Genomic DNA, 112,588 nt, shown 5'->3' on the forward strand with positions numbered 1-112,588 from the left:
CTTAAGATTAGAATCACATGAAGAAAAATATCTGTAGCTGGCTGGAGCTTCTGATATGATTCATGCAAAAAGCCAATAAAAGAAAAAAACAAAATGCTTCTGTATCGAACTCCATTCACTAATTTCTAGGAGTAATTTCTACCAGCCAATACTGTAACCAAATGTCAGGGCAGCTGAATGGCTCCACCACCTGCGCATCTCTTCCAATGGGCCTTTCCTTGGGTTTCTAAGCTTTTTCCTGCCCTCAGCTCACACACAAGCACCAAGAAGCACTATGGCAACTGGAGAATCTGGAGCTCTGAGACTTTGAGGTTGCTCAGGAAAGCTGTAACAGCCAGTTCAGCCTTGACCCTAGCCCTGTGCCTTCAGCATCCCTGGTGTTCTCCAGAGGCAGGGAGGAAGGTGTGCAGAAACCTAGCAACAGATACGTTGGTGCAGGGCTCTCCACAGGTTGTATGTGTGCAGCCTAGCAAACGAACCTACCCGCCTTGGAGTCCTCATGGAAAATAAGCTGGCAAAACAGGCTGGAAATGAGATGAGGTTGCCACAGCTGCTCTGGAACCGAGTCAATGAAGCCCCAGAGGACAACAAATCAGTGGGCTCTCCCTCCTGCAGGTAATATTAGCACTCCCAGAAACCCTCTCAGCAGCAATCCCCTCAGTACTTGGCACTCACCAATTTGTGAATGAAAGATCCTGATCCCTTTCCACCATCAACCTGTCTCCCTCCTATCTTAGGTCACCAGGCTCCAACAACACTAAACTGGGAAAAACCAAGCCAAAGAAACCGAAGCCAACAAACCACTCACTGTTGCCTATAGGTCCTCAGGGACTGAAACTGGTGTTTGCCACCAGTGGGGTCACCGTTCCCTCTGGGCAGCTGCTGTCTGCAGTGAAAACCTCAACGGGCAACTGGGGGAAACCAGCAGGATCATCATGACCCAGGAGAATCACAGAATGGTTTGAGGTAGAAGGGACCTTCAAGATCATCCAGTTCCAACCCCCCTGCCATGGGCAGGGACACCTACCACCAGATCAGGCTGCTCAAAGCCCCATCCAACCTGGCCTTGAACACCTCCAGGGATGGGGCAGCCACAGCTTCCCTGGGCAACCTGTGCCAGTGCCTCACCACCCTCATGGTGAAGAATTTCCTCCTTATGTCTAGTCTAAATCTGCCCCTCTCCAGTTTATACCCGTTCCCCCTTGTCCTGTCAGTACAAGCCTTTGTGAACAGTCCCTCCCCAGCTTTCCTGCAGCCTCTTTCAGGTACTGGAAGGTCACTATGAGGTCTCTTTGGAGCCTTCTCTTCTCCAGGCTGAACAACCCCAACTCTCTCAGCCTGTCCTCGTATGGGAGGTGCTCCAACCCTCTGACCATCTTTGTTTCCCTCCTCTGGACCCGCTTCAACAGCTCCATCTCCCTCTGATGAGGAGGATTCCAGAATTGGACCCAATCGTCCAGCTCCGCCCCTGCCCCCCGGGCCCGGTGGCCGTAGCTGAGCTCCTGGGGCCACCTTGTGGCTAGCGGCGCGGGTTGCTTTGATTCGCCTCTTCCCGCAGCGCGGTGCCCATAGGGCTCCAGCTTCCTCGAGGTTTCCCGGGAGGCATCCAGCTTCCTGCAGGGATGTGTCCTCTGGCTGCCCTCCTCGGATGCTGTGGCTACAGCACTTAAACCACAAGCTTTTTTAATTTTTTTTTTTTTTTCAGCGAAACAGCGTGGAAACATGGGGCCCTGTTTGTTAACATGCGGATCCCGCTAGAGTCAGGCAGCCCTTCCTCCATAGGCAGGAAAAAAATCAAAATAAGTGGCTTTAGAGCACCCAGAAGGCAGTCAGCAGGAGGAAAAAAAAATTAAAAATAAAGGAAAAACACATGGACCTGCAGAGGCAAGGGAGAGTTTTCCATGGTCTTTCACTCGCACAAAGAAAACGCAAACCCACGCGCTCCTCTCAGGCCCCAGGAATAGCTCGGTGACTCCATGAAGCTGGTAAAGGGTCTGGAGAACAAGTCTTATGAGGAGAGGCTGAGGGAATTGGGGTTGTTTTAGCCTAGAGAAAAGGAGGCGGAGGGGAGACCTTGTCACTGTTTGCAACTATCTGAATGGAGGCTGTAGCAAAGTGGGTGTTGGTCTCTTCTCCCAAGTGACAGGATGAGAGGGAATAGCCTCAAGGTGCGCCAGGGGAGGTTCAGATAGGACATTAGGACAAAAGGGTTATCAGGCACTGGCACAGGCTGCCCAGGGAGGTGGTTGAGTACCCATCCCTGGAGGTATTTAGAAGACGGGAAGATGAAGTGCGTAGGGATATGGTTTAGTAGTGGACAGATAGGGTTGGGCTCGATGACCTCAAAGGTCTTTTCCAACCTAGTGATTCTACAATTCTATGATTCATCAGCCAGATGACTATTTTGGCTGGGAGCTGGCAACAGCTCCAGCAGAAGATGGCATTGCACTCTCCTCTTCACCTAGGAACCCCAGGCCTACCAATTACAGGGGCCTCCAAACTGCTGTTCCCCATTTTCCTTCCCACTCTAACTAAGCTTCCTCTTCTCTGGCTCCCTCCCACACTGATGTGCCAGTCCAGCAGAGATCCAGGCCTGAATGCCCATCACAGCTCCCCTAACACACATACCACCTAACATGTAAGAGACGCTGATGAGACAAAACTGAGACAGAGCAGATCTAGAGAGGGAAAACAAGGGTTTAATGGAATGAATGCAGAAGCTTTCAAAGTCCATACCACAGCCACACCTCTGAGACTCTCTGACACTCTCCGCTCCAGGATCAGTCCTTCAGTTCTGCCCACCAAAAGGCTGGGGATGCTCAGGAACACTGGTGTTTCATCTGTCCCTTCTGAGCTCTCTCCAAGGAGAGGATTAAGGTGCATTGTTAACTCCACAAAGACAATTTTGATGGCAGCCTCTTCCTCATTTCTTCAAATCTTCCAGAGAAGAGAGCTCAGCCCAGAAACCCCACTCTCCTTGACGAGTGAAGAATCCTTGTGTTATTCCACAGGTGGTAAAGGCTGTGTAGAAACTGTCCTGTGCAGAGGGAGGGAGAGCCATGCTGGTCCTAGCAATGAGATTCAAGCTCTGTCAACATCAGTAGGCCAGCCCTGGTGGAGGGAATGGGCTCTCCTGTGTCCAGCCTGGAAGGCAAGTCCTCAAGTGGACAGGTGAGTTGGCGGAGCCTCTGGAAGGCAAAGGCAGGCATTGAACGTAGGTGCAAGGACAAAAGGTGACCTGAGTCCTCCCCTTTCAGTCATAGGCATCATTCAGCCAGCCAGGCAAGAGTTGTTACTAAATGCCAGAGATGCCCTGAATAAGGACAGCTAGCACTTCAGAAACTGAGGGGATGAACTCATCTTTGAATCACCTGACCCAAGACAAGCACTGAGCACATGAGAGACATGGTAGGAAATTCTGTCCTCCATTTGCTCTAGACCAGGGCTAGAAAGCAGTCAAAAGAAACGTTGCTGCCCAAGTACGATCCTTTCCATCAGCACAGACTGCAAAGGGAGAGCCTTAAGTGGGGCAAGCATGTACGGGGCTACACCCTACATCATGCAGTGTGGCCCTTGACATGCTTCTGCAGCTGTGACTGCTCCTCCCTGTCTGTGCTGGACACAGGAGTCAGGGCTCCATTGCTTCACAATCCATTGGGGATCTGAACAGGCTGGACCGCTGGGCAGAGTACGATGGCATGAGGTTTAACAAGGCCAAATGCCAGGTCCTGCGCTTGGGGCACAACAACCCTGTGCAGTGCTACAGACTAGGAGAAGTCTGGCTGGAAACCTGGTTGGAGGAGAGGGACCTGGGCGTGTTGGTTGACAGCGACTGAACATGAGCCAGCAGTGTGCCCAGGTGGCCAAGAAGGCCAATGGCATCTTGACTTCTATCAGAAACGGCGTGACCAGCAGGTCCAGGGAGGTTATTCTCCCTCTGTACATGGCACTGGTGAGACCACACCTCGAATCCTGTGTTCAGTTCTGGGCCCCTCACCACAAGAAGGATGTTGAGGCTCTGGAGCGAGTCCAGAGAAGAGCAACAAAGCTGGTGAAGGGGCTGGAGAACAGGCCTTATGAGGAGTGGCTGAGAGAGCTGGGGTTGTTTAGCCTGGAGAAGAGGAGGCTGAGGGGAGACCTCATTGCTCTCTACAACTACCTGAAAGGAGGTTGTAGAGAGGAGGGAGCTGGCCTCTTCTCCCAAGTGACAAAGGACAGGACAAGAGAGAATGGCCTCAAGCTCTTCCAGGGGAGGTTCAGGCTGGACATCAGGAAAAAAAATTTCACAGAAAGGGTCATAGGGCACTGGAACAGGCTGCCCAGGGAGGTGGGTGAGTCACCTTCCCTGGAGGTGTTTAAAGGACGGGTGGATGAGGCACTGAGGAACATAGTTTAGCGATTGATGGGAATGGTTGGACTCGATGCTCCAGTGGGTCTTTTCCAACCTAGTGATTCTATGATTCTATGACTCTTGAGCACTTGCAGGAGGCAGGGAACAGGTGGGATACTGGGGGTTCATGACTCTTTGTGAAACCTCCCCCAAAAACCATGAGCCATGGCAGAGATGAGATGCCTGTCTGGAGCAAGGTCTTGTTTGCCAGCTCCCCACCCTCCCAATGCACAATGCACACCCCGGGCAGCCAGCAATGGGTCACAGCAGTTCTGGGCAGGCCCAGGGCACTGAGGCTGTGATGGAAATTCTAGACTCTTGATGATCCCCTCCACCCATGGCATCAGCATAGACTGGGGAACTCAGCTGCCCACAACACTCGTGGGATCTGGAGCTTTCTCAGAGGAAATCCTCAAGCCTCAGGAAAGGGCAGGCTCCAAACTGGCTCAAGACACGGGTGATCATCTTTATCCTCTCCATCTAAGAACTTTATCCTAACAGGGCTTCAAATGAGACAGAAGCAAAGGGCACAAAGAGGCAACAGCTCACTTGAAGTAGTCCTCCTGCCAGGCAGAATTTCAAAAAAAACAACTCTGTTTTAGCAATGGACTCGTTCAATCAATTTATTCAAGGCTGCCTGCTAATTAGTCTGAAACACACAAATGAACCCCCTGCAAGGCTGGACTTCAACACAGAAGTACCGCCCATGCCCTGATCCCAGAGCACCAGCCTTACCTCTCTGAGGGAGCCTTTGATGGTGGAGAGTTTGTAGACAATCCAGAGAGGAATGCACACCATGGAGGAGAGGGCCAGCAGCCAGCCCAGGGTGTCTCCCCACCATGGGTACACGTACTTCTTGTTGTAGGTCAGCGGAGTGTATTTGATCAGAGAAAACAAGAAGGTTGCCTGCCAAGGTGGAAGAGAGCAAGAGAAAAAGAGCAAGAAAATCAACATTGTTAGCTAAGAGAGGTCTTCCTGGTGAGTCCACACCTGCACAGAGTTTCGTGGTAACACAGATTTCCCCAGGACAGCAACAGAGGAGACACCAGTCAAGCAGGCTTTGCTGGGACAGCCTTCACACTCAACACTGGGCACAGCAGCAAGGAGCTCACCCCACAAGCAGACACCTCTGTCACTGCTAAGCCAGGCCCCTCTCCCCATTGTTTATCCCCACACCTGCCCCTCAAAGCCACAAACACACAGAACAACTTGCTCCCATAGTACAGGCCACATAACCCCCTATACGTAGGTATCTGCTTCTCTGCCCATCTTCCTCCCCGTATCTCCTTTTCCTGTGGGCCCTCACCGTGCAAACCACTGGGGTGATGAAAAGCCAGCAGTATTTGATGACAGGCCATGGCCGATAGCCAATCATATCTTCAATGTTATCGTAGAAACGCTCAGCACCTGCAGAAGAGGGGAAGGATGCCTCACTGCTACCAGGGAAAGAGGGCAGCAGGGTCTGCGTGTCCAGGGTCCTGCATAAACGCTGCTTGGGCTCTCCTCAGAAGACAAGGCAGTAACTTCAGCCTGTCTGACAACCCTGTTGAGGAGCTCAACAGAAATGCGGCCAGCTTCAGTATTTGTCCAGTATTAATATCCCCTTGCATGAGAACAGCCCAATGGGTCAGCAGGGCCAGCTCCTCAGCATTTCACATATGAACCCAGGTTTTACCCATCCCTTTTGAATGCCAAGGCTGAGAGAGGGCTCTCAAAAGTGTTTGAGGGTCTTGGACTCCTCTATACACAGGTAGTAAAAGACTTCCCAGCCAGCTCTAAGTCCCAGGGAAGGAGAGCCTCCAAAGCAGGGGCACATTGGAACATGCTGAGGATATCTGCCAAGGAGATCTCCCAGGGCATTGCAGTGAGGAAGCCACCGCCAGCTGAGTCCAGTGGCACCAAAGCAAGGGTTTAGAGGTCTGCCTTGTGCTGCGAAGCACTTGCCAAGATCAGCTACAGACTGGCATTTTGAGGATGACCAAGCAAGAGCCTGAGTGACCAGAGCAGGGGGTCCCTTGTGGTTCATACTCACCATAGACCCAGCCGATGCAGAGAGTCTCGAAGATGGCCACAAAAAGCAGGCACATGCCACTGGCAGCATAGTAATCAAAGAGCTGGAAGACATACATCCCGCCCTGGGAAGGGCCAAGTGGGCAGCAAGGTGAGGTGGGGAGAGAAAGGGGAGAGAAATGAGGCACAGGCAAAAGAGTTCCAGCAAAGAGCAGGAAACAAACTCAACATGTCCTCCAGAGCCAGAGGCACCTTCTTCTCTCTGGAGCAGGTTTTTAGCCAACAGCACAGGCCACATTCCTTGTGCTCAAGGCCTGATAGAGACATGCAATCAACCTGCTCTCAGGAGTCTCAGAAACTTTTAATTCCAAAGCAGGACAGGGGAGGGCAAGTGATTGCTAGAGACTGTGGAGATATTTTAGGAGAAGGCAAACCCAAAGCAACTCTTGTATCTGGAAGTGCAGGTGGGAACCCCCTTAAGAGACACACTACATCTGATTTTACTTTAACCTCCTAATTTGTAGCTGCGCACGTGGGTTTGCAGGTGTCTGTTGCTGTGGGTCCAGAGGCTGCAGCCTGGCTGTTTCACTGCCCAGGCCTCCCAGGCTGTCTACAAAATGGGTTGGCAGGTAAGTTCAGGCACAAAGCTGCAGGTGGACATCAAAGGCAACTTTTTTCAAAGTTACACGCAAGTGAAATCAGATGATGCAAAAGCATCATGGCAGCACTGATCCCCTCACACATTGCTAAGGGGAGTTAAAGTTTTAAACCAGAATAATTTAACCCCCGGGCAATTAATCACAACAGGGGGAATATACAGCAAATCAGCGTAACAGATATGGGACACACGCCAGCCGACCAAGTCTCTTTACATCAAATGTTCATGTATCCCCATCCAGGAAGAAAGAGAAGGACAAAGGCACTCGCATCATCATGCAACAGGCTACAGCTCTAAAGGTTTGGCTTGTGTAAAGATAAATCTATAACCAAAATATGAGCTATCCACAGCTCCAGTTATCAGCCTTGGCAGGAGAATCATAGAATCACCAGGTTGGAAAAGACCCACTGGATCATCGAGTCCAACCATAACTGTGACGGGCACAAAGAGTAAGAACTGAAAGGGAAATGCAAAATCCACAGGGAGGGAAGGGCAGCGTCCCCCAGGCACTGTGCAGCAGGATGGGCCTCTTAGCCCCAGCACAAACCCCACCACCCACCATGAGCCCCTCTGCCAAGGGAGCATTCAGACCCAGCAAGCACCGTACAGGTGGTCTGCGCCCAAAATACCTCTGTGAGCATCACCAATCCGACCAGATAGGAGAGGATCGAAACCAGCAGGATGAGGGTCTCCCGACGGTTCTTCTTGCGAAAGATGGTGGGGTACATGTCCACAAGAGCTGTGACAAGGCTCTCCACACAGACAAACTGCAAAGAGCAGAGATCGGTCTTCTGTCACCCCATCCTGACTGGCTCCCCAGTCCCGCTGCCCTCACTCAGTCAAGTTCAAGCCTGTCCCAAAGGGATGGTGGGTTTTGTGTGGCAGGAGATCGCCCTGCACCTGTGCCTTTACCTGGCTGTCCAGTCCCAGCAAAACAACCATCAGGAAGAAGAAGCACGCCCAGAGTGGGGAGAAGGGCAGCATGACCACAGCCCGTGGGTAGGCGATGAATGCCAGGCCAGGCCCTGCAGGGAGAAGGGCTTTCAGAGCAGGTAGCAACATAGCAGCAGCAGCAGCAGCAGCAACAGCAGCAGGGCATAGCTGGTGCAGACCTGCCTGAGGCAGCCACCTGGCTAAAGGACAGCCTGCAGCCACGCAGCCTCTTGCACCGGTTATACCAGTGCTGGACATGAAACCCAGAGCAAGCTCGAGCTGCACCACCACCACAAGGGCTGGGAGCCAGGGAAAGCCTCTGATCTAATGGAAGTACAGCCCAAGCCTGGGCGTTGCATGCAGACACCTCTCTTCCTCACCAAGCGACAGCAGCTGCCTCACGCTACCTGTAACTCTTACAGGCAGCTTATATTGACCTCAAGCCATGGCAATTGCAGTTTAATATTTCATGAGCATGGATTTGTTTCTCCCTGTTTTTTGGAGGCAGTAAGCAGAGCTGTGCACCAGGACAAGAACCTGCAGCTGCACTATCGTTTGTCCCAGGCTGGGTATCCTGTGGGCATGGTCACCTTGATGAGTGGCACCCCTGTGGTCCCATCGCACCGCAGCCCCACTCACCTGACTCAGCCACATCGGCGATGGGTACACCCTGCTCCCTCGCCATGAAGCCCAGGATGGAGAATATGGCAAAGCCGGCCACAAAGCTGGTGCCACTGTTGAGGAAGCAGAGGGCCACACAGTCCCTGGGACAAGACAGCACAGCATCAGCCAGGTGGGGTCTAGGTATGACCCCCGTGACAACCCATAGAAGCCCCCTGGGGCAGCACCCCTTATCTTGGCCCAGCCACTGTGCCCACAGCAAGATCTCTCTCCCAGCATCACCACAGCTCAGCTTGGCACCAGGAGCTGCAGAAGGATGCCCCAGGGTAAGCAACACAGCAGGATCTCCGCAAGAGAAAACCTTCTCCAAGGACAGCACACAACTGCATTCCTCACCTAAGCTCCTCACTTGTGAGACAGTCTCACTACACATCTAAATGTCTGACTTCTTTCTTTTTTCCTCTCTCTGTCACAGTCCCTCCTGTAGCAGGGAGTACCAGTGATTATTTGTCTGAAAAGGGGGCATGGTTTTTTGATTTAATAGATTTCTCAGACCAGTTACAATCTTCTTTGTTCTCAGCAATTCCAGATAGTTCCTGGTCCTCACTTTATGTGAAGAAGATGAGCAGGGCCTTACAATTTATCTTCTCTGATCTATTCCCCTTTTGTCTCTCTTTCATCTCATTCTCATCCATCTACTCTTTAAACTAAACATCTCTTATCTATCCAATTCCTTTTCACGCTCCACTCTCCCTAGTCCTCTTGTGACTGCAACCCTGGGGACAACAATAACATTTGCAGCATCTTTTTGAGATATTCTGAACCAAACTGAACGTACGCCTTCTGGCATTTCATGGCCCACTCTGACTTTGTTAAATGCTACTCTGCAAATCCAGTGTGATTTTCTGTATCAGTCTTTAGGCATCTAGCATTTAGGGGCATTCGTGCTCCTCCCTGCACATTAACTAGATCTATCACGGTCTGCAACCACTTCTAGAGAGAAAGTACAGTTCACGCAGAGCCCCTACGCCATACAAATTCAGATTATTCCTTCCCAAGCACAGCTCTTTGCACTGTCACGGATTCCACAGTGCCTAACACCATTGCTCTGCCTTTGCACTTGATTTCTAAGGCAAAGGAGACTGCAGAGAGAGTCCCCTCAAATCTCCTGGCTGGTAAGGAGCATCACACTCAAAAAAGCTCAGCTAACCCAGTGGGAAGCCCATGACAGAACCTCATTACTCTGGTCGCAATAAACCTCCTGCTCTCCACTGCTCAGTCATTTTATACAGATTCCACATTTATTTCAAATAGTTCCTCCTCCTTCGCAGAATTTCTCTGTCTTCTCCCTGGCTGTATGCGGGTCAGGTCAAACCTCTAGCATGGTGCTCTCCAGTCACCTGGGAGATGGAAAGGGGTGCTGTGGTGGAAGGTAACTTATGAGGAATGGCCAGAGCAAAGAGGTCTCTCCAGATTTTCACCCAAAAGGGAACCAGCGAGTCCTCATGATATACCTCACTGTCCCAGAAAATTAAAAAAAAAAAAAAAAGGTCTTTGCTGTTTGGTGCCATCTTGGACTGCTGTCATATGAAAAACGGTTCCTCCTGCCTGCATCCTTTCCTCTTGCAGGCCACCGAAGGATACATCTGGCCCAGGGTAACTGAGTGGGTCCCCACACTGGTATATTTCTGCCCTGAAGAAGCCTGGTTCTGTCCTCCTACACAAACCAAGGCTGAAGAGCACAGGACCAGCTCATTAAAACTGACTCCATGCCTGCAAATAGGCTGGTCAAAGGTTTCACACCAAAATATGTATAATTTCCCTAGCAAAGCCAAATAGCATAAAGGGTCTGTGTGCAAACAGTCGTCTCTCACCTTTCTGTAGCATCTCCCAGCTACAGCTACAGAAGCTCTTTACAACCTCCCTGCTAAGCAGCCCCTGTCATTATTTCCATGCTACACATCTAGACTGGAGATGTAAAGGGCTAACACCCAAGGACATGCAGCAGGCCAGAGACAAATCCATTATCTCTTCTTTTCCTACAGCTTTAAATCTCAAAATTGCATCTGAGAGAAGAGACATGAAAAGAAACTGGACTTCTGGACTTCAGTAAAGCCTTTGACACAGTTTCTCACAGCGTTCTGCTTGAGAAACTGTCAGCCTCTGGCCTGGACAGGCGCACACTCTCCTGGGTGGAAAACTGGTTGGCTGGCCGGGCCCAGAGAGTGGTGGGAAATGGTGTGAAATCCAGCTGGAGGGCAGTGACAAGTGGGGTTCCCCAGGGCTCAGTGCTGGGTCCAGCCCTGTTCAATGTCTTTATCAATGACCTGGATGAAGGCATTGAGGGCACCCTTAGCAAGTTTGCGGACGACACTAAGCTGGGTGGGAGTGTCAATCTGCTGGAGGGTAGGGAGGCTCTGCAAAGGGATCTGAACAGGCTGGACCGCTGGGCAGAGTCCAATGGCATGAGGTTTAACAAGACCAAGTGCCGGGTCCTGCGCTTGGGGCACAACAACCCTACGCACTGGTAGAGACTAGGAGAAGTCTGTCTAGAAAGCTGCCTGAAGGAGAGGGACCTGGGCGTGTTGTTTGACAGCCGACTGAACATGAGCCAGCAGTGTGCCCAGGTGGCCAAGAAGGCCAATGGCATCTTGGCTTGTAATCAGAAACAGCGTGACCAGCAGGTCCAGGGAGGTTATTCTCCCTCTGTACTCGGCACTGGTGAGACCACACATCGAATCCTGTGTTCAGTTCTGGGCCCCTCACCACAAGAAGGATGTTGAGGCTCTGGAGCGAGTCCAGAGAAGAGCAACAAAGCTGGTGAAGGGGCTGGAGAACAGGCCTTATGAGGAGTGGCTGAGAGAGCTGGGGTTGTTTAGCCTAGAGAAGAGGAGGCTGAGGGGAGACCTCATTGCTCTCTACAACTACCTGAAAGGAGGTTGTAGAGAGGAGGGTGCTGGCCTCTTCTCCCAAGTGACAGAGGACAGGACAAGAGGGAATGGCCTCAAGCTCCGCCAGGGGAGGTTTAGGCTGGACATTAGGAAAAAATTCTTCACAGAAAGGGTCATTGGGCAGTGGAACAGGCTGCCCAGGGAGGTGGTTGATTCACCTTCCCTGGAGGTGTTTAAGGCACGGGTGGACGAGGTGCTAAGGGACATGGTTTAGGGTTTGATAGGAATGGTTGGACTCAATGATCCGGTGGGTCTCTTCCAACCTGGTTATTCTATGATTCTATGAAACTGGAGTCACAGCCCAGCTGCTGGTAGAGATGCATCCCTGCAGTAGGAGTGAACTTCTTCTCAGGTGAAAAGAGGTAAAGATGCCAAGCAAGGACCATGTAGCCAGTGGTCTGCCTGGACTTTTCATGGCAACAACCACAATTTAAAACATGTAGGGAGAATCCAGTGCCAGGAGCAACACGGTCAGCAGAGAAAGGGTGGGAAGGGAGGTGGGTAGTTTTACCTAGAGGTGGTCTCTTCCACTCACACTAGTCTTATTCCTCTGGGGATGCAGCTTCAGATGATGGATTAATTTACAGCAAAATTTGTTTATTTTCACCTGACCACTTCAGCCTGACAGCCTGATTCTATTTGGCCACTTGGCCCATCTGCGTCAAGGACAGTCCAGCATGCAAAGAGTAAAAAAGAAACAGAAATCATGTCTGCAGGCTTGTATGTAGAACACAGGTAACATATAGGAGCCCAGGGCATTGACAGTTGTGCAAGACAATAGGTCCAAATGAACCTAGGATGGATAAACTACAAAGTGAAAGGACTCCAGTCTGCAGCCCTTATTAGATCTTGCAGCCCTGCTTCCTCTATGGCTACTCATGCACCCATGTGATAGGGGAGGCTGAAGTGTGGGCTGGGTTCACAAAGCTAATGAAGGGGATCTGACTTTTCTGGGTCTCAGCTGGTGTGGAACAGGGGATTCATCATCCATGGCATGGCCAGAAATTTCCCTTGGGGAGAAGGCACAGAGCTGGATTTGAGGAGAAAATACCTGGAAAGAGTTGTCAAATGCCTTGAGTAGAAACAGAAGACAGAGCACTTCAAAAAGCACTAGCCTGCAGCAGTTCACCAGCCTATGTGCACTGATGTTCAGGGAGGGGAAGGCTTTAGGCAGCAGAGCCGTGCGCCAGTTACCTGTAGCAGTTGTTATGGTATTTGTTATAGCTGCCCAGAGCTGTCAGGCATCCCAGACAAATTGCATACGAAAAGAAGATTTGAGTGCCTGCATCCATCCAGACCTGCAAGGGAGATGCAAACACAGGTGAGGAGACAAGGCCAGCACAGCGCTCAGAAACTGCACAGGTGCTAAGAGGCAGATTCCCAGGGGCTGCCATAACCAGAAGAAAGGCAAACGATCAGGAAGTCTGCAAAACCCGGCATCTAGACAAGCCTTTTCCAGGTGCAGATTATATAGTACCAGGAATTACAGTACTCGGGATCCCAGGGTATGCTAAGAGTGCCAAAAGGATGTGATGCACTGGGAGCCTTGCAAACCCACAGTACATATCATCATCGTCATCTCTCTCATCCTTCAACAAACCTGCAGAACCCTGTGGCTCTCCAGAGCCTCCTAACAATGGGAGACCAAAGGAATATTTTCCATGAGAGCTGAAGAAGCCCTCTGCTGGCAGGGGAGGGGGACTGGATTTGGACAAGCCTGGTCTCCCACTGGCTGACACAGGTACATACAGCTTCTGGAGGTTGTCCTTCTCTCCAAGATGTAATTTAAAGGCCCCAAAACTTAGAAAAAAATTAACTGGGGAGGAGAGGAGTACAAGAAATGAACAGAGTTGTTTGCAGAAGACAGCTCCTAAAAGAAGACACAAGAATGCTGCTAGTCCCACCAGGCACTATATAGCTCAGTTTCACTCTCACTGTCAATTACATGTCCCAGTGCTCCAAGACTGACATTTGTCAATGCAAAATTTGATCTTGAAAGCCTAGCTGTGTGCAGTCACCAATGCAACCACCATCACTGCAGAGAACAGCAAAAGCAAGCACCAACTGTGAGGAATGAAGCAAAGCCAAAGATTATTTATTAAACACTGTTTCCCAAAATCGTTTTTCCTGAAGTGTTTATTAAACAAAGATAAGGCAATCATTCAACAAATGCTGAAGAGCAACCACATTCTAGAGACAAAAGATAAGCTAGTCAGGAAAGAAAAGCAGAAGAAAAGCACTACTGGGACAACTTCCATGAGAAGTCTCCATTTGGCTAATCCCCCCCTTCCCCAGAGAAGCAGTGCTGGTGAGCCCTTAGACAAATACCAGCTTTGCCCCAGGATGCCCCCTGAGAAGAACAGAAGTCAATGGAAAGCACCACAGAGATTTTACTGACTCTGAATTACACCTTTACAAGTCAGCCCCAGCCCAGCCACCTCATTGCTCAGGCCACACTCAGAAGTGCATGGCACTGCCTTTCCTCTTCCACACTGGAGAAAGAGCAATCATGTGGCAAGAGGTTTTGTTTCGTGTCTACCCCTTCTTCTTCCTAGGCCAATGGGCCTTATGAAGGGATGTTATGATCCCATCAGCTGTGGTTTCCTGGAGGAAATTCTGGTTTTAGCTCAAGGGAAAGCTGCACAGAACAAATCCCCTCCCTGCCCACTGCTGCAGGACCCAGGAGTGCAGTGCGGAGGGAGATAAAGCAAAGTGTTTCTAGGGCTAGCTTTGATGAAACAGCTCTCCCTCACTGTCCTGCAAGTAACTAATATGCAGCCTTACCACCTTCTCTTTAGTCCATGGAAATCCTGTTCACAATTTCACAGGGAGTCAGTGTAAATCTATGATTTGTAGAATGGGAAGGAACAGATGATGGGGTGGGAATGGGATAGTCAGTTAGAGGCACTGGAACATTGAAAAAGTAACTGACCTCGGTGTATTTTACTCTTTTTGGCAGAGCTGCATGGGGAGGTAGATTTAGACAGCAAAATATAAGTCCTTTTTTTCATTTCAGAAAGATTAGAAAAAAAATCAAAGCCCTTTTTATAATTGATTCCTAAAGCATCAAAGTGCTTGTGGGCAGTAAAGATACAGCTTTCTTTTCAGCTGCTTTTTAGGCAAAGCAAGGTGAGTTAGACCCACTGACAACTTTGCATAAATAATTTAAGCATCTTTGCACAGATCAGGGTGACATGCTTTGCTAGGTTTGCTTTGTATTTTGCTGTTCAGAGATAGAGCTCTGTTTTTTCATCAAATTTGGGCTTGAATCACACCCTCTAACGGATTTTGGAGCCCTTGTGGTTCAGTTTGTCAAGATAACAAGACTATTGCCATCAAATTTCCTACCCCATGCTTGCCACAACATTGCATCCAGATGACAAGTTTCAACCAGATTTAATGGTTGGTAGAAACCTCAAGAATATCAACTACCTATGAATTTCACAACAGTCAGGGAAGAGCAAAAAGAAAGGAACTCAGCATCCCCACTGAGCAGAAAGCTACAATGAGAGAGAGTCAACCAGTGTCAAATATCAGACAAATCACACAAGCAAGAGACACGAGAAATATCCTAGGGGCAGAAAAAGAACTAGTGCTTTGCCAGACATGGTAGAAGCCAAATATCAAGACACCAAGCTTCATTAGCTCTATGGCTTACAAGGTGGCTCATTTCTAAAATCCAGGTATAACCTGGACTGTGAGGCAGAGACCAGCACAGGGTGTGTGAGCTCCCCATTCTGCTCTCTGCTTTGCCCAACTCAACACCCATAGGGTGCACATTGGGTTGTGTGGGAGCCAAGCCCCAAAGATATGTCTTAAGGGAATATAGGACCTATTTTATCAGAAGCAAGGCAGCCTAAGGCTGAAATAGTGTAAATAAAACTAAGTGTGACTTGGAATGATTATTATCCTACTTTGTCAGCATGACTGGGAGCACCAGGTCAGGCTGCACACACTCTATTTCCCATTTTAAAAGTTTACTGCAGCTCTTGAGCCAAAGACCAAGCCATCTTTGCATCCTTCCCAGCCGCCTGACAGTTCCCAAATTGCTTGGGTGTCACATTGTAGAATCATATCATAGAATGGTTTGAGTTGGAAGGTACCTTGAAGATCATCCAGTTCCAACTGCCCTTCCACTGGATCAGGTTGCGCAAAGCCTCATCCAACCTGAACATCTCTAGGGATGAGGCATCCACAACTTCGCCGGGCAACCTGTTCCAGTGCCTCACCACCCTCACAGTAAACAATTTCATCTAACGATTTCCTTTAAATCTCCCCTCTTTCACTTTAAAACCATTTCCCCTCATCCTATCCCTGCACTCCCTGATGAAGAGTCCCTCTGCAGCTTTCCTGAAGCCCCCTTTAAGTACTAGAAGGCTGCCCTAAGGTCTCCCCGGAGCCTTCCCTTCTCTAGGCTAAACAAGTCCAACTCACTCAGCCTGTGTTTGTATGGAAGGTGCTCCAGCCCTCTGATATCTTCCCGGCCTCCTCTGGACTTGCTTTAACACAGCCCTGTCCTTCCTGAGGACTCCAGAACTGAGTGCAATTCTCCAGGTGAGGTCAAGGGCAGAATAGAAGGGGAGAATCACCGCTTCCAGGCTGCTGATCATGCTTCTTTTGATGCAGCCCAGGGCCAATGGACTGCAACAAGACCGATGCCATGGATGTTATTGACCCTCTAGTGATGGAGCTGAGCAGTGGCAGCAAGTCTCAGGACTGCAGGGTTGCTGGAGCTGGAAGAGACTTCAGCCTGCCTGTGGTCCAGCCTCCTCCTCAAGCCCCTCATGAGAAGCATCACTCCCCTGCTGGCCCTTGGGGTCTCACAGGAACTGCATGGACCACCCACTTCAGAAAACAGCAACTCAAATCTTCCCTCCCCAACCTGCTGCCTGTGCTCATTTCTTTCCCTGCAGTGACTCAGAGAAATGTTTTCTTCAGCCCTTCCAAGACCTCCCTTTGCTTCCTGTCCTGCTGATCAGCAGCCTTCTCATTATTTTAATATTTCCACTCTGATTTAAGGGGCTCACTGGGGTCAGGCAGGGCTCTCTTTCCTCTGCAAATAAAGCATGCTGCTGTTCTCTTGGCCACTGGTCCCAAAGAGACTGTTAGAGTTTATCCTGTTCAGATTTCACTGGCACATTGGCATCATGGGTATTTTGGTTTGATTGTTGTCTACAGCTTTCTAAGCCATCCAGTATATTTAATTCATAATTCAATTTCCTTGAACATGTTGCTTACTCTAGTTTGTAATATCCTCCTACTCTGTTTTTAGCCAAAATATTCACACTTGAGCTGCAGTTATCCAAGATGGTTATGGCCTTTAAGAGGACATATTCCTTCGCCCCTTAATTTTCTCAGCAATATTCGCTTTATTACATGTACTGGAATTTAATAGCCTCCCGAACTGAAACAGATCCTTCCTTAGGAAAATCTCAAAGCACTTATGGATAGTAGTAAAGAACATTTTAGAGCAAAATGTTATTGAACCCCAGTGTATGTCATATATCAAATACAGGTGCTGTGCCGAGAGGCACCAAACTGTCCTCATCAGCAAGCAGAGATGATACAGCTCGGAGAGGGTACATACTGCGTGGAGGTTCCTGCTCGGCAAAGCGCAGAGCAGAGAGCAAAAACAACCTGTCTTGAGCTGCAGTTAAACCAGCATTTCTTTCACTCCCAGCATGCCAGCTCACAGCTCAGCTTGTGGCGCTGATGCTACCCACCAGCCACTCACTGCATCTTGCAAACACATTGCTTCAGCCCAGCCTCAAAAGGGGAGATCTCGATTCCTAAGATATCACCTCAAGAGACCAAGGGCACCATTTACAGATTATTGGTTTTCCCTTCATTCAGGACTGGCCCAGTGGCCCCAGTCCACATCCTACAGAACGGCAACAGCTCAGGGCTGTGCGGCCCTGGGGCCCTGCTGCAAAGAGCTCACCACCATGCTGCACACCCCAGGCCAATGCTTTCCCTCATCCTCATTTACCTCAGGAGAGGACAGGTAGGGAACAAGCCACTAACTTTTCCATAAAGTGTTCCTGGTTCTTACACCCACCCTACACACAGACAAACATCACATTCCCAGCCCAAGCCCCAGCAGCTTGGAAAAATACATCCTCAGGCTCCTTAGGAATCAGGGATGGGGTATTTGTTCCCCAGTTAACCTCCCTGTGCCTGCACTCAAAGCCCCCACGATGCCTTGCCAATGAGCATGTAACCTCATGTAACCCCCACACCTCGGGACACCAGCTAACCCACAGGGACATTTTATGCACAAGGAGCCCTCCTGCTGCTGGGGTTTCTTTAAACGCCACAAGAAAACAAACAGATTTCTGGTTCATCCCAAAGAGCACAGCTGCCTGCCCTAGGGCCATGTGAAGGGGTGAGGGATGCTCTGATGGATGCTCCTCGCTGCCCAGGGAAGCTGAGCTTTACGGTCCTCCCTGCCCCACTGCTCACAGGCGGACAGAAAGGCAGCTTTATTTCTTCCTGCTATGTCAGCACTGACATCAGACTCAGCAGGGTTGTGCAGCCACAGCCAGCCAGTCACTGGGGTCTCACACCAGCAGGGCTGGCGAGAGGCATGGGAGGAGGAAGCTGCACAAGGTAAATACAGCTGTGGTTCACCCTGCCTCACTCAGGCAAGGTGGAGGAGAGGACACTAGCCTCAAGACCCTCCAGCATGCAGCAGGAGCTGCCAGCACTCCCTCCCTGCTGCCCAGTACCTGCTCTCTGCCTCCTACACAAGGCAGGCAGTGGTGCCTGGGCTAACAGACCCTCCATAGATCCTTTGCCAGAGCAAAGGGCACGGGGTCCCAGGCAAGGATGCGAGGGCACATGGTGGGAATATGAGCAGCGTGCCTGTGGAAACCTCACCAGCACACACGTACACACACAGGCACAGCGGGTCACCCTCCAGAACGAAAACAAACACATTCGCCTTCAGAAAGGGGAGGCAACAGCACCACATTAAGCACATGGGGTCGAGTTAAAGGCTTGCTGGGAAAAAAATAAATAAGGGGAACAAATAATATTTGGCAGGCCCACAGTCATCCTCTCCTCTTGCTGGGAAGCAGCAGCTCTCACTGGTCATGGAGTTGGATTAGGAGGGCCCTGAATTTGGAGAGGATCTGGGGGCTCTGACCCCTTCCCCAGCATGGCTTTGGGGGCCCACCGTTAACCCAGCAGGTCACAGCCTTGCAAGAAGCATGCACCTCCCATCCTCCCTGCACTAGCCTGAGAGGCTTATCCTCAGCACAACCTTGGCAGCGAGAGTTGCTCCATTGCAAACTGTGAGCTGGACCCCAACAGGCTCCCTCTCCAGCTACAGGGACAGCAGGCAGCCCCCTGAAGAGCTGAGGGGACATTCCCATCTCTTGCCTCCCTTTCCTGCTGCATTCATTGGGAAGCAGGACCGGTGGGAGCTCTGCAGGGACAAACACAGCTCCAAAAAGCAACTGCCAGGGAAAACAGTAAAAGAAAACGGGAAGAAGACATGGAGAAGGTTATTTGAACAGTAACGCAGTTGAGAGAAGGAGACAATGAGAAGCAGAGTGTGGATGAGGGTAATGCTTTGAATTTAGCTGCGCAGAGCATGCCAGGGCGTCCAGGCACAGTGCTGCACACGGTTGGGTGGCTGGTGCTGTGGTGGGGATAGTTTATGGGGTGTCTGCAGAGCTGAGGGTCCTCTGCTGGTCCTTGCCACTGCTTGTGCTTTTGACATGGCTGGGACAGCTGGAAATTAGCTCATCACAGAAAATTTTTCCTTTACATAAAGACTAGATAAAGTACAAGCACATACACCAAGGCACTGGAGTTTCTGGAGATTTCAAGAGGAAAACAAAGAGTGGGAGGTTTTTAGAAATAATTGCTGCTTTTCCACAGAGGGAAATGCTCAGATGCTGCTGAATTTACTCCTCCTTCATTCTTACTCACTAAACCAAATGAAATTTAGATAAAATCTCTTGAAACTTGATACCAGAGTGAAAAGAGACCATCACTTTTCTTCTCTTTAAAGCAAACCCAAACACTTTGCCATCACTCTCTGCATCAAGCCTGTCACTTCTCTCTTTAAATCTGTCTAGTAAAACAATGTCTGACCATGGTATGAAAGCATCAAGCGATGGAGAGCCTGCCAGCACCGGAGAAAAGTTCTTCAGATTACAAGTTTCTCGCATTCAAAACTTATTTCTGTCCTGAATGCCTCTATTTTCAGCTTCCCCCCAGTGGATCACATGGTGCACCGCTCTCCTTAATCATATACATAGATCCCAGTATTATCTACCAAAATAAACAACTGATAAAATTGCCACAAAAATAATTGCAGAGGGTGGTGTGATCAAAAGTGGAATAGTAAACAATCCCATAATCCCTTTTGGTTAAAACACAATCCATACTATGAAATACATAGGAACTTTGTGAAGCACAGAAAATGCAGTCAAGGAGGGGGAAAAAATTTGAGCCTAGTAATGCTAACATCATAATACTAAATATTACACAAATAAAAACCAAAATACATGGTTGCTTTTTTAGTTTGAGGGCATACAGTTCAAAATAGATGATCTCTCCAGAGATTTTGTTCTTATTTGCTTGTATTTGAGAAGTGGACTTCATTATGAAAACTTTTGTTTGGCAGGTTCTCTGTATAGTCTGATTGACCTATCAAATGCATTGTATTTACTATTTTAATTATAAGTATTTTATAGATTCAGAAAATGAAACTGCAGGAAGATTTATGGCTTTGCAGGCTTCATGGCCGGAGGAGACCACCATCAATCAGCTAGCCTGAGCTCTTGTAGGCAGGATTTCCCAGTTCTGTCCAAGGTCATTTGGCAGGTAATATGCAATGATTTTCACACACTAGTCAGATGTTCTGACACTTAATCACATCTCAGCTGCTGCTCCCCTGGTAGGATCTGCTAAATAATTCATCCCCTCTTTTCACCTAGTTTTTCATATACTTTGAAGGAGTTTTGGTTTTGTCCCCTTGCATATTGTTTGCCCTTTGTTTATACCTCTTCTTGAGGCGGCTTATCATAAAGCTGAGATTGGAGAGGGTATTTTTATTTTATTTTTCTTTCATTTCCAAAATCCCTCCTCCCTTTCCCAGGCACTAAGGGATCTCCCTTTTTTTTTTTTTATTGGGCAGTGCAGGATTGCATCTAAATAATTGCAGCTCGCCATCCTCTGAGCGCAAATCAATTATAATCGACTTGGCCCTGATGGGCTGGCTGGACTCACACTGTCCCTGTACAAAGAGAAGGGGGTATACCATGCGTCTGTGGGGCTTGGGGCACTAACCCTTCCCTTCCCACTCTGATGGGAAAATGCAAGAGAAACCTTGAGCTTCACTACTTGGTTTGTTTGGATGGTTAAAGCATGCTGGAGGAAGGCAACTTCTGCCGCCAACTCCTTTTCTCCTGCAGAAAGGAAGCATTCATTGGGGAATGATAGAATCGGGGAGGGACGAGGAAGTTTTCCTCCCCCCATGGAGTATAAGCCATCTCCTTGCTCTGAAGGGTTACTCTGCCTTTCCACCAGTGCATTAGCATTTTTCAGGCTGGAAGGAAGCTGTGTTTCTAAAGCTCAGGCTGTAATTGGAAAAGTTTGCCAGGACAGACCTAATGAGGCCACAGCTAGTACTAGCAAAACTGTGCCATTCCTGAAGTAATTTTATTCAGTCCCCTGGGTGACATAGTCACAGTAACAACAGGACTTTTCAGTGAATGAGCACCATTTGAAAATATAATTTCATTTCAGAGGTCTCTTGCACCTCATTGGCATTAATGGAGAAACAAACACTGCAAACACAACCCTGTCCTCACCCTTTCCAAACCTTGCTGCACCTTCACACTGAGAACCAGCCATCCTACCCACCTCCTGCCCACAGGTAAACCAAGAGACTAGGAGAGTAGCCAGCACTGTAAAATGAGGCTTTTCATCCCCTGCTCAGGCACAGAATCAACCAAAGAGAGACTTAAAGAAAGCTGAGCGGGAACTCTGAGTTTTTCCCAGGATAAAAACCAGACCACCCGGAGCTGCAAACTGGACACTCATGATCAGTAACTGTAAGTCAAACTAACATGCACAGACGCACATTTTGCCCGTGCCATGGGTGGGACATGGGGATATCACTCAGCCGCCCCCGATGTGCTGATACACCCACCCACAGGGATCCTCTCTTCTTCATTAGGGAAGGCAGGATCAGCTGGAGCCATCCTTCTCCCAGAACTTATGTTCCTGCTTGCAAAATAAATAACTACGACATTGTTGGACTAGAGGAGAAAGGGTTAATGGGGTTACGAAGGGTTTTGCTGGCCTATTTTCCAGGCAAGCACCCTTTAATCTACTTTGGAAACACCTTCACACAAAGGCTGGTACAGCAGCTCAGCTGGAGCCAGGATTTAACGTGGAAGAACTTGTCCCAAAGAGATTAAAAGCAGCAGTCGGGTGCTGACCCTCCTGTCAGACGGGCAGGAATTTCTCACCAATGACGGGGAGGCAAGGAGGGCAGCCAGGTCCCTGGGAAGTGGTGCAGCATGCCACAGCTCCTGCCATCTGCACACCCAGCATGCTTCCCAGGGAAGCCAGTGCAAGCATGCCAGGAACAGAGCTTATCCCCACAAGCTGCGGGAACAGTGCAGAGCAGCACCCCATGTACAGGTTGCCTCCACAGCAGAGCCGTCTCCCCAAGAAAGGAGGGGCACAGCAGGTGCTACTCACAACAAAGGGTGAAATCCCACCACCCACACCCCTGGGCAATTCAGATCCAACTCAGACTAGAAAATATGCTAACAGCAAAGGTGAAGGCCAAGGGTGAGAAAGCATGGAGACAATCAGAGTACTCACCAAAATCACAGGCCTGACTTATGCCCACAGAGAGCAAAAAAGAGGAGACAGAAAGAAGAAATTGGATGGAAAAGAGTAAGAAAAGAAAAAGGAGGCAGAGAGGACAGCTCCAGGCATCCATGCAAGCACAGTTCAGCCATTTGGTCCCTTCTCCACCTTACCTGGGGGTCCCCAAGACGACTGATGTCTGGATAAAGGTAAAACAGGATTCCCTGGGATGCCCCAGGCAGGGAGACTCCCCTGATCAGCAGAACGATCAGCATGAGGTATGGGAATGTGGCCGTGAAATACACCACCTGAGAGGAGGACGAAGGGACAAGCATGAGCGAGCAGCACAGTCCAGAAAGTGCAATGCCAACTAGCAGCAGAGCACCAACCCCAGGCTAGAGGAGATGGGCAGCAGCAGGGGATGGGTAAGGCTGCCTCACCAAGCACCTTGACGTCAGCTGCAGTAGAAAGAAATAAATTTTAATGTAAGTCCAGGAAACTTGTGACATGCCATGGCATGTCTGAAACCAGAGAAAAACTTTCTAGTTCTAAAAGCGATCCAGACCCCAAGCCACGCTGTCACCAGGTTGGAGGTACAGTAGTTCCACTGAAGCCAGCAGTGTAACATCTGTTATCTATGTTCAGCAGTGACAGAGCTGTCTCTAGTATCCATCTGAATGTTCCTACCCCCAACAGAGGCCTGGGTGGCACACAGAGAGTCTCTTCTCTCCAACATTTAGTACCAAGAGTGAAGAGGTATACAAATAAAAGATATATGCTGAAATGTGATTGCTACCAAAGGACCACCAGGGACAGCACTGGGGCTCCTCTGTTCAGGGCAAACACTAGCAATTGGATTGCGTCCACCGCTTCCAACTTCAGCATCATGCAGCCACTCCGCTGACTGACACCTGTTCAAACACTCAACATGGGCACTTCAGGAAGAGCAGGGTAGCACATCTCAGACTTGCCACCAAGGACTCAGACCCAAACAAGACCTTCAGCTTGTGTCCTCTTGCTTTTTACATCCCTAGTCCCATGAGTAACAAAGATGGACTAAGAGTTGAAATCACTTTGTCTAGTAAAGGAGCTACATCCCTTAGCAGAACTCTGCAGTATCTGCTAATCCTTTCAAGGACTCCGTGCCTGGTAAACATAACATTCAATTTGGGGATTACTGGGATACTTTCAGTATTGTTCAGGATAATTGCTGTAGCATGCTACAACAACACTCTGTGATTTGCATTTCCCACAAAAACTGCCCAATATCAAAGGTTGATGCAGCCTCCCCAGCAATTCAAGTAGTGTCATACACCCCTTTGCATTGCTTCAACACCTTCAAGAATTATTGACCAGCTTGAAAAAAAAAAGTTATTCAGTCTGTTGTATCATAATAGGCCAAAAAAGAACTTCTGCTCCTTCAGATTTTTCCTCTGTGGACATGCTGAGTGAGGATTCCCATCAGCACACTTCACCTGAATGCTAATTTACAGCTCTTGTCTCAGCTTGGGCAGTTACGCACCAGAGCGCTAAAGCTCATCCCTAGAGGAACCGTAATATGTAACGATGTGAAATGATCTATTTCTCATGCCTGCCCATCCATCTGAAATGAATTGATTAAAAATTCACTTAAAGTCTGCTGTCTCTGAGTGGGGATCACAGGCTCTGCCACAGCTATAGCAGTTTCTGCAGTAAAGGAGTTCCTGCTCAGAATGAGCATGTGATTCCCCTGGACAGTACGACCACTTTCACTCAACCTTTGGATAATCCTTTTGATCTGAATGACTCAAAAGGAGATTTCTTCTCGAACCACCCCAATATACTCCAATGGAATAAAGCAATGTCCAAAGAACCTGACACTGCATTACGAGACGTCCTTTAAATCAAGATACACACTCTTTGGTGATTCAGTTATGTAATGCAGAAAAACAAAAGGATTTGAGATATCTCCCATCTGTGAGAAATCACACTGCTAGTTTATCATCTTGGCCTGCAGCTCCAGGTTTTCTAGACATTTCATGCACCCTGCTCTTATATCGTGGCGGTCTTGGTTAATGCCCCAGAGGCTGGTGAAAAACATCTTGCTGGGGCTCATGGTTGCCTGAGATGTCTGTACAAGCAGATCTACCCCTGTGCCTCTGAATCTGCATCCTAAAGATCGAAGGAACCCAGGACCAGCACCCTTCAACACAGGCAAACACCATCATTCACTTAATTCTCAAATTTTCAAGAAGCCTCTGATTTAGAGCTTTTCAGTGACAATTAATCAAATCTGCAGGTCCTGCAAGTTCAACAATCATCCTTATAGTTACAGCAGAATCAAATTCTTCCTTCAGAAAATGACAGGATGCAAGTCTAATCTTTCTCAGCTCATGAAAGCAAGATTAAAAACAAAAATCATAAAACCAACCCATAGTCTCTGAACCCCAGTGCAGATTCTTCCAGGATGCCAGGTGGCACATTCTCCGCTGGGCCTCTAAATAGTGTGACACCAGTTTTAGAGGCTCAAAACACAGACTGGTAGATGGTTGGCATACGATTTGGATTTACATTTTGGTAATGTCCTATGTACATTTCAGCCTGCACAAACTAGTGTGTTAAGCTTTTCATTCATCAGTCGCTCACATCTGCATTGGGAACAGGCCTGAATATGGAGAATGTTCTGCTGGATTAAGGGTGTCAAACTTCTATCTAACAACAGGAACATCTGGATCTAATGACGTATTACTCAGTGTTTGGCTCAGACTCAACCTTTTTTTGTGCATTGTTAGCATTAACTACATCACTAGGAACCTTGCCGGGATCAGTGTGATTGTTCTGTCACACGCTGGTCAACAACATCCACGGTTTTATTTGAATCTGATCCACATGCCTCAGCAAAGTGGTTCCATCTGTGACAACCTCCTGTATCTGCAAGTGCTCCTCAGGGACAGGCAGTCCCCACATGAGAAGACGCGAACCACTGCTGCTGTTCTGAAAAGGGAGATTTCAGCTAGTGGTGTTTGCCCCTCCACAGGCAAATCCCCAGGACTAATATGCATCTCTTTCCTACAGTCATCATTTTGGATGGATTATCAAATACACAGTTTGATAAACATGTGGACACTCTTGCTTTACTGAAAGAAAGTTTCTGTTTTCAAGAAGATAAAAATCTCGCCATTGGTGGATTTTTTTGCTAAAAAGCACTTGCATTTACCATAGAACTTGTACCTAAAATAGATCAAATTTGTTCTCAGCGCTTCCCACACTATGTTTGCTGTATCTTAGTATCATATTTGCTGTTATTATACTGCCTCTGCTTTCTTTTACCAGGCCACTACAGCAAGCAGTTGCTCTTTTCTTCTAATTTTACTCCATGGAAACCAGAAAACATCATCTCTGCAAGCTGCTTGATTTCTCTGTCATGTTTCATAATCCCAGACCATTCTGGAAGCCAAGAAACTGCTAACATCTATGCCACCAACCTGATGGAAAGGAGTGCAGCTAAAATTTACACTCCATCACACATGATGGCTTGTTCAAAGCACGCAGAGAAGACACCATTTAGATAGCATACTAAACCTTTTCATTTCCATCTGTTCTTGCTGGCTCCAAACAAAGCTGGCTGAGAATGGGTCAGGAGGCAGTAGCAGAAACTACGTAATAGTGTCAGCACAAATGAAAGTGGCACACTCTGCAACAGAGGGAGCATGAGATGGAGCTAGACAGTGACACCACCCCTTCCCAGATGCATCAAAAAAAAACCAAAACCATGCAGTAACCAGTGTGCAAAAAAAAAGAAATTACCTTTATTGCTGGGAAATATGAGCAACTTTAGGAAGAGCTGGGACAAACAAAAAGAAAAGATCCCCATGGTGATGATGGTGATGAGGCAGAGAGAGCAGGTCATCAGAGTTATCTTCATTACTATCTAATTAATCTGAAGATTTTGCCAGCAGAGGCAAAAACACACTGATTGGTCACACTGTGGTGGAAGGGAAGGGAACATGCAACCACCCCATTCAATAGGAAAACTGTGGGGTTTCCAGGGCCTGTTGATGGAGAAGGATCAGAAGAGGTTATACATCATGGAAGCTAATGATCTGAGATGTCTCAGCATTCCCATCCTTTTCTACACAAAATACAGGGCCTGGCTCACACTCCTACTGCAATTTGAGCTCCACACGCTCCTGCCAGATCATTCAGAGAGAGGCTGCCAGGGAACTCCTAGAGGAGCTCTCTGAACGTACAACAAGTGAGTAGATTGAGCACTCCAGCTGTGACTAAGAGACTTGATCTGAACCAAGCACTCACCTTGCCTGTGGACTTGACCCCTTTCCAGATACAGAAGTAACAGATGATCCAAGCCAGCAGGAGACAGAGAGCCAGCTCCCAGCGCAGGCTGCCCAGGTGCTGGATGCCATCAGATATCTTCAGTACTCTCCTCCTAAATTGAGGGAAGCAAAGAAGCATCCAAGTGTCACGGATGTTGGCCACCAATGTTCCCAACACCACGCTGCTTCTCACCATGCCTGGGCTCTGGGGAGAAGGGACATCTTACTAGCAAGGCCCAAGTCTGAGCTGCAAGGATTCCTCAAAGGAATCAAGCAGTGTGTTCCTCTTGAAAGTACTGGCAGCCTGGTGGATCACACCCTGACACTTGCTTCTAAGCTCACTCCAGTGGTAGCCTGTTGAGCCAAGATATTTCTTCTCCTATCCTCCTCCCATTTTTCCTCTGTCTCACTATTTTTGTGGAAAGAGCTCTCTCTCTGCAAGAACAAGCAGCACATTGCACACACAAGCACCACCTAGGCCTTCTTTCACACACATTACAAAGGTCACCTACACTTCTGACACGCTTCAAATCTCAAAGTGAATGTTAAACATTGCACTTACCACTCAGAAACAATCAGGGCCACCCAAGGAGCAACAGCCTCTAACCCCTTCTCCATAGCACTGTTCTTCTGTCTTTAGGAGCAGCTACATATTTCACACTTCAGGACACAGAGCAGTAGATCATTCCATGCCATGACAAAGACTCAACAAGAACCACTCCATTACACTGTCAGAAAAAGCCACCTTGGGCATCCTCTTTCACCAAATGTTGAGGTAAGATCCTGGGCTAGATGGACCTTGGTTCAGCTAAGGTCTCATGGTCTCACACTGGCCAAGTCATGTGTCTGTCAATCTTCCTCATCACTTACAGAAGCAGAGACTCTCCCTCCTCCATCTCCTACACTGCACATCTGGATCTGGAAGTGAAATACCATGGTGCAGTCCCAAAACTCCAAGCCTGAGACAGGGAGAGGGACATGCGCTACCCTGGAGCCCAGCAGCAATGCCAACCCTGCTGCAAAGGCAGCAATTATCCTAAAATGAGGGCTGCACTCCTGGAGAACCACATTCTAAGATATACTGCCTCCCTTCCTGCTCCACAGCCTTGCAGCGTATTAAGAGGATGAGGTGGGGGGTTGGAAAAATCACTGTGCTCCACCAGATATGCTTTGTCGTGTTGCTCTTTCCCTGGTTTTAAGGACGTGGACTCTGTAATCAGTGGGGAAAGGGTGCCAGCAGACCGTAACTAACTGGGTGCTGTGCTGCAGCCAAAAGAGGCCTCAGAAACATGCAATCAGCCCACTGGCAGGTCAGTGCTTCTCAAGGAAATGGTGACCTCCTATCGCCTTGTCCAGGGAGGGTAGGAACAAAAGCCGCATTGGAATCAATAGACAAAGGAAATTTCCAGTCCCACATGCCCATTCCCCAGTAACACAGAAGTGCTGGGAACATCAACTTTTCCAGCTGCCAGCCTCAGGAAAAGCAGCCTAAGTCATGCCGTCACCTAATCATGTGAGCAGCAGGCAGAGGGGATGTGCAGGCTTAGGCAGCACCCACCAGACAAAGAAAGTTTTAAAACTTTGAAATTTAAAAATATCATCCCTGTGCTGAGCCAGGGATGCCCTGGACATACTGTGTGTTCTGTGTGCCGACAGCAGCTGGAAGCACTGTGGAGGGCAGAGCCCTCCATGCATCTAAAGACACAAGGGAAATTCAGGGTGGCAGCAGAGGGGTTACTCGCACAGTCTGTCAGCCAGGGCTCAGCTCTTAATTGTGTCTGTTCTTCCAGGAGATGCTGAGGGTCATCAGAGACCCGAAGCAAACAGGCCTATGCCTTTATGCCAGAAGTAAAGCTCCTCTGTACCTCAGCGTAACTAACAGAAGGGGAGAAAACAAAAATGAGGGAGCAAATTTCACCGTGAAGTAAGCTGACCCTAGCACTTCATTTCAGTTTTGATGAGCTTCTCTCATCAGGACAACTTGCATATCAGCCATTCTAAAGTAAAAAACATCACCCCTTTCCCATCCTTAAGATTAAGACTAGCCTACATACAAAAGTCACCTTGCACCATGCCAAAGCCTCCTGAGAATATGCTGGTATCACACCACAGCATGTATTCAAAGGAAAGAGATCACCTATCGCATCACCAACATGGACTCCCACAGTACATCACAGGGCTTTAAGGTTTCCTTTTCAACACCTCAACATGCTACATCTTGCAAAACATGCAGGAAAAGAAGAGTCATAGAGCTGCTACTTTGTGGATCACCACAGATCTCACCCTGCTTCCACCTATATATTTGACGTACATGTGCTGGTCCTAAGCATGGTTACACTGGATGTAGACACCAGGCAGGTCAAGGACTGTATGGGACAGACTGCTCCAAATAGAACGTGAGCGACAGATAATCCAGTAGATAAATAAACTGTAATCCAAACCTAGGGTAATGGTGATTATACCCAAGGGACTGCCACAAATTTTATTGAGGTTTGCACCCTTGATAAGTCTGAATCAAGGCCTTGGGATGTAGAACATGCAGTGAATACACCTACATTTCAGGAGAAAATAACTGTAAAAGGAAGCTCACAGCTGGCAGTGAAAAACAAGGGAGGAGGCAGGGAGAGGAGCAGCACAAATGGAAAAAGGGAGAAGCAGGAGGAGAGAAGGAATAAGGGGGGAAAGGTCAATAAACAAAATATCAAGGACCAGAGGAGGCAAAGCATCCGTGAGGTAAGGTCTTGCACAGTCAACTAGCCATCGCTGAAGTCAGTGAAACCAAGGAGCTCAAAAGGTCCATAGGGACAGGAATGCAAATCAGAAGAGTATGAAATCAGGAGGCTCTGAGGCATGCCAGCATAACTCCAGACAAACACTACGAGTCCAGCAATGTTGACCTCACTGATGGCAGTGCCCCTGAGAGCCTTCATCCTGACCTGCCCAGTTTCCTCTCTTATGCCTTCTCCTGGAAAGGATGGGTTAATAGGAATTGCCACAGCAGGGTTTGTTCCTTGCCCAGAGAAGGTGTGTCCCAGAGGAAAGGGTGTTACAGACGTGTCCTTTACTTACTCCCAGAACTCAATAACTGGGGAGGTGGCATTTTCGTTGGTCACATTGAATGTTGAATTTGCCTTCTGGAGCTCCATGCAGTTTTCTGTGGGAGAAGCCCAAGGAGAACAAGAGTGTAAGTAGCAGTCGTTGGAGCACCAGAGGATCTGAAATATCCCTCCCATTCCATCCACAGTGACAATGCTCATTGACACTGACTGGAACAAATTTAGTATGGTCCCAAAAATGCACAAAAGGAGTTCCCACTAGAGTAAGGTTGACAAGAAACCTAGGACTATGGCAACCCCTGATCTGGTGGGATGTCCCTGCCCATGGCAGGGGGAGTGGAACTAGATGATCTTTAAGGTCCCTTCCAACCCAAACTAGTCTATGATTCTTTGATTCTGTGATTTAATTTTTCCTTCCAGTAGGCCTGGTGAGCAGGCCTGACCAGCACTGGTTCTATGGCTTACACACAGCACAGGAAGACTGGAAGATGCCAAGAAAGAAGGTGCCCACAGTACCTGAAGCCCAGAGTGGGAGCCACGAGGGAAGTCACCGCTGCACAGCACTGATCAGGTGTTGCAAGTGGTTGGGCAGTGCCAGCACTGGTGCTCTCCAGTAAGGACACAGATCAACCAAGCCTCTTCCCCCAAAGCACCAGTACCACTGCAGTGACCCAGCACTCCCCACCTCTATGATCAGCTGTTCCACCCAAGCAGGATTGGGAGGGGGCTCTTCACACACCTGTGTTCCACTCGTGGTCACAGCTGCCCCAAGGGAGGTTGATGGTGAACGAACTGAAGAGATAAAACAAGGCCCAAGCCAGGACAATGATGTAGTAGAAGTTCAGCAGTATGACGATGACCTGTGAGGCGTAGCCAATTCCTGTAGAAAGTGAGCCCCAAAGGCTGGTGACCCATGCACTGGGAGATGAGAACAGGACTCCCCTTGGGAGGTGCTCGCTGCGCTCACCCAACATTTTCATCTGCTCCATATTTTAACTGCACTGCCAGCTGAATGCCTGCAGAGCAGCTGCCAGAACCATCACCCTCTCCCCAAATCCCACCATGCCACATCAGTGGGTGTCCAAGAAGGGGTCTCAGGGGCCTCTTTCTTCCTACCACCATACTGCAGCCTTCCCTGGTGAAAGAATAGCAAGGAAAGAGAGTCTGGGCAGGGGATGGGAAGATTATAGCTGGAAAGCCACCCAAGGAGACAAACACACATGACAGTGTTCCACCTGCTGAATAGCATCTCTTTCTCCAAACTTCACTTTTAATTTTGTTCACTCATCCATTTTTACTTTTGGAGAAGCTTTTGTATTAATACCACACACCTTCTCTGGGAGGTGACAGAAGATCATAAGAAGGTTTTGGTATGTGGAAAGGAGAAAACTGAGACTTTCAGAGAAATCATGGAAAGTGGCTTGAGGCTGGAAGACTGTGCTTAGATAGTGCTAAGTGAATCTGACTGCTTACAATTTATTAAGACAGCTGACATCTTTCAACACTAAGGTTTTAAGTGAGCTACAAATGCAGGAAAATGATACAGCATTGACTTAAAAATAGTAGTATGTTTTAGGTTCCTCATACCCTCTAGAAGCACTTTCATCATTAGCTCTTGGAGGACAACCTTGATTGGGTACAAAGCTCCTGGCCAGAGCTGCAGCCATGAAGAAGGGAGCCAGGATGCAACACAATGATGGGAACTGTTTGGCTAGAAAGGCAATCAGTTTTTCCAATGCAGTTCTGGGGAGGGGGCAGCCCATGGCCCTCCTAGGCTGGGCTCCTCAGGGGAGGGCAGAAGATGCATGGAGGTATGTAATGACCCCAGCTGTGGGGAGAGGCATCACTGCTCATCTCCCCAGGGCCCCATGGTCCCCCCACCATGCCGTGCCCTGCTGGGCTCGCCCCACTTACCTTCGAAGAGGGGACAGATCCTGCGCCAGGCCGTCACCCCTCCCTGGCTGGTGTACTGTCCCAGCGCTGTCTCCAGGAAGAAGACAGGGATCCCACAAGCGAAGAGGAAGATGAGGTAGGGGATGAAGAAGGCACCTGAGAGATTCAAGTGGCAGATAGTAGTAAGCCCTGTGGGGTGACTCGGGTCAGGCCATCTCCAACCTGGCACCAGACAGGTCCCTCCAGCATGGGACATCTTGGGAGGGATGGGGGCTGTGAGAGTGGAAAGACCAAGGGCAGGATGCCAGGAAAATGGGATCTTCCTCACATTTTATTTCCCAGAGTTATGCGACTGCATGAGTAACTCAACCTTTAGAAAAGATGGAGAGGAAAGGAAAGTTTCTATGCCTGATTTTTGTGCAGAAAAGAGTGAGACAAGTTCTCAATAGCTGTATAGGAATACAGGAGAACACGCTGCTGGAAAACCATTGTGACTTTTAATCAAGTTAGTGACTTCTTTCACATTGATTATTCTGATTGAATAATCTGACAAGCCCATGGATAACAACACCAAGGTACTGAGGAGCACATAGGGACTGACACTTTCACTCAGTCTGTGGGTTTGCTCAATAATTTGCTCACCAAACAGCAGCACATACAAATGAAAAGCAAGTAGTGGAGGAAAGTATGTACCTTCTGCCAGCAGGCAGGGCTGCCCTCCTGTTCAAGCCCTGTCATGAAACCAGTCAGGGAGAGGTAAAATGCATCAGGCTATTGATTACCCCAGGCTAATGTTAAATGCAGTAACGGCTTTTACCCTGCAGAGCACAGGAGGCAGCCCTACAAGCTAGTCCATGCTCCCTGCTGCATTCACACACCACTGAAGATGCTCAAGCTCTGCTGCAAATGCAGGGACATGAAGCAGGATGGGAAGCTGCTGTGGAAAGGGGTAGCCCTGAGTAGAGAGCAGCAGCTGGGCTGTGGTGGCCTCAGAGGGGCACGCAGAGTCAGAGATGGCATCCCAGCTAGCCACTAACTGTGTTTTCCCTGCATAGACCTTTTCTGTACTGGTGTGATAATAACTGGCTCTGGGGTCGGTCAGTGGGGGTGTATGGGAAATAGCAACCCCAGTGCACATGTAAACCCAAACCCCAAGAGATTTCATTAAGAAGCTTAGCTGGCATGCGGGGGAAAGGAGAGGGAAGAGGGGCTTTAGGGACCAGCTAGAGGTCCCTCCACATCTCACCCTGGCAGGATGCAGAGCCACGGCACTCCTTTTCTTGCAAAAAAAATGCAGTCAAAATAGATAGGGAGAGCATCTTGGCAGCTGCCAGTGGGCAAACAGCAGCTGAAGGGATACTGATACCTGACAGCTCTAGGGAATGAGAAGTATCTACACACATGCTCTCCCTCTACCAGTATATAGAACTTGGTGAGAGCAAAGGGGAGGGAACTCCCAGCTCGTCATATTATTATAAAAGTGGAAGCTATTTCCAAGAGATTATTCTCATATAAAAGTTAATTAAACTGCAGCCAGGGGGTCTCAGGGAAGGTGTCTGAAGTGGCAGATCAAGCTCTTCAGCCTGGATTTCCCTTACCTGCCGTCTGGCCAGTCACCTTCCTCTGCTGCTCTGGTTATCTCAGGTTTCAGGCAGGGTTCATGTTTTGGAAGTCTAACTGGAGGGTCCAAACACAAGGGGTGTGAAATAATGCAAAACTATGGTGGGGTGAAGAAGGGATTTGCAGGGACATGTTTGGGTCAGGGACTGTCATCTACCCCTCTCCCCTTGCCCCCCAGGTTGGGAGACTGGCAGGGTGGGACATTCCTGTCCATCGCCAGCCCCGCCGCTTCTCCCCATCTCATTGCAACTGGCAGAAGGCTGCTGCTTGCCCATATGAGCCAGAAGGGTAGCAGGTAGGATGGTCTTCAGACAGGGAAAAGCCATGGAGATGGGCCCAGAACAGGCACCCTACCCAACCCTACTCTGCCTGAGAGGTCGGCAGGGAGGACAGGCTGTGATGGGAGTCAGTGGTGTGGATGGGGGGCCAGGAGCACACCTGAGCAGCCCCACGTGCTGCTCCACCCTACCCACAAATGAACCCTGACACCTGGCAGAGTTTTGCCTCACTGAAGGGGAATGGGGACATCCTGCCACACATCCCCTACCCTACGGCCCCCTCCCCTCCACACCTGCGGGGATGACAGTGGATTCTTAGTACTGGCCAGGTTGGGGAGCGCAGCCACACCACCAGACAGGTTTACCTGGTATTTCCCAATTGGAGGGGCCACCCTGCCCAGGGAGGGCCTGACCCCACTCTGGGAGGTGAAAACAAGAGCGAACAAGAGCAAAAGAAAACATCTTTTGCTCTTCTTCCACCTCCCTTTCCCCTCATTGTTCAGAACCTTGGTATCAAACACCAAGCACTAAATATATGAGGGATGACTCTTTCTTTCTTATGTGGAAATATCTCTAAACAAAGGAAAAGTGAGCCACTGACCTCTGCATAGCTCAGATTTTACAGATATCTTTTTTTGCAAAGAGTCTAACTTATTTAGAACAGTAAAGCAAGAGCTGAGAGCGGTTATCTACAGTGCCTGTGCACAATTCAGTGGGGGAAGAAAACATCAGCCAGTGGGGCAGAGCTATTCCAGCTGGACAGTAATGCTGGGACAAGAGTAAATGATTGCTGACTGGCCATGACTGGCCTGGAGCAAATTAAATAAAGGACCCTGATCTTTATTGAAGTACCAGAGAAATAAGTGCCTGCACCAGCCTTCCCAAAGGAGTATGGGACAAAACCTCTGGTAGCTTTTAAAATCAATCCTGAGGTTTAACAAGGGATGTGATACAGCACCAGCTGGAGCAGGCTGGGCTCCATGAGGCAGGAGGGAGCCCCGTGTCAGCCTCATTGCACTAACCTGCCCCAAGGGAAGTCTTATGAGAAAAGCTTTCCTCTCTCCATGAAAAGTCTTGTGCCCCATCATTGCTCCAACCTCATGGGAAAGGAGCCAGAGATGAAAAATTTCCTGCAGGCTTCAAACTCCTCACAGTCTCTGCTGCTTTGCAGGGCTTTGCTTCAGGACCATTTCTCAGAGGAAAAAAAGGCTGAGAAATACCATTTTGTCTTGCCTCTTCTGCCCAACCACACGTGGCAGCTCCCCTTTCCCCAGTGCCCTCCCTGGGCATCCAAGGCAAGAGCTGCCTGGACAGGGTCCCAGATCCTACCCCCTGCAATGGGATGGCAATCAGAAAGCATATGGCAGCAGGGGACATGGCTCAGCAAGCAGCCAAGAAACATTCCCTTTGGAAAAAGAAAACACAAAAATTCCTCCTTTTTCGACAGGGAAAGAAAATGCCCAACCACCTGGTGAAAAGAAACAAGCACTCAGCAAAGCACGGCATGAAAGTAGTTAAACAGTGGTTAATCCTCTTTTATGCCACTGGGATGAAAGCTGTTTAGTGAGGCCCATGAGACTACCCCAAGCTCAAGCCAGGGGATTTCAGCCCCAGGTCCCTGGCGCTTGCTCCCTGTAGCTCCCAGCCAAGTGTTGCTTCCCCTCTCCTCTGTCCTTCTGGAGCACCAGATTAGGAACTAATGAGCAAACAGGGAGAACAATTCCCTGTTCTCCATGTGTCACCAAAGCCAAACTTGAGGAGAGCTTTGGGCTTTTGTTTTTTTTAAATAGTTTTCTCTCTTAAAAGGCAGCCAGAAACTAAAAGCAGTCACAAAAACCTGTAAAAGCCCGTGGCAACCCTCCATCCACAAAAGCAAGCCCAGCTGCGCTGTTAAGCTACAGGTAGCCTAACTTAGCACAGGATCAGCCATTCGTCACTGCTGGGCAGAGCCTGAGCCACACCGATGTGCCAGCACCTCAGCGGTAACAATAATGCCCTACTGTCCCTCAAGCACGCCCATCTGCACACCTCATGGCCCTGCCATCTATCTTGGAGGCACATGTCTTCTTTCCCATAGGCTCACAGCTCTGGTGGATGTTGTGAGGGCACCACGGGCTGCAGAGGGGATTCTGTGGTTCTGCACCAAGGCAAGAAAAGCCTTCTTGCTCTGCCTTGTCCTTGTCAACTCAGAAGGGAACTATTGTGAAGGTGATCATAGCTGATTTCCTTAATTTGTTAAATAAAAAGAGTTGCAGGTACAGCCTCATTTTTTTGTGTTGGACCTCATATATGTGTACGCAAAGATATTTTAATATTTAAGCATAGGACTATGGATATTCACAATTACACCTTGTCACCTGGCTTCAGCACCAGTCCCTGGAGGACACCCTTCCAGGACCGGACACCAGACCAAGATCTGTAGTCAAGAGTCCCTCAGAGGCTCCCTAAGCCTCCAGAAAATGCTACAGCTCCCTGCAGCACCCGTGAGAAGCACAGTGCTCTGCAGCCTCCTGCACTGCTCTGTGCTATGTCTCCAGGACGTGTTCGCACAGGGTGCCTGGTACCCCTCAAGGAAGAGGTGCCTGAGGTGAGTCACGCTGCTTCAAGCACTAAGCCCCTCACACAGGTCCTCCTCCCTCCCCCTGCTGATAGCCATCCACCTTGCCAGGAGGACCAGGGTTCCACAAACCTCAGGGAAACAAAGCCATCAGAAACCCTGGAATATCACCACTTGCTCACCCGTGTCTCAGTGGTCAAAACAGCCCCTATGCAGGTCCCTGATGCTGGCCACATGCCAGTAGGTTGGCTCCTCTTTTCAGACTCATGGCTTGGGCTTTGCTGAGAAGCTGCTGCCAGGAGTGAGCAGGGCCAGACACAGATGTTGCAGAGGCAGGAGGGATCATGGAGGGACACCACTGAGCAGGCACCCTGGGGGCTTGCTGGGGCCAGGGATGCACTTACCTCCACCGTTCTTGTAGCAGAGGTAGGGGAAGCGCCAGACATTTCCCAGGCCAATGATCTCCCCAGCCACAGACAGAACATATTCCAGCTTGTTGTTCCATTGCCCTCGCTCCAAGGTCCGGTCCTCCTTCTCCGTCTCCTTTTCCATGCCAGGGTGCACGGGCACCGTTTCACCATTGCTGACAGCACCAGGGACTCTGTAATCCATCCCACCTTCAGAAGGAGTTTCTTTTGTTATATTCAGCACAAGCCGTGCAAGAGGCAGAAATTTGGGCTACAGGAGGCAAAAGCAAGGAAAGGATATGTGCACATACATGCCAAACGGTTCCTCTCTTGCTCCTTACACTGATTCCTGCTGGCAGCAAGGCAGTAAGAGCACGCATGTAATTTCATTACTTAGTCCAAAACCAGTCCTTAAAAACCACCGTCAGTTGCATTATTTTCAACTGACCCATCTCAAAACACTTCTGCTTCTGGTAGCCCATCCTCTAAACACGGTGTTACACAGAAGATCCAGTGGCAGGGCCAGGCTGGAGCTCCCACTGCAACAGGTACAGGGAACAGACCTAGGGCTGGAGGAGGCTAAGAGGGGGATCAAATACCTGATGAGATATTGCTGCTTACCAAGGTCTGGTTTTACAGACCATGACATGAAAGCCACAAAACACACAGCAATCTTGCATGTGGGAAGAGGACAAACTGAAATAAGAGTGGAAAAGAAGTTTCTGCTTTCAGTGGTGGCAATCTACTAGGCTGCGAGAAAAGCTGATTTTTCAGGATAGTGCTGCCCTTCTAATAGCAGGAAATTAGAGAATGCAGATGCCGTGGCCACCTGGAATCTCTCCTCTCCCAAGGAGATCTCTTCCTCTGCCCCTCCAAATATCTGCCTGTTGCCTGCAGAAGCTCCCCACAGTACTGCTCTCATGAAGCTTTGGCACTGCAAGAGCTTCTCCCATCTCTAAACAGATCCCTGCTGAGTAGAAGATCAGCACACAGTATGTGGGCACCTCTCCCGCTGTCCCACCTTCCCCAAAAAACCTCTAAGAGGACACATTTCCTCCCAGGAAAGCCAGGGCACAGTGCGCCTGCTGGTGCACGGCTGGTGCCTCAGAGCACACCAAGGAGATAGGCGCAGCTGGCATGGGTGGCACCAGCTCTGCTGCAGCCATCTAGGAGGCTCAAATGTAACTCATTTGGGAGTTACAGCCTATTCCTTGCGGGCAGGATGCCCTCCTGGCTGCCAAGTCCCGTGGGGCAAAGGACTGTGATTCCCACCAGCCCCCGGTGCCAAACCTAGGATAGCTGAGGACCTTGTGCCAAGCAGGCCACCTTCCTCTCTCATGCCTCACAGAGGCAGTTCCCCAGCCCAGCCTAACACTTGCCATTCATTCCTGCCTACGATTCCTTTGCCAGGAGAGCCGGAAAAGGCACTGGCAGCAAAAGACACTCTTCCCCATCCAGGGAGTGAGAAAAGAAGGCAAAGAAGCACTTTGAACACCTCCCCTCCCCCTATAAAACAAAGTTCCAAGACATGAAGAGGAGCAAGAAACACTGGCAGGCATTTGACAGCGACTGCAAGGAAGGAGTTGGAGGACCCCTCCACACTAGAAAATTATTAAACAGGCAGAAAGAGCACTGTGACCTCTCATCCACGGCAGACCCAGGTGGGTGAGGGGAGCAGGGGGAGCAGGGCAGAAGGAAACAGGGGCAGAGGTGTTACCTTGTGGACGGCGCTGTCGGGGCACAAGCCGACGGGAGACGCAAAGGCAGGACCAAAAGGTGCTGGCTATTTAAAGTGTGGAAAGAAAAATTCAGCGGTGGTGTAATCCTAGACTTCGCCCAACCCACATTCCTTCCCCCACCCCCCAGGGCTGGACAAAACCCTACACATGACTGATTTCATGGCCAGTGCAAAGGGGCTCATTCCCCCTGCCTGTGAGAAGGGCTCACACTGCCTCTGCCAGTGCTGTCCCTCCAGGTCCAGGGATTGCTGGGTCCCACTCTTCATCATCTCTCTGCCCAACACTGTCCCTGGAGGCACAAAAGAAAGAGGATACCACCATACACAGGTGCCCCTACAGCACTGGAGCTGAAGCCCCAAGACCTGCTGGGAAGAGGTAAGAGATAAAATATGAATTAACAATGAATTCCCATCACGGGGTCTCTCCTCAGCAAGGAGGACATGGGCACACGGCAAGGTCCTGCATTGCAGCCCAACCCACGATGCCCAGCGGGGCAGCCGGGCTACATCACGGTCAGGAGAACCAGTGGGCAGCAGAGCTCTGAGCTGGAGATAAACTCTGCTAACCTCTCTGCTGCTTCTTACTCAGGGCCTAAACCAGGCTCGTTCAGAAATGTGGCAGGTTGCAATCTCTCCTCCCTCAAGCGCAAGGATTTCTGCCACTGGTCTTTCCCAGGAGCAGCACTGCCTTGCTCCAGGACATCACTCCAGAAGCCACAATGGGAGCAGGCAATCAAGCAGCAGATGAACAATCACATAGCAGGGATAAAAAATAGCCCCAGATGCGCACACCCAGCACTGTGCTGCAATATTTGCTGTGGCTGCTCGGGAAGGAGGTCTTAGGATTACTGCAGGTAGTTACCTGATGACATTAGCTCCGTTTTTGAAGCCATAAAAAAGACAAACAGAACGGGATATGGTTCATGGTAGATGTGTTACAACTGTGATGGTCCAAGGACATAGGTAAGGCAAGGTTTTGAAACATTTTTATTACATCTATCAATGAATATCCGTGGCAAGAGACAAGCAAAACAAAACAAAACAAATCATACTTTTCGGTTCAGTTTCCTTGTACCAGGCCCGCAAAGCAGCAGCAAAACTTGAGCTGCAGTTTGAGGAGGTTTTAGGAGAATGACAGGAACAAAGCAGCAAACATTGTGATATGACTGTGTTGATCTATGGTGTACCCACACAGCACCAGACTCCCTACAGGAAAAACAGGGAAAGGGAAGAAGGGGAGGCACAGGAAAGGAACGGATTCAGCCAAAGAGTGACATGATGAGTCCTTGTCTCAAGAAGAGATGCCTAGATAAAAAGGGGGTGACGACAGAGGTCTAGGAAACAGAGAAAAGTCAGAGAAGATAAATGTATCATCTGCTACATCTCATAGTGCAACAACTAATGACATCTAATAAAATATTCAGATTTAAAACGAAAGGAAATACTTTTTCCTCCCACTGTGCAGAAATGAACTAAATGTGGGACTCTTGGCCACAGAACATCATTTAGAAAGAAACTAGACAAGTTCATGAAGGACTGCTCCTCCTTTACAGCAACAATTAAATGGAATGGTCCAAATAAAACAGTCAGCTCTACTCTTCATATCAGTGATGAACAGGGAAGATGTTCCAGAGGAAGAATTGCATGAGATGGTGAGAAGCAGAGAACATCCTTGCACAGAAACCACCTCACAGTGAATACTGTAGTTTTTAAATAGTCAGGGTAAGGATACAGGGATTAAGAAACAACAGCAAAGTCAAATAATATCTTCGCTTGTGCCCAGATTGGTGTAAGGAGAGAGAAGTCTGAATAAGGAAATATTTCTAGAGATTCTTGGAACTATTGTGTGCATCAGCATTGCTGCTTGAATATCCCTGGATAACCATGATCACCACAGCGCACTGATGGCAATAATCTTATCAACAAGATGACAAACCAATTGGCAGGAACTAATAAGACTATGATAGGGAACAGTGTAATCAATAACAAACTATTTGACTTCCGTCCAGTGAGATAAGACTGCACTGAGTACAACCATAAGTTGAAAATTAAAACAAATGTTCAGTGTAAACATAAGCAGTGAAGGGAAACATTAAATCTACAAGTGCAAGAGCAAGCTGGAAAATCCCAAGTGAAACATATTTAAAATAAAACATCACTTTACACATCTCCTGGGGTGAAACAAGAAGTAGTCCATATGGTTTTAGGATATTTTTCTTGAGAGATTAAAATAAATAAATAAATTTGATCTTTTTACTGGAGATAGGAAGAGAATGAACAAATATCACAAAGGATTAAGATTAAGACAGTGAAGATTACAGAAAAAGATGTATCCAATACACATTTTTGAAATTACAGAAGGCAAAGAAACTGGGAGGGACTTTAATGAGCTTATCAGAAGGAACGAAAATCTAAAGGGAAATTGCAAAGGATGAAATCACAATGTCTAAGATTTTGAGACTGTAAGCATCTCTAAACTAAGTGGAACAATGGGGACAGTCGAAACCAAAACCTTCGGAAACAGATTTGTAAGAAACAAATAAGAGAGATGGGAGAATGTGAATCTTTAAAAAAAAATAAGGAATAAGCCTAGATAACACACACATTGTAATAACAAGGGAAAAATTCATCCTGAGATCTACTGAAATAATGTCATTTAGTAATATTTGGCTAGATATGCATACACATTCCTATATTTTACTTATATGAATAAGGAGAACACCAAGGAAGGGTTTCTGCAGCAACATTTCCCACCCAGAATTGTGCAAGCTGAACCTCACCCGGTGGCTGCAGAGCATCTTCTTCCCAAAGCCACAAGTGCTGGCAAGTGGCAGCGCTGATGCTGGCACCCGTCCCACATGCATCACTCTCATGCCACCCCCCTCCGGGATGGCACCAGGGTGTTATTTTGTTGGTGGCCTCCCCTGCCAGAGGTACAAAATGGGAAGCTGCCTGTTTAGTAAACCCCTCGGAGCAGAGGGCTGGAGACTGTGCCAGCCGGAGCGGCAATGCTCCTCCCAGACCCGTCCTGTGTGGCTGAGCTGTGTCCCACGGTTAATGGGACAGCCCACACTGGAGCGATGCCTCCCTAAGTGGGTCCCGAAGCAGCTTTCAGGGCCAGTCATGCTGCCAAGCTGCCTTCGCTGCAGAGCAGCGCAGCGCTCGCTTACCCACTTCTCCCCAACACCCATTTTAGGGAAGAGCAAAAGTGCTGGACTGGGGGGCTCTCTGTCAATGCACCCCATGCCTCAGACAGCACAGCTGCTGGAAAATCCTGATCCTAGAAGCTATTGGTTCCTCTCCTGATATTTACGTTGTATTTTGCTTATATTTCTCTTTCCCTTACAACGTTTACCAAGATTTCTGTCTTCAGCTCTGTCCCACTCTTCCACCAGCAGTGGAGGTTGTTCTTTGAGGAAGTGCTCACGGCCTAAACAAAGCAAGCCTCGAATGAGCTGCCTCTGGAGATAACAGGGTACCTCAATTTTTTCTGGATCAGATGCGCTATAAGAACTGGTCCCAGCCCTCCACGTCCTGCGTGGCTGGCACACAAGTGTGCTGGCCCTATGTGGTCTAGTAGGAATCACAGGACCTATTCCATGGTCTAGTCCTGCTTCACATCTATGTGTAGCTGAGGAGGGAACAAGAAGCCATTAGATTTCTTTCCTTCAAAGTACCCAGTCACCTCCAGCTACCCAGATGGTTCAAATCTAAAGGTGGAGGAGGGATTCAAATGCACCTGCTTAGAGGAACAATGAGGGAAATGGTTACCGGGAGAGGTGCACAGTCTGTTACTGCTCTGCAAATAGCAGCAACTTTCACATGAACCCGTGCTCCTAACCCACCAAAGAGCTCTTAGGAGTGTGGTCATGGCACAATAGCTGCTGCTACTTCCATGTTCCTGAGGTGAAGAAGCCATCAGCCACATCTGACATTTGATGAGCACTAAAAACAACTACGCTTCTCTTTTCCACCTCCCTCTCTGCTCCTCTGTCACATGCGTCAAACCACCTCCATGTGTTTCAGGTCAGTGTAATCTCGCAAGCCACCTCCCATCTTCCAGGAACACGATTTGCTGTTATATTATCTGGGCACTAAAGGCCAGAGCAAATATGATGCATTTCCTCTACCTGATAACCACCCTGGTACTAGCCTTTTCAGCCTGAAAATGTTATCCAGCTTAAGTGACTGTGGCTGTAGCAAGCAAAATTGGTCCAAATACTCACAGAAAGTTGATAAATAGAGGCTGGTACTGGTTGGCACATTACAGGAACCTGGAGACCGCTCAGCTGAGAAAGAAGCCAAAGTAAGCACAGAGGATTGACTCCTGCTTGAGCTCCCTCCCAGAAAGGCACATATAGTTTGAAATTACAACGGCAACAGCCTGCAGTTCCCACAGTGACAGAAGATCCTACTGTAGCCATTTGGACAGCCTCATTCCAACGCAGCCTCCCTAGCAAATATCCTCTTCCAAATAATGACCCGAATGACCAGAATCCCAAGGCAAGAAAACCTGTCGCCACTGGCTGCCTGCAGAACAGCAGAGCCCTCACTATTCTACCCAAGCCATTTGTGGCACAGATAAGACTGTGAATACCGAGCTCTGCATACAGGAGATAAACAGATGACGTTCCCGTGCAAGCCAGAGCTCAGGGGCCAGCTCGAATGCAGGAGGACATACTTATAGCGCTGGAGAATCCTCTCCTGTGGATATCACTAACATACCTCCACCTCCTCTGCGCACAGAAGCCAAGGGTGATGCTTGCAATATGCTCAGTGTGCAGGCTGATGGCACGCTGATGAGTCCCTGTCTCTGCACTGCTGATCAGAAGTAGAGCACGAGGCGAGATAAGTTGAAACCAAAAGGACTCTGCCCTCAGACCTGCTTCGGCCATAATATGAATTCCTAACCGTGTAACAGAGGGCAGCAGCAGGACTGCCAACTCCCATGGCCACTGTCTTTGCTATGTTCAGTGCCAATGGCTTTCCCTCCCAGACTAGGATGGAAACAGCAGCGCTTCCCGGGTGTGCACATACCTGTCTGGAGCAGCAAACCCAAGACCAAGGCAGGAACGTGCAGGTGTTAGTGTTGCACAGACAAGCACAAGCATAGCAGGAGTGCCCAGGCAGGCACATCCACAGTGCTTCGCAACTTGCATCTGCTTTGGCTTCTGCTTAGTAGCTTGTGTCTGTTAGACACTTTGGCCCTTTGCAGACGTGAATAAGGAACGAGGTTTTTTTCTGCTCAGAATTCAAAAGTATCCCTTTTTCAATTTTGGGCAAAAATAAAAGCATTGCAAGTTTATGCAATTATAAGCACATACATATAGATACCTATATATATATATATATGCTTAAAATGTAAATTCTTGTAAACAAGAATTGAGTAGCAGGTAAAGTGTCCTGAACCGGTAGACTTCACTCTTTTTAACATCTCCTCCTGCTTTCCCCCCAGCTCAACCAGGTACCACCAGTTCCTCAGGTCTTTTCCCTAGTTCCATTTCACCATTGACTCTGCAGCCTGAGCAAACCCTTGCGGAGTAGCTGTGGGAACAGAGCCTGAGTGCATTTTAGGGAGAGAGCAGGAAACATCACTATTCTGAAGACTAGTTATCGACTTCTGGATGAGAAAACTGACAATTTGCATAAAGAAAATAAAACTCACCCATTTGTTCTTGCAGCCAATGAGCTAATTAGAGAGCATTTTCATATCAAGACCTAGATGCCAAAGGAAATCATAATTTCAGGCTAGCAATGATAGCAGTATTGCTTAAGTGGCCCAGGAGTGAGAAGCATGAGACCAGCAGATTGATGAAGTACAGGGTAGACTGGGGAGCAGAGGAGCTGTATATTGTGACCATTGTGATGATGGGCTTTTCTTACGCTCTGCACAACTTACTCCTCTTGAGGTGAAGATTATAAACCTGAAACAGGCTGCAGAAAGAATGAAACAAAACCATTGGTAGGACTGGGATTTTGGATGCCCCTGTGCCCTTTCTGTCTGGAAGAGGGATGTTCTGGCAGGGAAAAGGAAAAAGCTTTTCTCAGAGGTGAGACAGGGTTGCTGCACCTGCTTAACCGATTCTTCCACAGAAAGCCCATAATGTGGTTTTAAATAGGCAAGGTCCTCAGAGCATCCATTCATGTTTATTTATATACTAAAAAAAAAAAAATATATATATATATAAAGGAGACTACTAGGCTGGTAACTACTCAGAATACAAAGTTTCCATTCTGGAAGAAAATCCAATACACTGTCATCAGACAGAATGAGAGAAAGTTTAAGAGTTTCTCAGAATAAGTTTTCTAAATAAGAAATGACCAAGTGAAAAACTTTGGCATATTAAAAAAAAAAAAAAAGGTCACTAAGAAATAAAACACGGATTCACTTTTTCAGCCTCCAGAAATCAGAAATACAGTGGAGCTTTAGAAAGCCCTTGCATTGCCAGGTGGCCTTACTTCTTCAAAACTTCCCAGGCAACTCTCAGTCTGCACGAGAAGCATCCAGGCTGAGCTCCTGGGCCAGCATCACGTGCAGGGATGCTGCGCTCAAGAGAAGCATCGCCTGGGAGTCGGGAGCCCACTCTCAAAATGCTGCACCCTGCAATGTTCTGCAGATCTTTGCTGCAACAGCCACAGAGCACGTCTGCTCCCAGCTGCTGTTTGTCAGAAGTGGTTTGCGTCTCATTTTGCTTCTCCGGTCGCTGCCAGCCTGAGGCAGAGCGGGAGGAAGTGGAGGGACCTGTGCTGCCTGTCTTCTCTAACCTTCCCTTTGGCTGCCCTGCTAAGGTCACTGCAAGGTTGTGTAGGTAGACACAGTGCAGAGTTACTCCTGCAGACAGACCAAAAGGAGCTCACACAGTGCAAATGTGCTCCCTACCACTCATCTACTGAATTGGCTCAGTGCTTGGTAGGGCTTTGAGACGTAACAGGAGCAAGACCAGAGGCTTTAGACTTCTTCCCAGGTGAATGGGATTCTGCCTGAAGCAAGCTTTGCACCAATGCTGATTTTCTATCTACAGGTCATTCCTTTTCCAGCGGTCAGCTGTAACATATTCCTTCCCATGTCTCCCTCTCTGGAGATATTCAAAACCCACCTGGATGTGTTCCTGTGCAGTCTGCTCTGGGCAAACCTGTTTTAGCAGTGGGGTTGGACCAGATGACCTCCAGAGGTCCCTTCCAACCCCAACCATTCTGTGCTTCTGTGTTATGGTACTGAGTCTCTTTCCTTCAGGCTCAGGCGTTTTTTTCCTCAAAAATTTGGGCAGAGTCACCTGTGAGTTTTGACAACTTAAGGTAATCTTATTTTTCTGCTGATGAGTGCCAGAGATGAAAAAGCCAAGCCTGAAATTAGATCCAGCTGATTTCTGAAGAAAGCTACCCCTTCCAGCCAAGAGGGAGAATGTCAGTGGAGCAGGGGATTGGTACCCAGGCACTAGGTACAGAGAAGTATTAGCAAAGCCACATGCTACATGGAGCAGGTAGCTTCTAGGCATTGCTTGAGAGCAGCCTTCTCCAGAGGGAACAAAAGGTGTGCTGCTGCTCACACATTTCACTCTTTCTCATTTTTTTTAATATCAAATTTCAAGCCACGTTACCCTTTTGCCATCATGAATCCAAATACTTCTGCTAAAATAAAACACACAGGTGCTAATCTAACAAAAGTTTAGAAGGAGAAATACACAAAACCACAAGGTATTTCCATCATAAGCATTAATTAACTGATTAATTACTTTCCTCCAACCAGACAGGTTCAGAGCATCACTGCTCTTTTTCATAGAAGATGCTTCATTCCTGACCACTCAAGCTAAGGCAGAGGGTAAGGTGCTGCTTGCCAATCATCTGACAAGTGCTGGAAATGGGGTTTTATTAAGTCAGTCACAGCCCTGACATGCATTTTTTATGGCAGTCAGAGAAAAAAATACAAGCATCTGTGGTGATGTGTCCAGATGGGGGGGGTGTAATTCAAAATATGGAGCCAATAAAAACTTTAATCTAGATATCCACCATAACTGGGATCTAGGGGAAAAAGCACATTGGTCGTTGATATTCTTATTTACCGTACAAGTTTCTTACTGCAACATTGGTGCACAGCAGTACCGGCATATATACTACTGCTAGAAGAGAATCCGCAGATTTACACTTGAGGAAACCAGAAAAAAAGTTCTTTTTTTGTTGTAGTCCAAATCTGGTCCTAACAATGCTAGTGGACATGGATGTAGCACTCATTTCACTGAGGAGGAAAACAAAGGCTAGTGGGACTTCAGGAGGGAGGAACTTACTTGAGAGAGAAAACCAGGCTTTGTGCATGCAACTTTGTCTACAGTGAGGAACCCAAGCAATGCCCCACGCAGACCACTGACTGTGACAGCACAAGGAACAGCTCACAGCCAGTGTCAAAAGTAGTCTGAAGATGTACATGCCCCAACGCCATTCCCAAGCTAAGCCCGAGGCTGCCCAGAAGGCTGAGTCACGGAGTCTCTCCACTTCCAGCAACAGGCTGGTGGAGAAGCTGGAAGTAGGCAGCCCTAGAAGGGCAGGAGGTGCAGCCTCTTCTGCTGGGAATGGAAAGCAGTATTAGGAAGAACAAATTCCCTGCAAAGAGAATTTTTCCTGATTTCTTTTGGCCTCACTTTCCTGGGAACAGAGATTTCCCAGCTTGCAATGGGGAAGACCCAAGGGAAAAGCACATGGAGCAATTGAGGAATTGTGTTTGAGATCACTGGAGCTGAGAGAGAGACAGGGAGTTAGAACAGCTGTTTCATTAGACAAAGCAAAAGATTTGCAGAAATATCAGGTGTTGCTAGTGCAGCAGCACTCTGCACATGCTGGTGAGGGGGCTGGAGAACAAATCTTACAAGGAGCAGCTGAGAGAGCTGGGGTTGTTTAGCCTGGGGAAGAGGAGGCTGAGGGGAGACCTCATTGCTCTCTACAACTACCTGAAAGGAGGTTGTGGAGAGGAGGGTGCTGGCCTCTTCTCCCAAGTGACAGGGGACAGGACAAGAGGGAATGGCCTCAAGCTCTGCCAGGGGAGGTTCACATGTGACATCAGGAAAAAATATTTCACGGAAAGGGTCATTGGGCACTGGAACAGGCTGACGAGGGAGGTGGTTGAGTCACCTCCCCTGGAGGTGTTTAAAGGACGGGTGGATGAGATGCTGAGGGGCATGGTTTAGTGACTGATGGGAATGGTTGGACTCAACGATACAGTGGGTCCTTTCCAACCTAGTGATTATATGATCCTATGCTGTAAACAGGAGTTACACACACACACACACAAAAAAGCACCTGCTTTCTGCTCCAAACAGGAAACTGACCCATCAACTTCCTAGAACTGCCTTACTCAGCAAGAAAAAAAAAAAAGCAAACAAAACACAACTATAAGTGTGAATAGCTTTTCTGTTGCTGCATACTCTCTCCCACCACATGCTATTAGTTCGGTTTTGTGTACTCTCTAGCAGGCCTTGTACTGGTGCAATTGTCACCCCCCCACCCTGTACCCACAGACCATTTTAAGCTGCTTAGCATGACTTCTGACTCACTTGGAACCACAATTTCCATCCCAGTGGAAGCCAGGCTCGCACACACTTGGTAGGAAGAATAATTCCCATTCTGTAAAGTCACTCAGGATGCCAAGGCATGGTCAACCAAGGATGCCAGTCTCCATGGTCAACCCAAAACTGCTGTTCTGGGGAAAAGACAGTCCTCATGGCCTGAAGAAGAGGACTGATAACTGTTCATCTTAACAAGGCACACTGGAGTGAGAATATTCATTGTCATAATGCAGTGATCCAGAGCACTTGGGCATTCCTTCGCTCTTCTTGGAGTCCTGTGTGCCTGGGAAAACACCTCTACATAGCCTAAGAAAGAGATTTACCATCAGTAACCCCTGACAACTGAATACATCTGATACCTGGATTGTGACCCAGTCCAGGCAGTCTGATGTAAGTGGAAATGTTGCCAGAATTATATCTTCTAAGCTGAGCCAAAATTAACATTAAACATCAAAATGAATATTTCAAATATTTGATGGAAATCAATTATCTCAAAACCCTATAAAGCAAGTGATCATATGGAAGGCCCTTTGAGCAATTCTGGATCACAGCAGGCTGGGACCAGTGATCTCCCTCTGAGTTGGGACGATGCTCAGATGTGGCCCATGATCTCATTTGCAAACAAAAAAGGCCTTAGGCACAGTCATCCCTCCTTGAGAACCAGCTATCACCCGTTGGGAATGTTGATGCAGCATATGTGAGCACTGTCACCCATCTCAAGGAATCTTTCACACTTCTTGAGATTTGACTACTGCCTGTCATGGAATGCTGGTGCATTGCGTGCAAGTATTCTCACTATCCTATCCATCCCTTTTTCTACTTTTTGTATACTTAAATTCATGCATTAATCTTTGTAATTGTGAATATCCACAGTCCTATGCTTAAATATTAAAATATCTTTGTGTACACATATATGAGGTCCAACACAAAAAAACGAGGCTGTACCTGCAACTCTTTTTATTTAACAAATTAAGGAAATCAGCTATGATCACCTTCACAACAGTTCCTTTCTGAATTGACACATGCTAGCACACTGTGCTGCTGGCATTCAAAACAATTCTGCACATTAATTTCTGAAAGGTTGCTGAAGATCTCTGTTCTTTTTGCTTTCACATCTTCTACTGACAAAAAAAAAAGGGGGTTCCTTTGAGCACTGACTTGATCTTTGGGAAGAGGGAGCCAGGTCTGGTGAATTGGGGGGGTGCTCAAGCACAGTCATGTTGTTATTAGCTAAGAACAGCTTCCTTCACAAAGCACTGTGGGCTGGTGCACAGCAATGTTTTCTGACTGAGGGCAAGAAAATATCTATATTTGAACACACATCCACTCATACCGAGTGAAACAACCGAGTTGAGCCTTGTCTCACTGTGACAGGCCAGAACGTGCTTTATAACTACCTCTTTGTCTCTACCCCCCCCAGTTCTTGGCTCCTGAGTTATAAGGTTAGTCTTGGGGGTTTTTTTTGTGTCAGACCTTGTATTTCTATATTTCTGTGCTCATATATATACTTGTTATACCACATAGTAAACAGGCGTGGATCTCAATTTTTGAATCTATAATTAAGTCACTGTTTTGATTATAGTAGGTTCCATACAATGGTCTGTGTTGGAAGGGATCTCTTGAGATCATCTAGTTCAACCCTCCTGCTAAAGCAGGTTTACCCACAGCAGGTCACACAGGACCGCATCCAGGCAGGTGTTGATTATCTCCAGAGAAGGAGACTCCACAACCTCACTGGGCAGCCTTTTCCAGGGCTCCATCACCCTCACAGTAAAGAAGTTTTTTTCCCCACATTCAGGTGGAATTTCCTGCGCTCCAGTTTGTGGCTGTTGCCCCTTGTCCTGTCACTGAGCACTACTGAAAATAATCTGGCCCCATCCTCTTGATACCTGCCCTTTAGATATGTATAAATATTGATAGATCCCCTTTCAGTCTTCTCCAGGCTAAACAGGCCCATGTCTCTCAGCCTTTCCTTATAAGAGAGATATTCCAATTCCCTTATCATCTTCAGGGCCCTCCACTGGACTCGCCAGTAGTTTCTTGTCTTTCTTGAGCTGGGGAGCGCAGAACTGGACACAGTATGCCTAATAGGGCTTCACTAGGACAGAGTAGAAGGGGAGGATAAAAGCCCTGGACCTGCTAGCCACACTCTTCCAAATGCACCCCAGGGATATCATTGGCCTCCTTGGCCACAAGGGCTCATGGGTAGCTTGTTGTCCAGCAGGACTCCCAGGTCCTTCTCCGCAGAGCTACTTTCCAGCAGGTCAATCCGTAACCTCTACTGGTGCACAGGGCTGTTCCTCTGTAGATGCAGGACTCCACCCTTCCATTTGTGGTATTTCATTAGGTTCCTCACGGCCCAACTCTCCAGCCCATCCAGGTCTCATGGAACAGTAGCACAGCCTTCTGGTCAATCAGCCACTCATACCAGCTTTGTGTCAGCAAACTTGCTGATAGTACACTCCATCCCCTCAGCCAGGTCATCAATCACTTATTAAATAGGTTTATAATTAAGTACTGCTTAAGATCCAACTGTTTGACCTACCTTAAGTTATCAATAAATTCTCAGTTACTGCTAAATCATAGTCATGTATTTCCTTCTGCAACACCCCTAAATGCTGGGGTGTGACAGTTTCGAGTGCATTCCTACCAGAAGCCAGGGGAAATCATTTCTCCTGCCTTCAATTCCATGCACACATGCATATTCAGGAACACGACAGGATCCTTTCAGGGCACTGTATTGTGTCTTTACTACCTAATTCATAACCTGTCATCCGCTCCCTTCTAACAAATGCAGCTTACAAAAAATACCAGAAATATGAAATGCCGCTAATGCATCGTGAACATCATAGGAAACACTTTCCTGACTCCCTTAATTTTTCTGAAAACCACTTATAATCCACTTCCTTCTGCACCCACATTGCCTGTAGATGCAGTAAATGACAGTTGAGGGCTTAGAGCATCAGTGCTGGACTACTTCAGCCTCTTCCCTCCGTCACAATCAGTAGGCACTCCAGACACGTTCATTAGCAGGAAGTTTGTCCATCCCCCAAGGCAAAGACTCTGATTTCCCTCTAGCAAGGTACTTTCAAACACCAGTAGTTGCAGAAGAGAGTAGCTAGAACTGACGATCTGCCAGTCTTGGTTAAAAACTGTAGGAAAGACCACGATGTGAAGTAACACCCAAAAAGCAACCCAGCTGGCTTTAAACCTTACTAGTATGGAGATAAACCTGGATAATGATTTACGGCTGCACCAGTAGGTTCATTACCTTCTAGCAGCAGGTGAAGAGCACAAGTACCACACACTCACCTCGGGGTTCATCAGCATTAGGTAGGGTTGCTACCAGATGATTCCACTTCTTGGACAGGCATATCCTCTGGTAGGTTAAAAACTGGCTGGATGTCCAGGCCCAAAGGGTTGAGGTAAATAGAGTTAAATCCAGTCAGGGACTTGTCACAAGTGGCATTCCCTAGGGCTCAGCGCTGGGGCCAGTTCTGTTCAATATCTTTATCAACAATCTGGGTGAGGGGATCCAATGCACCCTTAGTATATTCACTGATGACATTAACCCAGGAGGAAGCGTTCATCTGCTTGAGGGTAGGGAGGCTCTACAGAGGGGTCTGAACAGGCTGGATTGATGGGCTGAGACCAACGGGATGAGGTTCAACATGGCCAAGCGCTGGGTCCTGCACTTGGGACACAAACCACCTCATGCAGAGCTGCTGGCTTGGGGAACAGTGGCTGGGAAACTGGCAGAGATGGACCTGGAGGTGTTGGTTGACAGTCAGCTGAACATAAGCCAGCAGTGTGCCCAGGTGGCCAAGGCAGCCAACGGCATCTTGGCTTGTATCAGAAATGGCATGACCAGCAGGACCAGGGAAGTGATTCTGCCCCTGTACTCGGCACTGGTGAGGCCGCACCTCTAACCCCGTGTTCAGTTTTGGGCCTCTCACTACAAGCAGGACATTGAGGTGCTGAGGCACATCCAGAGAAGAGCAACGAAGCTGGTGAAGGGGCTGGAGAACAAGTCTTCCGAGGAGCAGGTGAGGGAACTGCAGTTGTTTTAGGCTAGAGAAAAGGAGGCTGAGGCAAGGCCTTATCACTGTCTCAAACTACCTGAAAGGAGGTCGATGCAAGGTGGGTGTTGGTCTCTTCTCCCAAGTGATAGACAATAGGACAAGAGAGAATGGACTCAAGTAGCACCAGGGGAGGTTCAGATTAGACATAAGGAAAAAATTTCTTCACCAAAAGGGTTATCAGACTCTGGCTGCCCAAGGAGGTGGTCGAGTCCCCATCCCTGGAGGTGTTTAAAAGACAGGTAGATTAAGTGATGAGGGATATGACAGAGTGAGTCCAACTGTACTTGTCTACTAATCTCAAATGTCTTTTCCAACCTAATGATTCTATGATTCTTTACCAGATATTCACAGACACTGGTGTGCAGCAACTGATTCTCCCAGGAATGCTTCTAGGCAAAGCTAAGGCATCTACCTTCTGCCCCCCTCCCGCATAAGAGACTATCAGGAAAGCTGGCAGGGGAATAACAGGATGCAATGCTATCAATACACTGATAACATCTAGATTTTCATCTTTACAGTATTAAGCTCTGATAATGCCACGATAGAGACACAAAGACAACCTAACTGTATAAAGTTAAACCCTTAGTTGACCGAAGTAAACAGAACATACTGCTTATCTCACATCCCACTAAAATCAGAGCTGCTTCTCAAATTCATAATTTGTATTTGTGTAGGCTCCACTGCTATCCCAGAACAGCAATAGCAAAAGATTTACTTCCCTGGGGAGCAACACAGCACGCGCATTGCCTGGCAGGTGACTTGGTTTGCTGCAAGACTGAGCATGGTCTGCATCAACCTCGAAACGGATGCAGCAGATCGATCTGCTGGCACATCACCCAGACATGAAAAGCAGATGCCAAGCTGGATAGTGACACCAATTCAGGACCTGTGTGTTCAGCGATGGCTGCTCTCCTCAGATATTAACATGCACAGCAGTTCTCTCTGGAACTTGGCTTTAAACAACTTGGGGGGGGGAAAGGGGAAGGGAATGGGAAGCAGATACACAGACTGCCAAAAATCGGCCTCTAAAAAGCTTCCGATTGAGATACAACACTCCACCTAGGATTAAAGCTATTTACTGCAGCAGGATTTTTGTTTCAAATGCATTCAGAGCATGTCTCTTTACAAATACTTCTGGTTTTCAATATATCTTTGCTACTTTCATTTCATTGCCTCTACCTTGCAACTTAACATTCATTTGTATTGAGCCATCTCATTACGTAAGGCTCAGTGCTCTCGATGCCTCGCTGCAGTTTCCAGCTGTCCTACACATTTATCACACTCCCAAAGCCAACACAGCTAGAATTTTGATAAGGGCTGTATTTATGCCATTTTCCTGCTGCCTCAGTGCTCCAAGCAGAGTTCCTGTTTGGTTCAGGTAGGCTGACCAAACACATTCTTAGTGACCACAGCTGGAGAGGAGGATTTGAAGGAGTTTCCCACTCTGCATTTTCATCTAACTCAAAGGCAGTCTAAAATCTTGGGGTTTTGCAGATCAGTTCTCAACTTCTTACAAGAGCATTAACAGAAATTTAGAATCATAGAATAGTTCAGCTCAGAATGGACCTTAAAGATCATCCAGTTCCCGCTCCCCATGCCACATGCAGGGACATTTTCCATTGAATCAGGTTGCTCAAAGCCTCATCTGACCTGGCCTTGAACACCTTGAGGGATGGGGCAGCCACGACTTCTCCAGGGAACCTGTTCAAGTGCCTCACCACTCTCAGGAACAATTTCAGGAATGATTTTAAGAAATATTTTCTACCCTTTTAAAATTTTTCATTTCCAACCAACAAAAAGACTGCTAATGCACAGTGGTTCTTGCAATCAGTCATTAGTTTTAAAGGAATGTAGCACATACCTAGAATGACAGCAAGGCATGTCTGATAAGCAGTTGATGAATACCTGAATACTTTTTGCTTTACTAGGTTACAACTTTGTGTTGCACTTATCCTAGTAACTGTTATAGAACACCACAAAACAAAGGTGATAGCCACCCTCAAGCAGCTGCCTAGTTAACAGCCTTCTGTTGAATTAAGAAGGCTGAAGACTGTTTAGTTTCTCCTAGAAGATCAGATACCTCTGTTCATGCTCATTCATATTATGCCTTTCTTCCATTGTGTGGAATTGTGTACAAAAGGACTATGCATCAATAACGTTGACTTCGACCAGAGCAGCCTGGATTTCTGTCTAGATGTTTGGGACGGAGGTTACTGCTCACTAGCCCACAGATGGTTTGGGTGTGGGTTGCACTCAGAGCAGCTCAGTTCTACCATTTAGTTTTCCACGCATCTTGGACACAGCAATTCAAGCAGGTTGTTTTTCAAACTTTGCATCCTACACAATGAAAAATGGACACTTCGAAAACCGTATAGAGAACCATTTTCTTGATGGATTCCAATGAACCCCTTCTGCATATCACACCCATTCAATGAAGAGGAGGAAACAAGGAGGATACAGGGCAGCTAGCCTCATTCCAGTCCCTGGGAAGATTACAGAAAAAAAATCTTCTTTAAATCTTCATCCAGGCCCAAGAGGAATAAAGTGACTGGCAATAGTAACCACTACAGTGCTAACCCAATTTGGTTGCCATCTGGGATGAGTATCATGGACACGGGGAGAGCAGTGGTTGCTTACTCACAGAAAAACACACACTGAAGAGTGCATGGACAATCTACCATGGGGGTGAAAAACAGGGTGGACTGCTGAGCTCAGACTTCAGTAGTTCAGACTGGAAATCCTGGTGACAGCCAGCTGCAAGCTGAGTACCTCAGGGGCTGGTTCTGGAAACAATACTGGTTTATGCCTCATCCACCTGGCTGAAGGGAGTACGGCACACCCTCATTAAGTTTGCAGATGATACCAGACTGAATAACAGGAGAACAGGAGCAGGACAACCCAAAACATGGGAGAACTCCCATTCAGTTGGATTTTAACTGGCTAGAGTGATGTACCGAAGGCAAATTTGTGCAGTTCATCAGTCTCACACTTGAGAAATAATAAACCAAGAGACCTGGGACTAATGGTGGATACATTGAATAGGAGCCCGTGTATCCCCCCTTGCAGCTGTAACAGCCAGCCCTGATCTAGTCTGCGTAGTAAGAGCATGGCCAGCATAACATACCCAATTCAGGCTCTTCAGTACAAAATCAGACATTGACAAACATGAAACAGGTCCAGCTGGGAACCACCAAAATTGTTACAAGGTTGCAGCACATGACATGGCTCAAGGGAAGCTGAGCTGTGTTTGTCCAGCTTGGAAGTTAAGGCTGCATGACCTGCAGTCTCCCAACTACCTAATGGACAGTTACAGAAAATATGGAGCCAGACTCTTCAAGAAGCAACAAGCTAGCTATAGCAAGTGAATCTCTGACTGTACATTAGACAAAAGTTTGCACTGAAGATGCTACAAAACCAGAACAGGAAGCCAGAGAAGTTGTTGAATGTCTATGGCTGGAAATTCTCAAAACTCGACTGGACACAGCCCTGAAGAACTTGACCCACTTTCAAAGTCAGCCCTGCTTAACTCAGGACATTTAACCAGACGGCCTCCAGAAGTACCCCCCAAGCTAAAATACTCTGCGATTCTAAAACCCACAATTATCAATGCAAGCTTCCTGATGTGGCTAACAAATGCACAGACATCTGTGTTACCTTACACTGTGTATTCCAATCTTTTAAGCTAGAATTGATATTACAGAAATTATCTTAAGCCCATATTACCAAATGGTCCAGGCTGCACATTCAGGCACAGATAATCTCTCAAAAGCGTAAATCCTAACAGTAGTGGTACTCAAGTTCAGGAGTGATGTTTACCGCCAGGCAAGTAAAGCTGCCCAATTCCAGGCCCTGGTTCTATAAAAGAAAAACCAAAAAAAGCTTGAAACCATGTGGTTTGGATAGGATACATTACTCAATCCTTGGCTACTAATTTTCATTCCTCACAACAGCTCAGGTCATTTCTTTCACCTTTTTATGTCAGACAAATGAAGAGAAATAACATGAACAACAGCTAGTACCCCTTGTACAATACAGCATTAAAACACATGCCTTTCCAGGCACACAAGCTAAGATTTTGTGTATGCTGAGATTCTGTCCCTAAGCATGAGGGATTTTTCCTACAGCTGCAGCAGACATGTACGAAAATTATCTCCTTTAGCTTAACTTTGGCTTGCTGCTTTGTGTATGCTTTTAGGAAATTCAAACCCCTAAGGTCTCGAGACAACACCACAGCTGTAGCTTTAGGTTTTTCAACCACTAACTACAAATCTACAGATTTTTCCAAAAGTTAACATTTATTGATAAGTTCATACTATCAGCAATCCTTTGAGAGGAATTATGCTTTTAAAAAATAAGCTTAAACAAGAAGATGTAAAGCTAATAATGGTCTTCAGTTCATAAACACCTTACCCAAAACCAGATGAGACATCCGTTAACTAGGAAAAAGTGTGGCAATCTCCTCTTGACAGCGTAATAAAGAGCCTCTCCATGTGATCATGTAAAAAACAGCTACTAAAAATGTGACCTCGCGCATATTATTTGCACATTTCTCTGTTGTTTACTCTTCTCTATGCTTGCTTCAAGTGGACTGATTGACCACTGCATGGTACAATTGTTTCCTTCCATCTCATGGTAACTGCGACTACAGTGGATGTTCTCCACCACACCTTCTACTTAGAGAAACAGGAACATTCAATGAAGATTTACTAAGAAATCTCTTTTCCAGTTGATGGTAGTTACATATAACAATGACTTTATCACGACAGAAAACGTAGGCATGGTTGAGAGGATATGCTCAGTGGCTAACAGTATACGCTAACCATATTTTCCCTGTTGTGTCATGGATTCTAGGAGTTGGGAAAGAATACAGAACACTGGGATTCTTTAAGAAATCTTGCACTAGTCTACTTCTGGAACGATTAAACATCTGTGACAGATAGTCTATCCACTTCATATAGGGAAACATTTATGTAGTACCATCAATTAAAGCTTGAAGGAAAATAACATCTGTTTAAACCAGTTTACCAAAACTAAGTGTACATTGAGAAAGGAAAAAAAAACCATAACTGGAGGCAAAAAGAGGGTATGTCTAGCTATAGCATAGACTCCTTCATAAATAAGTAAACAAATAATACTCTGAAGTTTACTAGGGTGCCCATCCAGCCACATGCTTAACCACAGCTTGCTTTTGCTTTTAACACCATGTGTCTTTAGGAAGCAGGAATTAGAAGTCTGTGCCCAATTTGCACTCAAAGCTCCCAAACCCCCGTATCTTGTGCCTTCCATCTTAGATCTTTTTCTCTTGCACATCTTCCTCTTCCCAGGTAGCAAGCACAAACAAAATAAACAGATAAAGTTTGTCTACCTGAGCTGAATTTTTTTCGGAAGGATAATTCTGCCAGATAAATAAACTTCCAAATTATTAGAGAACAAGAGAAGGGACACAGAACAGTCAAGACAGAACACTTCTGGTTTTGTCAATATTTCTTTAAATCCCAATCCAGCTCCTAGTAAGACTGGACCCTACTTACAACACTCCTAGAACTGCAGAAGAATGGACACATAGGGAGCGAGTGGAGAGGGGGACAAAACAGCCCAGTGGCTGGCTTCAGACATTCACATACACAAAACCAGCATCCACTGGAGTCGTTAAGGCCCAGATGCCCCACTAATAGGAACAAACCCAAATACAAAGGTAGCACATGAAATGTATTTACCTATTTAAACACAGGCAGCTGGTCAAGCTAGAATGGGGAAGGTAACTGCTAATTCCTTGTACTACAAGGAAGGAATGGAGTAAAAAAACCCAAGCCCACGGGCAGGTTTTTGCTTTGTGAACCTCTGTCTGTGCTGCTGGTTAACAGTGGTAAGTATAAAAAAATCAAAGAAAAATAATCTATTTATAGAACAAGTCAGTAGTCTGAGACATTTAGAAAAAAGTAAAAACAAGTCCTTCTTTAAAAATGGATTTACTAAAACAACTGTCACCCAGGATGACCCCAAACCCTCTGGTCCCCTGGCAAAGCCAGGGGCAACTTCAGACAAGAACTGTTGCTGATTGTACACTGGTACACATCCAGCAAAGCCAGCAGGGAAGGGGATTTGCACTGCGAACAGTATCTGCAGACTGCTTGCTAGTATCGCTTGAGGCCATGCCCGTAGCCTGGTGATACTGGAAATAGTTGTGAGTGAAACTTTTTCACAGAAGCACATGTCAGTGTAACTTCTGAGGTAAGTGGGCTGTCTTCTTTCCTTCCCATCCCTGGGTACAGATCACAGAAGCTGGTGCCCTGGGTGCTATACCTCCTTGCCAGCTCCATCCTGCGTGAGACAACTTTAATGTGCAGGAGTGCAGAACTCGAAGCAAAGCCTAGAAGAGGAGAGGGCAACCCTATAGCAAGGGAAGCACCCTGCTTTTCCCAAGCTCTGGTCTAGCTAGACATCTTCATCAATATTTTCTGGCCCTCCTCAGGACAGAAAGATCAGATGTTCCTCACTAAGGAAAAAGAAAATTTTTGCCTAGCAGAGTAGAGTTGGGTTTCTTTTTTTGGTAAACAGAACCTTTGCTTATTCTTGAGATCATGAGCTCCTCTGTCCTTTAGCTACAAAAGACAAATCAAAAGAAATTCATCCACTTGCTCCCATCCTTATAGTGTAGTGTTAGCTGCCTGGATATGGAGGCAACTTAACTCTCCCAAGACACTGCCCTACTCACTGGCTTGGCATGGGTAGACGAATAACTTCCCAAGTCATCTCCTTAGGGTAACATGGTAGGGCTAAAAGCTTCAGCTTATGCCTACCAATTCCAGGCCAGCTCCCCTGTCAACATGTACTTCTAACACTTTGCAGTGTCTAATCTAACAGCCTCGGGTTTGCTCAGTCTCTAAGAGCAACAGCCACACTCAAAGATGGAAATACTCAAGTCAAAAAACACTGGCTGGAGCTCCTAATCAGGCGGTGTCTGCATAGGCGAGTTGGTACCGCTGTGCCTTGACGTCCCCATGCTATGAAGGAAGCCAGCTGATAGGAAGGGACCAACTCTGCTGCAGGTCTGTACATCCTTGGAAGTGAAGCTCAGTGGCTACATTAGCTTCAAACCCTCTCTTTTTCAAGGGTTTCAGTGGTCCATTTCCCAAGAAGTTCCAGGGATCAAGTAGCTGCTAACTTGTCTCTTTAAGATCTTCCATTGGTAGTTTGTAGCTCAATAAGAAAGGAGGAGGTGGTGCATGAGCAGGGCTACTTGGTCCCTGCATTGGCTTCTTTGCACAGTTTATACAGATGTAATCCTCATTCTCAGCCATTTCTGGAGAGACACCGACACAAACTTGATGAAACCACTCGTCGCAGCCACCATCACACTGCACCCAATCTACCTGCAAGAGATCAGATCAGCAACATGTAGCACATTAGAAGGAAAGGCAGACAAGCATGATTTCTACAAAGAGAAAGCCTTCCACTAAGCCCATTTGATATACCTAGACCACAAAAGCTTTTTGGTACAAATTAATGCCCTGTAAAGCTTGTTTTAACAAGCCAAACCACTTCTGTTTAATAAAGGAAAAATACGACTTTTCCAAGAAGCCTTGCCCATCCTCAGACCATTACAGTACAAACACACTACTACTGTTGAGGAATATGGCACTCGGATCTTCTCAAATTAGGGAGGTACACTAGAGCACGCTTAAAATATTAGCTTGCTCAGGGACAGTACATTCAGCACAGATGAGATTCTCCAAATATACATCCCAAATTATATATAAAACCTTAGACTGCATCATCAAGTGGTAGCTTTTGCAGCTTAGAAATTACAGAAAACAGAAAGACTCAATTACTGCTTTTGGCTACAGAGAAGCCACATAGGTGTAGAGCAGACCACCGAATGCCAAAAAAAGCATGCAGACTGTACTTCCAAAGTGTCAGAACACTTAAGCTAAACTATTTCAAACTTTGAGCTGAACTTGCTATAAAACAATTAAGAAATGCATGAAAGGTGAATTAAAACTTAAGAAGGAAAAAGATTACTTATTAGATTTCTATAACTCCCTGAATAGAAGTACATGTTTAAGTTGAGTCACTGGGTAGAAACAGATTAGCAGGATAACGAACACAGATTCTTAAGCTTGAATGGCAGGCACTGGTACAGCTATAGAAATTGTTACTGTTGTAGTAGAAGAAGGTAAAACCAGAAATAGAAGGTAAAACCAAAAATATATTAGAAAAGTAACTGTAGTGGCAACCTACCTACAACAAAGTAATATGATCAGCTCAAGCTCTTACTTCAGTTTGTAGAACTACACTAAACAAATACTTTAAGAGAGACTAGTAATGGACTAACAGCTGCAGTCATTACATTCCTATAGCTAACACTTTTTACTTGTATGGCATTCACCTCTTGAATGGACAATAACACATCCAATCTTATGGAAAGAATCATTCTATTAAAAACTTTGATTATACAATCAGGAATTTTATTCAGTTTCATTTATAGAAGTTTGATTAGTACGAATTTTTTTTATAGTATGAACTTAAAGGCACTCTCCTCCCTCTTGCAATCTCAGTTTCTGTAAAAGTGTACTAATAACCCAATTATCGTCTGCGAAGTAAAGAACAGTGGTACGAAGACTATCATTTTTTGAGCAATTCACTTTCCAGTGTAAATCTTAAGAATAAGACTTCAAAAACCGGTGCTTTAACTGCTTTTTTTAAGCATTCAGATGAATGCTGAATTCCATGTTTCAATTTTATGAAACAAGAAATAAGTTCTTGGGTTTTGTACTTCTTCCTACACTCACTCTCTCTTGCAAACCAGCGCAGTATAGTATCAATCACACAGTTACTGGGAGTGGTTTGTCTTTCTTTCTAAAAAGCAGAAAAAAATCCCAAAACCACTTTTTTTTGACCATCAATTAACCCACTGTAAAAGCTGACAATCAGAACAGGCAGTACTATCAAGAGAGGCAGATCCAAGTCTCCTTTGTAATAATCTGACCAGGTCTAAAATCATTGATTGTTTATCTCCAATGACAAAAGCGAAGCACTGCAGCTTGTAGATACCTCAGCCCACAACACCCCTGTTCACAGACTGCATGCAAGAAATACAGAAAATTTACTTCATTTAGAAGTACCAAACATCCCCCACTTCTGCACAGAAGCACATTTATGCCAAGAATCTTTCTAGCTGAGTCATAGCACTGATCCTTTGAATCAGACAATGTGTATTGTGTAGCCCGCAGAAAAAAAATGACACAACTTGAAGATGTTAAACTTCCCAACCAAGACTGAGTACGTTTTCTCAAATTCTCACTTTACATCTTCTCCGATTTTAAAGCACCTAAAACTACAGAACAACATTATTCTCTTACCTACTGCATCTGTGTATCTGCCCACATACTGCTCAATCCTGTCTTGCTTCCAATCACATCACTTCTGTTACTCATGCTGTTCAACCTAATTATTAAATCGCACAGAATTACCTACGAAAGAATTAAGCAAAAACTCACTTTGTCTTTGCAGGGCCTCTGGCAGTTCTGTGCAGCACATACAGCATTCTCATCATCTGACTCCTCTGCTCCTGACCAGTCATACTTAGAAGGAATATCTAGAACCTTCTTCTCTCTTTTCTTCTCTATGCTCTCCTTTACTAATTCCACCTTTGGCACAATTGCCTTCTCCCGCTGCTTCTTCTTCCGCTCCTCTTCCTTAGCCAGTTTCTTTGCCAGCTTGTTCAGCTCCTTTGTCTTATCCATGGTGAGTTTAAGCTTCTTCTTCTTGGGTTTTTCCAGTTTTTTCAGCTCTTTGGATTTTTGCTTCATATCTCCAAAGAACTGTTCTGCTCTCTCCAGCTTTCGCTTCCGCTTCCTCTCAGAAGAGTCTCTCCCTCTCATTTTCAGTGGTTTCTCATCCATGCTGTCATCCTTCATAGGAAAGGTGAAAAGAGATTTTTTTCACATGTAGATTTCCATATACACTGCAAATCTGTGGTTTGAAAGATGTACACACTTCCACCACTATCCCGACATGGTATGAAGAAACATATTCAACAACACACATGAATTCAAAACAAGAATTTTCAGCATACCAGGAAAGAACCACAAGTGGCATCAACTGTGTCAAAGTACAATGAATCAAAAATGTCCATTGGAAGAAGTAAAATAGCAGCAAGGGTATAGAGGCAGAACAACCAATAATTACAACTCCCTTCTCACACTGCTTTTTAATAAAAGTTGAGAAGCTTAATAATTTGTTAGATGTTCTTGCTTATTTTTCATCCCAGGTCAGTCTTGCTTGTAATTATTTTTGAGAGAAAGCAATTGCTATTCTGGAGATCAAGGAAGAGCAAATGCTGAATTTTGAAATGCATCATCAACTCAAGCAAGAGAAGAAAGTAACAGATCCATTATTTGAATAGCTCCCAAACTGGCACACATCATAAATATCCTGGCATCATTAGCGACTCTTAAATAGTAGATTCAGTTCAGAAGTGAGGCTTAAAATTGGCAAGCTCTGTCACTGCAGGTAGCATCCACGGTGACAAGTCCTATTTACATTGGAATGATTCACATGTATAGCTTCTTTTTACAAACAGGACTGACTCAATTTCAGTCAATCCAGTTATATGCTTCAACCTTAAAAATAATTAATAGATTAAGGACATACTATAAGCTAGTAAAGAAAGAATGTTTACTGTACACCATTTACTATAGCTATTCCACCCAGAAAACAAATCCTCTGAAGGTTATTCTACAAAAGTCTACCTGTTCTGCACGTAGATAGATAGAGAAAGGTATTCAATTCAAAATGAATAGCTACGGTCAAGCAAGTATTCGGTAGGGTTAACCAGAAAATGTCGTAACACACACACACCTCAACCCCACCTTCCCCCTCAAAAAAAAAAAAAAGCTGTGCTTAACTATTAACAGTCTGGCACACGATTTATAAATTGCTATCTGCTGGCATTCAAACTGTTTTTCAACCAATTCCATGTCAAAACCATTGCACTAGAAGAGCATTAAGTTTATGAAATACTTGGGTCAAAGCACAGTAAAGCGGTACTACTTTGGAGGCAGGGTCTGCTTTATAAGACTGTCCTAAGCAACAGCAGTTTGGCAACACCTTGACTTACTCATTATATAGGGGTGGCACCCAGAAAATACCTCCATCTCACCTTAGTGCACATTACCAAAAAGTCAAGCAAGAATCACCTTCAGTGTATTTCCTCTTCAGTTCAGTAACTCAAAAGCAATCATATACTCCATAACTGCATATGGTCAAACAGACCCCTACCTTCCACTGACAGATAAAGGATGGATTTCAGCACAACTCTTCAACAGAAGAGTTCACCTTCTCTTCCAGCACATAGACCTCATTTGCACACTGCTCAGACACTGCGTGAATGAGGCTAAATGAGTTGGACTAGACCTCAGAATCTGCAGATAAGCCTGCCTCATTCACCATCAGCTGAGCAAATACATCAGCACATCTTCACAGTACATTAATAAAACAAGTTCTGTACCTATGTTAATCTGAGGAAAAACAGGGATCTTATTGCCTGTACTACCAAACCATGTTTTATTAAGAACACCCTAGTGTTCTTTCCCCAATAATAAAAGAAGGTCATCAAATATCAAGTTAAATAAGTTCAGTGTAGACCTTCCATCTTCCTATAAAGTTTCCTGTAATTCTTTTACAGATCAGTTCTGATCCCAAGCATAGTCAAAACCCAACATTTCCCTGCCTAACCTTATCTTTTCTAAAATAAGGTTTGCATATGGAACAGCCTAAGGGAGTTGTTCTAAATATGGTTAATTGTGGAGGACAGTGCTACAGCACGAGTGATTGAGAATTGAATTTTTCAATCTCTTTTTCTGTTGTTTAATCTACTATTCCCAGGCTGAAATCCAAACCTGTCATGTAACTAATAATCCAACTACCGAAAATTATATTTTTTTTTTAAAACAACACCAAAATAACGCAGGGTTATTCTTCTATACCAGAATACTTCAAGTTCCATACCTCCATGACATGAAGGAACCTGTCCTCAGAGGGTGGATGTGTAGCCTGTAAAATGCGCCAGATGTGCTGAGTCTCATCCAGCGACACTTCCAGTAGATCTCCTACCATCATTAGATCTTCCAGCTGAGCTTTAGCTCCAGGTGACAGCTCCAATACAGGGGGCTCCAAACTGCGAGGTACCAATGGACTCTTCCGAGGCTGCTTCCTTGGAGTGCTAGAACCTTTCAGACAGGAGGCAAGTCACATAAGGATAAAAGGAAGAGATCAAAACCAAAAATAAATTACATACTTTTCAACACAATAATCTAAGGAGAGAAACAATCCCAAGCAAAACACTGACATCAGGAAACACCTACAATGTTACTCTACTGTACATTCTTACAGACAACACATTCTCTACAGTCAGCACAGGTAACAGCAGTTGCCTTCCTTACTGACTTGCTCATTCCAGCTATCCGTTCAGTTTCATGTTAATGTACAGAAAACCAAATACCTTGAGAGCAGCTTTTAGAAGCAGATGAATAAGCGTGTTCGGCACAGAATGAGGGAGCAGTCCACATGTGCGTCACCACTTCCTCTGATTTAATGGGGATTTCCTCATCACAGAACAAATTAGGCTCCAAGCTGCTAGAAGATTTCACACTGGCATTGTCCTGAAAAAGACCCAGAGAAAACATGCAACATCTGGATCCAGAAAGCACCTACTTCAAAGTAAATTCTACTAAGACCAGTCAGCCTGCTGTTTCTAAAATCCTAGTTTGAAGCACCCCACCAGAAACACCAAGACTGTGTGCAAAAAGTACAAGTTACATCCCTGCTTAAATAGTGGGTGTCTCAACCAAGACAGGTCAATAGCTTTACAGTCAGCTGGTGAGAAACACTTGACAGGTTCCCTCACTAAGCAGTCATTCAAGTATGGTCATCAGAAGTCAACATAATGACAAAATACTGACTCATAGCTTACACAAATTTTTTTGCTTGAAGAAACCTGACTACAAGCCCATAAAGACTGGTATCTTTGGTAAAGAAGGGGCACGCTGCATAAATAATGGTTACTGCAGAAAGAAATTATTAAAGATCTTACAAGTAAGGCAAAACCAAGATGTGTTCAGCATAGCAACAAATTATGAACAGATGGATGATCACATAAGGGCAAACAATCTTATGTTGCCCTGAAATTGGGACTTTTATGGCAGTCTTGAACCATTTTAAGATAGGACCAAACATTGAAAGGAAGAGGGCTGGAAATTGAGACTGTTGTGAATATATCCATGAACAGAACAATGATGGCACTGGCTTGCACTCAGTGCATTGTGTATAACAGCTGCTTGACTTTTTAAATGCATCACACGAAAATGGGACACATGCCTTCAGGTGCAAGTGGATCCATAAAGAGAGATAGGAATCTCTTTTGCAGTGGGAGCAGCTTTGACTTTGTATTACATTACGCAGAGAACTCAAAGTGCAAGCCCACCTGCACAGATTCCCTGATGTCCACTAGTACTCACTTCTCCCCTCTTCCTCCTCACCTCTTCAGGTGAAATCAATAAGGAAAACAACGTCCTCAACCAGCTGCCTATATCAGAACTTTACAGAACTTACCTACCCCATCACACTTGTGATAAGACTGGTCAACAGGTTAAACATACTTAGCATGCCATGTAAGACTGAAATCTTTCAGAAAACAACAAACACAAAGCTGGTTTAAAAGAAGATAAAGGCCATAGAACAGTTACTGACAATATTTACCTGAAGATTAGCTGTGTGGGTCCCAATATGGCCAACTCAGGAAATTGTACCACTCAGACACTGTCATTTCATGACATAAAAAGGGAATTTAAGAACGGTAATCTCTCTCTGGCTTTCAGTTACATGTTTAAAAGGAAGTGAAGTGCACACTAATGATTTCAGTACAGAACTAGAAGTGGGAAATTCAGATTTAAATTGCCCAGATGAAAAGTCATAATAAATATTCAGAAAGAGGACGATATTTCTCCCTACGCAGTAAAGATTTATATCTAGTACAATATCATTGTACTCATTCTGGATACCATATTTTACTAGATTAAGGTAATTTCAGGGCCAATAAGGAGATTAATAAAAAGATACCACCATTTGGTGGCTACAGACAACATGGGTGCAAAGGAAGGTGGAAAAAATAAATCATGCAACAAAAAAAAAAAAAGGCAATTAAAGGTGAAGAAAATTTACACTAAATTTGACCAGTGAATCAGCCTGACTGCTTGGAGTAAGTCTTAAAACAAGTCTAGATATTACACTAACAATGATGTATTTGCTGGCAAGAACGATGTTCTATCAAACAGGCCTTGTTACATCTGTTCTTGCAGCCACTGTTGTACTCAAGATATCCGAGACAGTGGGTTTTGAAATACAGTCTATGGACCTTTCGGTATCCAAGGATTATTTCTACAGGGTCTGCAAGAAGTTATTAAGAGCAAATTCATACATGATGCATCATAATCTACATAGACTTTTTTTTAAAATACACTACTCCGTTGAAAAATGTAGACCATGAACTGAAAAAACCCAATTCTTGAAAGCCAAGAGTATAAAAATAATTAAACTCTGAGTAACTTTGCGATAGCTTAAATTTTGTTGCTTTTAGTTTAGACCTGAAGAATTTGGGTGCCTGAAAACTTCACTTCTATTCCAACCACGTCAGCTGTCCTAACAAAAGACATTCCTGCTTCCCAGCAGCTTTGCTTCAACAGATTTTTACTTTTAGGTTTTTCAAATAACATATAGTGAAGGACATCCAAATCAAAAGGGTAAGTAACAGATTTTGAAATCATGACAACAGAATCATAAACCAAATGAAATTACACTCCTGCAAAAACCTCAGATCCTGACAAGCATATGCCATCCTTCTTCATATATGCTTTATCACAGCCACAGAAAACTGCACATCTTTCAGAAATGCCTTACTCCTAATGCAAAAAAAAAAAAGTTTGGAGTTGTTTTTCTTTTTTTTTAAAATAAAACTAATTTAATTAAAAGTTGTAACATCCCATTGCAATGTACTCTTGCTGGCACTTCACATGGGACTGTAAGACAAATATGTCTATTTGCACAAAGTTGCTTAGAAACAAAATACTAGAAATAGGAGATTGAGGTAAATTATACCTCCAAAATTTGCTGTCCCTATATAAACCAGAAATTCTGCCTTAAAGAACGTACAATACCACATTCTCTTAAGTTAGATATGGCACTATCACTAAAAAGAAACCACTGCACAGGAATCACCAGTGGCATTGCTTTTCTCTCTATATTGTCAAAAGGACATTTCTAAAGTTCTAAAGTGAACTAAACCACCTGAAAACACTTGGCTATTTATAAAATTGCTTTTTCTCAAGACAGTTCTTTTCTAGTTAAAGTATTTTTAAAATCTAACCACAGTTCTAAGTTCTGAACTGAATGCAGACACTAATTTTCTGACATGATCCAAACACCTAGTCCTGAATATTTCCACAGATCCCAAACTATCAGATGTATTTCCTTTGTATAAGGGCCAAATGATTAGAGGTATGAAAATGTGAAAGAAGCTCTGGCATCAAGAAACTTCTCACAGTGCACGCAGTTTTCAAGAAGTAATTTTTTTCCTGTAGCAAAAAAACTGTTGAACTCTGGAGAGTTCATGAGATACTCATATTTATGATTCATGATAACTCCGAATGGGGCATAAAGACACCATTCACCCTCCATGTTATTATAAATACAAACCCCTTGAGAAGCGTATCTTTTTCCTTAGCATCTTTTGAAACTCAATCACAGGACAACTGGAAATCTTCAGTAAAAACATTATAAAGCTTCCCAGCAGTCCAGAGCTGAGATATTCAGATAAAATCAAGAGGATTCTCTTCTGCGACAGAAATCTGGGTATAATGTCAAGAAATAGCCTAGGGTATGAAAAATATTCTGAAACAAACTGAATTAATAAAAAGCAGGTGTTCTGGACTAATTCCACACAGACAAGGATTACTTACCTTTATGTCGTAGCCATACGTCTCCCTGATGTCCTCATCAGAGTCTGTCTCTTCATCATCGTAATCCAAAGTCTGTCGTGGGGATGAGGACACGCTTCCTATCACTCTGTTAAATGCAGATTGCTGGAAACTAGTCAAGTGTCCCTAGAAGAAGAATGGAATACTGGAGTAAAATCATAAGATTTCCAGAAAAATCTAAAAAAAGCTGAATTACTGACAGAGAACACAGTGGGTTTTTTGGCGTAAGAATAACTGCCTGGACAGTCACAGAAACACCCAGTTACAGCAAGATGTGAGGACAGACAGGGAAATATCCAATGAAAAGGTCTTATTAGATTTTCTTTCCATGTTTCCGAATAAGAATGAAAGATCTACAAAGATCTAGATCCTGCTGCTCAGCGCTACCAAATTCTAGCTTATGGGGGGTACAAACTTCTTCACCACAGCTTCACCTGATTACTGGTCTCAATCTCAAGATGAAGAACCTGGCTGAAAAAGTCCTCACTGAAGTTTACTAACAGGACACCAAATGCCTGAGGAAAATCCATGACAAATATATACAGACCTTCGATTCTGTCAACATGGAAATGGCATCTGGACACCAAAGTCACCAGTGCTTTATACACCTTCAGGCTGTTGGGCAGCTGTTCTATCTGATGTTTCTTACAAGAACATTCAACAGTTGCTGTTGACAACGAGTACAAAGCAACAGACCGGTTCCTGGAGCAGCACGTAAATCACTGCAGCCAGCCATAGCCTGGGATTGAGAAGCACTGAACTAAATTTTGATATGCGTAATTCTCAGCTTTTAAGTGCCCCTCCCCTCTTCCACAAGCTTCTCCAAGAAAGATAAGGCATTTTGACACACCAGAGAAAGACAAGCATGGTGAGGAGCAAGATATCCACATCCCTACCTGCAGGTCTGGGTTAGCTGCTGCTTTCTGTAGCTCTGCACTTATTATTTTCTCTGTTTTCTCCCGTGCTGCCTGCTCCACCATTCGCTGGCTGAGCACAGAAAGCTTAGCCAAAGCAGAGGACAATTCGTCAGTGGCCAAAGCCTGCCGCGCTCGGTCCTGCCAACTCATGGCACGTTCTGTCAAGCACTGCAATGCCTCCCCTTCCGGCAGCCGTACAGGCAGCTTCTGTAGGGACACCAGCAGAGACAGTATAGTCTCAAGCCGCGGCCTTCGAGAACGCATACAAAGTGGACATAGAAACTTCACTTCTTTGGCCTGCCAACTAGAGCCCTTCTTCTGAGAACTCATTTTGGGAAGGGGCACACAGCCACTATGAAACCAGTCTTTGCACAGCTCACACTGTAGCATGAATCCACTAGCTGTTTTGCGGCAGATACAGAATTTGATTTCTTCGATCCGATCCACCATAGTCATCTTCGCCAGGTTAGCTGCCCTGAGAGCATGCATGGCTTCGATCTCCTTCTGTTCCCGCTCTTTGAATATAGCCACCTACCAAATAAACAAACAGTTCATGACCCTCACAGCTTAGTGAGATAACATTTATTAACAACGCAGGAAAAAAAAAACCAAACACAGATATCTTCCTAAACTAGCCCAAAATTTAGGAATTTTGTGGTTTAATTAACTGCAGCCAAAACATCTCCTTTTCAATTACTTATTACTCCCCTAAGTCCTTCTGACAGATCCTACGTTAACATTAGATAACCCTCTCTATATCTACAAAGATTCTGAAGCTCAAATAATTTGTCATAAGGCCATCAGAATAGATTTTGACTTCAGGAAAGAAGTCAAAATCGGATCCATTTGCTATTGAGACCAGACAGCTGAGCATTGTTCCCATGATGACATGACAGCAGCAGCGTCTGAGTGACCACGTAACTTCCTCAAGCAACTTGCATTGCCTCAGTGTTTCCATCCAAATTAATCATAACAAAGCAAACTAAAGTAAAACTGACTGTTTAAGCCACTTGAATGACTTGCACATATTTTCTTTGTTCCTGGAGAAAAAGCAGACAGACGACAGCAAATTCCAGTGGGAACATACATCAATATTCACCCCCAAAGAGGAAGCAAATACAACATTCCCACCAGCCCAGTTTCTATGACCAAGCACATACAGACTGACCTCAAAACCAACCTAATCACATATGCCTATGTCCTGTTTAATGCAGGTGCGCACTTCATTCTACCTTAGTTTGATTTGATTTCAGTAAATGATAATAATATTAGATAAACAGCTACAGGTATTAACCAAAAAGCATTTCAGTCTTACACGTGGCCCAACAGATATTAAATACTAGCACTTATATACTGAATTGTGTTCCCCTCTGTTTTCATGGCAATTAAAGTTGAACTATATTCTTGTGCCAAACATTGTGTTATGAGATATTAATTTCAGTGGGACTCATTTATCAGTTCTTCCGTAAGATTTCCACACATACTAGAGACAAATTAAACCCACATATCAGGAGACACTACCCTTCAACGCTCCTCACCACAGCTGCAGTGTCTCTGGCCTCCTCCAGCCCATCTTCCAGTTCACTTAGAGATTCCAAATCAAGCTCTTTCTCCTTTTCCTTCTCCATCAACTCCTTTGCCCTCTTCCTCCTGTTCTTACTGCTCCCATAAACGCCAATATCAGTCCGAGGGCTCAGAACCTGTAACCACCAATAAAACTTACACTGTCAGAGCCAAGGATGCCAAGAACAGAAAAGAGTTCTGATCTGTAACATCATGATTTCAGGGACATACATCTAGTTAAGGCATTACAACACAGAGCAATAAAATAGTCTGCAATATAACAACTTTTTTGCGTAAATTAATGCTAGGAAGTGGAGAAGTAAACAGAAAGGGATGCAAATATTTCACACATATGGAATTTGAATATAATCAGCACCACAGTGAAGTGGCAGGTCACCTGGAAAGCTACTGTGTTTTCATAATTAAATTACAAAATCCGTTCAGAACAAGCTATCATACAGTTCAGATTAAGCTAACTGAAATACTACACACAGTACTTCAACATTCACTTCAAGGGCTTTTGTCAACTGCAAATCTTAAAGATCTGCCATGACTCCATACTGACATCAGCAATTTGGAGCCTGAAACAAAACTAAAAACTATGCTATAAGCCCTCTAATACCAAACATGAGAGGCAAGAAAGCACATTTAGGGACAAGAATTAAATCATAAGTAATCTTGATTAGTTGGAAGGCATACTTAAATATAAAAATCTAGCACACTAAATTCAATATAGAAAAGTTCAATTTGTTACATTTAGGAAAACAGTCAAATGCAAAACCAGAACACAGTCAATGACTAATTGGGCAGAAAACTACAGGAAAAGATTCTGACCTACAGCGCATCATACACCGAACAGAAATCAATGTGATCTTGTTGCAATAGGGGCAGATCCCACTGGGAAACATTTAAAAGAAGCATCCCCTTCGAGGCACAAGATTTAATTATTGCATTTCACACGGCATTAGGGAAGCCCCAGCAAAAGAATTGTGTCTAGTTTTGGACATAACACTAAAAGTGAAGACAAACCACAGAGAACAGCAACAAGATAAGAGTACGAAAAACACAGCCTGCAAGAAAGCATTGAAAGAACTGGAATTGTTCTCCCAAGAAAAGGGAAGCCTGTAAGCAGATATGATAAATCGTCAAACACATGAATGATTTTTATTAAAATAAACAGTAGCTGACTTAGGAAATAAGCTGTTTAACTATAAGAAAAAATAGTTAATCTATTTTCTTAGACTTCAAGCAGCAAAACAACTTAAAACATTCATCAATTAAAGACAGCTTCTATGTCCATTTCAGGCCTTCATTTCTACACTTACACACAGAGAGAAATCCTTTTCTTTCCCTCCCCAAAAGAGTTTTAATCTGTTCCTTCAAAAGTCTCAGGTGAGATTGTATATACATAAAACAAGGCTAGCCAAGCAGGCTTTTTTTTTTTTCCTTTTTTATTAATTTTACCTGCAAACAGTTGAAGTTTTTTATTATATTCTATTCTCAAAAGGAGCCGTAATCTAGTGTAATTGAACCAGCTGTTCTCTCCCGACCACAGAAGGCTATCAAGATCAGTTTCTGAAGGCTGACAGAGAAGAGTCTGCTGCTCACCTGTAACAGACTATAGCTTGAGTTCTTCTTCAGAAAGGTCCTTCCCGTGCGCTCTCTCCAGGCACGTGCTGCCGCTACCTGTGACTCCAGCTGCGGCAGAGCATCAAGACGCACTGGTATCGGGCGGCCTTTGGCCGACAAGCTCTCCAGTTGCTCCAGGTAGGCATAGTTGCTCCCGTTCTGGGGTGAAAGAAACTTCTCTAAACCAACAATTTCACCAGAAAATCAGTGGCCAGCTTATTTTCAAGCCATACTCTGTTTAGTCACTGACTAAAGTAGAGCTCCACCAGAAAGGAAAGAACCGCAGGGTTGCAATCTTATTTAAAAACCTCTTTCACACAGCTTTTATTTTAACAGCCATTCTGACACGGCCAGCTGGCTGATGGAAGTAAGACATTTCATTTCTAGACGGCCGTCTCAAATGCTGTCTGCTTAACAGCAACCTACAATAGCTGAGAGTTGCACAGGGGCTGATATGACATCAGTTGGGATTCTCACCTCAGTTGTCAACAAATACCTGATACAAGAACAGCAGCTGCAGTCCAGAGATCAACACCTAGAAATCTCTAAGAAGTCGTGTCCCTTTTGGATCAAGTCACGTGAGCAGAGCAATAGAAGGGCAGACTACTGAACTCACAATCTCATAAATGCTGGTGAAGGGGCTGGAGAACAAGTCTTATGAGGAGTGGCTGAGAGAGCTGGGGTTGTTTGGCCTGGAGAAGAGGAGGCTGAGGGGAGACCTCATTGCTCTCTACAACTACCTGAAAGGAGGTTGTAGAGAGGAGGGTGCTGGCCTCTTCTCCCAAGTGACAGGGGACAGGACAAGAGGAAATGGCCTCAAGCTCCGCCAGGGGAGGTTTAGGCTGGACATTAGGAAAAAATATTTCACAAAAAGGGTCATTGGGCACTGGAACAGGCTACCCAGGGAGGTGGTTGATTCACCTTCCCTGGAGGTGTTTAAGGCACAGGTGGACGAGGTGTTAAGGGACATGGTTTAGTGTTTGATAGGAATGGTTGGACTCAATGATCCGGTGGGTCTCTTCCAACCTGGTTATTCTATGATTCTAAATTCATCCATTTCAGACAGAAAATTTCCGTCACCAGTGTCATTAAATCTTAATACCATTTTGAGGATGTAAGAAAAAACCATACAAAATCATTTCCATAGCCAGCTCCAAAGCTGAAGACCTTTGAGCAGAATTATCTTCTGCTGCAGGTCAGTATTTCCAGCAACAGGGTGCAGTACAGTTTCAACACCCAGTAAGGCCCTTTGAGAGTTACACCTGTCTCATTGTGAATTTGCCAGTTTCTACATCCCTCCATGAAATGGATAAAACAGAAAATGGATAGCCAAAGGGGAAACAGCAGCACAAAAAAGAAAAGAAATTCCAGCACACGAGCTATGGTAAGCACACTAAACAGCTATATTAAGGTTACATTTCAGGTCACCTTTGAGGGTAGGGACTAGGAATAAAGACCAAGTCCAAATAAAAGGATGCAAGCAGAGAATTCCAGTCCCTCCCATAAACCTTACCTGAACGGCCTCCACTTTGGCTGTCCAGTCTCTAGCCCGCTGCAGGGCTTCTTTCAGTGTCAGCACGTTGGGCAGGTAAGCAGGGATGTTCTTTGCTTCATTCACAATGCCCTCCAGAGCCATCATACTTTGGCGTGGTCTAGAGGAAGAAAAACCCAATTCCAGCCTTCTCTCAAAATGCCAGTCAACTAAAGATGTAAATATATGGTACAACTTCATCATTACACTGCAGTGTAGGATACCATGGCTCTATTCTTGGAGAGTGCTACTGGTTAATAAATAACAGAAGTGAGAAAGTTGCTGCACTTCGCACAACTAAGTTCAAAAGAGCACAGCATCAGAACTTTCCTCAAGGAAGCTGTCTTGTGTAGCACATCCAGTGATTTTTGTTGAGAGGGACGAATAGCCAAGACAGTGGCAATTCACAGCCTCCTGCCACTGTGCAACGTAACAAGGAATCAGCTCTTCTGCAACTCATCAACAACCTCAAACACAACTCGTGACCAATCAAACCGCTGGGAAGTAAAAAAGAGGCATTACAACTTTAACGTCCCTACTTTTCATCACAATCCTCAACAGAGGCCAAGAATTCCTGAAGTGTGTGACCTATAAGGAACAGTCTGCAAAGAACACTCACCTTGCCTGCAGGCAGACCTTGGCCTTCTCCTCCCATCTCTCTGAGACTGTAAGCAGCTCCTGCAGCTCAGCCATGGCTTTTTCTACAGCATGGTGCGGTGCCAAGCCCACGCCTGAGTCAATCAGCTTCTTCATCACATCCAGGGTGACCCTCTGGGGGTCCAAGAGGGTGCACCTCACCTCATCCAGCCACCGTGCCTGCTGCAATTCTTGCTTCAGCCTTGGCAGTTCAGGAAGTTCTACATAAAGGCCAGAGCCCATGTCTATCAACTCCTGCAGCTTGGAGGAGTCTGGAATCTCATCCATCATAGCTTCTTGGGCACGCTCATGAAATTCTTCTACATCATCAAGCAGGTTCTGTAGTAGTGTATAGTATAAATCAATTAGAAAAAAAACCCATAGAATCAAAAGGGAAAGTTGATTGAGGGATCAGTCAGCTGCAAATTTGTACATGATCACCACAATCAGTCAGAGCTTCTATGCACAGTGTCAGCTAGTCTGACACAAGCCATCAAGTCTGACACATATTAAATAACAGTCAGTCTAAAGTCATTTGGTCTAATGTTTCATACGCTGTGCATATTAGGTAGATGAAACACTACACCTAAAATAGTACAACTACAACTACAGTTGTCAACAGAACAGAATATTAAGCAGCGCCTGGTCAACATTAATTTTAAAATAGTGAGGGGTGCAGACAACGGGACTTCTGCGAACAGATTGTCCTGTCCTTTCAATTTGTCACACAACAAAACACAACATGCTGTGGAAAAAGAACAAGCCGGAGTTGTAGAAGGACATAAATACCATTAAAATAACAATGTTCAGGTTTTAAATTACTATTTCCTAAAGCAGGCCCCCTACTTAAATACACCTGGATTTCATCTCAAAAAAGAGAAAGAAATGAAAACACAAAACCCTCTAATGAAAGCAGACAATTTCACAGAAACGTAGCTGCACTGCTGCAGTTGTCCTCATCCTTATGTTTGGCACTGCAATGAAAAAAATCAAGGAAAGCAAACGGACAGGAAAGAATCTCTGTGGGATATTTATTCAAGGACATTCAACCAGTCTACTCAACTAATTCACTCCTGAGTTTCTTACATAAAGACAGGTATTTCTAGTATCAAGTCAATGGCAGAATGAGGAGCAAAACCTGCATTTTCCCAATCCTTAGCTTACTGCTCTTTTTCGTCTGATGCTACCTTTCATGACTGTCTGGAAAGCAGAAGGCATTTACAAAAAAAGAACAAGATCCATGTTTTATGGATTTTGATTTGAGAAACATATGCTAAATGCTTCATAGTGACAACAGAAAATTATTACAGTTTAATAATTATAATGCCTTTTGTGTTAGCAAATACTCATCATCCAACATGAGAATTATTTTGCAATTCATTATGATGGATAATTGCATTCAAATGCCATGCTGAAAGCCAGTGACTGCTTAGGCATAAATGATCATTATCTGACTTAATACAGAAATTAAGTGCTTTGAAACCAGTAAAATTATAGTATTTACTTTATTGGTTAGTGATTATGTTGAACCTTCAAGAACATACACATGCACAGACAGAGTATTTTAATGGAATCAGTTTCCTAAGGGAAGGGGGGCAGCAAGAGAGAGACTACCTGGGTGAAACATTTAAACAAAAATATGAATTAGAACTGTTAAAGAGTTTATTGTATGCCCTCAGCTCTGCCATCTACAAATAATGTCTTAATTAGAAGCAGGTTTTAAATACACTAGAAACAAAGAATTCCTTTGAGAACAATCTTATAGGCCGATTAAAAGATCATGATAAAATTTCACGAATAAATATTAGTAAATATTTCTGCTTTGTACTTGGAAAGAAGTGTAGGAAAATATTCCTATCACGTGAGGATGACAATACACTTTCCACTTCATCAGCTGCTGTGAAACACATTAAAGAACATCTTTGAAAGATAAAGATTAGAATTAACTGGAAATATGTGTATCCTGGAGTTCTATAGTTTTCTGAAGGTACCTGTTTTCAGACAAGAGGAAAGTCCAATATAAAGTCTCTCCAAGATATGAACAAGCAAATACCACAGAAAAGTTAATACAGAGCTCATGAATAAAAAAGGAAATAACCAACACTGGGAAACACCTAAGGAAAAGGGGCCTTCTCAAAATGGCAGTAACTACTACATGTTCAGTTATGCAGAGGTACCTGCACATATGGTGATATTCAGAATTTTAGGGCCTCTATCTAGCACTACAGAACTTTCTTCTTAAATATGCATCAACAGAGAATGTGTGGGCTAAAATAAGGCTAACATACACCTCAAGAACCATTTCTCAAGGTGAAAAATCTGTATTTATTAAGGATCTCTCTTGAAGGAGTCTTCTAGAAAACTTCGTTAGTAGGCAAAACACTATTTAACATTTCATCATCAGTGACACAGAAACAAATTAAGATTACTGCTGAAAACACTTGCTATCATACAGTCTGCCAGAGTGATAAATGATAATAGCAGCCAAGGGAATCTGTATGATGGGGATTACTTATTAGTCTAGATTCATTCAAAGACAGGTGCAAAGATATATATGAAGGACAAGAAACAGGCCATGCATGCAGATTAGGGAGGCTGTAACGTGGAAGGCAAGGCTGAGAATTTCCAACCTGGTGATTCTGTGAATAACTGTCAATTTGGTACCGCTCACCCTCTCCCCCAAAGAAGCACACCAATATAACCTACAGCAGTTTCTACCAAAATATACAAAGGGTAGAATTTAACTGGAAATTCCATCGCTATAGATAGCACTAGAGATGCCTGTAAGAGTAACTGGTTCAGAGAAATAAAACTGGGCCATCTAGACAGTGATAGGTGGGGAGGATCTTTTATCTTGATTTAGCTACAGTGAGACCATCGCTTCTTACCATACTCACTGCAACAAGCACCTTAAAAGGTGTATGCATAGTTAAGAGCTTTGCCTAGCTGCCTGAACACCAAACATCATGTGCTGATACTGTAAAACAGCTACTTGTTTTATATTAGAAGCTAGGAACAAAACAACCTGTCCAATACATCTCTGCCAGTCCAAGACTGAGTCTTTAAAAAAAAAAAAAACCATTCATACTTTATACCAGGCAAAAAAAAAAAAAGCCACACACACAAACAAAACAGAAAAAAGCACAACACTTCTGATGTATCCAAGGAGTAGATACAAACCTACCTTTACTTGTCGGGCCTGGCTGATAACACAGGGCAGGCTAAACAACTGCTGCACAAACGCTTTAAGCTCCTCCACAGTTAGCTTGGTCCGTGTCCTTCCACTGTCTTGGCTCTGTCTGCTGTATGAATGCACATAATAAAACAATATTATGTAAGAGCAAAGATGATTAGCCCTGGATTTACTACCAGTGACAGAAAGCTACTAAGATTAATAAGAAATTACAAAAAAAAAAAAATTCAATCACTTGAGAACCCAAAAACTTAAACTGCACAAGAATACCAAAATCTTGAAAACTAAATTTAACGTAACTCCTCTAAGCTTCTTCAAGAGAATTTACCCTGCTCTTCAAAGGTAGAAATGTCTACCTGACTTTCAAATCTGGTTTGTTCCAAATAGGTAAGACAAAACAGCCCCGAAGAGCTTGCTTTTTAGGCAGTTCAAGAAGTTGACTGCCATGACAGGAACTGACGAGAAATCTCAGGTATGTAACAGCAATGAGCTCTGAAAAGAAGTCTTTATTTTCTAGAGCGCTCTCTCATAGCCAAAGAACTGTTGAAACTGGTCTTGCAAAAGGAAGCCTACTACTGAGTAGGACATTCTCTGCAAAGACATTTTCATTAAGTAGCACCCACAGCCCAAGTATCACTAGCCCACCGAACACAGTAAAAGACTTAAAACTGACGCATTGCACAAATGAAACACTTGGTACACACATCACTGGCAGGCACAATAATTTTACAAGCAGGACAGATTTAAACCACTGAAGAGCTGTTCCCTGCTAATGAATCTAATGCTTCTATAGTAACAAAATGCAAAGGAAACCAAAATTATATCATTCAACCTATAGACTTAGATGTAATTGTAAAAATTAAATATAGCTTAATGATCAAATGTAATTATGCACTATGTAAAACTCAGATGTGGGGGGGAGGGAAAGACTACTGCAGGCTTTTACTTGCTAAGACGAGACAGTGAGTAGTGGTGGCTGGACCTGCTGTGCCTCTAGAACTGCTGCGCAAGAGCAAAGCGCTCCAAGAGACACCACTGCAGGAGGACAAGCTCTCTGGAACATCTGAAAGACATTCTGTCCCTAGGTGAATTATGGACTGCCACCACATAAGATGCTGCACAAAAACATGCAAATATCCTTGCCTGTGGAAACCGACAACTTTCAGCATTTGGGAGAGATATTGGACTGGAATATTGGACACCTTCACAGCTACACATTACATATTTTTCAGGTTTATATAATCAGATGCATAAGCGATAAATTTACTTTTGCTACAGTTGACCATAGGTACACTGTTGCTTTAATCCCTGCCAAGTTGTTTCACCTGAGCACTCATTTTTAATTTGCTTTTTTTTCCTAAACTTATCCTTTGTGTAAATGTGAACCTTCTCAATGCATTTAATATGGACATAAACTTTAAAGCAGCTGAACATGACAACCATATCCACATTTTCTAACACCATTCAGAGGTTTCAACATCTTTCTCAAACCTCAATATTGTAACGTATTGCTATTTAGCATAAAACAGCTCTCCAATGTATATGCAAGTCCATGGGTTTGACCCATGGAATTCCTTTCAGCTTTACATAAGATACACTATTGAAAGTTGTCAAATCTTTCTGCCCCTCGTGCTTCCTGGGAAAGTGCTGGAAATTCACCAAATAATTAACTGAAGGCAAGCCTGTTGAGAGAAGGTTAACTCACTCCAACAGCAAGAGAACGAGGAAGCAGCAATAGACCAGGAACTTCTAGGAGCTACCAAATCATTAAACTTGACTACAAACAGTGAAACACAACTGTGGTAGCATTGCTTGCCCCACCCAGACCAGAGTTTTAACTGGCCATACCTCTGTGGTAGTGGGTATCAGGTATTATACTTAGATATTCAGTGTAACTAACATTTCTATGTTCAAATTTAAGCAATGATAATGCACATTATGTTCTGTGTAGCAAAGCTGAGTATTGAAATTAGTAAGGTATTTACTTTTTACTCCTTTCCTGGAAAAGTTTTAAGACATACACCAAAAGCTACACACGCAAAAAGCCAACCAACTACAAAGCCACATCTCACATTCAACAGAGGAAATGCAAGCTCTAAAATTCTCATACAACTGCTGGCATAAGAATCATGGTCACCTGATCAAATACTTTTTTATGGGGCTTTTATTCAGGAGACAGAATGCACATAAAAGATGGAAGACACTGCTGAAGGCTTGGTGACAGCAGAACGGGGGCACACATACAGCAGATTGCTGAGGTAGGGCCAGCGGACGGAGTTAACGCTTGAGGCAGCCACAGGCAAGGTAGGCAAGACCAAGAAATACAGTAATCTAAAACACCAAAAGCCACTGAGGCAAGTCACTACTTTTCAGCCACACATCACTGCCTCCCATAGTCCTTCCCCAGAAATAAAAGACTGGCTTGAATTATGGACTGTTAACGCTCTTTGCACTGCTCAGCTCCGCTGGATCCTTTTGTCCCAGTCAATGCTGACAAGGCAAATTTCCTTTGCATCTTCCAGTAAGTCCACCACACATCCTGCAACTTGACAACAGCTGGCAAAATTACAAATATTTTTGAGCAATGCTGTACCAGAACCTACAACCACACTTGTCTCACCAACCGCAATTGGTTACTTCCTATTTTTCAAGCATTATGCTTTGCAATCCAATGTTTTAACATATTTTTTTTCCCATAGGTTTAAGCTATGTACTTAGTCACACTACCTAAAATATTAACAATCACGTTCAAGACTTTAATTAAATGATTTCCTTTAGTTTTATTTCCCTACAGCTCTCCCACACATTCAGAGAAATACCTGATCAGTGGTAAAACTCAACTTCTCCAAAGGATTTCACATTTCAGTAAATAAGTCGTCAGAAGATACTACATTTACACATACCAACCAAGTCCACTTTTTTTTTGCCTTCTGTGAAACTGTATTTGCCTTCCCCATCTCTCAATGGGTCACAGCACTAAAGGCAGCAAACACCGAAAGAAGTCAGTAGGCAGTGAAGACCTAGGGGTTCTTACATTTCCAGGCCCATCCAGTAACAAAACAGGCAGATGGGAACAGTTGAGAGAAAAAAAAAAAAAGCCTATCCTACCTGTGTTTTTGCTTTTTGCTCAGAAGCAGCTGTGCTACTGAAGCGCAGGTTTCTGCCTCTTTCACAGCATCTCTGAGCCTGCGGAAGAGGTCGTTCTCTGGATATTTTCTGTCTTCAGCATCCTCCAACATTACTCTCAGCTCAATCACATCTGCAATAACAGTACATAAATCATTTGTATGCAAAAACAAGAGAGATCCAAAACACGACCGCTTCAAAGGCCTTCAGTCAAGGCTCTAAGACGTTAGTTCAATTCGAAATACACAATGATGAGTTGCATCACACTCTCAGATTGGCTCATTTATTTTTTCCACCAAACAATACAGGGTTTCTCTCATTAAATGAGAGCACAGAACAAATGTAGGAGTTTCAGGACGTCCTACTACAAACAATAGAAGTCTGACCTTTCTTGTGGTTGAGATTGGCAGACAGAGCCTCTGTAACTCTACTGACCCAAGTGTCATAAGACTGTGCTCTAACTTTCACTCCATACAGCAAAGAAGGAAGGTCTTCCAGTGGGTACCGGTACCTGAAGATATGGAAGGAAAATACAAAAGTAGTATTAATGCCCATATAAAAGCCAGGATACTGCCTATATTGAGTTTTTCCAGCTACAAGACTAGAAAGACAGAACATGTAAAATACCTGCTGCCTTGGAACAAAAACCAAGCAAAGATGATAGAAGTACTCCTCAATTAAAGGAGGCGAGAAGTGTGGCCTAATGTTGTATTTGGTCACTGGTCTCCAGAAAACTACTGGATGTGGAAGAAAAGCAGAGAAAAGAAAAAAACTGTGTACCTTAGACACTTCTTCTGCATGGGACAAGGGCATAAATCGGATGGATGGTATAAGCACACCAGACGCTCAGGATTACAGGAACATGTAAGAGCTGACAAAAAGCACGTGGTTCTGCAAGCTGTGCACTGACGCTCATCATCTGGAACCAGTTCAAACACCTCTTCTTCAGACATCAACACTCCCTAAACAAAAAAAAAATCAGACACTTCCAAAAACTCTAATCCAGCTAGAGGGGATGGGGAAGCAAAAGTTCTTCCACAAGCAAGGTAAGAGATGTCTTTTATTACTCACCATCTGTACAACAGAATCCCTTAATCGTGTCTCTTCCTCAATCAGTAGAGTCATCTCCTTGCAGACCATGGCAGCCAGACCAACATCCAAGGACTCTGGATCTGCGGCCATCTTGAAGATCAGCTCTTCATGGGAGAAAACACAATGACGTCCAAGCCTTCGGTAATGACTCACACACTGACGACCAATGGGAAGCTACAAAAAAGCAACACCTATCATTTTGGGAAATTACATTTCAAAATAATCTCTTAGCTTACACTTTCATTCCTTTAACAAAGCCTCGGAAAAGACTGATTAGGAGAGTTGTACCTTACAGGACAGCGTCAATTATAACAAACTTGCCTCACATCACAGCTGAGGACAAAAAGCATATCCATGTTAGGGGTAGGAGGGCATCTGCTATAACCTTATGTGCCTAACTTTCAGACCTAAGTTTAAGAGTTGTCCTAAGCTCGTATTACTTCCAGTGGAAAGAAACTGTCAGAAAAAGAAGTCATCTAGTCTATGTTGTGGTGCATGCGTTGTCCTTTGGACATTATTGTGCTTGAACAGAAATGTTTAAAATATGTTGCCTAGAGTTAACTAGAATTGTTGTTACTGACTTTGTGCCTTCTAAAGCAAAAAAAAAAAATCAACTGATAGACTAAAGAGCAACACTGATTTCTGGTTACATTTTGCATAAGCAAAGGAAATTTCACATGACTGGTGCGAGTTTAACAATTTCTCACAGAGGCTGTAATAAACTTATCTGACTGAGGACTAAAATTTTTATTCGAAGGTAACAAAAAAGAAGTTATAAATAGATAAACTACAGATGAGATCCTAACTTCCAACTGTAAACCCTGGACAGTGATAGGACACGCTTTTGATAACTTACCAAAGAACCCACATGAGCTATGCTCTGGTGTGGCACGGCTATTAGAACAAGCACTAATATGATTTAAAGGTGCAGTGAGCTAGCACACAAGGAGAAGAGACGACTGTTTTATGCCCACTTCAAACATTCAAATGACAAGCGTTTTTCAAGACAATACATTAATCTGCATCGAATCCAGAAAGCAGCATCAAAGAAATATAGCTAAAGGTACTGTGTGATGTCACTTTTTACTTAGGTCAATGCTTAAAAAGGAAAACCACATGGCAGAGCTTGTTTGAAGCTGCTCAAAAATCATGCATTCATCAAAACTATTTTGTGTAACCGAAATTCACAGTCTTAACTGTTGCACCAAGTGCTACATAAAAGGCTACTCTTCAGATAAGAAAGTTACTAACACTCTCCTTGCAAAAGGTGACCTAGCAGAGACATAGCAAACGTATACAAAAGAACAGACCCAGTCAGCAGTGCAGAAGTTCACAGCTTCAGCGAAGTTATATCCCTGGTTAAACCCAGAATGATAGGCACGAGGGAAGGTGACAACAAACTCGCCAGCACACTGATTGGTCCTGTACACCTACAAGTAAGAATAATGGGGGGGTAAGGAAGAAAAAGAGAAAAATATGAAACTTGCAATAATATTTAAGACACAATTACAAGACATTTGAACACTACTTTCTTCACCTACAGAACACCAAAGGTAACATAGCTACCTTAAAAGTGGTAATGATTGGCTCAGCCTTCTTAAAGTGGATCCTCAATTTATAGTCTTACGCAAAAAAGTCTGACTATTCAAGCCAACGGTCAAAAAATCTCTTCATGAGCCCCAAAAGGGATGTTTCTCTATCATAATTTAATCTACCACACCACAAAGTGCAACAACTTCTGGAAACAGTTTACTGTTTGCTTTGATGGGATATTTGCCAGTGAAGTGATTTATCCTAAGATAAAAACAAATGACAGTGACTGCTGCTAAGAAGGTCTGCAGTCAATTATGTTTGGTCAAAAAAGCATTTTGTAATACTGAGATTTCTACTGAACAAAACAAGTATTTTCCTGTCAAAATAAAAAAGCATCTCGGACAAATTTGCTGCTATGGTAGTGGTTTTGGTGGTTGTGGTGGGGTTTTTTGTAGTTAAAAATTACATGTAATGCACAATGTGCAACTGTTCTACAAGATATTTTATGGAAGAAGTTTGGTATATTCCTGATATAGAATAATTTAAGATTCCACAGTGAACCTACAGAAAATTCTAGATAATAGCTTTAAAAAACACCTCATAATTAAAAAAAGTGAATACGTATATACCCACTATAAAAATTCTTCAGTTATGTCAAAGCATTGTTACACAAATCTGGCACTGAATGAAAAAAAGAAAGTGCGCAGGGATACTTATACAAAAATGCTCATGTGCTACTCACTGGTACACCATGTTCCATCAGCACATTGGGGTTCATAATAGTGACCAGCTGATGCAGGAGATCAGGCTGGGATTCAAACAGCTCAGGAGCCAACTCCTTCATCACATCCTCTAGCTGCTCTGCTGCATTAGAGGGCACGCCGTACCATGTCTTCGGCTCTCCCCTAACAGAACACAACCACGGTGATAAACGCATTAAAGAAAAGTAACGGTGCCATCCAACGGCAAAGTATACCTCAAATCTAGCACCACTGTCCACACAAGCCAAACACTTTGCATACAGACACAAAGATCTCTTTAATCAACAACCATTTTCTTCAGGATGTTTCATTTGAATCTCAAATTACACTATACCACAATTCTGACATACCTGACAGCAGATTTGCCATGACAAGTCTAATGTGAAAGATAATTGTCATTTACTGTGCTCTAAAGGGATAAAGCAGGCAACTATTTTCCTTTAGGCAGAAGAAACTAAGTTTAACAAACAAAACCTTGACCATCACAGCTAATGTTTAAGAGAAAAGAGATCATGGTACCTCTCCACTCAATTAGGCTTGGAGTAGTCCTATTCCTTATACCAATGGACTAACATACTAGCTAAGCAGATACGGAAAGAATAAAACATCAGATAGTGCAATGAAATATAAGCAATCTTTCTAATAGAAATAGCCAGTTACTGAAAACCAGTGGCCTACTGGACTCTTAAGAATGCCTAGAAACATGAATTACTTAAGTATGAGGGAAGAAAGAGATTAACAAGAATGAAACGAAACAGAAAATTACTTGAGAAAATATTATTCCAGTTCTTCCAGCCCTGTCTTAAACTTTAATGAACTAGTATCTATAGTGCTGAGGCTTATTGTTAATTATATTTTACTAAGTAGTACAAGCAGTAGCCTGTCAAAATATCTGAAACCATTTACAGAGCGTTGCTTAACTGCGTCAATAATCTTGTAATCAACCATCCCAAGTTACATGAGGCACAGTGCAGCATTTTCTGTGGTTCTTACAGGCTTCAGTGACACCTGCTGGTAGGACACAGCTAATAAAGCCTAGTAAATAAATACTGCTCTGCATCTGGGTTGCTGGAATGCATCAGATGACACAAAACCCTGCCATGCTGATCCATTTGATAGCATGCTGGGTATAATAACTGAACTCAAAACAAAATGAATCCCCCTCCTGAGCTGGTGTATCAGCTCTTACTAGCAGACACGCTTCTCCAGAATGTGCACTCACAGCCTAAAAGCTATAAACTCATCCTTACCATATGTGTAACAAACTTTCTATTCTGGTAGGGTGCTACTCATAGCTTCCTTCTCCCCTAAACCCTCCAGCCAGTCCATTCACTGTGACTGAGCTTGATGAATTGGGAAGACTGCAGTGCAAATGGGTAATCCGTCAGCATTCTTTTCAAGCACAAAATCTGAACACCAGAACTCCTCTAGGAATGTTCTGAAAGTCAGAATTACTTTCAAATTTGTCTTCACACAATGGGAGCGTTTCTGTGCATACATATATCCACTGCTGAACTATCAGCTCTGATGCCTGTGCAAGCCACCAGGCAGCAGCCTCTATTTCTAGCACAGAAGCATACCAACTCTAAATCACAAAGCAGTGAACTCTGACTTAGTTCAAGACCAAAAGCTTTCTTAGGAAAGATGTGAGCCTGTAAAGCACAAATATTCTTGTGTTGCAAAACTCCTAATAAGTTAATGAAAAAACACTAAACTGCTTAAAACAGTATCTGTATTTGCTTTTAATCAGTCTCAGCTAAGGATATGGACTGCTCGTTCAAATTTATCTCAGGTTAAAAATGTCATCAGTGTGCACAGGCATTTCCAGGTAGAACTGTGAATTTACTAATGGCAAACAAGGGAGATGCACAAAGAAGAATCCATACCAATGCAGGTAGTTGATGGAATAGCTCCAGTGATCTTCAATATGCCAGCAAAATGACGAGAAGCACATCCCCACGTACAGCCAAGGTACCTTCATGCCAGAGATATCTGCATTGATGTGAGCCAGGACTGATTGTTCTAGAATTGGCATGTTATTCAAGTTCCAACCAGAAAGTGCATAGTCCTGCCAAAAAAAAAAGGAGAAAATTCTGAACAAGTCAGAAGAACATTGGGACATTAACTCCAGAAAAGGAAAGCTTAAAGGAAGAGATCAGTCTATCCATTTCTATAGTAGACAGTGGGTAATATTCTGCACCAATGAAACATCTAAACTAGGAAATAATTGCTTGAATACCTTTGTGAGCAATTAATCAGAGTAAAATCTAAGGCCAGTCCTACTATTTCAACATACATAGCCCATGTTCTTTGGATCAAGGCTTTCATACTTAGGCTTTGATTTGGCTTTTCCTCTCAGGTTTATAGGTTTCATGTGTTTGTATTGGAACAAAATACCAGCAACACTAACATCTTCAATAAAACGGAATAACTTAAGATTGCAAACAACACAGTGAATGTTACATTATTATTTCAAGACCTGCTTTACTGCAGTGTGGTTTTTCTTGATCTTTCTAACATATTTCTTTAGAAAGCTTTCTCAGGAATTTCCTACACACTCATTTCTGAGAAGTCAACATCACCAGTTAAGCAACTCCACCTTTACCTTCAAGTATATGCAATTTCTACAAAAGATGAGAATCCAAACAGACTGCCTTAAAAGCTCACTACTGTGCTTTAACTCTAGTCTACTTTCCAATTTTAAAAAGCAGTTAGCACAGATTCAGTCATTTTAGGCATATCCCATAGCTGCTGAAAGGGCTGGTCACACACACAGCTCAGCCACACGCTCCTGCTCTTTCCTTTGTTCTGACACTATAAATTCAATGCAGTCAGTCCGATGACTTAAGTGATCTGGCAAGAAATTTTTTTAATTACTGCTTTCATACAAATGGGTTCACAAGCAGTTCTGACTCTCTAAACAACTACGCAGTCTCTGAATAGCCAAGTACAGGTAGGAAGCTGCAGGTATGTGTGGAAGCCAATAGTGAGCGAGATTACCTCTTCTAGTGAGCAGTATAAATTGATCTAGGGCTGTGTAATTACAAAGTCACCTTTACTCTCATCTCCTTTGGATTTAAACTAATAAGCACCCAGAAAATTGATACGTTAGATTAAGGCATGAGGGAAAATAGGCGATATACTTACCAGATGTTCTTTATACAATTTTCTATAACAAGAAGCTGTATCTATATATTTTCATTCTTACAGCATACACAGTGAAAGAAACAAGCTAAACCCAATTAGTTTGTTTCACCTATTACAAACCTTCTAAGGAGGTTAGAATCATGTTTCTGTAGCTAATGCCGTAACAAAAAGGTTGGGAACAAGAAAGAAAGAAGTCATAACCATCTCCTCTCATTCAAGCATTCTCTAACAACTTGCACATCTTTGTGCACTAAGATTAGGTGATAGAAAACAGGTGTGACAAATCCTGACAAGCAGATTTGCTATCAGCAACTACATGTGTAAAAGAACCTAAAATATCAGGTTAATGTTCTGCTCAAAAGGAATATTAAGTGCATGCAAAAGCCTTAACCAATTTCTTCTTTAAAAAAAAAAAAAACAACAGTGCTGAATTCTGACCCAAATTCTTAATGTGAAATCTTATGCAGAGTTAAGAATGGGGTCAGTTTGCATTCCCTGTTCCTCACCTCCTCCTCTGGCATCAGCTTTCTTCGGCCATCCTTTACTGGGAAGCCGCTTCCAAAGTCCTTGGATGAGATATCAGCCCCATATTCCACAATGACATCTTCTTCTATGCTGCTCACCAATCGCCAGAACTCTTTTTCTACAAGCTCAGTGGGAACCATCTGCAAGCAAAAAAGATGTTAGGCTGTGTGCAGATAAGACCCAACAAAGTTATCATTCAAGCAATAAATCATTACTAATCCCCATAAATTTTCAAACACCGAGGCCACACCTTCTCTCTCCTCCATCTCAAAGACATACAGTATGGTCTGTATTCCTTAACAGTGGCAGCAGTCACTGGATGTCACATCGCAGGGGATGGAATGAACAAAAAAGATGGGGTTACTAGTAGTACAGCTAAAAAGAAGGGGAATAGAGACAGCCAGCAGAAGCCAAGTAGCAAACAGAATGAACAGCATGTACAGTCCAAACTATTTCAGAGGATAATGATTAGAACTTCTGAGTAATAGTAAGGAAATTCAGATAAAGTAATGTGTTCAAGAGTATAGTCTTCATGCAGCTCATTATAACTCATAACGATTTATTCATGGAGCTTACTTGTAAAATAAGCTCTGGTCTTTACTTTGCTCTATGCCCCCAAGTTGTACCATAAATTGGAGCCCTTAAAAGGTAGAAGCTTTAGCAAGAACGTCCATGAAATTCCAAAGAACCCTGAGCGGAGAAGGAACTTGGTACTGCATGCAGTCTACAGGACAGTGGAATTGATGAAGTGCACCAAAGCAGAAATGCCAGTTCTAAAAATACTGCTGAGAAAAAACCCTGATTATCAGACTCTGCCTGTTGATTTGTCTACGAAGAAAGACTAATAAGGAGAGAAACCATGATTTATCCTCTGAACAAATTAAACCAAGACCAAAGCCAGAGAAAGGGCAGGAGCTTTGCTGAACAGGAACAAGATACTTAGTTCAACTAATCAAAAAGGGCAAGAACTTTGGCCAATAAGGTATACCCTAGCAAGCAATAAAGCTATTTATCCATCACAGGAAAAAGGTGAAATGAAGTTGAAATGAGACCAGATGCCAGAAAGGCAAGTCATTTGTTTACATGTTTGAAGTTCATGGTGTCTCTTTAAACAAAGCTAAGACGCCTCAGCAATTATTCAGTATCAGCAGAAACCTCTTCTCTTTTATCCCTGCAAGGAATCACAACAAAAGATGAAACTCACATGGACTGGCATATTGAAATAATCAGACTTGAAGTTATCAGCCATTTCACCAAAGCTCTGGAGAGTATATTCCCTGACAGCTTGTTCAAATCCAAAGGCCTCACGGGGTTTGTTGCATTCCTAGGAGACAGAACATAAAAATATTGTTCCCTGCAGATTACAATAGTCATATTTTCAGGAAAAAAAGAATTAAAAAACTAGTGCCCACCCAAGTCCTTACCAAACACAACAAGCTATCAGTTATGAGTGCTTTTCTCATCTGAGGAAGTCCTAACACAACAGAAACAGAACAGAATTAATTGCACAGAAGCTAATCTAACACAATAAACCTCAATGCTACCCACTTCTGCTTTCTTGTCCAAAACTAAGTTTCATCATCTCCTGCTGCCAGCCACAGAATAAGAGAAGGCACAAGAAGCTTAAACAGCCATAAGACATTTCTTAGGCACACCAGATGAAAGCATCTACAGAACAACTACACATGAACAAACGCTGCCAGTGCTTCAGTCTTAACAAGTCAGTAAATCAGCTGATTTGGCACCATCAAAGTATACAGAAGGAAAGAGGAAGAAGGAAATTAAAACAACGCAACACAGCTAACAACATACATGGTCCAACTGACAAAAAACCTTCAAGTTTTCCACCCTATCCCCATTCATCCCAAAAGCACAAGAAAAAGCAGTTCATATTTCAGCTACTCTTCCCAGCCATTTCTAGAGTGTCCTTTACAGCCCATTTGTATATGACAAAATATTTATATATACACAAGACATTTAAACACAAACAAGACCTAGAACTATCTGAAAGTCCGATGTTCTGTCATAAAGAAACAGGACTAGAAAGGAACTCAAGAGATCAGTAGTTATTTTCTACAAGAGGAACTATCCTTAGACTATGCCCAATACTAAAAAAATTAGTTCTTAAACAGAGCCTGCAACACGGACTCTATAACATTTGTAAACAACATCAATACTGTCCTGAATATATATATAAAGAGCCCTTACTCTGTTCTTCCTAGCTACTGTTATTGCATCCTGCTGTTAACATTTCACCATCTGTAATTAACATTTGAAGTAAAAACTAAGGCAAAAAGCACTACTGAACACTTTAAACAACTAATAGCAGAAAGATGTTTACTCTCCATTACACAATACAGCAATGTTTTTCCAGTTTTCCCTCTTACTTCCAATGTATTTCCAGAATTTAAGTACTTTCTGTATCACTTCCAATAACAATTTATTTTGGACCTCAACTTTCCCAATCTTGCCCCTACACATGTATTTTCCCTTGAGAACAAGACCTCCCTGTTTTTTACTGGGGGTACTGAAATTTCTTTTGAGTTCCCACATCCCTGAACCACTGCAGCCATTATATTTACTACTATATTGTTTAAATTACCTCTACATGGGATTCTTAGTTTGCTAATACTCCCTTATTGCTGCCTCTTAAATGAAAAACATGCAGCTTAATCCACTCTGTAAGTGGCAGCCCAAAGGGTTAGTTCCACCTTTTCACTTGCCTGTAACTATGTATTTCCACCTCTCTCACAACACCTTTACCAGAGTTCATCTGAAAATCTAATCTTGGCAAGGGGTTAGAGAGCAGCAAGCTGATCCCCCTCATTATGTGGCTGCACAACTATTCATACACCACCATTACGAAAACAGCAGAAGCCCACAGTGGGAAGGACGTTTGGGATTTGGGGGAAAAAGGGCATACATACAAGTGTATGTGATTGCTCCTTCTGGAAAAAGCTCAGTCTAATAACTTAAAAACAGTCACAAAATTACAGATGTTGAAACAATAAGCTTTTTTTCTTTTCAATTCCACATCTACCAATTTCCTGAGGCTGCAAAATTTGTTTTCTTAAGACAAATAGCAAGCCAATCAAATGATGTTTACTGCCTTTAGGCCTTTGATCAGTCATCTCTTGGTCTTTAGTAGGTTTTCTTCTTTTTGACAATGAAATTCAACTAGTTTCCACTTTCGAAGCCTCAACACTTCATTTTTCAGTTTAAACCAAACCTAAAATAGCTACAAGTTTTTTAATTATTTCTTTTTTACTTTCTGCTACAGGCTATTCTGAAGAATGGTAAAGCTTTCTAATAATTAAAGCTCCCTGTTATGCCCAAATTGCATACTTTGATTACTTCACAATTTACAAATGTCTCATCATTATGCAGAAACATTTATCACAACCTTACTTCTAGCCCTAATTTCCCACTATCAGCTTATCAAATTGAGTTTCAGCTCTTAGCATACAACGGCTGAAGTTTAGCTGTCATGTAGCTGCACAATAAACCAAGGTCATGGCCAAGCTCTAGAAGGAACAGTTCTCTCTCCTTAATGACTCATCAACCAAAAACAGCTGGAGATTCACAGCTCATCTTGTCAATATTCCAAACAAAACTACTGAGCTGAACTGTTGTTCTTCTGATCTTTCCAGGAATACAAGTAAACATTTAAAGCTCGTGTAGTTCTTTAACTGTACCTCAGCAACACACTTCGGACACCTCCAGTCACCTTTGGGTACATCAGGTAAAGGAGGAATCAAGCAAAAAGTGTGATAGCTGTCATCACATCCATCACACAGTAGCAGTTTGTCTTCATTATTTCCTCTGCCACAGAATAAGCAAACATACAAATCAACCTGTGGAGAATAAAAGGAAAGAAGAAACAGTAGTTACAAAAAGCTTTCTTCATTCAGAACCTACCTGCCTTAAAACAAGGAACAAAGGATGTAATCCTAAAGTCCAATATATGAACATCAACGCAGTCTCTTCTGGTTTTTGAGAAGCATTGATAATGAACTATTATGCTTCAAAACAGCAATAGGCAATAGGTGGGGGACAGAGGGACTTTGGGTACTGCAAAATAACTATCCAGTTCTGTTGAGCAATTGTTTTCTATATAACTCAAAAGCAGCATATCATTTACATTATTTCAAAGCAAAAGAGTAGGTTACAATTTTTAGAACTTCACGTTCTCCCTTTTTATGGGCCTCGCTCATGGAAAGAAAAAAAAACTCAAACTAAATCCCTGCAAAGAACACGCGGCTGAGGAAAATCTCCAAAAACTATTCCAGAAACACACATGCCATCATTTGCAACAGCATAGTGATTATCTTTGCAATGGAAAAAAAGAGGTAACTAAACTCACAAACCTACTGATTTCAGCCTAAAAACCCAAGGGGAAGGGAAGGAAATGGCATTGTAAAGGTACTAACTTCTTTCTCCTTTTCTTCAAAATAAAGGATAAAGGTTCCAAATGGTGAGACATAAGTATTAATCTCAATACAATTTTTGCAGGTCTCTGTCAAAGATAATCCATCAACAAGAACAACAGTGGGAAGTTTGTTCAGAGAGCAAAGAAAACCATATCAACGGTTTTCAAATTTTCTTTGCTGTTGCTTCCTGTACTGTCCAAAGGACTTATACTATAAACATCTAATATAGTACTGGAGACCTGTAACATAACTTAAATGAAGAAACTGTGTAATACCTTATCACAGTTAAAAAAAAAATTAAGTGTCAATTTTTAATAACATGAACTTCATGAATAACGCTCCAAATCCTGTTATTACTCCTGTCTGTCACTGGGCAATGCAGGAGAAGCGTTATTTCCTGCATGCAGCTCAAACTAACACCAGAAATGGTGGTGGTGTTCTTTGGAGGTCCGTTATACTCATTAGGACATCAAGAAAACATGTGCTTTCCACCTGATTAGGTTCACACAGTTGTGTTAAATACTTGATGTCAATCCCATCTCAATTACACGAGCCAAGGTAAGTAGTCAGGTGTAGCTTTGTAGCTATGCAATAACATACTTAAGTAGATTGCTCAGGTTTCTTAAGAAACCGTTTTAAAAAATAATGTGGTTCTACTAAGAGACATATCACTTCCCCATTTTGTAAAAATCCATGCACTTATCCTCACAGAATACCACGTCTGTCTGAAACACTGAACTAGCTGCTTTTGTTGCAAGTATATAAAAGGGAGGGAGAGGTACCTTAGCAAACATTTCCAGGTTCTCTTCACAAAACTAAAAATTAAAGTGGCAGGCATAAGAGGAGACTATTCTGATACACACCAGTTAACTATCACTAATAGCACTACCTTCTCACCAAATTTATAGTAAGGTATGCCATTTTATTTATATGAGCCCAAGTGATGATTTGCCAAATACAAAGACTGCACTGAAATACGTATTCACAACAAGCAGATCTGATTACACAATAAACACAAATAAGTCTCCTAGTCACACAAAGGAATGCAGTTAAGACTGATGATACATCACTATGCTTATCAAGGGGAGAGGATAATATAAAAAAGTTATTTTATTTCAGTTTGTATTTTACAGAAAGAGAAATGAAAGAAGTATAAACAAAGTTGCTCCACACTACTTTTCAGACAGAAGTTATATAAAGCTCATTTATCACCTATGCACTTCAAAGATTGATTCCCTCAAAGATCTCTCATCCACATTTCAAAAATAAAACACGGAACCAAACGGTACTTACTAAGTCACAGAATTTCAGAAGATTACAGTTAGAGCAATACAGTTCCAAAATAGCAGTTCTGTTGCTACAGTATTTTAATTTTCTCTTATAAACAGGAGTCAAGGGAAAGAATAAACAAATACAGTTTTCTATAAAGAAACAGAGACTAGACAAAGTATTTTTAGACTAAAGCATATTTAAACAAAATGGTCACAACACTTACAGAGCCTAGGAACATCATGTACTCTGATGTAGCATAATTAAAAAAAACATGAAGTCATACAAATTCTAACTCAGCTGCAACGGCAGAATGATGTCTTTTAAATATCTGGCTTCTCTCAATTTTTAATTCCCCAGGATGCATTTGCACACATGAAAATACAATTACTAGAAACTTTCAGTTGCCTTGCACTTCTATGGTTAAAATTTAAAAGAAGCTCTTTTAAGTGTTCTCAGGCAAAGAAAAAGAACAGCTGAATTATTAGTGAAAAGCCTAATTCATAAGATATTAAAAGCATGTCTTCATTCATGGTCACATACACATTAAATTATGATATGTAGAAGTAGAAAGTCATGTGCTATGAAAGACATTAAGAACAATTACACACTGCTTTTCTATAGCCACACATCAGTGCTCTAAATATTTCATTTTTCCCCTTAGGATTTCTCTTGCATGGACTTAGAATAGTGACTAGTTTAAACTCGGAAAAGTCATTAAAGCTAGAATGGAGAGCCTCAAATTACCTTTTAAGAAAGAAAAATTGTATTATAATTGTTCCACAAAGGAAACGTCAAATAGAAGTGAACTTCTGAAGGCACAGAAGTGTATGGCAAATGAAGCTATAGAATCATAGAATCACCATGAAACCCATGATCAGCAAATACTTTCACGTTGCAACATTCTTCCTGTTTGAAATATTAAAACAGATCCTAGAACACAGATTATTTTTCAAAACACCGTTCATTCTTCCCATAACAAGTATCATCTGCTGCAGTGTCAATCCATGCATTTTCTCGAGGTGTCTGGAGTTTACAAAAATAAAAATCTTAACAAATCAATTTCTTATTATCAGAAATCACAGCAAAGGAATCAAACTTACAAAGTTGACAGAAAGAGTTCCTTTGCGTTGCCTCATCTGCATCCCAAATGCTTCTGATCTGGTTCCCTTGCGTCTTCGTGTCACCTCATCTTGAAGTCAAATAAAGATAAAGGCTATTAACATCACACTGAGATAGGCAAAAACAATACAGACATCCAGCCTGGTACCCTGCCTTCCATATTAGAAACTACCCGACAGTCCAAGGAAAGCAAAAATGCCTTGTTTTACCTGGCCAATATAAAATAAACAAATACTAGGAAAATATATTTCACTTACCAGGTGATCCCAATGGCCTCAGGAAATAGAGTGAACTATTCTGACAATTTGTATACTTAGCTGGCAGGATCAGTATCAGTACTGTCAAATCCTCTTTTCCCTCCAGTCACTCTGTGCAACAGCTGCTTAATTGTTATTGTTACTATATAATACATAAAGAGCTGAAACTATGCCAAATTGCATGAAGCACCCTGCAAATCTTTCTCAAGAATGAAACCCTAGAATACTTGGCTTTCTTTTTGCAGTTATAATGATTCCCTTACTTCTTAATGCTACCTCTAGAGACATTAAGAAAGATTTAGCAGCCTCATTACTTTAGAAGGCGATGAGCCCAAGATTTAATTACCCTCTTTATCCTTTGTTCCCAATGTCAGTCCCATCATCTTGGGTCCAGCTCCAAAGATCTGCAACTTCTTCAGTTCAGTATTTCTACTCATTTCTCCTCCCTCTGCCTAAAATTAAAACCAAGACCACATAAGCACAAACCATTAATATTTCCCCTCCAGGTCTCTTCATGTTTTGTTTATATTCCACCCTCCCACATCACCTGCTCAAAAGGAAACAGAGGCATAAAAAGACAAGATTTTCTGTTCCTAAAGCAAATGGAATAAAAGACAGCATCTTTGTCTCAATTTTCCAAATTATTTCCCATTTAGTACTAGAGATAAACTACAGAAAGTCACCTATATAGCAAATAAGAGAACTAGGTTTGACATTTAGCAAAAATTGAGTAAGGAGAACACCACAGCAGTGTTTTCCAAAATCACCACAATTCAGTCAAGTGCTGGGATGTTAACACATACACTGTTTCAAGAAGATTTTTTTTATCTGCCTCCTTAAGAAGACAGATACACATGACACTGAGGAGTTCCAACGTACTTCCTTTAGACTGGATGCTCCTGGATTTATTTGTGATGCAATGCTATAACTCTCAGATCGCAGCTACTCATGCTGACTCCACAGCTTCAAAATCAGAGCTGAAAAGATGCATTAGGTGGCAAATCCATGCCCCTGCCAGTGTTGTTTCCTGAAGTGTTCTGTTGAACTGAATTCTTCCTGTTTCCTATTACTGGCCTGTCTCATTTTCCCACACCGTTGCCACTTACCTACCAACAAAAAGAACCTTCGTATTCTGTTTTTATCTGCAACACAATTACCTTGGCATTTTTCTTCACGTTTTCTCCTTATGTTTTGAAAAGGGTTTCTAAGCTGATCTAGAAGGCCACTAAATACTCATCATTTGCAATCTTCCTCCCCAAATCCACTCATCCTAAAAGATCTCAGCACATCTAATTTCAACAGTAAGTTACTTGAAAGTAACCGTGTTACTTTCCACAGCGTTATGGCCTGATAGATCATGCACTAAGTAAAGCCCCTTGGGGTGACAAGTATTCTGGTTTTAATCGATAAACTAAAAACTACCCCAAATTCAAATGCATTTGCAATAAAGCTAACAGAAGGGTGGTAATTTCCACTTATCCAAACTAAATCAGTTGCTTTTCTTGCTTCCAGAACACATTAAATCAAGTATAATTCCCTAGTCATTATTACATTTTTGTGATATTTAAGAGTCTCTGTTCCCACCGAACTTTGTATGCAGTATGCTAATTGGCATCTTTCCAAACGACTACTGATATTCCAGTTTTGCACATATATGAATTCTATGTTGCTATTAAATTATTTTCACTTTAGATACATGTTACCAACTTCATAAACCAACTCTGAAATTGCACTAACCAGCAAACTTCTCTCAAATTTCTCAGTTTTTGGCTCACAAGCCATAAGTAAACACTGACTTTTTGGGTTTTTTTTAATTTTTTTTTTTTTGCTCTACAAGGAAGCCTACCATCTGAATGGAGATACAGTCCCTTAGTTCCCATTTGAAATTCATTAACAGCTCATCCATTCTCTCAACTAATAAAACTTAACAAAATCAACCCACAATACACTTTTCAGTATAGTACAATTTTCCATTATTTCAGCAACATCAATGAACACTCTCCACAATTTCTCTTTCCTTCAATATGACCCAAGACAGTTTCCTCAACGATACCTGAAAAGTAATTTTACTATCATTACTTACTAAAAGCCAATCATTAATGTGCAGCAATCTCTCTTCAGCTTTACAGCTCTGTTTGAAAATGCATTGCCTAAATATATTTTCCTAATTCCATCGTTGAGATTATTTGGATTCCACTCAATCTAAACGAATGCAATCCATTCATGATCAAGCAGAAGAAGTTACACTGTTTTCAAAAAGAAAACATTGCATATTGAAAGGGAAATGTTTTTTAAAAGTCAGATTTCTATATAACCTTATGAACACTGCCTGGATATCAGTAGTTTAAGGCGTGAACACCAAAAGCATTCAAAAGCCTCAATGAACAGTCTTTCCGTGGTATCCTTTAAGACTGTATGAAAACACCAAATTCAGAACTGTGAACACGTGGAAGCAGAAATCTTGCATTTCTTGCCATTTTCTCATTGCTTACAACACAAAACTCCATCACACTTTTGCATTATGTTTTTTCCATATAAGTGAAATCACTTGATTAAACTGCAATTCTACTCTCAGCTTATCTTTTCCTGAAAGATACAGATGTAACTTTCTTTTATACCTTTTCAGCTGAAAGTATAACCCAAATGCTTTTCTTGTATTACAGGCAAATCATAATAACGTGATCCAATTACACCGCATTCACATGCTATCTTCTGTTGTCCTGCCTTCATCAACTTTGAAACATCTGCATTCCCACCACTCTCAACGTGCACGACCAGAATAGTTACATCGAAGAATCAAAATACTTCTGTGTTTCGGGCATTTTTAAGCATCTTTCAGAGATCTTTTGTTTCACACAGTTATTCCCCTGGAAAGAATTCTTTAAAAGTGGAGGGGAATCCGAAATCTGATATACTGCTTAAAATTGGTTTTCATTTTTCAGAAAAACTCTCTGGACCTTAAGTTAAAATCCTTTGAAAGGACAACATTTACCTTTTTGTTCCAGCACTGTATTTCTCTACCAGAAATCATCATGATGTAATCTCGTTAGATAAATTCCTTGCCACTTAAAATACACCCTAACAGATCATCTATGAAGATATATCACAGTCTTTTCTAAGAAATAAGTATTCTCCTAACTTTAACCTTTCCTTGAGGATATTCTCTTTTCCTAATCTGAATTAATTCTACTTTTCATTGTCCCTTTCCTTATAAGCCTTTAGTAATTCACTTGCCCTCTGGTTTTATTTGTGATAGCTTTCTTCAGAGAAAAGGAAAAGAGAATGAAGCATTAAGTTTATTTTTGAGCAGAATCTCTCATCGTCAAATCATTCTCTTCCTATTCAGAGACAATGTATTCAACTGACATTCGACTGTAGTATTCAAAGACTCCCAACCCATCTTTCACAAAGGAGAATTCCATTCCTCATTTTCTTTCATTTTTCTCTTTCTCCAAAAAGTCAAAAATTTGCTCTTCAAAAGCCTGCCAATCCTCTTATACTGCTGAGGATCTTTGTTTATTTCAGTAATTACTGATTACTAGCTTTATGCTTTCTTATTCATCACCTGCTCTCAGGTAAGTTATCTGCAGGAAGAGGATGCAGACCATTCTTGGAAATTACTTTTAGCACTCGGAAAAAAAAACGTATTGAAATGTGAAGATCAGTGCAGTTATCTGTGCTCACTACCCAGACACTGGACTACTCAGCACACTACACACAAATCATTCTGATGTTTCAGCTAGAGCCGGACAACATTTATTTAGCATCTTCTTACATTACTTGCTTGTTACCTGTTCTCTGAAGACTATCTAGACAACTTCTGACATTAACCAAGGTATGCACTTCAAACAATAAACAGAGTCCTGCCTATGATAAGGACGCGTGTTGAAATCCGGAACCATTTCTCAGCATTTCCCAGCATTTACACTACTAACATTGGTGCTACTGAGGACAAATCCATTTCTAAATACAGTTTCAGAGTCAACTTATGAGTTATACACAGTTTCCAACACAACCAAAAAATACTTCTCCTGGCTATGCAAGGAAGTTGAGTTTTCCCTGTATTAAAGAATTTGTTTCAGACATTTTAATAACTAATGCTTCAAAGATAATGTGGGTACAGGGCTAATAAAAGGTATTTAAATGTATTTATTATTTTTTGCAGATGATCCAAAATCATCTCTCATTTCCACAATGCAGCCCCTTCAAATGAAATGAAGCAGCCACACCGTGCCAGGATAACCACAGAATTTTTTTTTTTCCAACAAGGAGACATGACAAGTATCATTATTCTACTGAAATCAGCAAGAGAAAAGATTGCACAACCTCTTAATAACATAGTGACACTTTCATACCATGTATGAGAAAAAGGTCATACACCACAGCCTAGGATTGCTTGTGTGATGCACTATTACACGGCTGCAATAGATAACATCAAGACAGCTTCAGTAAGTTGATGAAAGAGACTAAAAAAGGAAAATCATGAAATCAGGAAAAAAACCCTGAAACTTTATAAAGGATACTCAGATATCTCAGTAACAAGAAAGATGCAGAAGAGTATTTAAAAAAAACACTCTTCTGATGCTTAAAATAAGTTTAGAATGGCATCAAGCAAGAAGTTTGCTGCATATAAATCCAGCTTTTGCCCATGTTCCACTGACAGGCCAGCAGGGAGCCACCTGCTGTGAATAGCCTTAGGATGCCGCCTGCAATAGAAATGTTTGCCAAAGGTGAAGGCCGGCTTTAAATAGTGCAATAGAAGCAATGGAGTCATCAGGACAAGCCTTCAAGATTATTTCTAATGATACAGCATTTAAAAAGGTGGTGATTCAGTTTGCACCGAGATTTACTGGGGGGTACTCCCAGGCTTTAACATCACCTAGCAGAATACCAGAAGTTCCTACACCACCACTAATCCAGAAGAAAAGAAAATGCTGAGCGTCCCCCTACATACCTGTTTCACTTCTTCAGAAAAAAAGTTTGTCCTGCTTGACCGACTGTCCTGTTAGTTAGTCCCAAGTGCAATAGTCACAATTAAGAAAGACTTACCTACAAGTATTTTCATTCATGTAACTAAAAGGCTAAACCTATCTGAAATAGTCTGAGAAGAAAAACAACTTTTCTAACTTCCCACAGGCAGAAGTTTAAACATAATTTCATAAATAGCTTTTTATCCTTTTAGTTTTCACAGATATATTCACTACAAAGATACCTAGGCCACCTGTCAACAAATAAAAAGTATCTTTTACAAGTTATCAGATAAGCAGTGCCATCTCCTAAGCAAACCAGGCCTCAGAAACATCCTTCTCTGGATTTTATTTAAACAGAGACTGCTTCCTGGTGGTGCTGTTGAGCAGGCTCCCACAGCCAGACAAGGGCACTGCCAGCACTGCTGCGAAGTGTTCTCTGTCCTTAGAAGTCAATTAATAGGGATACCTGGGATTTGACACGCCTGGTTCTCTTCAGCACAACGTTCATTCTTGAAGCCTGCTTTGGGGAAGCCTGGGCATCTGAGCTGAGGTCCTCAGCTTCCACTTTTTCCTTAAGGTCCAAGTTCTGCTTTTGGATGCCCTAAAGGACCAGAGCACAGGACACCAGGCTGATTGACCAGACAGGGCTAATCAATTCCATGGCTGGAGAACCATTCTGTTTGCTAAGAAACAGGATGAGCGAAATCACACAGCATTACACATGTCATTTGGACAAGAGGGCAATTAATCTATGCACCCTTCAAACAATGAAAATGGATCTTAACTGCTTACTTATCAAGAGAGAGACAAAGACATCTTTCTAATTAATCATATCATATTTTGCCCCATTTTCCTTCCCAGTCGGGCTGGCCTCAGTTGTAGAAAGAAATGGCTATCACAAAATAACTACACAAGGTCACATTACAATTTCTAGCGCTGTTCTGTCTCAGCTAAGTATGAGGGTGGCTCCAGGTTTGTTTACACAGCTAGAGTTTCTCAAAGCACAGACCCTACATCCTTGTTATATGCAATAACAAGTAACATTCTGTGCAGTTTGGGTCCTCTCGTCATACCCTGAAAGAGAAGCATCTCACCATAAGGCTGACCCCAGACTGGAAGAGCTCATAAGGGTATAAGATCCGTTCATAATGAGACTTCAGTAATGACCCCGTGCCTTTTCCTGGCAGGTAGCCAAGCCGACTTGCCACTTTAGACCATTTCTTCTCTTTAGTGACTACTTCAAAGCCTCCTTTGCTGGCAACAATCTGAAATGCATAAATAAAGTTAAGTGTTTTGATCTGCTCTCACCACCTTGTATAAATCAAGAATCTCTTAAACCAACCAAATGTTAAAAGGTTCTATTAAAGAGAAACAAAACCCTGAATTTAGTTTTTGTTTCCTGAAGGACTAGAACTTTAACAACTGAGCACTCTATCTCCATTACTTAATACGTTTAAAAATGACAATCTTCCTTGTAACTGTAAATTGCGTACCGTCCTGGACAGGAGGAGTCCCAACAGTTAAGATTTATGATGTGTTGGAAAGAATACAAACCCTAGAAGCAGAACAAACTGAAAAGTTATCTCTCATCAGACTTGTACTCTGATGAAAAACACAAGTATGGCCAGGAATGAAGCCCTTTCTAACGGATCCCAGGCAGAAAGGGAGCACTGGAGCTCACGACTTCAGTTACAGAAAACCTTAACAGAAAAGTCTACTGTAAAAAAAAAAAAAACCACGGAGAAACTGAACTTACCTTGCAATTTATTCAGTCCAGTTTTTACACCTGACTTCAACTGGTTTGAGTCTAGTAATTCACATACAGAACTATCACTGCATACATGTACGCAGAATGAAAAATGACAATTTGCCTCCAAGCAATGACCAAAAGAGCACGAGTTGCTTCCTCAGAAACACTGCCTACATTTCCACTGACTACATTCCCTTTAGTTTCCCTGTCAAGCAGCTCAAAATCTAAACTGATTGCAATTTCATTTACATTATTTTAAGACTAATAGCATTTCTACAATAGCATGGTTTTGCATTACGTTTCTCCACACCAGGACCAAAATTCATGCTTGAAGTTTCACAGACTGTTAGAAACCCCAATGCAAAAACATTATTACTGGAATGAAATTTGTGGTTTACTTTTGAAGCTTAGGTAAATTCAAAAATCTGATTGTGACAGTGACAAATAAAGCAGTTAATCCTGGTTCCTCCTATAAACAGAGAAAGGTAAATTTAGATAAAACACAATTTTTTTTTCACGCATGCAGCAAAATACTAAAAAAAGCATTTTAAATAAAATTATTCCTAAATTTCAACTTATCTTCAAAACGCCCATGAAAATTTGATGTATAAAATTATATTATTATAACAAGCTTTAACCTGCATATATGCAGTGAACTAAAAAGTTCCAGCTCATAACAGCGACCCAGATATTTCCCAGTACCACTATGACATTCTGAATATCCCAGCAAGCCACTACAGACATGAAAAGAAAAAAAAATAACAGAGAATTTATCAGCTTTTTTTAGTATTTCATCAGCAATTCCTGACTCTTCAAAAGACTATGACTTTTTCCTTAAAAATAAAATGCATTCAGACTTTACATTTTTACTTACCTAAGCAATAGAAATGTTGATGGGGAATGGAAACTGATGCTCTAACCTAGAAGCACTAGAACTATCTTATTTCCTTACCTTTACCACATCTCAATTCCTTCCCCTTGCAAGAAGAAATCTACCTATTCATATTAACAATCCATCCTTAGGAGATAAGTTTATAACAGTGCAAAAGTAAATCCCAAGAAAAGTTTTATTTGTGTGCAAATTTTGAAAAAAACAAAACAAAAAAAACCAAACCCACACCAAACATAACTATAATAGCATAAATTTCTCAACAATTTTTAGCCTACCCTGCTTCGGAATTTAATTAAAATAATCATTCCAGAAGCTGACATAAACATACATCTTTGAGAGTTTATAATGTCTTGTGAAGATTCTCTACTAGTGGAGAGAAACTACAACAAAGATTCATTACAGAATTGCTAGGGCAGGAGCTGAACTGCACGGAAGTACACCACTGCCTTCTCTATAACCAACTCAAACTCCTGCAGCTCTACCATACCCAGGAAGATCCAGCAGCACTGGATCGATGGAAGGACTCCGTGATCTCAAAGGTCTTTTCCAACCAAAACAATTCCATGATTCTGTATGTAAAAAGGAGAACTAAAAAGCAAGCGGCCAGCTAACATCAGAATGATCAAGCTGCATACAAGGTAATGAAATACAGACTGTACAGAATCCAACCAAAGGCAATGGATTTAACTGTGCTTGACATCTGTGGTGGCCATTAAATTTAAAAATTCTACTTCATTACGTTTTCCTTTCATCACTCTCTCATTTAATCTCCATATTAATGAGATTAATGTTGTAAAACAAGCCCTCCCTGTTTGGCTTTTGGAAATTGAATGAAAAACAAGGTTCCAGTCAGACCAAGGCCTACAATTGCTTACTCACCTTGCTCAGACCATAGAGATCCAGTATTTTTCTCTCCACTACAGGGATTTTTAAATTGGATCCTTGGAGTTCCCAAAATTTTGCTAACTGATCCAAGAAGTCCAGCTTCACTCTTGTCATTGCCTACAATCAATAAAGGAAGACAAACGTGTGTCCCAAAACAAGTGTGACAATACCTTACAGTCCTGAAAAAAAATATCACAAATTTTTATAGTGTTTACATTTTCAAAGCACAATTTGGCAAGCGAAGTATTTCTTAGTTATGTAAAGAAAACCTACCTCAAAATAGAAATACTGATTAAAAAAATTTCTTTCAAACAAGAAACTGTAAATGCTTTTCTTTCTGCATTCAAGATCCTATAAACCAAACAGTTACCTAACAATTTATTAGTTTGAAACCAATACGCATACTTAAGAAAAATTAGCATTCAAGGGAGAAACGCAAGGCCAATTATTAAAACATACATTGGGAGGAAAGGGGAGAGTTATGAACAGTTTTTCATATACGCCTTAACCTTGCTTACGGGCCTCCTTCCTTAAGTATTTTTGGAGTATTCAAATCACTTTCCATGAGGAGACCTGTTTACAAGCCATATAATACACATTTTGTTATATGAACAGAGCAAGGCTTTGAGAAATGTTGTAGAGAAAACAAAAAACCAAGACAGAATGGGACTTCTACTCCTTTCAAGAAAGCTCCCACACAGTTTTGAATGATAAAATTAGCCAGCTATAACAGGTCTATAAAAAAATAGTCCATTTTAAGGCTTAACGAGTATTATCAAGACACCATAAAGTAACCAGAGGCTTCAGAAGAGCAGTAAATGTTTTAAGAAATAAAGAATTCATTGCTTGTGGAGCTCTGAAGGCTTGACACTGGCTGCTCTTGCCATACAACATGGTACTTGGCATTCATTTGCGACATTTCAGTTGAATGTGAAAAACTCTTGTGGTTATTTTGGGTAGTAAAATAAAAACCAGACTTCTCAAAGCCATAGAGAGTTATTTTATATGAACTCTACCACTGCCAAGTATAAATATTGATGTGGTCTCTGAGTTTCTAAAGTCCCCCCTCCATCCAGAAATCTGCCAAGATGCAAAACCCAAGTAAAGAGACCTGCTGTTTTCAGTGCAAATACAAGATTATAAAAACAATGGAAAAGCTCACCTCCAGCTCATTCAGGCGCTGAATTCGTGGAGTGAAACGAAAACTTTGTACTTCGCATGCAAATGGAGGCTGCCAGTCCTAAACAGAGACAGAAAGGTATTTCATTGCTTCAAGGAACTTCTCAAAAAATGCAGAAAACATAAGACCCTAACAATGTCTGAGCAAAGAAGCTCCCAAAAGTAAATGAGTTCCTCAGTACAACTGGTGACATCATTTTCAAATCGTATGATGTTCTTCTGCTTTTAAAATAATGGTCTTCCACAACATTTTAGTTCAAAGAAAGGGATCCTCACAGAATTAAAAACACAAAAGAAAATAAGTCTCAAAGCATTTCAGTATGCATTACCTCATGCTGAGTTTAAATATCAAAGATATGGTATATTGTAAATATCAGAGATACTGTAGCTTGCTGTTATTTATTTACTTTTTAAGATGTTCCATATATCCTGCACACTGCAAAATTCTCACCATCCAGAGAAACTCCAAATGAAGCATGTTATTACACACGCAACTTTCTCCATGTTTGTCTACAGTCATTTCAATAAAGATGACTAGTCAGAAATCCAGTTCTGTAACAAAAATGCAACCTTCAAAAGTGACTGTCTAAACACAGCAGTTGCTTCAACCACAAGTGCCTCCCAGACCCATCTCTGAAAACTGAGTTACAGCATCAAAGCAAGTATAAATCAGCTTTTTAATACTTTTTCAGGAAGCTTAAATTATAGTAGATTGTCTACCTGGCGGTAAATACAACAGAGTAAGGACAGCCCATTCCAGGTGGGCAAGCCATAACAAACATTTATTATTCACACTGCTACAGTATATAAAGGCCTCAAGCATGATTGTAAAATATTTACTGCTTCTAATAGTGGAAAAGAACAATAAATCAGTAAGGTTAGTATAAAGTGTCTGATTTAGTCCTCATTGGAGGCTGCAAATCAATCTGACACACACATCCTGCAAAACCCTGCAACGCAAACAGCCAAACAATCATGAAGAGAAATGCGTTCAGTGGCTAGGAAAGTTCTAGTTCCTCTCAACGATCAGGATCTGGATCAGTTTCTCATGGCCTCTCAACCTAAGCCATTCTGCTTATTTTAGAAAGGGCAGCCCCTTGGAGGTCAAGTTTTCACCATGTCATTAAACCAACTAAACAGATTCCAGCAACCCAGACAGGTCAGAAGGAGAGAAAGGATCATGAAATCCAGCCAGCAACCAGTATACAACATTGTTCTCAGCTACACTTTCTTTTCAGATTGTTTCCTTTCTCGCTATTTTTAACTCTCTTATTTCACAGTTATATTTAAAGTTCGGATTTACTTCGATAATTAAGTGCTCTAACCACCTTTTGCCAAACTGCCCGATGCTCATGTAAATGGCTTATCAGCTCACAAAGGCAACTCATTATAAAATAACGATCAAGTCATTGGGGAGATTAAGCTCCTACCTTCTAAACTACTACGTATAACCACAATTTCCCTGCACAAACAGGTTGGCCACACTTCTATTAACAGTTTAAAGATTACGTTTATAAACGACGATCCATTAAAAGAAAGGTCCTTCCTCCTCCCGAAGCAAGCGCCTGATATCACCTGCCATCCCTTTGCAGTTGCCCCAAGGAGGCCCCGTTGGGTTTGTTTTTTTTCCAAAACAATAAGAGCGTGAAGTCCCGGACACCGCCACGTTCTATTAGCTTCTCACCTGCTCCAAATCAACCTCTACAAAACCCACCCCTGAGGTCAAAGCCCACGCGGGTTCCTCGGTGCCCCGGCTAAGGTGGGCGGCACGCGGAACCCCAGGTGACCACGGGCCGCGCGGGAAGGGGCTCCCGGTCCCCCCGCTCCGCCCCCGCCGCCCCGCAGCGCCCCGGGGAGCCGCCGCCGGCCCCCCGCCCACCCCCGCGGGCGGTACCTTGGGGGGCCGGATCTTGCAGATGCCGGTTTTCTCGGCCAGGCCTCGGATGCGGCCGATGAAGCCGAGCGGGTCGCTGAACTCCTCCCAGCTGGGCTCGAACACGGGACACTCGGGCGGGGGCACGAACTCGGCGGCGTAGCGGGACCCGCCACCCCCCGCCATGGCCGCAGGGGGCGGGCGCCGCCGGGCGCCGCGGCGGGGCAGGGCTGCCGGGGACGGGGAGGGGACGGGGGCCCCTCAGGGGCGGCGGGCGCGGCCGGGCCGGGGGCCGAGGCGCATCCTCTGGCGGCGGCGGCCGAGCGCTGCTGTCCCGTCCCCCGGGGCTGCCTCCCTCCCCCCGCGTCGAGCCCCTCCGGCTCGCCTTCCACCTCGCCGGAAGTGACGCGTCAGGCTCGCAGCCCTCCCCTCCGGAAGCGGAGGGTGACGTTGCCTTCCGAGCCGAAAAGTAGTCCCTCCTCCTCTCTTGAGGCGAGGCGGATCCAGGCGCCAAGGGACCGGACGCCTCCCGCTCCCGCCGCTCCCGGAGGAACTCCTCCGGCTGATCCAAGAGCGAAACCGCTCCGCACGCCGCCTCTCAGGGCACCTCACAGCGCGGGGGGGAGGGGGGAACGGCGGTCGAGGAGTGGAGGAGGAGGGCGGGGCCTCGTCTACTTCCGCCGCGGAGGAATGTGCGCCGAAACCCGAGCCGTTCGCTTCCGGTGCTGAGGGGCCGCTTCGCCCATTGTCTGGGCCGGACGTCAGGAGGAGGCCCGGGAGCCACGCCCCCTCCCGTATATCCGTGTTGGTCCTGTGGCCACGCCCCCTCCCTGTGGCCACGCCCCCTCCCGCACTGGACTTTGATGCTAATGAACGGGCGCTGCCAGCAGCCACCGCACGTCCCCATTGGCAGCTCCACCACCTGGTGGGGGCTGGCTCGCAGCCGGCTGAATATGAGCCAGCAGCGTGCCCAGGTGGCCAAGAAGGCCAATGGCATCCTGGCCTGTATCATAAACGGCGTGGCCAGTGAAGGAAGAAATGTTACAAGTTGCTAAACTATTATATATTTGAATATTATGCATAGATTTTATGATTTCAGTACTAAAATGTCGGATTAGCTTGAACAATAACTTTTAGCTAGCCTCTACCTGGATACGTACACTAAACTAAGGACTTTTAACAAGGCTGCAGTTAGAAAGAATGGGAAAAAGTCTATCTGTATCTAATTAAGCCAGATAACAAGGATGAGCACAATGATAAGAGAAAGAATCATAGAATCACAGAATCACCAGGTTGGAAAAGACCCACCAGATCAGCGAGTCCAACCATTCCCGCCAATCTCTAAACCATGCCCCTCAGTACCTCAGCCACCCGCACCTTAAACACCTCCAGGGAAGGCGAGTCAACCACCTCCCTGGGCAGACCCTTCCATTGCCTAATGACCCTTTCTGTGAAGAATTTTTTCCTTATGTCGAGCCTGAACCTCCCCTGGCGGAGCTTGAGGCCATTCCCTCTTGTCCTGTCCTGTGTCACTTGGGAGAAGAGGCCAGCTCCCTCCTCTCCACAACCTCCTTTCAGGCAGTTGTAGAGAGCAATGAGGTCTCCCCTCAGCCTCCTCTACTCCAGGCTAAACAACCCCAGCTCTCTCAGTCGCTCCTCGTAAGACTTGTTCTCCATCCCCTTCACCAGCTTCATCGCTCTTCTCTGGACACGCTCCAGAGCTCCAGAACCAGCCAGGGCCAGATGTGACTTTGAAGAGGTGACCAAAGAGTCCAAGAGCACGCGCAAGAAGGAAAGTTGAAAAGTTCCACTGCGGGGAGGATCTATGGCCTTCATCCTGAGATCCTGAAGGAGACCCCCAGAGGGCAGAGCGTGTGTGGCAAGGGGAGAAAACTTACATAAATAAATTCCGGGAAGTGATTATAACAGACACACTGGTTCCATGAAAAGTGATATATATAGAATAATAGAATCATAGAATCATAGAATATGTATGCTTTGACTGTATATCACCTCTGTAAATTGTGCTGGACGTTACATGCACATTAGGTGGAGCGATCCCCTGCATGCCTGGCGTCGCACTGAAGAATACCTTTCTTAATAATCAAATTGGCATTGATGATTGAGTCTGGCTTTTCAAGGCATCAGCAACAGGACCAGGGAAGTGGTTGTGACCCTGTACTCGGCATTGCTGAGGCCGCACCTCAAATACTGTGTTCCATTTCAGGCCATTGAGGTGCTGAGGCATGTCCACAGAAGAACAACAAAGCTGGTGAAGGGGCTGGAGAACAAGTCTTATGAGAGGTGGCTGAGGGAACTGGGGTTATTCAGCCTGGAGAAAAGGAAGCTAAGGGAAGACCTTATGACTGTCTACAAAATCTGAAAGGAGGTTGTGGAGAGGTGGGTGTTGGTCTCTTCTCCCAAGTGACAGGTGATAGGATGAGAGGGAATAGCCTCAAGGTGCACCACGGGAGGTTCAGATTAGATATCAGGAAAAATTTCTTCACTGAATGCAATATCAAGTACAGGCAGAAGCTTCCCAGGCAGGTGGTTGAGTCACCATCCCCAGAGGTATTTAAAAGATGGGTAGATGTAGTGCTTAGGGATATGATTGAGTAGTGGACAGGTATACTTGGACTTGACAATCTCCACGGTCTTTTCCAACCTAGTGATTCTATGATCTCTGACCCAGAGCATCCCTTTTGCTGCTTCCACACTAAGAGCTCAGAAGTAATTAATTGCAAGGTTGAGTGAAGTCCCCCACAATCAAATCCCAGCTTCTGCATTATATATAGATGCTCTGAAGGGTCTGGAGCACAAGTCTTAGGAGCAGCAGCTGAGGGAACTGGGGTTGTTTAGCCTGAAGAAAGTGAGGCTGCATGGAGACCTTATCACCCTCTATGACTGCCTGAAAGGAGATGGTAGCGAGGTGATTGTTGGTCTCTTCTCCCATGAAACAAGGGATAGGACAAGAGGAAATGGCCTCAAGTTGTGCCAGGGGAGGTTCAGATTGGATATTAGGAAAAATTTCTTCTCTTGAGAGGGTTGTCAATCATTGGAACAGGCTGCCCAGGGAAGTGGTGGAGTAACCATCCCTGGTGATATTGAAAAGACCTGTAGGTGTGGTGCTTAGGAACATGGTTCAGTGGTGGTTTGGCAGTGTTTACAGTTGGCCTTGATGATCTTAAAGCTCTTTTCAAACCTAAACGATTCTGTGATTCTGTGACTCCTCTGCCCCATAGAGAATGTTTTATTTCCTAAGGCATCTCCTTGGTACCTCCTTCTACTTAACCATTAGAACATGGTCTTCAGAAAGAACTGCATAGTTTGGCTTTTTTTTTTAACTGGAGCCCTGCCTCCAGTGTTAACCATACTCCACATCTTGCTTTATTATTTTTACTGTTTATTCCAGCCTCGGTCCTGGCGTACTATTTCAGTCTCAGAAAAAGTTAATTTCCTCCTCCCGTTACCATAGGCTTCAGAGAGGCGAATACTTTTATCTGCATCACTGCCAGATGGAAGAGATGTCGCCCACATTTCACATACAGGAAACAAATGGCTCCAATGCAAGTCGCTAATTTTGACAAAAGTCATAGGTGAGAGCAAACTGATCTTACAAAACACTGAGTGAGTTTACCAATGGTTATTGTGTTGTTGCAATGCCTTCTTATATTTTGCAGGGGTTCCCAACATGGATGCTGATACTTTTACAATTGTAAAAGCATGTGGAGTGCAGATATTTCCTTTCCAGTATTAAGACATTGTATTTCTACATATTCTCACCATTTTTCTTTTCCTTTTGTCATTTGGCTGTGTCTCTCTTCAGATGAGCTGTACCAGGTCCTTTTGAGGAAATGTATGTGCATGCATATTCTATTCCCAACAACAGAATCACCAACTTACCCAGTTTCCAAGATAAGCAGTGATTTAGCCTAGAAGGCTACCTGGAACCCTGGAATACTAGAGTGAAAAAAAATCCATGTCAGGAAGCACCTAACACGTGCAAAAGCATTGTTTTGAGAACCAGCCTTTTACCAATTTCTTTCCAAACTGGTAGAGGTTTTTTTTCACTTTTCAGTTAATACGTTTGGGCTGGTGGAGGGATCTGGAAGGCACTGCTTGAAGGCTGAAGGTTTTCCTAACAGAGTAAAAAAGCTGAAAACCCCAAATAGCCTGTGAGGGAGTGTATCTTATTGCTGTGAGATACCCATTTTGAAACAGAATTTTACGCTTTTCGTTATCACTTGCTCTGGTTTAGGGCCTGTTGGCCTCTGAAACTCTGTGCCATGCTGGGGCTTGTGTACCCCATGTCAACCTTTGTTCTTCTTGCTCATCTGGAAGTTTTTATCACTTTTGTGAGAGAAGACTTCAGCCCCAGGTATGATATACTCAGGTGCTTTATGATAAGTGGACAGAGTAGCCAGTCTAACCAGGGACAATAGCAGCCTTTCTTCTGGTCTTTGCCCAGAAAATGATTCACCCCCCTCTTTTCTCTCTTTATTGAGAAAATTCATAGAACAGTTTGTGTTGGAAGGGACCTTAGAGATCATCCAGTTCCACCCCCTGCCATGGGCAGGGACACATCCCACTAGATCAGGTTGCTCAAAGCCTCATTCAACCCTGCCCTGAATACCTCCAGGGATGGGGCATCCACAACTTCTCCAGGCAACCCGTTCCAGCACCTCACCACCCTCCCGATAAAAAACTTCTTCCTAAAATGTACCCTAAATCTCCCCTCTTTCACCTTAAACCCATTACTCCTTAACCTACCCCTGCACTCCCTGATAAAGAGCCCCTCCACATCTTTCTTGTTGTGCCTTCAGGCACTGGAAGGCTACTATAAGGTCTCCCCGGAGCATTCTCTTTTCCAGGATGAACAACCCCAGCTCTCTCAGTCTGTCCTCATATAGGAGGTGATCCAGCCTCTTCATCAGCTTCATGGCCCTCCTCTGAAAAATGAATTGAAGAACGACCTCACAGTTTTCTAAGGAAGCCTAAATATTCTTTTTTTTTTTTTTTTAAATATAGAAATTCTGTTTCTTTAAAGAAAGTTAATAAAAAAAGCTGGGTTAGCATGCAGGGTTTTTTTCCAGCACCCACTGATGCCAGAAGTAGTTACTACTGCAAAAGTGGAATATTCCAGTTTAAGCTAAAGTAGAATCGGTTTTCTAATTTCAGTGAAGTCTCATTTAAACCACTGTATTTTTTGAAAGTTACAGACAGAATGTTGCTCTTTCCCATAGTATTGTGAGAAACACTCATTCACTGGTAAAAATATTAAAAAGAACAAAGTCTTCGAAGCAAAGATAATATTTTTGTTTTACAATTCAGCACTGAATTGAATGCCCTTCTAAAAAAAGGCATAACATCTTACAAAAGCAGTGGGCTTATATACTAGTTTTAGACAAAGCTGCATATAAATCTTCAAAGAATGCTTATTATTTTTCATATTATCCAACCATGTCTGGAGACTTCCTTCAGGTTATCTCTTGACCTAAGACAACTACATCTTGCTAGACAACTAAGCATATCAATAAACTCTTGCAGCTCTAAGAGAGTGTTTATTCTTTCAGATCATTTATCCATGTCTGGAGATTGTGTGTATATTATCTCTTGATACAAGGCAGATAGAATCATAGAATCATAGCATCACCAGGTTGGAAAGGACCCACTGGATCATCAAGTCTGACCATTCCCATAATCACTAACCCATGTCCCTCAGCACCTCGTCCACCTGTCCCTTAAACCCCTCTGGGGAAGGTGACTCAACCCCCTCCCTAGGCAGCCTCTGCCAGTGCCCAATGATTTATATGAAGACAGATTTATATGACAAGATAATTAAACCAGCTGCAGCAAAACTTATCAATTAACTCTCACAGTACGTAAACTAGGAAGTGGTGTATTGTGTAGTTGGTGAGAAGACAACCAAGCACTGCTGGGCATGGGAAGGTACATGGGGGTACGAGGAGGCTCAGAAGCACCCAGATGATGTAAAAACCACATGTGGATATACAGACAGAATTTGAACCCAGGACTGCTTCACCACCCCTGTGTCTCATTCCATTGATGCCATGAAAAGCCAGACTCAAGAATCAATGCTGATTATTAAGCAAGGTATTCTTCAATGCAATGTCAGGTATGCAGGAGATTGCTCCACCTAATGTGTGTGCGACATCCAGCACAATTCACAAAGGAGATATACAGTCAAAGCATACATATCCATCACTTTTCATGGAACCAGTGTGTCTGTTATAATCACTTCCCGGAATTTATTTATGTAAGTTTTCTCCCCTTGCCACACGCACTCTGCCCTCTGGGGGTCTCCTTCAGGCTCTCAGGATGAAGGCCATAGATCCTCCCCACAGTGGAACTTT

General features: G+C 43.9%; 2 protein-coding genes across 9 annotated transcripts; both read right to left on the bottom strand.

Annotated features, from left to right (window-relative positions):
- Positions 1 to 2,679: 2,679 nt before the first annotated feature.
- On the bottom strand, positions 2,680 to 41,680 carry LOC138722430 (sodium- and chloride-dependent GABA transporter 2). Of its 7 annotated transcripts, none has more exons than XM_069860560.1 (16): positions 41,045 to 41,670; positions 38,244 to 38,309; positions 36,524 to 36,797; positions 31,686 to 31,820; positions 30,511 to 30,651; positions 29,785 to 29,869; positions 26,696 to 26,828; positions 22,576 to 22,710; positions 12,758 to 12,861; positions 8,631 to 8,755; positions 7,971 to 8,083; positions 7,688 to 7,825; positions 6,423 to 6,525; positions 5,697 to 5,797; positions 5,126 to 5,296; positions 2,680 to 3,188 (listed from the first exon to the last, which is right to left on the bottom strand). In XM_069860560.1, exons 1-16 carry the CDS (start codon positions 41,135 to 41,137, stop codon positions 3,069 to 3,071), a joined length of 2,037 nt encoding a protein of 678 aa, XP_069716661.1. In that variant the 5' UTR covers positions 41,138 to 41,670; the 3' UTR covers positions 2,680 to 3,068. The 7 variants fall into 7 exon arrangements, with proteins under 7 accessions (XP_069716661.1, XP_069716722.1, XP_069716692.1 ...); XM_069860621.1 differs by having other exon boundaries at positions 36,524 to 36,736; positions 41,045 to 41,289; XM_069860591.1 differs by lacking the exon at positions 5,697 to 5,797 and having other exon boundaries at positions 41,045 to 41,680.
- A 15,226-nt stretch (positions 41,681 to 56,906) lies between these two features.
- On the bottom strand, positions 56,907 to 106,631 carry KDM5A (lysine demethylase 5A). Of its 2 annotated transcripts, XM_069860486.1 has the most exons (28): positions 106,236 to 106,628; positions 104,325 to 104,402; positions 103,157 to 103,279; positions 100,730 to 100,900; positions 100,102 to 100,236; positions 95,012 to 95,117; positions 94,390 to 94,478; positions 91,283 to 91,441; positions 88,792 to 88,911; positions 87,569 to 87,727; positions 85,802 to 85,983; positions 83,897 to 84,059; positions 82,932 to 83,051; positions 81,601 to 81,795; positions 81,310 to 81,491; positions 80,916 to 81,040; positions 80,512 to 80,662; positions 77,395 to 77,512; positions 74,194 to 74,549; positions 73,557 to 73,695; positions 72,023 to 72,202; positions 70,390 to 70,551; positions 68,831 to 69,382; positions 67,917 to 68,060; positions 64,406 to 64,565; positions 63,913 to 64,133; positions 61,401 to 61,814; positions 56,907 to 59,273 (listed from the first exon to the last, which is right to left on the bottom strand). In XM_069860486.1, the coding sequence occupies exons 1-28, from the start codon at positions 106,398 to 106,400 to the stop codon at positions 59,061 to 59,063; spliced, it is 5,082 nt and encodes a 1,693-aa protein (XP_069716587.1). In that variant the 5' UTR covers positions 106,401 to 106,628; the 3' UTR covers positions 56,907 to 59,060. The 2 variants fall into 2 exon arrangements, with proteins under 2 accessions (XP_069716587.1, XP_069716590.1); XM_069860489.1 differs by lacking the exons at positions 56,907 to 59,273; positions 61,401 to 61,814; positions 63,913 to 64,133 and adding an exon at positions 65,662 to 65,721 and having other exon boundaries at positions 64,429 to 64,565; positions 106,236 to 106,631.
- Between the last annotated feature and the right edge of the window lie 5,957 nt (positions 106,632 to 112,588).

Source organism: Phaenicophaeus curvirostris, chromosome 1 (genome assembly GCF_032191515.1).
Source record: "Phaenicophaeus curvirostris isolate KB17595 chromosome 1, BPBGC_Pcur_1.0, whole genome shotgun sequence".
Taxonomy (NCBI): domain Eukaryota; kingdom Metazoa; phylum Chordata; class Aves; order Cuculiformes; family Cuculidae; genus Phaenicophaeus; species Phaenicophaeus curvirostris.

Coding starts and splice junctions, on each gene's coding strand:
- KDM5A (XM_069860486.1), bottom strand. CDS start 106,400: ATGGCGGGGGGTGGCGGGTCCCGCTACGCCGCCGAGTTCGTGCCCCCG. Junction 81,796..82,931: donor ACTTCTGCACTGCTGACTGG/GTCTGTTCTTTT, acceptor GCTTTTTTGTAG/CTTCCCATTGGTCGTCAGTG. Junction 64,134..64,405: donor TTCTAAAAGCTGCTCTCAAG/GTATTTGGTTTT, acceptor CCTGTCTGAAAG/GTTCTAGCACTCCAAGGAAG.
- LOC138722430 (XM_069860560.1), bottom strand. CDS start 41,137: ATGAGAGTGATGCATGTGGGACGGGTGCCAGCATCAGCGCTGCCACTT. Junction 22,711..26,695: donor GGGTCAAGTCCACAGGCAAG/GTGAGTGCTTGG, acceptor TCCTCCTCTCAG/GTGGTGTATTTCACGGCCAC. Junction 5,798..6,422: donor CTGCATCGGCTGGGTCTATG/GTGAGTATGAAC, acceptor CCTCTTCTGCAG/GTGCTGAGCGTTTCTACGAT.